The 139,286-nt window shown below is 45.0% G+C and overlaps 8 protein-coding genes and 1 long non-coding RNA gene across 22 annotated transcripts; 4 read left to right on the plus strand and 5 right to left on the minus strand.

The window, feature by feature from the left end:
* Positions 1-18,883: 18,883 nt before the first annotated feature.
* On the minus strand, positions 18,884-24,020 carry MEPE (matrix extracellular phosphoglycoprotein). Of its 2 annotated transcripts, none has more exons than XM_005525625.3 (5): positions 23,954-24,020; positions 23,181-23,252; positions 21,554-21,607; positions 21,321-21,413; positions 18,884-21,220 (listed from the first exon to the last, which is right to left on the minus strand). In XM_005525625.3, exons 2-5 carry the CDS (start codon positions 23,238-23,240, stop codon positions 19,244-19,246), a joined length of 2,184 nt encoding a protein of 727 aa, XP_005525682.2. In that variant the 5' UTR covers positions 23,241-23,252; positions 23,954-24,020; the 3' UTR covers positions 18,884-19,243. The 2 variants fall into 2 exon arrangements, with proteins under 2 accessions (XP_005525682.2, XP_014110225.2); XM_014254750.2 differs by lacking the exon at positions 23,954-24,020 and adding an exon at positions 23,857-23,899.
* Positions 24,021-26,131: 2,111 nt separating this feature from the next.
* On the minus strand, positions 26,132-56,995 carry IBSP (integrin binding sialoprotein). Of its 3 annotated transcripts, none has more exons than XM_088056844.1 (7): positions 56,968-56,995; positions 29,757-29,830; positions 29,624-29,674; positions 29,432-29,497; positions 29,191-29,244; positions 27,196-27,294; positions 26,132-26,918 (listed from the first exon to the last, which is right to left on the minus strand). In XM_088056844.1, exons 2-7 carry the CDS (start codon positions 29,808-29,810, stop codon positions 26,331-26,333), a joined length of 912 nt encoding a protein of 303 aa, XP_087912970.1. In that variant the 5' UTR covers positions 29,811-29,830; positions 56,968-56,995; the 3' UTR covers positions 26,132-26,330. The 3 variants fall into 3 exon arrangements, with proteins under 3 accessions (XP_087912970.1, XP_005525681.1, XP_014110235.1); XM_005525624.3 differs by lacking the exon at positions 56,968-56,995 and adding an exon at positions 30,916-30,961; XM_014254760.2 differs by lacking the exons at positions 29,624-29,674; positions 56,968-56,995 and adding an exon at positions 30,916-30,961.
* DMP1 (dentin matrix acidic phosphoprotein 1) lies at positions 39,785-66,469 on the minus strand. 4 transcript variants are annotated; one of them, XM_088056842.1, is made up of 5 exons: positions 66,331-66,469; positions 42,602-42,675; positions 42,461-42,502; positions 41,728-41,982; positions 39,785-41,610 (listed from the first exon to the last, which is right to left on the minus strand). In XM_088056842.1, exons 2-5 carry the CDS (start codon positions 42,662-42,664, stop codon positions 40,366-40,368), a joined length of 1,605 nt encoding a protein of 534 aa, XP_087912968.1. In that variant the 5' UTR covers positions 42,665-42,675; positions 66,331-66,469; the 3' UTR covers positions 39,785-40,365. The 4 variants fall into 4 exon arrangements, with proteins under 4 accessions (XP_087912968.1, XP_087912967.1, XP_014110215.2 ...); XM_088056841.1 differs by lacking the exon at positions 66,331-66,469 and adding an exon at positions 56,968-57,038; XM_014254740.2 differs by lacking the exon at positions 66,331-66,469 and adding an exon at positions 43,473-43,548.
* On the plus strand, positions 58,400-71,171 carry LOC102102265 (SPARC-like protein 1). 3 transcript variants are annotated; one of them, XM_088056840.1, is made up of 11 exons: positions 58,400-58,596; positions 61,705-61,822; positions 61,950-62,003; positions 64,509-65,666; positions 66,366-66,435; positions 67,036-67,163; positions 67,744-67,864; positions 68,627-68,763; positions 69,141-69,289; positions 70,196-70,344; positions 70,841-71,171. In XM_088056840.1, the coding sequence occupies exons 2-11, from the start codon at positions 61,769-61,771 to the stop codon at positions 70,867-70,869; spliced, it is 2,049 nt and encodes a 682-aa protein (XP_087912966.1). In that variant the 5' UTR covers positions 58,400-58,596; positions 61,705-61,768; the 3' UTR covers positions 70,870-71,171. The 3 variants fall into 3 exon arrangements, with proteins under 3 accessions (XP_087912966.1, XP_087912964.1, XP_087912965.1); XM_088056838.1 differs by lacking the exon at positions 70,841-71,171 and having other exon boundaries at positions 70,196-70,376; XM_088056839.1 differs by lacking the exons at positions 58,400-58,596; positions 70,841-71,171 and adding an exon at positions 60,475-60,506 and having other exon boundaries at positions 70,196-70,376.
* Positions 71,172-74,563: 3,392 nt separating this feature from the next.
* Positions 74,564-81,237, minus strand: NUDT9 (nudix hydrolase 9). Of its 3 annotated transcripts, none has more exons than XM_088056933.1 (8): positions 81,104-81,237; positions 79,655-79,891; positions 78,545-78,640; positions 77,949-78,035; positions 76,948-77,059; positions 76,634-76,780; positions 76,303-76,387; positions 74,564-75,336 (listed from the first exon to the last, which is right to left on the minus strand). In XM_088056933.1, the coding sequence occupies exons 2-8, from the start codon at positions 79,846-79,848 to the stop codon at positions 75,161-75,163; spliced, it is 897 nt and encodes a 298-aa protein (XP_087913059.1). In that variant the 5' UTR covers positions 79,849-79,891; positions 81,104-81,237; the 3' UTR covers positions 74,564-75,160. The 3 variants fall into 3 exon arrangements, with proteins under 3 accessions (XP_087913059.1, XP_014110224.1, XP_005525632.2); XM_014254749.2 differs by lacking the exon at positions 81,104-81,237 and adding an exon at positions 80,909-81,007; XM_005525575.3 differs by lacking the exon at positions 81,104-81,237 and adding an exon at positions 80,533-80,894.
* A 147-nt stretch (positions 81,238-81,384) lies between these two features.
* Positions 81,385-90,930, plus strand: LOC102108702 (17-beta-hydroxysteroid dehydrogenase 13). The gene is made up of 7 exons (XM_005525573.3): positions 81,385-81,674; positions 83,502-83,609; positions 84,201-84,332; positions 84,981-85,087; positions 88,766-88,903; positions 89,167-89,283; positions 90,225-90,930. Exons 1-7 carry the CDS (start codon positions 81,465-81,467, stop codon positions 90,310-90,312), a joined length of 900 nt encoding a protein of 299 aa, XP_005525630.1. The 5' UTR covers positions 81,385-81,464; the 3' UTR covers positions 90,313-90,930.
* Positions 90,931-91,045: 115 nt separating this feature from the next.
* Positions 91,046-94,218, minus strand: LOC106628320 (uncharacterized). Of its 2 annotated transcripts, XR_001331641.2 has the most exons (4): positions 94,025-94,218; positions 93,761-93,936; positions 93,565-93,619; positions 91,046-91,639 (listed from the first exon to the last, which is right to left on the minus strand). It is a non-coding gene; the product is annotated as an uncharacterized LOC106628320 (long non-coding RNA). The 2 variants fall into 2 exon arrangements; XR_001331640.2 differs by having other exon boundaries at positions 93,565-93,936.
* Positions 94,219-94,283: 65 nt separating this feature from the next.
* LOC102108885 (estradiol 17-beta-dehydrogenase 11) lies at positions 94,284-103,620 on the plus strand. The gene is made up of 7 exons (XM_005525574.3): positions 94,284-94,601; positions 96,876-96,983; positions 97,575-97,706; positions 98,355-98,461; positions 99,152-99,289; positions 99,553-99,669; positions 100,397-103,620. The coding sequence occupies exons 1-7, from the start codon at positions 94,392-94,394 to the stop codon at positions 100,482-100,484; spliced, it is 900 nt and encodes a 299-aa protein (XP_005525631.1). The 5' UTR covers positions 94,284-94,391; the 3' UTR covers positions 100,485-103,620.
* A 5,514-nt stretch (positions 103,621-109,134) lies between these two features.
* KLHL8 (kelch like family member 8) lies at positions 109,135-130,545 on the plus strand. 3 transcript variants are annotated; one of them, XM_005525572.3, is made up of 10 exons: positions 109,135-109,196; positions 116,668-116,980; positions 119,940-120,488; positions 122,601-122,787; positions 123,494-123,637; positions 124,806-124,917; positions 126,535-126,703; positions 127,238-127,397; positions 128,334-128,535; positions 128,936-130,545. In XM_005525572.3, the coding sequence occupies exons 2-10, from the start codon at positions 116,768-116,770 to the stop codon at positions 129,057-129,059; spliced, it is 1,860 nt and encodes a 619-aa protein (XP_005525629.1). In that variant the 5' UTR covers positions 109,135-109,196; positions 116,668-116,767; the 3' UTR covers positions 129,060-130,545. The 3 variants fall into 3 exon arrangements, with proteins under 3 accessions (XP_005525629.1, XP_014110310.1, XP_087912952.1); XM_014254835.2 differs by having other exon boundaries at positions 109,138-109,196; positions 116,730-116,980; XM_088056826.1 differs by lacking the exon at positions 109,135-109,196 and adding an exon at positions 109,584-109,602 and having other exon boundaries at positions 116,730-116,980.
* The last annotated feature ends 8,741 nt before the right edge of the window (positions 130,546-139,286 follow it).

The following is a 139,286-nucleotide window of genomic DNA, read 5'->3' on the forward strand; positions in this document are numbered from 1 at the left end:
AAAATCAAGTGATTTAAATTCACTGGTGTTCTAATGCATACCTTGTTAACTGAATCTCATTTTCTAGTTAGCCATGAACTATCAGACTGCATTCATGCCTTTAAAGAAGCAAAACTTTCAGGGATTAAGTGTGGCACAGCAGAGCTTGCTGTGCCAAACCCACTAGCACCTTCCCCTCCTGTCAGGTGTGCCAGAACAGGCTGCCCAGACAGCATGACCCAGGACAGTGCCTGGCCACAGTCTTCAGTCCCTGGGGCATCAGCCCTTTGATTTTCCCCCTCTGGAAGTGGTTCCAGCAGCCAGTGCAGAGAGAATTAAACTTTCTCCCCTGCAAACTCCTCTAGATGACAAAGATGGCCTGCAGTTTCCCTCCACATCCCCATGCAGAGAAACACAAGCTCACACCCCAACAAACACCTCCACCTCCCAACTCAGGGGAGGTTTCTCTAGCTCTGAAAACCCAGGCCTGGGCAGTGTTTGAGCTATATGGAGAAAGGACACAGATTAGTTTTTCCAGTGACCATAGTGATGCTTTGCTCTTTTCTGCGGTCTGGCTTTCTGTTTTAAGTGGTCCAGAGCCAGACAGCACTGAGTAAGCCATAGCAAAGGTATAGCATAATTCCTGTTAAAAACCTACTCCTGGCTCTGCAAACAGGAAGCTAAAACTTCCCTACCTTCCTCAAGCACATCTCCACAAAGCCCCTTTAGTAGGACACACTGGTTATGGCAGGCAGGACAACACGGATGTGGGGGAAAGCACACAGAGCTTACAGGGAGGGGGAGTGCAGGGTGGAAACAGGGAGTGGTGACATCCTCCTCTGCTGGGAAAGGGAAAGAATATCTTAGACTTTGTGTATCACAGCATCTCACCTTAAACACACTTAGTACCCCCCACAGCCCCAGCTGATGACTAAGGGAGAAGGCACACAGGGAGGTCAGAGAAAGGCAGAGTTTCCTGACACCCGTTCATTTCCAGGGGCACTTACTCATTGCTGGGAAGTGCTGAGAGCAACAACTGTTCCCTAGTTCTTGCACAGAAAATCCCATCTTGTCCCCAGGCATGTGTCAGAGCCTGTTTCCAGTGACCCATTAAAGCTGGGAGGCCACAGCAGACAGTGGGTCCAAATGAGATGACAAAATCATCATCATCTGATTGTGACTCACCTCGAGCAACTTAGTTTTGGGCAATTAGCTTGGAGACCAACATCCCTCCCTGCCTGTTAGTGATTTACATCCAGAATATCTTAACCTTTGGGCACAAGAGCTGTCTGCAAAACCCAGGGAGTTTTTCCAGGGAAACTCATCCTGAAGGGTCCCCGCTTTGCTCCAGCATGAACCTTCCCCTACTAAGTGGAGTCAGGACCCGTGTCAAGTAATCTACAGGTCTTCAACATCAACTTTCTCATCAGCAGTGTAGCAGTTATTTACTCTGTTACAGGGGACTATTTCACAGCAAGAACTATTCCTTTGCATTAATGATCATTATTCAGATGCATTAATGATAAATATGCATAAAGGCAAGAATTTTCCAGGCAGCAAATGAGACTCCAAGATATGCCAGGCCACATCAGCACTGGGTCCCCACAGCTTCCCCTACAGCATCTTCCTTTTACTTCTGTTCTGGCTCAAAAAGCATAAGATGAAGCTTGGAAGTATAAAAGAACCAGGTACAATGAGTAGGAGACTATGGCACAAAACTGATATCCAAGGAATTTCATTAAGGAGTCCCTTGGCCTCATTTGGCTGAGAATTTTGGACGGTCAGAGCAAGGAGCTAGCACCAGTTTACTCAAGCTGGAGCAGAGGAGGTGAGCACTAACAGAGGGCAGAGCAGGAAAAAATGAAACACCAGGGTGGAAACGCATAGCGAAAAAGGCAAGGCTGGAGAAACAGCAGTGGGAAAAAAGGGTTGAGGGGGAAAATGCCCATAGGGCAGAAAAGCCAGAAGGCTGGGAGGTGAGAAGGCTTGGAGCACTTGTAGCTGAGGAAACTGAGGGGTGGAAAAGGGGGAGAGAAAGCAAAATAATGAAGTGGAATCCACTCCATAAGGCTGCGCTGGTCAGTCAGAGGTGGATCTTAAGGAGAGGGAAAGAGCATGTTCTCAAGTCTCCCTGTCCCACCAGCACCACACAGCCTTCTGCACAAGTCTGTGCCCTGCTGGGGCAGGTCTGGCAGTGTGTGTACTCATCCAGCAACTCTGCTCTCATGAGCTTGATTGCTTAATTAATATATTATCCCCAAGAAATCAACTTTGCAAGCCCTGCCTTGGAGCTTGGTGTGATCTGTACAAAAAATTTAGTATTAACTGCTGTTTGTAGCACAAATCCTGGTGCTCATGCAGTGCTCTGAATTTCCATAGCTTCCCTAAGGTTGTCCCTGTTATTGCTGGCATGTGCAGCCTACACTGCCATCAGGACTCCACTTAAATCCATGACAACTGCAACTATTTTATCCAGTTTCTCTCAAGTGGAGAGCAGCAGTGCTAGCAAAGACAGAGGTAAAGAAATGTTGAGAACCTCTGCCTTTTCAGTGTTGCTCACTTCTCCTTTTTAACAGGGCCAATATTTCCCTTAGGTTTCTGCCTGTTGTTTATGTATCTAAAGAACCGTTTTGGGCAGTTTTCAACATCTCTGGCCAACTTCAATTCAAGCTGAACTTATGCTTTTCTAACAGCATCTCTGAAGTTTTAGAAGTAGGAAGAGATGCTTCTCATCAAGGATGTGGGATTATGACCTGATCAAGACAAAATGATAGCTGATCCACATCACCACTTCTTGCAGCAGCATCCCCTGGTCCCTGTCAGACAATCATAACATGCTTTTGTTAGGTTTCTATATATGCTCCTTTCTGTAAATTTAAAGAGGACCTTCCCTTCCAGTAAATTACAGCTTTCCTTTGGCTTTCAGGCCAGTCTGCTGCTCATGTTTTCATGCAACTGGAGCTGCTTGTTTGGTTTTTACGAGATGCTGACTGTGGAGAAGGTTAAGCAGTTAAGTGGTTGAGTGGCTGGTACAAAAACAAACCTACAGATTTCTGATCCAGAACACCAAAACAACACAGTATAGAGAAACAGCCCAGCTGGGACTAAGTATACGTGCTATTGCATTACACACCCCCAGTGTTTATTTACAAAGCAAGCCAAGTCGGGCTGCCATGCCTTCTTAAATGTGTACTTTTCATGCCCAGAAACTGTCCTTGGATTGAGTTTCTGGTGGGAGGAGTGTGTAAAGCAGCCCTGCCTGCAGGATCTGTGGCCAGCAGGCTACTCCAGCACTTCCTCCCGGAGGTGAAATAGGTGTAAAGGGCTTGTCCACAGCTGCTGTGGGCTCTGAGATACCTGAGACAACAGTGGGGGCTTGGCACCTGTGTCACAGACAGAGTGGGAGCTTCTAAGTTTATTAGAGAAGCCCTCCTGTTAAGTCACAAGGTGTGGAAAGAACCCCCTTGCTTTTTGAACTTCTCAAAGAGGAGCCTTGTTCTGGTCTGGGGTCCAATCTTGGGTCAATGGTTGATGTTCAAAGGATTATACAGGTGTAAATAAACCTTTATACAACTTCGTCCAGCAGCATTAAGGATGGCAAAGCAAATATATTTATAAAAATAAAATTAATTATTTATTTTATTTGGTTGCAATAATGATAAAGATTTTTGAAAAGGACTTAATCAGAATTATTTACAGCACAGTAGGTAGCTATAACTACTAATACAGTGCACTGGTTTTGAAGCAATATTGAAGCAGTTATAATAAAGCAATTATATTGAAGCAATTATGTTAAAGTCCTTTAGCTTACTTTTTAGAAGGGGAGGAGCTTCATAGAAGCTGTCAGTGCTCCTGTCATCAGCTGACAGTCATCAATGGAACACTGTAACCAAGGACAAAACAAGGGGCAGCTTGGGCCATAAGCAAGCTGTCTAGATACAGACAAACTATTCTCAAAGAAAATAGTTGTCTTTCGATGTGTGCACAACCTGCTACTCTTTCAACCTTCAAAGCACTGAAATAATGACATTTTTAGCAAAACATCCTGCTAGGTCTGTCCTAAGAAACAGAAGGCCTCACACCCCAAGCAGTGCTTGTTTCCTTTTCCCTACAAAACACACACTATCACAAGAATTACAAAGCTCATGCCTTCAGCATTTCCACCCAGAAATCAATGACTACAGTGTGATGAAAAGAACAAGCACTTCTGACTGATAAAACTAAGGGTTTTATTTGTATCTGTTAAAAGAAATCTGTCTACCAGCGGAATCCAGCATAGAGGAGCAGACTTGTTTATATTTAAATCAATTAAAAATTATTTATAATTAAATTCAGAGAAAATGGAACCTTATACAACAAAAACTATATACAAAAAGAAAAAAGTCTCTGTACCACCTATTCCTCAAAATCCATCTGAGACTGCCTTGAAAAATACAAGTACTTATATATAAATGGGATGGTATTGTTGTGGAGTGAGATCTGTCCTGCATGTTGGGCAAAAGCTGGCAGTCTGAAGGGCAAAAGGGAGGCACTGACTGCAGAAAACATGGCCACACAGTGTTGACAAAATCAGTCGTCCACTTTGCATGATCTGGAAGAAAGGAAATCACAACAGGAAAGAATTTGAGTTTGCTGCTTTACTGGAAGCAGGCAAATAGGACTTGGAAAATCTGCAACCTGTCAGTTGCTGCTGAATAATGAGGAACACATAGGTCTGCCTCCTTGGCAAAAGTTTCTCCCTCTATGTATACCAACAAGAAGTAACTTTTAGAGCTCCAAAGCAAGGTCTGTGCTTCAAATCAGCTACCCACAGCATCCCACATCAGCCAGCTCGGTTGTGCAGCTCCCCTTCTTCCCCATTCCCCTCCCACAGAGCTGGAAAGATGACAGGTGGGTCCTTACCTGTGGGTAAAAATCCATGCAGATCGGGCACCTAATAATACCTGCTGGCCAAGCACTGGAGAGAACAGAATCAGAAAGAACATGTGGCTGTTTATGTCACCACACATCGAGGGTCACTGGTGCATAAAATGTCATGTAACCTCTGGCTGTGCTGAGCAACCATGGCACATTTCCTTTGGAGAGCCCTGCATATCCTTAACTCTCTCAGTTTGCTGTATGTAATAATGACTGTGGGTCTCTCAAAGGAAACAACATCTTGGTTTTCACTGGGAGAAGGATGCAGTTGGGCACCCTGCTCTAGGATCTGAAGTATCAGCAGCCTCCAGCACTGGGCAGTCTCTGTATGGCAGCATTTATGTCCAACAGGTTATCAATAACAGCTTTGTAACCAAAGCATCAAGCCCTCCTTTGGAAATTCTATTAGTATATATTCTATTACTAATTCTATTAGTTCTAGAATGGAGCAAACCTGACACTACAGAGTAATACTGCAAACAGCTCTGGCAAGAAGGACCCTTTGCTCAATGTTAAGTGCTGCTCTTCAGCCTCACCTAAACAGAGCAGGAAGGTGAATGACAGAGAAGCTTGAGATTGAAGTGAAAAATTATGCCTTTTTTATATTAAGTTCTCTCCTACTCTGCCCTTCAGTAATCCAAAGCACACCAGCTTTATTAAAACCTGCACAGAATTTGTCTGTGCCATCAATACCAATGGAAGTATTTCCTCATCTAACAGCACTACTAGAGTCTGGCATGAAAAGAAAATATAATGCATTGTGAGCTATGGCGTGTGCCTAATCACCCTCTCTTGCCATACCCCCAAACTCATCTTTAAGGTTGTCTGCAAAGCTTTCTATCTGCCTTGGGCTGCCTCCCTCTCCTAAAGTAAAAATAGTGTCATTTGATCATCATGCAGCATGGGATGTGATCATCATTGGAAGAGTAAGTAAGTAGATAAGTAGAGTAAGTGAAGGTTTCAAAGGTAAGCCAGACCATAGCAGTAAAACATATGAAAAACAAAAGGCAAAATTCCATGTCTGGTAGGTCATGAGGCATACGTACTCCGAACTTTCAGTTTCATCTTCTGATGAATCCCCTTCTTCAGATGATGAATCAGTCACAGACACATCATTATCTGTTGCTTCATCTTCATCATCATCACTCAGTACAGAGCTGTCCAACAGCTGCTGGCTTCTTTGTTGTTCATACCCTGTAATTTAATTTCAATAAGTTAGATCTATTATTTACTCTCTCTCCTTGGAACTACCCTTTAAATGAGTTATATCATTATAAATGATCTGTAATGGTTCCTATTTGAAACGGCCCCAGCTGGGTTAAAAGCAATCTTAAACAAGCTGGTTTCCCTAAATATTGAGGCTGAACCGTTCCACACATTGTGACTGTTCCACTACAGACCAAAACAAAACATTTGCTCTATTCACCCTACAAACAGCTAGAACTGTTACCTGAGAGAGTCTCAGTGTCATATATTCCACAGAGTTATACTACTTGTGAATAAATCTGCCTTATAAAGGGAGCCTCCCTTGTACAATTCTTACTAACAGGATCTGCTGTGGTCCTATGGTGTTAAGGTAACTTAAAAATTGTAACACATATAGTTCAAAGGAGTTAAATTGTTAATGGCCTGGTAACACCCAAAGGGTGAGAAGAGGTGTTTGCTTTTTAATTCTCAGAATACACATGCAACAATGATCTCTGCAACTCCTGTGTCCGTATAACAATTATCAAGCACTAATCAGCTAAAATTACAGAAAATGTCACCAAATTAAAGTTCCTTCCTATATAAGTATTGAGCAACAACTTCTGTTGTGGGGATTTTCCACTGTGTTTGATAGCAGCTATCAGACACAGATGGGATCGATTCTTTAAGACAGTGGCCAGAGGCTTTAGCACTATTCTTTGCCTTTTGCTAAATGCAGTTTCAATCCCTGCTGCTTGGGATGGTTGGAAAGGACACAGAGAAACTATATTTAGTTTTATTATTATGATATGTATTTATATATTTAATATATATAATAGATTAATATATTATCAGTATATTTATTAATATATTTATTTGGTTATATTTATAACAATTCCATTATCAACTTTAAAATGTAAACTCACCTTCAATAAGCTTGCATCAGTGCATATGTGAAGAGAGAAAAAAGAAAATACAATTAGACTTTTCTGGTGTTACAGCCCTGGTGTTACATACCAGTACCAGCTCAGCCAAGCAATTACAACAGATCAGGTGAACAATGCTTGGCTATTGCTCTCTAATTTTGGTTAAGGACATTAAAAGTAGTAGCTAAAGAGCTGCTGACTGAAAACAAATAAGAGGCTGCTGCTTTTTCTCTTCCCACTGCTGGAACAGGATAGAAACAGAGGCAGCTTCACAACCACCTGAAAACCCTCCTCCCCCCTCCCATTTCAGTTTCCAAACTGGATTTTGGAATTTTGTTTCTTTCCCTCAATTTTCCCCAAACAGGAAAATTCATATTAGATGAACTGAAGTAAAGAAGAAGAAGAAAAATGAACAGGAATTGGGAGGAAAGAATTCCAGTTTGCTGGTCTATGTGCACCAGACAAATAGAACTTGAATAGCTGCAATCTGTCAGTAGCTGCTAGAACAATGAGGAACCCACAGATCTGCCAGTGCCACCTTGGCAAGAGTTTCTCCCTCAAGGTACACCAGCAAGAAGTGACTTGGAGGGATGAGCTACTTGGAGCTTCAAAGCAAGGGCTGTGCTTTGAGCCAGCTGCCCACAGCATGCCACAGGGGCCAGCTGAGCTGCGCAGTTCCCTCTCTGCCCCATGCCCCTCCCACAGAACAGAAACGATGACAATACATGGATCCTTACCTCTAAATACTCATCCATCCAGTTTGGAGAACTAAGAGTACCTGCTGACCATGCACTAGAGAGAACACAACCAGAGAAACTTGCAGCCATTAATTTCACCACACATAAAGGGTTACTGATACATAGAATGTCAGTAATTAAAACATCTACTCTGATTTAGCAACACCCCAGCCCACCAACACAAAAATTCCAGAAAACTCTTATGTACTGCAAGCATTTCAGTGCATCTCAAGCAATTATGTAAGACATATTCATTAATGACTTCATGAATAGAGAAAAAAAAATTCTGTTGGATTTTACTAGGATTTCTTTTTTTTAAAGTACTTCTCTTCCAGACAGGATATTATATTCTATGTCTGTTTTTGCATAATATCAAGCAGAACCCAAACTTTGTCAAAAGGCTGTTTCTACCCTATGTCAGAAATTAGACTCTAGAGAGAGAGAGAGACTTTATCTGTCACACACCTATTGTTGTTTCTTCCTTCCTCTTCATCACTTGCCAGTAGCATGGCTGAATTATCTGCTGCTCTGGAAACAAGTGGGTGCTGGTGGGTTTGCTCCGTCTGCTACAACAGGGCAGAAACAGAGGCAGTTTAAGAACCACCCACACACCCTCCATCCTGCTCCCCCAGTAACATGATTGGATTTGGTCTATAAATGTTTCTTCCCCTCTTTCTCCTCCAAATAGGCAAGTTCAGCTGTGATAGCCACAAACACTTGGTGTTAGATAAACAGCTGCTGAGGAAAGGAAAACTCCACAGGGATTTGGAGTGAAGAATTCCAGTTTGCTTCTCTATGGGCAGCTGACAAAGAAGACTTGAAATATCCTCAATCTGTCAATTCCTGCTAAATAACGAGGAACCCAAAGATCTATTAGTGCTATATTGATAAGTGTTTCTCCCTTGATGCACACCACCAATAAAAATGGAATGATGTGCAGATTGGAGCTTCATAGCAAGGGCTGTCCTTCAAGCCAGCTGCCCATTATCCAGATAAGTCCCATAGCTCCCCCTCTGCCCCATTCCCCTCCTACAGAAGATGCAAAGATGACATAGGGATTCTTACCCATAAGAAGCAATCCTTGTAAACCACACTTTCTAGGGGACCAAAGAGCCTTGTGGTAGAATGAACAGAACAAGAAAAATATACAGTCATTATTTTCACCACACAACAAGGGTTACTCATACAAAAAATGTCAGAAATTAATATCTCCTAGTCTGATCTAGCAACATCCCAGCCCAGCAACAGCCCAGTCCAGCAACACGACCATTCTAAGTACTTTTATGTACTGCAAATATTTCAACATATCCCAAATCATAGTGTAAGATACAACCAATAATGTCTCCATGAACAGAAAAGTTTCTGATGGATTTTATGTTTTGTTTTGTTTTTTATGCTGTTTTCTTCCATACAGGCCACTGTATTTCAGGTATGAAGTTTTTGCACAGGATTAAACAGAACCTAAAATCTTGGCAAAAAACCTGTTGCTACTCTGTTAGAAATCAGACTTTGGAGAGACATATTATCTGTCACATACCCATTGTTATCTCTCAGTATTTCATCATCATCACTGGCCAGTAGAACAACTGAATCATCCACTGGTGTGGAGAGAAGTGGGTACTCCTGGTTCTGCTCCCACTGCAGGTGGGTAGAAAGGGTAGCAGTTTAAGAAAACATGTTAAAACCCTCCTCCTTACTCCCCTGTTTCAGTTCCCTATCTGGATTTAGGCTGCAGGCAAATCTTTCCCTCTTTCTCTCAAAAAGGCAAATTAAGTTGTGTTAGCCATAAAAATTCCATATCAGGTGAAGAGGTGATGAAGAAAGAAAGCTAGAACATGAATTGGGAGGAAAGAATTCCAGTTTGCTGGTCTATGGGCACCAGACAAATAGAACTTGAATAGCTGCAATCTGTCAGTAGCTGCTAGAACAATGAGGAACCCACAGATCTGCCAGTGCCACCTTGGCAAGAGTTTCTCCCTCAAGGTACACCAGCAAGAAGTGACTTGGAGGGATGAGCTACTTGGAGCTTCAAAGCAAGGGCTGTGCTTTGAGCCAGCTGCCCACAGCATGCCACAGGGGCCAGCTGAGCTGCGCAGTTCCCTCTCTGCCCCATGCCCCTCCCACAGAACAGAAACGATGACAATACATGGATCCTTACCTCTAAATACTCATCCATCCAGTTTGGAGAACTAAGAGTACCTGCTGACCATGCACTAGAGAGAACACAACCAGAGAAACTTGCAGCCATTAATTTCACCACACATAAAGGGTTACTGATACATAGAATGTCAGTAATTAAAACATCTACTCTGATTTAGCAACACCCCAGCCCACCAACACAAAAATTCCAGAAAACTCTTATGTACTGCAAGCATTTCAGCACATCTCAAGCCATAATATAAGATACATTCATTAATGACTTAATGAACAGACAAGACATGTTTCTGCTGGATTTTGCTAGTCTTTTTTTTACTTAGTTCTCTTCCAGACAGGATATTATATTCTATGTCCAAAGTTTTTACACAGAATTAAGCAGAACCCAGAAACTTGACAAAAACCTCTTTCTACCTTATATCAGAAATTAATCTTTAGAGAGATACACTTTATCTCTCACATACCCATCACTATCTTTTGGTTCCACATCTTTCTCACTTGCCAGTAGCATGGCTGAATCATCTTCTTTTCTGGAAACAAGTGGATGCTGCTGGTTTTGCTCACACTGCTAGAACGGGTTAAAAACAGAGGTAACTTAGTAATCATATGAACACCTTTTACTCTGCTCCTTTGTTTCAGTTTGTGATTGGATTAGACTGGAAGTGTTTCTTTCCCTCTTTCTTCCACAAATGGGCAAATTCAGCTGTGATAGCCATTAAGTCTCTGTATGAGATGAACAGCTACTGAAGAAAAAATCCAACCCCAAACCCATTCTTATTTTTGCAGAATTGGAGTTGGGACATGCAGATTCTTTCATAAAGTTCAAAGCCTTTTCAGCTTCACTGCTGCGTGTTTCTGCTTTGCACGGCAGAAGTGGCATCCCAAAACTCAGGGGATAAACTACCCTATGGGCTGGATCTTTGCAGATTCTTCTTGGAGTAATAAATAGAACTGAATTAATAAACTTTAAATACTTCTTGGAATAATAAACCACTTGTACCCCAGCCAGTACCCAGTTGTGCTTGGTACTTAAGTGACAGGAGTACCTCAAACCAATGTTGCAGCTAAACACTTCATATTTGGGAAGTCAAAGGCTTCCTGTCCTCTTCTTTACTTTTTCTTTAAATCACTGGCCTTTATCTTGGGTAGCCCTAGTACAGCTTCAGCTTTAAATTGGCTCCTTCTGTTCAATTACCTATCTATTACTAAACATTACTAAATTATAAATACTATATAAATACTATTACTAAACATTCTCCCCAAGTTTTGGAGCAACAAGGTCTTTTCCACTCTCTGCAAGTGATACCCAGAGATGCTGATGCATTCGCAGGTGCATTTAGGGTTAACTGGGAGCTCTGTCTAAAGTAGGTAAATCAGAGCTGTGTTTCAGCCCTGAATGTCACACTGAACATTTAGATGCCAGAAGACAGGCCTGGCAGCACAAGAGAAAACTAATTTAGCTGTGAGATGGAGAGAAGCATGTAATTCACTACTTACCACAACACTGCCAGAGTCACTGACAGTTAGATTGATGTCTTCAGAGTCAGAAGAGTCAGCAGTGACACCTATGAATTCCTCACCAGCTGAAAACCAGAATGTTAGAATCAATATCAGAAAGTGCAGAGGAATGAAATGGGTAGCCCCAGAGGAACAGGCTGAGATAGTATTGATCTGTGCCCTGGATCTCTTCTTTTCAGGAATGTGTCCAACATTTCACTCCAGCTTTGCCCTCAACAGTCCACAGGAGAGTATTGCCAGCCCTATCCTCTGCAAGAAAGAGTGGCTGAACTCCTCATACAGTTCTGTTGAATAACAGCAGCTTGAGGAAGGTACACACCAATGTAAGATTCATTAAGCATAGGGGAATATCATACAGGGAAAAAAGCAAACAAACCCAAACCAAAGCTGGAAACACAGTAGGGATCCTGATTTTACAGCACCATACTGTAGTGTTCCTTAGAGGGATGGGGCACAGCTAATGACAAATTTTCCTTATCTGCTTCCCAGCTGGGAGATCCCAAACTTAGTTTGCCACCCTGTGTAGTGGCAGCTGGGGCAACTGCCAGCTGCTCAGAGTAGACATTCAGGTGTTCCAGCAGCACTTGGACCTTTGTTACACAGTTCATCTCCCACTAGTGCAAATGTATCACAGATCACTAACAAACCCACGTGCTTGTGAGGAGCCTTGCTGTTTACAGGTGGCATACTAGGGGCTTCCTAAAATCTCAGGTTTCCCTTCCTCCCCGCTAAAGGGCCTAGAGACTGGCAAATGCACACATTTGGCTGGACCCCAGACCTTCAGAAGCAGTTTCTGTCCTTACCAAGCTCAAAAGAAAGTGTACCACTTTCTTCGAAGTCTACTGGCTTTGGCTCTGAAGCTCCAGCTCTCCTAGGAGCCATCAGCCTGCTCCATTTCTGAGTTTGACCAGAATCATCTGCTTCTCCATGGCGCTTTAGCTGATTCTAAGAGGGAGCAAAGCCTTAGTATTTTCTGTGGGAGTAAGGGTAACATGGCCCCCATTTTTGCAACACCAATGAAAGCACGAAGGTACAGAAAACACTCATGCAAAGGCTGGAATATGCATCATATGGTGCTATGGGTCATTCCTCCCTGAGCGCATGGCATCAAGGAAAAAGGAGTCTCCCTTATCTCCAAGAAAAAGCCTATCCCAAAGGCTTGAAAATGAGGAGACTACTTCACAATTTTATCAGGTCATTGTCGCACTACATTGAGAATGGCGATGCAGTAAGACATGACTCTCTCAGCTGCACTGTCCAAGAGAGCAAAGTTTATTACTCTTAATCTTCTTTTATACACATGTTCAAGAAGGTCTGAGAGGTAAAACTCTCACTGGTCATTAAAGCAACACATCACCATCACTGGTTAAGTGGAACACCACCACTTGACTCTTTTCCTAAACAACACCTGCAAAGATTGCTGTCCTTTACCAAGGACTGTTTGGATTCTTTCTTATGCTTTCTCAGGCCAGAGTGAGAAGCCTGTGTGACTTAGTTTCACACAGGCTCTGTTCCCTGCTTGCTTTTAGCATCCACAATTGTTCACATTGTAAGCATTTTGAGCTACTGTTAGCACCCAGAGAAATTCAAAATTTTCCATCTCCCAAAACATGAAGTAACATGAAGTCTTAATAGGCTTCTTCTCACGTGCATTTGCTACAAACTCTTTAAATCCTTTCTGGAAGTACCCTAGACAATGTGTTTTAGGAATCAGATTTGCATTGAGTAGTAAAGTACTCACTGTGCTCATGGCGTTTTGTGACCTAAAACCACTGGAAGAGAAAGCGGGACAGGCACCAGAGAAGGAATGTCAGAGAATCTACAGCGTCTGATCCCTTAGATTCCTTTAGGTAGCACACTGCTACAAAATCCTGACTTCTAGGGGTCAGAGAACAATGTTCTTCCAAAGCTACCAGAAAAAAAGAGAGGAGATTACCTGTATGGAATACCTGTTCTCTTAAATACCACCCCTGCACCAGGATTCCCATCCCTGAGTCACCAGTTTCCATTCAAGTTCAGTACTGGAGCCTCAGACACCCGCAGCTGAGCCAGAAGCCCAGAACAGCCCCTCAGCATCAGAAACCTTTTCAAAAATAATCTACACTTACATGTAAATTACGGGTAGTCAGTCAAGAGTTTTCTTCATAAATGTCAGCAAATCACCTTCTGTTCCCACCAGGGATGGAGAAGATGGACACTATGCAGAGGAGATGGACACTTTGCGTCTGCTTCCCAGCAGAGGATCCATCAACTGACTTAACGGACCCCAGGTCACCTGGCACCCTGGGATGGAAGCCTTGTGGTAACAGTTTAGCTGTGGCAACATTCCATTAACCGTAGCAGAAGCCCTCTTTTGCACCCCCCTGGTGTCCCAGAATGCTTTGGCGTGGAAGGGACCTTAAACATCAGCTGGTTCCAACCTCCTGCCATGGGCAGGGACGCCATCCACCACATAAAAGTGTGCAGGACCCTGACCAGCCTGGCCTTCCAGGGACAGGGCACCCACAGCTTCTCTTCTCCTTCATGTTTTTTAGCCTGTGGCTGAAAACTCTCATGAGACTGTTTTAACTTTAATCCCTAATAAATAGAAGTTAAAATTAAATGAAGAGATTTTTGGTGTTGGGTTGAGTTTTTTTCTAAACTGGTGAAAGTCTAACAGTTTTGATTCTTATTTAAAATCTCTGAAGTCTTGAGTTTTTCAGGTTTTCAACTACTCCTCTGATGAGAATTTCACAAGAAGATTGGGAGATTTGCTCTGCTCTTGGGGACAGCACCTTCCCCTTGAAGCCCTGCTCTGCTGTGAAAGGTTACACTGCAAGGAAAGTGAAATTAACATTCAGTTTTTCTTCTAGCCAGTCTGCCACTGGACCTGCATTCAAAGGGTTTGGCTGGTGCTCCTGAGAGCAGCAGCAAACCCATCCCAGCCCTGCTGGATACAGGGATGGTCCTCAGCATCTGGTCCTGTGGGTGCTCTTGGGTGTGGGGAGGATGGTGAAAATTCATCCATTGCTGTGGATAGCATATGGATATTTTCAGCTCACATTCTACATGATGAGAATAATTTCTTAAAATTTTTTCTCTGTTGATACAACTGTTGCTATTGGGTAACTGGCAAAGTGTTGAGTGTTTAAAGATGGATGGGGATGACTTCCCCATTTTTCTCAGTCCTGTGTCTTGAAATTGAAGTGAAGGCTGATTTTGGTCATCATACTCACATCCTTCATTTCTCATATTTGGTGCCTGGCAGGAGGTACGTACTTATTAATATATTAAATAAGTATTTGGAATTGCTCTAGCACCTTAGCATTTTTATTTCAAGCATTAAATCTCCTTTAGGATTTTTATTATCTAAAACTCTGCCCTTTAGACACTATATTTTTGGAAGGCAGGAGTATTTAAACTGAAGTGAAGCACAAGCGGATTTACTGGTGTATAAAACATCCCATGTGTTACAGCAGGGAGCCTGTTTGCTCACTCTACAGGTACAGCTGAGGTTGGCTCAGTGGGCTCAGCTCCACTTGTATTTTGGGGTGGGACTGGATGGCTTTTTGTAGGAATGTGTCAACAGGGATAAGGGAAAATGGAGCACTGAGGAAAAGGAGGGTCAGCTTTTAGTAAATCAAACATTTGAAGGCTGTCAGGCTTGATCTTCCTTATCACTGCGGGATGATGGCAGCAGGGGGACTGGAAGACTTCATTGTAAGGCCCAACACTTTTTAATTAATACCACTACTGAAAATATTCATCACTTGGTGGTGGGAGGGAGATAAAATTACTGCCCCTTCTCTGCACATTACAGGGAAGCTGAAAAGGCTACATACCTATTTTATCTCCACCCATGCAGGCCAGCTTTGAAGCAAGGTGTAAGATCTCTGAAACACCCCCTGCCATTCTACTTCATAACAGAAGAAGTTTGTATCTATCAACTTCCCGAACTTAAAAGATTAATTATAGCCAGCAGCCTAAACTGAATCCAGATTAACTGGCTTGGTGTATTAATCACCTGGAGGAACAGCACTGGGATTTTCACACAATGGCTACGGTTTGCCAGGATTTTTTGGCAGGAGAAGCTTTTTTTCCAAGAACCTTAGGAAGTGAGAAACCCACAGTTCAGGGATTGTTAGCTCTGTAATCTTCCAAATCAGGGGTACCCTGATGATCAGAACAAGGCCCATAAAGTAATCTAAGTGTGAATGTAGTATAGGATGTTGTTTAACAAAGTATCCAGCGGCAAGGCAATTGCTCCCCAAAGAAACCTTGAAGACCAGTCCCTCTAAAGCCACCATGAGGATGCAGGGAAATAGGCAAGGATTACCAAAAGAGACCCCAAACAGATTATAATATTGGCTAATAATATTTTTTTTACCAGTGTCACTGAGATCTGCATTTTACTACATGTGTCAAAATGTGCCTTTACTTGACTACAGCAATGGTTGTAACTTCAGAGTATGTTTCCCAAAATGTTTACAGGGAAGTGCTGGTGGATGGTCTATCAGAGACTGTTCAGAATAAGTAAAAACAGTTTTGAACCCCCCTGATGATAGGCAGTACTGTGTGGCTTGTTCTGCAGAAATAAATCCCAGGTTTCTTATTGCTGGGGCTCCTTTACACCTTCCTCAATGGCAATAAGTGTGTCTCTTGGCAAAGGATGGAGGCTTTGGGGCATCTTCCATCCTCCAAAAACCTGGATGTGCTCAGACCCCCTGCAGTTGCTCAGCCTTGGCTGCCAGCTTAGGAGCAGGGAGGCTGAGCACTGGGAGGAAGGGTTTGCTGGGGGTGTGCACAGTATTTCAGTCCCTCTCAGTCCCTAGTCTTTGGCATGGGATGAAGATGAGTAACTACAGCAGTTGAGGAGGAAAATTGTTATTGTGCTGTAGCTCCTTCTCTTTTGAGAGGTTCTGCTTTCAGCTGCTCCCTCTGGCTGTCTGCTTTTGCCCTCTTCTGAAAAACCATGGTGTTACAATGGGGAAGGCACCCTTGTCTCACCAGGCAGTGCCCGTTGCCACCCCACAGCCCAGAAGAAGCCATCTGAGAGGAGCTATTTGTGATGGGCACCACCTGCCCCATTCATACAGCCAGCACTGAGCTCTGTAGCTGAAAACATACAGTTCAAAACTCTGTTTGAATGGTTCCTCAAAGCACATCACTGGTTTTTAGACTTCTTTCAAAAAGCATTTTAGAGGTTCTTTGCAACCTTGCTGGCCTGAAGCAGCAGTGTGTACCCGTATTTGCCTGGCCACATGACCACAATTAGCATTCATAAGAGTAGCTGGGATTTTTAGAGATTATTTATTTTTTGTTCTGTACCCTCAGAAAGTACATATCATTCTTGACTTGGGTTCACACACTTACAGGGTGGGATGAAAGACCCTAAATCACTTCAGCAACAGCATGAAGGGTGGGCAGTGTCACCTTGCCAACCCCCACCCTGCCAGCCCTCATCTGCTCACCCTTCACTGCAAGGAAAAACCAGCTCCCCACTTTGCTCCAATACTCTGGGAAAACCCTTTCCTAGGGAAACTTGCATTTTTTATGTTCAGTGGCCACTTGTGCTATTTGGCAGGTGACTTTAGAAAGAGCAGGGCCAGGCAACATTGTGGTACTGAGCAGGGGTTTCAGGGTGAGTATACCAAAATACTGTATTCTCCCAGATGTAGAGCCAGAGTCACACAAAAATTCCAGGTGCTTTAGCAGCAACTGTGCAAGGAGGTAATGCTGGTTTACAAATGTATGGCATTTATAATTGAACTAGCTAGTTTTATACCTGGCCTCATCCTTCAGGCAGAGCTCTGCAGGACCCTGGGGAAGCAGTGGGACAAGACGGCAGCAGTGCCCATGCCAGCATCAGGCATAGCTGGGCATCACTCAACAGGCACAAAACATTCCCAGCAATAGGCTTTTTATTCCACTAGATGGTGTCCAGCTCTTGCTTAAGGATGTTGCTTAATCCTTTGGACAAGGGTGTGGTCAGGATTGAGGATGGAAAAGCTGCAAACTTCTCAGTTCTAACCCTGCCAGTGGTGAGACCCCAAAACCACCCACTTCATTTGCCAGGCAGTCGTGCTGAGCCCTAGATCCTCAAAGCATTGCCATAGCCCATAAATCTGGGGGTTTGATGTGCTGTGGCAGTTCTAGGGGTGAGTCATCCAGCCCAGACTGGCAGCAGCCCTACAACTCCTTTTAGTCTGAGCTGGATGGGCCAGCACAGGAGGTTCATGAGCCCTTGGGAGTCTTATGCTTGCTGCCCTGAGCATGGGAAGCTGCAGGAAAATCCTTGCCGCAGGCTGCCTAAATCTCCATGTCTCTGCAGCACTGGGACCAAGCCAAATAGAGCAGCTTCCCTGGAGACACCGGAGCCTAATGTCCTGGTGGGGGCATGGTGGGCACATGCTGTTTTTGACTTTTTCTGCTGGAGAGCATGAGCAGTAGCAAAGCAGAGTCCTGAGAGCTGGTGGTAATTGATAGTGCCAGTGAGACACACAGTGTCTTGGTGTTCCAGTATGAATCAACCACGTATGATCCTTAAGTACCAAGTTGCTGCAAGAAGCTATGAATGTTCCATCCCTGGAAGCATTCAAGGCCAGGTTGGATGGGACTTTGAGCAACCTGGTCTAGAGGGTGGCATCCCTGCTCGTGTCAGGGGAGTTGGAACTAGATTGTCCCTTCCAACCCAAACCATCCTGTGATTCTGTGTCCCATAACAGGATCTGCCACTTCCCTGCGTGCAGGTGTGCAGAGGGCAGGGAAGCAGGTACTCTGTGGGTACTTCACTGACATTGTGGCTGCTCCTGGCTGCTCCCACCTGCCCCCTGCATGGGCACAGCTCTGGTGGTGAGTCCCCTCAGCATGTGCTGAGGCAATATATCTCCCCTTGAGGCTTGATGCCTCTTCCACTGTGCCATTCGCTCTGGCAGGCTGAACACGCCTGTTTTAGCATCTGTTTAGCAGCTTCTCAGACAGAAAAAGCAACCTGCAATGCATAAACAGTGATTAACTTTGGGCACCACTGACAGCACGGCTCCAGTGTGTTGAAGCCCAGCCAGGCCAGTGTGCGGGGGCCAGTGGCAGGAATGGTGGTGGCACAGCCAGAGTGTTATTGTGCTCCTGGAAGGACAGTGTAGCCAGGAAATGTACCATCAAGAAGGCACAATGGGGATTTCTTGCAGGGGGAGGCAGATGAACCAAGGGGGAGGATGCTCTGTAGGCCTCCCTAGCAAGCCCAGGGAGGCTGGTGGCCCTGGGCAGGGTTTGATAGCCCAAGGGAGGGACGTGGGGGGCTTGTTAGCTAAATTGTAGTCCCACAAGAGATGGCACGGCCAGGGATGTGCTGGGGCCAGAAATCCCCTTATGCCCAAGAACCAGCCCACCCCCAGCACACTGTGGCAGAGTGACTGCCTCAAGTCCCATAGCAAACACCAGAGTCAGCAGATCCTCAGGTACAGAAATGCCTTTATTTCTCCAGTAGGCTTGAAATGAAACTGCAAGGACACAGGCTTTTTTCTCACTGCTTATTTACTTGCTTCACATCAGTGTACAAACACCGCTACCCTACGCTGTGTAGCATGGCTGCTGTTCCCTGGCTGTCTGGCACAGCACGCCCGTGCATTCCTGCTGTGCCATGCACAGCTTCCCCCAGATTAACAGCAGATTGCACGAACCAGTGATTTTTTGGCTCCTGGGCTTTGAAGCACCGTGTGCCCCCAAGCAACCTGCCCCTCATCCACTCAAGAGCAGAGCCTGCAGCAGGGATGCCAAGGGGGAAAACGCGACGTGTGGGACCCCCCAGCTCCACCGCTGGAGCCTGCCAGGGTGGATACCGGCCGCACCTCAGAGGGGCCCCTGCATCCAGCGGCCTTGGGGGTACCCTGGGGATCCCCACCCTGAGGGCTGCAGTCCCATCTGTCCGCTCTCGCTGTGGCTGCCCCGGTCCCCCTCGGAGGATTGGCTGCTGTCGGTGCTCCCGAGGCCGGGGTAGGGGACATGGGGGCCGCCGCCCGCCCCGCCGAGGCTGTAAAAGGCCCGCTCACGGACGTGGAGCTCGTCAGCCCGTTTCACCTGGTCCAGCTGCCGGCTGCGGCCTAGCGTCGCAATGGTGCCCGGCGTCCCAGTCCCCAGCCTCCTACCATGCTGCCCAGGCAGGTGGCCACTCCTGGCCCCCGGCACCGCTGTCCTGCTCTCTCCGCCTTGCCCCTGTTCCCGGCCCCTGCCTGCTGTCGTGCTGCCTGTGTCTTGCCCTGCCTGTGGAGTGGGGCTGGGCCCTGCTTTGGTGGCATGCGACCTGACCCCAGCATCACCATCATAGCTGCCAGAACTTCTCTGGGCCCCGCTTGATGCCCAGCTGCTGGGTTTCCCACTTGGGGATGGTGCTTTGTCCATCCTGGGTGTCTTGTCCAGCCCTGCTCCCCCTGGACGGACCCTCATCCCTGCCCCGGGCCGTGCCTCCACACGGGGGAGTCGGGAGGTGGCTGTCCCCACCTCCCCACTCCCTCCTCTGCCCAGCACAGTGCTCGTGCCTGCCTTGTGGCTGCTGGCTGTCACCGACTGGGTGGTGCGGTCCTCCTCTGTAGTGGCCGGGATGCTGACCCTCTCGGCTGGGACAGTGGCAGCAGTCTCCACGTCATCCCACTGGCGGGGGGTTGTGGTAGCCACACGGCCTGGCTTCCCCTTGGACCTCTGCCCCTCACCTCTTACCTCATCATCATATTTTGCATGGATGCTGGCCACTGTGGAGCTGGTAATGTCACCACTAGTGACTCTCCAGGGGGCAGGGGTTACCAGTCCTCTATCAACACCAATGGTGGTTGCACCTTCTTCATCCTCTCCATTGAGATGGCCATCCCTGAGGCTGCTGGTGACACTGTCCCCACGGGTTGGGATGGCTGTGGTGGCCAGTCTTTCAGGCTGCCTGTGGGCAGGGATGCTGTCATCTTCACCACCACTGGGTGCTGCAGTGATGTCCAGCCTGGGGAGGGGGCTGCTGGTTCCCACAGAGGGGATGCCGTCATCCTCACTACCCCCTGTGACACCAGCCTGGGTGATTTCCTGCTCCCCCACATGGATGTTGGCCCTTCCAATGAAGATGTTGACCTCATCATCCTTGTCTGGAGAGACCTGGGTGAAGCCGATGGCCCTGTCTGTGCTGCCCAGGCTCCCATGGGTGATGGTGACACTGCCTGAATCAGGGACGTAAGCGTATTGATCCACACCTGCAGCGTCCACTTGGACATCCTCCATCCTCTCAGTGACAGAGGACAAAGTGATGCCTCCTGTCCCTGTACCCTGCTTAACACCCTCCTGCCCTTGGCCAGAGACAGTGGCCTCCCTGCTGCCCTTATCCACTGCCCCTCTGGTAGTAGGAGCCCTCCACCTCCCAGCAGTCACGGCTTCCTCCACTGGAACCACCCTGAGGGCACCGTTATTCATATCCTCACTCCTGACACTGGACCTATTCTCCACCACAACCTCACTGGGGTGTTCACCCTGAGGAAGAATGGGAACACCGCCATCAGCTTCCACCACCAAATCCAGATCGCCGCTGCCTTCTGAGCTGGATGGGGTAGGACCCATGCCACCGCCACTGCCACGCACTCGTGTGCCAGTGCCAGGGCGAGTGCTGGGACCATCCCTGCTGATGCCTGGGGTGCTGCGGTTTTCAGGCTTGAGGACAATCCCATACTCGATTACTTCAGTGCTGCTGTTGTCACTGTTCTCTGGAGCTGTCCCAGCCTCTGGTGGCTCCTGCCTGGCATTGTCCTCATCCAGCCGGTGGCTGGGGATGATATTCTTGTGGTCAGCCTCTTCTTTCTGTGCAGTACACACAAGGAAGAAGTCAGGATGATGGATGGCTGCTGGGGACACCACAGCCAGGCCAGGGTCCTGCAGTGTCCCCTGGCCACCTCCTCACCTTTATCTGTGTCTCGTTCCTCCGCGTTGAGAATGAGTAGACATATTTGAAAATGTAGAAGCCATGCTTGGCATTGCAGCCCTTCAGAAGTATCTGGCAGGGAAAAAAATAACCAAAACCCACAACTTTCTTATTAATTGCATTGGCAGGAGTTTCCCTTTCTGTGTCTGGCACTGCAGTAGGGTCCCTCCAGTATCCACTGAGGCTCCAGGAGGTGGCAGAGGGATACATACCCGGTGCTGTCCCACACAGTTCCCAGCAGCTCTCCCTGGCAGCGGTGGTGGCACCTGTGGGTAGCAAAACACAGGCAAGACCTGAGGCATCAAACAGTGCCCCAGCATCCAGGCAGGTGCCAGTGCCCACTGCTGGCCACCCACCCTGCCCAATGTTCAGGGAAGGGTGGGAAAACTGCACTGATAAGCCAATAAATTCCCAGGCACTACCTGGGGTACTGACTTAAAGACAGGAGTAGTAGAAAAGGCCAAATCCCCATTTCCAGGGTCCAAAAAGTATTGTGAATTTTGCTACAGCATGATTGTGTTGCATGCTAGATTTCGTAGGGTATTGTTGGTCTGCACATAACCTTTTCCTGGAGACTGCTGCAGAGGATTTTATTGCAGAGCATTTTTAATACACAGTACCATTGCTCACAAAATAATGCTTCATCTTACTGCTTCGATTTGTCTGTGATTGGAGTCTGGAACTGGTTAACTGGTGGAGTTTCCCAGTGTTTACTATGCTACTGACCAGCAACCTTCGTGTTCTCACGGACGGGGTTCTGTACATGCTTGCAGGCTTCCAGCTCTCCCTGATTATCCTGGCATCTTTTGGTGGGTATTGGCAAGTGCATCTCTCAGGGTTGGGGGACCTTCTGGTGGAAGCATCCTGTGAGCCCCACAAAGCCATTGCAGGCATTCCCTATGTGCCAGACTGAGAGACAGCCCCATGGAGGTGAGTCCTCTTTGATTTCAGCAAAATTAGTCACTGAAATATCCCAAGCCCAGTTGAATGAGCAGAAATACAGCCCAAAGTATTGAATATTCCCAGGTTGTTTAATTGTTTGTGAACAGTATCAAAGGCTGGATTACAGCTCTGGTTACACAGCACAGTATTAACTCCCTTCTGTGCCCCTATCTGAAAAGCAAATCTGTGCTGATTTATTGCCTTCCCCTGGGCTGCCCTGCTACAGACTGGGTTGTGAGAGCTTGCTCTGGGGGGGCAAAAGACATATGAGAGGGGCCCAGGCCCATCCCTCAGGGAAGACAGGATTTCCCTCCTCCTTACCCTGACAAATAAAGCAAACCTTTTCTAGGAAACTTTCACTCTAGCTGTGTATTTAGTACACTGAGCAACAGTTTTGCAGGACAAAAATGGCTGCTATTAGATTCATTGTAGATTGCTGTGTTTTTAGTTACATCTCTCAAAATTTCACATTAGGAGAGCTGGAAAATAATTGCAGGCACCCCTCTGACCGCTGTTCCCCACACAGGTAAGATGAGCATCCTTCCCACACTTGTGGGAAGCCTCTTCCTGTGGCTTGGCTCAGGCTATTCGCAAGCCAAAAGCACTGGCCAGATCCCAGACCCATGGAAATCCAGGGGAAGAGGTACAGCCACCCAGACGGACACTTATGCAGTGCCTTGATTGCTAAACTGAAGGGACATGCTCAGCCACCTCAGTGCTAACATATATTTTTCCTTCTGGGCTCACCTCTGCTGTTTGCCTTAATGCCCTCCCCAAGCACCAGAGGTGGTGTACACAACTACAACCCATGTTTTCTCTCTGCTGAAAGCATTCTGGGGTGGACCAGATAGTACATCCCACACTTGCAGCTGGGAACCCAGGAAAAGCCATACTCACAGGTGTGGCGAGGGCTGTGCTGAGCAGGCATAGGCACAGGCAGACGAGGGATGCTTGCATCTTGGGCTGCTCCTGGAGGCACAAAGTGAAGCATTGCTGTGGTTGTCTTCCTGGGACTTGTGGTCCTCAATAATTCTGGTTAGCAGCAACCTAAAAGCTCCCGCTATCCCAAAGCTCCCATGGCAGCAGGGTTTTCCAGTGACCCTGGCTTTTCCCAGGCTTTGCGGCGGCCCTTGGCATTGTCCTGCCTCTCTGCATTCCTCTGAAGAAGGACTATGTGCACAGGGCACAGCCAGCAGCTCTGAGTGGGTGCTCTGCCACCGGCTATTAAAACTTCCTAACTCCCTCTGTCAAAGCAGCTTGGATGGATATTTTCAATAAATGATCCCCCAAAGCTGCTGCAAGCTAAGATGTTCATAAATTTGAATTAAGAAAGCAGCAGGATTTCACAGCACTCATAAATGGCAGGAGGCAATATCTCCATTGGCCAATAATTCTCATTTCACCCAACCACCCTTGCTTGGCCTTGGAGGTCCATCCCAGAGACTGTTTTCAGCCATACCAGCAGTGCTACAGGAAACAGCAGAAGGAAATCCATGCACAAGGATCAGCAGTGCAAAGCAATGTAAGCTCAAGAGATGTGCACAGCCAAGAATCAGGATGTCCCCATCCCCACTTTGGCTTGCCCAGAGTGAAAGCAGAATCCCCACTCAGGGACAGCAGAGCTGAAGGGCTAGGAAGAGACAGGGCAGGAAGCTGGGTAAGAAGATTACCTTTTCTCGTCAGAGGCAGGTCCCTGTGGAGCCTGTGCCCACTTTACTGAAATTTAAAGTTGGCCCCGGGTGCACAGAGCCAATCAGCTCCTGCCCAGGGACATTTGTCAGCTCTGGCAGCACCCGCAGATAACCAGGGGGAGTAATTTCCAGCTAAAAATGTGTTTGTGGTAAAAGACAGCTATCAAATGTTCCACCTGGCTGGATAAACAGAAAGCAAAGTTTATAAATATCTGTTCTGAAGGCAAAATTGCCCGATGATTAGCACAGATCTTAGTGTGGCACATGTCCAGCTTGGTTATTGATAAGAGCGTGCAGTGGGTCTTGGCTTGCTTACTGTGACCAACATGGGAAAGCTGGCAGAAATAGAAGGGCAATATCCAGAGCCAGGCCTGGTCCTGGCCCTTTGGCACAGAAGGGCAAAGTTGGCCAAGCTGAGAGCCACCATTATGCTGTGTCTTCTGACATTTGCTTTTTGGGGTTCAACCTCAACCCTCTGAGCTAAGTCTGTGCAAGTGCAAAATAGAAGAGTGGCAAAAAAGCAAAAAAAAACCATGTATGTTTTTCCATGCACTGCTTGCACAGATCCCTTTGAGCCAAATTTCATTATGAAGAAGTGCTGCAAGGGTGTGCACGATGTACAAACTCCCCTTCTCCCCACCTCTAGTTTTGGTGGCACTACTGGTCACCTACACCCTGGCCAAGAAGGATTCCCACTGCTGTGGCCAGCCTGGCTCAGGCACTCACTGTGGTGGTGGTGACAGCAGCTCCCATCCCACTCCCTACTCTGCCCTAACCCAAACCCTGGGAGCTGGCACGACTGCTGCATTATCACCAGATACACTTAAACCATCAGCATCCTCCAGCCTCAAGCAGGAGTAGATCTTGCAGCCGGCAGGAAACAGACCCTTGGGAGTGGCAGTCAGAAGCCACCCCACAGGGCAGCCTTGGCTCCTGGAGGCGAGCCTTTGCCAGATACCTGGAGGGCTGACGCACACAGGACTGGGCTATGCACCCTGTGGGAGCAGGACCTGGCCCCTGGCAGTGCCAGGGCCCTTTGCCCATGCCAGTTCCTTGACGTCTCTGGACACCCCCTGGGGATGCGGATGATGGAACTCTCGTGTCTCCACACCAGCAATGAGTCCTTGCAGGGCTCCCCAGTGCCGTCATAGGGATTTGTTGCTGGGGGTGCCCACAGTGCAGGCCACATCTCCTGCCTCCCCAGAAGCTGCAGCCTGGTTTTGACGTATGGAAGCAGTTTTGTACAATGGCCGGTGACTTGCTGCTGCAGGAATAGACTAGTTCTGCAGTTGGACCTGCATCAGGAGCTGAACTCAGGTTTCCTTCCTAGGAGTGCTAGAGCAGTAGGGTATCTGTCATACATACCCACAGCAGGGTACTGTGCATGAAGGTCATCACTATTCCCATATGGTGTCATCTGCCTGGAACCAAGTGGGATTTGTTCTACCCCTATCCATAATGCAGATAACCAGTTGGCCAGGGACACAATTCTGTTGGGAAGTGACCTTGAGCAGGGATCCTGAGGACTCCCAGCCAGGCATCCCCATTGCTGATGGAGGAGAGGAGTGGATGCACCACTGTCACTGTGACAGCCATACCTTGCTCTGAGAATGAGGCTGTGGGACAGGAACATTTTGGGCTGCAGTACTGGTGTTGAAGACACACATCCAAGTTGCCCAGCCTTGTACCCACATGCCTGGTGCAGGGATGAAGAAGCAAAGCCCTTATTACAGGGGTGTACACCTACAGCTAGTGATGCATAGAAAGAGAAATTAGTGGTTTTACCCTTATTAACATTGCCTGGTGTGTGGTCAGGCACATTACCAAGGAATGGAAGATGTGGTAAATTATCACTGCTCACATACTGGAAATTCACATCAACTTTACATAAAATGTGGCTGTAATCCCACAGCAGTGTCCCTAAGAGCACCCTTTAATTTTTCAGAGGGAACTCTACAGAGGCTTTCCAAGTTAACCTTGCTGTTCCTCCCTCCTTTCATCTGAGCTGGAATAACAAGATTCAGCCCTAAGCATCATGGGCAACCGTAGCCACTCAGCCCCTCACCAAGCGCTGTGCTGCCCCACTGACCCCAGAAAATTTGGCACCAAACCTTTTGTCACCAACAAGCTCACTTTAGTTGCTTTATTTAATTTCATTTCACTTTGCAAGATACCAAAAAAGACCCAAAAAACCAAAACAAACAAACAAACAAAAAAAAACCCCTGGGATGGAGCCAGTGCATATGGCAAGCTGCCTGGCATCCCCTCTGGCATGCAGTGGCTCCAGGGAGCCTTTGGATGCACCTTCCTGAGTGGCTGGGGCAGGCAGGGAGAGCACCAGGGTTTTCCCTGCTGTTTACTGGCTGTAGTAGTAATCCTGGCCATACACATCATATCCATGCCCTTTGTAGTAGCCGTACTCATCCTCGTAGGCCCGGTAGCTGTCCCCACGTGCGTACTCATCCTGTTCCTCGTACCCACCCTCGGTGGTGCCCTCATCCCATCGGTTGTTGTCCCTGGCTGTTACATCGTACTCCCACAGCTCCCCAGCTGTGGTGGCATCTGTGGTGACATCTGTGGGTCCCCCATCATCCATAGTCGTTGCCTGGGTCAGACCCTCTTTGTTGGTGGAGCTTGCAATGGTGGTGGCTTCAGTTTCCTCCTTCTCCTCCTCCTCCTCTTCCTCTTCTTCTTCCTCCTCTTCCTCCTCTTCCTCAGCTTCACCAGTGCCCTCCTCAGCCACCACAGTGCCATTGCCATTAGGTCCAATACCCTCTGTGGTATTTGTGCTTGTGCCATTGACACCATTCTCATTCTCATCTACTTCTTCCTCTTCTTCCTCCTCTTCCTCCTCATTCTCATCACTGTCTTCATTTTCAGAGTCTTCCCCCTTGCTGGCAGTCCTCTGCCTGATCCCTTTCAGGGTTCCTTGACAGCCCTTGCCCTGGCAGAGGGAAGACCACTCAGTATTACTTGGATTTAGGAGGCTGCAGCTCCAAGTGGAAAGGGACAAGTATGGGCACAGCTGAGTATCCTCCCACACCTTACATGGCAGGACTGTCGTTTTGGGGTACCCTTTCCAAACCCAAGTTAATGCCCAGAGCTTGGTCCAGCTATAGCTATTTCGACAGCAGCCCCCCAAGCAGAAACAGGGTGCAGGGCATCCCATGGGTGCAGGCAAACATGCAGTGAACAGCCCCCTTGAGCTCCCCAAACCACACCTGCTGGTATGTGACGTCTCCTCCCAGTGCACCCTGGCACTCCTCAGGGGCTGCTCCAGCAAGGTGTCCAGCTGCCTTGGTGCCAGCATAAAATGGCTCCTGCAGGGACAGGGACAGGACAGGGCAGGGGGTCAGCAGCTGGAGTGGAGGGCAGGCCTCCCAGCAGTGAGAGGGGTACAGAGCATCCACACACAGCATTTGGGCACTGATCTGAGTTCCCTGCTTTCCCATGGGACTTGTTCCAGGCTGAAATGGAGAAGCTGCAGCAGGGCAACTGGAACTGTGCAATCATGTTTTGCTTTGCAAAGCATGTAAAGGTTTTTTTCTGAAGTTCCCTCTCCCAGTTTCCCATAAACAAAGAAAGCCACAGGCACACTACATGTGGACACACTACACATCATGTGTGGATGGTCACTGAGAATGTGATGGCTCAAAGCCAGATGTGAGCCCAAACCCCACCAGCAATCAGCAATCAGCAATGCTTGGCTCCTGAGATCAGCAGCAGAGCAGGGCTCTCAGTGGTGTGCACGGCTAAAAAAAAAGAATAACCCAAATGCAAACAGAGCCTGGAGCATCCAATGAGGAACTGGTGGGGCAGTTCACCCAGTGCCCAGCCTGCAAGGTGGAGAAAATGAGCCCAGCCATGGCAGGGAGACCTGAGGTCAGTGTCATCACTGCCCTGGGCAATCCCTGCTGCTCGCACACCAAGACCAAGGCACCTATTCTGGCATTTTGGGCCACCTCAGACCTTGAAGTACGGGTGCACCTGATGGCAGAGAAAGTCCAGGCTGCTCTTCTCTCCAAGGGGAGATCCATCAAATTTCACAGTGCAGCCAGCTGTGCCAGCGGAAGCAATGCTCCCCATCCAGCAGTTAATATAACAGTGCTTTTCACATGCCTGTAACTGACCTTGGGACCTTTCAGCACAATTCCTCTCTCTGACCACCCTGCCAATGAGGGCACATCCCTGTATGGGAACAGCCACTGCTCTGGTGTCCTCAAAATGAAAAGGGCAGACCTAAAGAGCAGCTACATTCCTGCATACCACTTAATTTCTTCCTGAGAAATGAAATTCCACCCTTTGCTGCCCATCCCACTACTCAAATTTATCCCTAGAGGTTGCAGTGGTAGGGGAGAAAAACAGGTAAAACTGGGCAAATTGCAGGGAGGTGCCAGGGCTGACACATGGGACACCTGATGCTATACCCCAAGCCCTGACAGGCCTCCAAAATGGGGTTTAAAACTAGATTCCCTGTCTGTCATTAAATAACTTAAAAAAAACAAACAATAAAAGACCTGATTAGGCCTGCCACAGAGGTTTCTAAGCATACCAGATCCTTATTTCAAAGCACTTGTGTGCCTGAGACCACTGGATTATTTTTGAGCATTTGCAGCCCAATGAGACACAAAAGGTCTTTGTAACCCCTCACATTTAAGTTTGGACCTGGGTGATTCTCACAACTACAAAAGTGCCCAAGCTCATACTGATTCAGCAGACAGGAGCAGCTTCACCATCTGACTGGTACAAATTTGACTTTCCCAATATAGCATCAGTTTGTGTCATTCCACAGACACACATGCAGAGCATAACTGGATTTTCCATAGGGATTTTCTCAGTGCTATAGGGGCAACAGACCCTGAGAGGGGAAGAAGGCAAGAAGAGTTCCTAACAGCACCTTCTTCCTTGTGTGAACCTCCCTGCTTCTGTCCTTTGGCCTGTCCTGCTCATTTCTGAGGCACTGGAAATGAAGACCCAGAGAACTTGTCTCAGGGTTGTTTCATGCAACCTCTACCCAGAAAGAAAAAAGAAAGCAAAAGGAAAAAATCAACAAAAAAATAATAATATAAGCCCCAGAGTAGAAAATCCAGTTGTATCCAGAGTGCAAGTCTGTGGGTGGTCAGTGACCACAAATGCTTTGAGCAGAGACTACAAAACCAAAGAAAGTTCCCAAATTCCCGTATTTGTTTTGCAGGCTGTTGGTTTGCCATACTCACCCTATCTTCCTCCTCCTCCGAGTCATCCCCCTCTTCCTCGGATGAGTCACTGCCCTAAGAAGAGGGAAAACCAAGTTGTAGGCGGGTGGGTGGGTTCCCAGTGGTGTCATGAGTACAATGATCTGTGCCCAGGCCCACAAGCCATGCCAACAGGGCACAGACCGTGCCCCCATCTCTTTTGGGTCAAAATCTCTGCATTTGGAGAACGGCAAAGCAGCAGCAACCCCTTGGAAGCACCCACCTGGTACCGTCGCTGCGGGGGATACACATATCTGTACAGGTAATGGTGGCGCCGGCTCTTGAAAACCTACCGGGAGAAGGAGGGGGAAAATCCTATCAGTCTGGGGCCTTGGGTACAGGAGCCACCAAAATGTGCTCTTCCTCAAGATCAGCCCCGTGTGGGACTTGACACACGCGGTGGGGGAGACCCTACCGCATTCTTTTCCGAGTCATCCAACTTGGGTCGCCACAGCCAGCTCTTGACCTGGGGGAAAGGGTGGGTTGGTACAAGCCCCACACCAGCCCCAGCAAGGCGGGGGGGGATCCCCCCCTCACCTGGCACTCACCGAGAAGGCACACGCCATCCCCACCAGGCAGGCAAACACCAGGACCGTCCTCATGGCTGCTGTCTCTAGGAACACTGAAACATATTGAGGGCTTGCTTTTCAGCTCAAGAGCACCAACACCACTCCAAATCCACATGTCAGTGTCCACATGGGTGAGTGGGGAGAAGAAAGGCTGACCTCTAGTCACTTCTTAATGGGGTAACCCAACTCCTTTGTAGACCAAATTATTTCTATTCTTTTCTTTTTTTTTTTTTTTTTTTTTTTTTTTTAGGATCTGCCTCAATTTCCATGAATACATCTTGTTTTTTCCAGAAGCCACAAAATACCAGGAAAGCAAGTTTCACCATGTAGTGGACTCAAAGCTTTCTGGAGCAGGACAACTTATTCCTGCTTCCCCATTGCCTTTGAGGGAGGGGAGAAAGCCAAGCCACACTGAAGATGCAACAGGAGCAGCTAGAAGCACTGCCTACTGTGGTTGTTGTCCCATAGCTTCAAGACCTGCTTGGGCTTTACCCAGAGAGCAGTGTTCCTGGGAACACCACGGACAGTTTAACCTCACTGAGGAAAAACAGGGAAACAAATAATGGAAATAATTGGCTTCTACAGCCTGCAATTGGCAAAGATAGCAGTGGCAAGGCACCAATGCAAAGAGCCCCCCACAGGCATAGCTGGAGGGGACTTGGCTCTGGGCAGGTCTGAGCTAAACACCCAAAGCACCAAAACACAGCCTGCCCTCCTCCATCAAGGAGCAAGGAGCACACCCAATCATCCCAGCAGCACCTTAGCCTTCCCCCAGGGAACAATGCTCCCAGCATCCCCCTAGGTTCAGTCAGGCCCACAAATCTTCCTTTTTCCTACCCTTCCTCTGCCTAAACCCAGTATCAGCTGTGCTTGTAGGGAATTGTTATTACATTTATCTGTGCTTGAAGTTTCCTTATTTTTGCTTAACTCAGGCTAGAAAATAAGTGGCCTCAAGCTTCCCTGACCTTGTAGCAAGGCTCTGGGTGCTCATCTCCACCCAAGCACTTCATGAAGCCACAGACCCAGGAAAGGACTAAAAGCAGCACCCTGTCTTGCCAGCAAGCTGAACCTCACCATCCCCCTGCAAGAAACAGACATCAATGTACAACCCAACTGGGAAAAGCAGCACCAAGCTTACCCTGCCCCAGCACCGAGAGCTACCCACGGAGTCAGCTGGCACAGATTTCCTCCTGCAGCTGCTGTGCTGGGATATAAGGTCTGGCTTTGCCCCCCCCCAAGCCAGTCACCGCCCTGCCCAGAGTGACGCCAGCCCTCCAGCATGCACCAAAAACCCTCCAAAACTTCAACGCTGGCAGATTTGGTGCACAAACATAGCACCCTGTGCTGCTGCCAAACCCAGCAAGGTTTGCACTGCACCGCTAAATTGAGGGTCTGGCCTCAGATGAGCGGCTGGGATGCCAAGGGTATAATAACACTCTGGGTTTTAATTAAAATAAATATTTGGAAATCTGTTCCTGGGGGGTATCCACCTCCCTTTTTGGGAAATTCTGTCACTGTTTTTTCAAGCAGACAAAAAGACCAACCTCAAAGGCCCGGCTCCATAGCCACTTGGGCAGGGCCATTAGACCAAAGAAAAAGCTAAATCCAAGCAAATCCCTCTCCAGGTTGCCTGCAGAGGCCTTGGTAAGGGCAGGGAAAGAAAAGGGGACAGTGCTTGGGGACAGTGGGATGCTCTGCCTTCTTAAATTCTCCAGTTGAGCTTATTTCCCCAGCTGGCAGCACTCACAGCCCCCAGGTCACAAACTTCATATATTCAGAGGGGAAAACCAGCACTCTGTTTTACAATGTGACAAATCCTCTGCTGTAGACTCAGATACAGGTGTCACCATTTGAGAGCCATTTCCACCACAGTGTTGCTACAAAATGCATTTCTGCTTTGTTTCTAATGCCCTGCAAACTACGCAGACCCACACAGGGGCCAGTCCAGTCCCCTGCTCTCAAAAATCAGGCATAGCTCAGCTGAAATCTGCGTATGTCCCCAGCAAAGCAGAGTAACTGCTTGGGGCTGGGGAGAAAATGAAAAAGCCCCACCCACACGTGCACTCAAATCACACTGGGGACCTTGATGGCAGGATACAGCGAGCGGATGCTGCCCCCAGCACCCACCTCTGCAGGGACATATTTTCTTCTTTACCTATATTTATCATTTCCTGCTTGGATTTCAGCCACCCAGCTCTCCAGTGCACCTCTGCTCCCTCTTTCCCAAATTTTTCTTACACTCCTCAGCAAAGGCCCCTAAGCTCCTGCACGTCTGAGCTGCAGCCGCTCAGGGAATGACTCCTCACCAAATGCAACTTTGCTTCCCACAGTGGCAAGGAGACCTGTAATTCCCACTCGATGCTTTCAGCCCTACAGCCCTAGGAGATGGAACAGAGGTGCTGAAAAATAAATGCCTTCAGGCAGGTCTGTAAAGGTCAGCTTAGCCAGTGGTAAAACTGTGGTTATTTAGGACAGAAAAATCTACTTTGCCATGAAAAATCTGAATGTTTCTTCTCAAAACTAGGGGCACAAACAGCCTCACTTACATGCAGGGGAGCCCAGCATTGACAGGTACATAATGGGGAGTTGATAATTGCTGATGGAACACTATGCAAATTCCTTGTTTCTGGGGAGGAAGAGGTCCCCCATAGGCTCCCAAGGGTCTGGCACCCCTGGCAGGAGGGCATGCCACATGCTCACCATGCAGCCCCTGGACACAGCTGCCCCATGGGCTTCACTCTGTGAAGAGTCCTAATTATAAAGGAGGCCTGGAGCTGGTCGTGGCTTTCAGCTTATGCCTTGTGCCAGGAAAACCCACACACACAGAAAAAAAAAGAAAAAAAGAAAAAAAGAAAAAAAAGAAAAAAAAAAAGAAAAAAAGAAAAAAGAAAAAAGAAAAAAAAAAGAAAAAAAGAAAGAAAGAAAAAAAAAAAAGAAACCCCAGCCATTCAGTTTTTCGGTGCCAACGCAGCAGCTTCTGATATAGACAGAGATCAGCATTGTGAGGATTCCCACGTCCCCCCATCTCCATGGGGCTGGAGCAGCTGGAGGGGCTGCCCTGCTGGGAGTAATGCAGGGCATTCTGGGCAGATATGGCCCTCCTTCCCATTGTCCCCTGTTGTCCTAAGCTGCCTGGCCTAGGAAAGCAGTGAGCAGGCACCCGACTTTGAGCCTAAAATTTCATCAGGGCTTGGGAACAGAGAGTCCTGGTGGGAGGCAATTTTTAATGTAATTAAAGGGCTTCTGCTCCAGGCTGCTTTAAAAAAAAGGTAAAACTGACTATAAAAACACATATTTCACCCAAGATCCCTAAAAAGCACCAGGATAATTAATGTGTGCCCAAGTGCCTTGTGCAGCCAGCACCTATGTTTAGCTCCTGGAGCGGGTGCTGCCCGGGTAGGCCCTGAGGACCAGCAACCTCATTGACACCATGGCAGGAGATCAGCAGGGAACTCGGCCAGCATATCCAAAACGTTTCTATTTGAAATTTATTTTTTATTATTACTTTAAAAAGCATCACATGGCAAGCTTGGAGCATTGGTCTTGCTCTCTTAATGCTTTTGCAAGAACTCTGTCTCTCCAAGGCAGCAGGGCTTGGAGTGATCACCCCTTTGTTTGAAAGGAATCTGTTATTTAAAGAAATTACAGGCTTTGAAATCTTCAGGAAAATGATCTCACCTTGCTGGAAACAAAACATAGAACAGCATAACTGCCTCCAAAGGATGGGGTTTTAACCAACATGGTCTAGTGGAAGGTGGGGTTTGCACCAGCCACTGGCTGCAGCTTTGTGCTGCAGCTTGCACCCACTGAGGGTGCCCTGTACGGTTTGGGTGTACTTGCCTGAGCCCCTGGGGACTTCAGGGTCAGAGTGTCCCTGTCTGGCTCAGGCTGACATGGCTCCTAAGTCCAAATTTAGTTATTATTTTTGCAGGGCAGTAAATGAGCAGAGCAGAGTGCTTCTCTGAGTGCACTGCGGGGCTGAGGCCACACTGTCTTATTTCCATGCCCTGGAGCTATTCTGAAAGGAAACCTCAGGGCCAAAAATAAGTAAAGAAAACAAAACCAGAAGGACACTTTGAGCATGGTGGGAAGAGACCAAGGTGCTGCTGCAGCCAGGAAAGGAGCACCCCTGCCATGCAGCTCAGCAGCCAGGGCACCCCTAAAACCTGTATAGGCGTTACCTGAGGCAGAGCTTGCCCTGGCTTCCACCTCTCCCCACATGTTGTCAGGGACAGGACTGTGTGTGCCACAGTCACCAGCTGGGGAGAGAACTGATGAGCAAGAAGAGGGAGTGACAGCATAAGAAAAAGGAATGCCCTTCTTTCCCCTTACCTCTCAGAGCACAAACACAAATGCAAACGAGCATCAGCTGCACACACAGCTTATTATTCTTTTGCTAACATTAAATTTTAGAATAAAAGTGTGAGGGCAGAATATCTAAGATGCACCTTGTATCAGCCTCCATTATCAGTACACAACCTTTATATTTTGGCCCTCTGCAACTCAACGTTTCATATGATTTTCCTTTTTCTCTGAGGAGAAACCAAAAAAAGGAAATTAATTATATTTACATGCCTGGCAAAATGTGGGCCAGGAGTAGCTCTGTAATGTCAGCACTTTGAAGCACCCTGAGCTCTGGGAACAAAAGCCAGCAAATCACTGAGGCTAGGTTGTAGCATTATCACAAATCCCAGACCCAACACCATGCAGACCCTCACATGTTTGAGCAACATCTGTATATTGGATAGCCTCAGTATGTTTGTTTATTTTTCTTTTTTTCAGGAACAAGAAACACCTCATCAGCCAGAGTAAGTTACCAGGTCTGGTCGCCCCACCACTTGTGAGAGCTCTCAAACACATCCTCACGAGAAAAAGCCAAACTAAACCCCCCTGCCCCCCAAAGGCCTTATTTTCAGGAGGCAAGCAAGAAGATAGCCTGTGTTCATTGCAGAAATAATGACCAAACAGCCTGCATACCCAGCTCAGGAACTGAGCTCTCTGACCAAGGTAAATCAGTGTCCATCTGGATGGTGTGGAGGCACACTCCTTCTGTGCTGCACTGGTGATGGCTGCCTATCTCCCTGACACAGCACACACTGCTCTAACTTGGTAAAACCCCAGAGTCTGGGATTAAAAAGGTCCCACTTGCAGCAGAATCAGAGTGTGCTGCTTGTGTGAGCAGGAACTGCTGCTCTTGCACTAGTTATTTGTTACTGTGTACACCCATGAGTTGCAGAAGAGTGATATATGTATCTACATATCATAGAATCACAGAATGCTTTGGATTGGAAGGGATCTTAAATCTCATCAAGTCTGAATCCCCTACCACGGGCAGGGACACCTCCCACTAGACCAGGTTGCTCAGTACCCCATCCAAACTGGCCTAAATACATAGAGTATCGGGATTTTAAGAGTCACAGGACCACTGGGGGACGTCTTGAAGCATGATTTATTATTCTTCTTCTACAGTCTCATGAAGGACTGAGAACATCTTTACCATGTTTGCTAGATGTCAGTGGTCACAAGACCACAGGCTACAAGGTCTCTTGAAGGTTAATTAGCCAATAAACTGCCACAAAGAATGTTTCTGCTTTCACACCAATAGTTGATTATTTTGTCTTACATGTCTTTGCTGCAGTGTGGAATCTCTTAACTAATTATATAATATAATCATATAATGACAAACAAAACTATTTGCTATGCTTTAAAACTTCTTATTACCTTTATAACTACTTCTGTATCTTAATTTTAAAACCTTAAAACTTTCCACTGCCTAGCTTAATGTCTTTCCATTTAACTACAAACTCATATTCTTGCTTATGGCTTCTAGATTCGGAACCCTTTGACAAGGTCTCAGGTCAAACCCTGTATTCATTTCTGTGTTTGAGCCTGCATGCACAAGATTTTGAGAATTTTCTGTCCTTGGAATTCCCACAATAGAGAAGTATGTGTCTTCTGCAAAAAGTACCTGAACATTCAGGCACTCATTTCAGTTTTTTAAAAGGTGGCTTTGGAAGTTTGCACACTGTCATGAAACTACTTTTTTACTCTGCAGGTGAAACAACATCAGGTCTAGGACAGAAAGGGCAAATGTTGCTGAACCTGTCTCCCAGGTGCAGGTTCAGTAACCTGATGCCTTCTGCCAAAATACAACAGCTCTTTTGCAGCTTTGCATTTCAGGGTGTGAAAAGGGGGAAAAAACTGAACTGCAAACCACTTGCTTTCTCTGCAGCTTTAAGGTTTCCATCATGTGTTTGGGGGATGCAGTACAGGTGGATGCTAACACTTGCATTTTACTTGTACCATCCTGTGCTGTCCAGCTCCTTGGGGCAGTGCTGGGGATACCACAAAACTCTTAGGACATGGCTGAGCTAGGGATAGGAAAGTTATTTGCCATCAAAGTGCATGGCAGTAAAGGGAGCTGGAAGAAAAATTTCCTTCGAGCATTCAAAAGGTTTGTAACATTCTGGGGTTTCACTGAGGTCAAATGCTGTTTTCCCATGTCTGGGATATTTCTTTTGTTGTGATTGATGGCCTCGGTGATTCCGTCAGAGGTTTTACTTCCCCATTGAAAAGGGCAGAGAAATGCAATCAAACTCTCCTGGCCCCACTGTGTGCTTGGAGAGGAGTGGTTCCCATCACAGAATTCCATCACAGGAGGCACAGAAGAGACAATCCTATCAGACCTGAAGAGAGCCTACAAGAAAGAGGAAGAGAAATTTCTTACAAGGACATGTAGTAACAAGACAAGCGGGGGGATGACTTCAAACTGAGAGAGAGAAGGTTTAGATTCAATATTAAGAAGAAATTCTCTGCTATGAGGGTGGTGAGGCACTGGAACAGGTTGCCCAGAGAAGTAGTAAGTGCCCCATCCCTGGAAGTGTTCAAGACCAGGTTGGATGGGGCTCCGAGAAACCTGGTCTAGTGTCCCTGCCCATGGCAGGGGGGTTGGATTGAGATGGTGTTTAAGATCTCTTCCAACCAAGACCATTCTGTGATTCTATTATTGTTTCTTCCACAGATATTCCCATTTTGCTAAAGACAAACACAGGCCGAGGAAAAGCCCTACAGCCAGCTGTAGAACTCAGATCACCATGGGAAACCCAAGATATTTTTCTGCACTGTCAAAAAAGCCACTGCTGGATGGAGAGGTGGTCTGCAAGTGCAGGGTTCTGTCTGCTTCCCCCATCAAATCTAGGAAGATAATGGGGTTGAATAAGCACAGCCTTTGTGCCGTGGCTGCCCCAAGTTCAGCTGCACAGCCAGGCTCAGCACTGCTGCTTCCCACCACTTCAGCCACACCAGCTACTTATTAAAAATAGAATTTTTTCTTCTTGGAAAGGACAAAAAAAAGCCAACACAAGAAACCTTTCTTTTAAGATGATGCAAACTCATGTTTTCAAAAACCCAGATGGATCCAAAAATACCTGCTTTAAACCCCAATGCTGATTTCTGGGTAAATCACTACATTTGGCTCTGGAGGCCACCCCCAATACACAAAGAATGTCGTGTGGGTGGATAATAAAAGCATACACTGACGTGGCCATTTTTTATCCCTGCCTAACCCATTGGGAAAACTGACCCTGACAACTTCATCACATAATCATCCTGAAACTGGAGGCAGGAACCTCTAGAGCCTGTGGCTGACCTTCCCAGCTGCTTGTCCTGCCAGCCCAGCAGGAGAGAGCAGGAGTTTTCCCCTCCGATGGTCACACTGCACAGACATATGGCACAAAGACCAAATACACAAACTCCTAAAAATGCCTTAGAATCCTCCAAGAGAACATCTTTTGGTCACACTCCCTCTGTCCATCCAAAACCTCACCCTGTGAAGTCCTGCCGATCATCAAGCCCTTCCAGACGTCAAGCAGGGTGGGCCTGCTCATATATGGATGAACAGCATTTGATAGGGATAGTGCAATGCCACCAAGTGTCCCCCAAAACCTTGCTAATGTCCTTGTCAGGTTCTGGGCACATCCCTGCATGGGCCCAACACGAGCAGCTCCCTCCCTGAGGCCAAGCAGGAGATTTTCCCGAGAAGGGCAATGACCAGGAGGGATGGTCCCATGGGAAACTGTCCTGGCAGGACCGGCAGGCGGCAGTCAGCACCGGCTCCCTGGCTTCTGGGGAGCAGCCAGCCAGCAGGAGGCAAGTGTTGGATGCTGCTGGCCAGGATCCTAGTGCAGTGGCAGCACGTCTCCGGGAAGGCACGTGAAGGGGACCCACGTGTGGAGCAGCACAGCCGAATACCCTGGGCCCTGCTTGCAAGGCACTCATACTCACACTAAACCCATTTTTTCTCTCTATGCACGGAATGAGGAGGACGGGGCACGCAGTCCCCTGCCCAGCTGTGCCAGGCTGCTGTGCACCCCGGCACCACTCCCACAAGGATGAGGATGGACACAGGGTCATGTACATGTTTGCAAGAAGCCTTTCGCCCCACCCCTGAAACGTCTCGACCGTCCTTCTAGTATGCTGGGCTCACTGCAGAGCTGCACTCCTCTTCCTGGAGGGATCCGAAAAAACCTGCTCTATCCCCACCCCCACCAGCTGTCGCTGCGCAAGCATCACCTCCGATGTCCCCAGGTGTGTGACCCAGCCCCGGGACACAGGAGGCACCGGGACTTGGCCGCTGCCTGAGCAGCAGCGCCGCTTGCTGGTCCCGGGAGAGCTCCCAGCCCTGCTCGCCCTGCAGGAGCAAACACATCATTATAATACAACCTTAAACCACAGCCACACGGATGTGCCTCGGGCCTTTTGGCTGCAGCCAAACCCACGCTTGCTGTCTTTCACCCCAGCGGTGGGGCTGCACTCCAGAATTCTGGTGCCCATCACTCTGACAGGCATCACTGCCAACACAGCATCCCCAACTATTCACACAACTGATGAGAGGGGTCCAAAAAATAAGGGCCAGGTCACAGCTGAGGTATTCACAGTGAAGTGGGGACTAGTGGGATGAAGGGTCAGGAAAGAGGCACATTCCGAAGGCAGTAGCATTTGGAAGCCACAAGTTTCAGAGCTGATCTCATACAGAAACAAAAAATTAAAATTAAAATTTAAAAATTAAAATAAAATAATAAAACACGATTTCCAAAAAACCACAAAACCCAGGAGTTGTTCAGCTCCCAGCCTTTACAGTGGTGGAAACAGGCTGCAAATTAAGAGTGGTTCTACTATAAGTAGCAGAAAAATATTTCATTTTTTTATATGTTCATGGATTTGGTACTGCAGTGTTCAGCAGTGACACCCCTGAGACTGGACAGCTGAAGGGAACGTACCCACCTACCCTGACATCTTGGGCACTGTCCTGTGCAGAACCATAACATCATGCTGTAAAACTGCACAGTGACACAACAGCCCAAGGCTTTATCTGTCAATATTGTGCTTGTCCTGCACACATGAACAAGGAAGAAGGGTCTGGGTGGGATTTAGAATAATGTGATTTTAAGTAACGTGTTGTTTACTTGCTGATAGGAGGAAAAAAACCAACCAAATGTCACACAGAGTAAAGCAAGCTTTACTCATGATAACCTTTTCACTGCTCACCTGCATCTTTGCTGCAGGGAAGTTGGTACCAGGGAGCACCATGGCTGCACAGAGCCAGTGGCCCAGAGAGTCCTCATGCCCTAGGACATCTTTCCGGCACCTCAGGAAGAGCAGCACAACTCTTGCTCACATTGCAGGAGGTGATGGCCCTAATAAAGCAGAGCCCCAGGCCCAGCTCACTGGGGTCATCAGCCAGATTTTCCACCTTACTGTGGATTTGCCAAGGGGCAGGGGTGGCCTTTGGCACACCTGGAAATAAGGGGGTGGGAACACTTTTCCTTTCCCCCTCCTCCAGCATGCTGTGGCTCCCCACACAAATATCCCGCCCTTTGCTTTCCGCTCCTTCTGGTCCAGCCCCAAATTGCAGACCCTGACACACCCAGGAGAAAAAAACCAGCAACACCTCAAACCACACTACAGTAGAGTTTGGTGGTTTAATGGTGATTAAATAAATCAACAGGGTACATTTCAGCTTTGAAATACAAGTGCAAAAAGGATACAGTATAATGTTTTCTGTACATTTCTTACAAAATAATAAAAATATTACATACATCCCATCCTGAAGTGGTACTTCATACCCTGCTGCGCCCATGCACCACCTGTGCACACCAGCTGTAGCTTTTCCTTTTTATGTGCTAGACATTGAGTTAATGGAAAGCTCCAGCTGGAGTCTGGGCAGATGTGTTTAGAGCAGTGGTAGGTAAACACGAGGGGTGAACACAGGGACCTTTCTGCCCATCATGCCCAGGAGTGACAAGTCCCTGGGGGCTTGTGGGCAGCATCGCCCTGCTGGCATTCACAGCTCTCAGCTGCTCTCCAGATTGATAGAGAAAATGCCTTTTCTTGCTGTGGTTTGGCATTTTCCCTGTGCCTGGCAACTCTTTCACTCCCTGTGTAGTGTGCCCAGGCTTAGCCCTGGCGAACCTGACTCCGTTTTAACCACAGCATCTTCTTGAGAAGAAGTCAACCAGGCTATATGGCTAATAAATTACCCCCTCTCCCCCCACACACCCCCCACCCTGCTGAGGCCATGGGGCACAGGTCAGTACCCATCCTGGCAGTCATTGTCATCATAGTCAGCAGCAGGTCTGTGGCGGAGGGCATCCAGCCGCCGCTTGCGGCCCCCGCTCTCCAGGCTCTGCAGGGAGCTGTCATCCCCGTGGCTGCTGGACTCATGGGTGGCATCCTCCTGGGAGTGGCTCTCCACGTCATCATCATCTTCCTGGGACTCGCTGTTGTCGCTCTCCGTGGACCTGCTGTCCTCAACTGTGTTGTCCTCTGGGCTGCTGTCATCCTCTGGGGACTCTGGGCTCTCAGCCGATGTGCTTGGCACAGAGTCATTCTCATCCTCTGACTCCTCCACAGTGTCCTCTGAGGACTGGCTCTGGTCATCATCATCTTCCCTGGACTTGCTCTGTTCACCCTCTTCTTCCCTGGACTCACTGTCAGGTGTGGACAGCACACTCCTGTCCTCAGCAGAATCCCAGTCCTCCTGCCCTTCCCAGGTCTGGCTATTGCTGTGCTCATTCAAGGTTCTCACTAGCTCTGGGGTCTCCCTTGGCTCTTCATCTGACTGTTCATCAGTGCCCTCCCTGTACTCGCTGTTCTCATCCTCTCTGGATGTGCTGTCATCCTCATCCCCCCTGGAGTGGCTGGAGTTTTTTTCCTCTGACTGACTGTCAACAGACTCTTCTGACTGACTGTTGTCCTCCACGGATGGGCTGTCTTCTCCAGAGTCACCGTCCTCCACCTCAGGGGACCTGCTGTCACCCTCCTCCCAGCGGTGGGATCCAGCCCATTGGACACTCTCCCAGCTGTTCCCCAGGGCATGGGGGCCACTGTGGCGTATCCTGTAGCTGCTGCCTGGGCCATCAAAGACAGAGGGATCATCACCCTGCATGGCTTCATCCTGGAAGTCATAGCTCTCCTCCTCCTGGCTGCTGCTGCTGGCCCCTCCGTGCCTGTAAGTGCGCCCAAAGCTGTAGTTCCTGTAGCGCCGGTGGTCTGCCCCGATGCTCTCACTGCTGCTGCTGCTGCTCTCACCGTGCCCCCCACCAGCCCCGACATCCCCATGGCCAGTTTCGTGCTCGTGCTCCCCTGCCCCATCAGCACCAGCCACGTAGGTAGGGCCTTCACCCCTTTCCTCTTCCCCATTGGCATCGAAGGTGTCGTCCCCACTGTCATCCTCCTCATCCAGGAACCCACCGCCATGGGAGGGAAACCCATTGGCTCCGGCGTTGTAGTGCTCTCCACTGTCACCATTATCAGCATCACGTGCATCCACGTCCTGTGGAGGTGACAAACAGGTGAATGCAAAGCCAGTCACAGCCTTGAACAATGACAGGCTGGGGCCAAGGGAGCTTTCCTGGTGGAACAAAACTTTCCTCTCCACTCACTCACTCACCAGGAAACCAAGGTCATTTCCATTGTGGGTGCCCATGTCCTCGTGGTCCACCTGGTTCATGTCCTGAACCTGCCCAACTCGGCCTCCCACGTCTTGGCCACTGAGCTCACCCAGCTCCTCATCCATGGCATTCTCACCCATCAGCTCCCTGGCAAGGGCATTTTCCCCTGTCTCTGGACTGGCAGGAGGATGTCTGCCATCTCCACCATCTAGGTGGTTGCCCAGCTTGCCGATATAATCTTCATTTGCCGTACCCTGGAGACAAAACATGACACAGTGCTTTTGATTTATTAAATACCAACCACAACACATTTACTGCTGCTGCTGCAGGACCTCACTCCCAAGCCATGCAAGAGCTCAAGCCTTTTTTATTTCTTGCACCTCAGCCCTTTAGTTATTTCTGCGGATATGAAATGACATGGTAGTCACCAACAAAAGGGCAGCTCAGAAAAGCTCAAGCTGGGCTAGTTCAGAGCACAGAAACTCCTTTTTCAGGGCCAGCACAGCAAAAGGTGTCAGGTGAACTGGGAACTTTCTCAGGGAGGCAAGTCAAAACAGGGTGAAACCAACCCAGCTTAAAAAGATGGGCAGATAGGCAAAGCTCAAAGACCCACAGAAGCAGGAAATCCCCCCATGTTACTGGTCCAAGGATGCCTGCCCAGGACTGGCTACCCATCCCAGACCTGCCCCCTGAGGGGCTGCTACCTGTGGGACAGCAGCACCTGTGGCTTACCTTCTGCAGGGTGCTGGAGTGGGTGGGTTCATGGCCAGGCACCTAAACATACCCAGGAGACATTTGATCAGTAATCAGGGTGCTTTGTCTGGGTAAAACCAAGAGGTTTGGGGTGGGAGTGTCAGTCCAGGGGGTACTTACAGGGTGAGCACAGGCCACGGCCCAGAGGAGCAGCACCAGGAATGCAGCCCTCATGTCAGTCATGGTCCCTGCGGCTGCAACAAGGAATGAAATATTTGCAGGCTAGAGCAAAGCCGTTGCATGTGTCTCTGGCTGGAACTTGGCCCCACAAAGCCCTCCCAAATCACAGTACTCAGCCTGGCATGTCATTAAACAAGCCAGGGATTTGTACTTGTGCCACCTCCTGGCACTTCCTATGCACAAACCTCCCTTTAGTTTGGGATTTGAAATACCCAGCCATGTACTCGCGGATTTTTTGTCTAAGCATCATTAAAGAGCAGGAAAATTCTCCTGAGTTTCCTGTTCCCGGCCAGTCACCACCTAGCTGAGCTCAGTAGTTGTGACAGGAGCTTGTACCTCATGGGCAGCACTGTGAGACCATGGGCTGCAGAGCTGCACCTCTCACCTGGAATGGTCCCCACAGCTGTATAAAATCTCCCACCATTCCAAAGTGGAGCATCCCAATGAGATAACCCCACACAGAGCTGCATCTCCAGAGCCCTCTGGGTGGGCACCCCAGTAGCACTGCTATCTGGCAGGCAGATAAAGCAACTTTCTTCCAGCTCTGCTCTCATTTTCCAAGCATTTTCTTTAAGTAGCCCAGAACCTCATCCCTATGGGATACACTAACCACGCTGAACATCACTCTGCACCCAAAACACACTGGAACACGCGCACTTCTGATTTCTTCCCTGACAAAGCAACACCTACATCTCAGCTGATGAGCCTCCTGCTTTCAACCTTGTGAGGAAATCTTCAACCCCTGTTCCCAAATGTTGCCATTTTCCCTCCAGACAATGCCGGATCAATCCAAAGAAGCCAAGACCTTTACCTCAAGGTGTGCTGCAAGCCCCTGTCTCCTGTTGTGCTGGAGATGGGATGAGCTGTGTGCCCGTGTTGGAATGCTCCAGTCTGTGTGTCCCAGGGTGGCCAGGCAGGCATTTAACCACTGGCCAGTGCCAGCCCCGGGCTGGGGGCAGCCAATGGCACCGCTGGGCAGCGCTGCTGTGCCTGGAGGTGTCACCAGGAACTGGCCTCCCACGCTTCCTCTGGCCTCCGCCAGGACGCTGGCCCTAAGAAAAGCTCCTTGTGGTTGCGGGATGACGAGACAGGCTGGCAGTTAATGACGGACTGTGCTGGCCCTGTATTTTGACTGCTAAATTTATCCCATTCACACACTTCCTGCCATGACACAGGCAAACAACTACAGTGTCAGCCATGCCGAGCACTGGACCCCATCCCAGGGATGGCATCCTAACCCGTGCACTTGTGAGCAGAGCTTGTCCTGTGCCATGGGCCAGGGTGCTGAAACCCACAGGGACCATTTCCCTGGCAGATCTCAGCCTTGTCCTGTACCTTGGGGCAGAAGCACAAAACCACCCTAGAAAGAGAGTACTTGTCTTATTTTCATGCTCACAAAGGCACTCATGCCAGGAAGAAGGGAAATACTAAATGGAGGTGTATAGGGAGCATCCTACACTCTGCACCAAGTATAGCATTCCAGTGCTCCTTCCAGCTGCTGGACAGGGAGGGGATGAAACCTCTGCTCTGGAAAACTCTGGCCACAATATATGCCATGGACAGGGCTGCAGCTTTGCTGGCATTCACAGGAGATGCTGGCACTGTGAAATAAATGACTGAAAGAAACTTGGGCAGAGTCAGGATTAAGACAGGGCTCTGTAAACTGCAGGTTATCTGAATTTGCTCAGGCTGTAGAAAACAGCATCCAGATGTCATGCCTCATGCTGGTCAGAGCATCTTGTGAAACCAGACATGTCAGTCTGCCACTGGGTGTAATTTCATCCTCATAATTTCCTGCTCTTCCCCCCCACCATTACCAGCACACAGTCCACATGTGTCTGTCCTGTGAGGACTGAAAGGTGCTGAATGTGATGAGCGTAATTTTTCTCCTTCCTCCTGCCCCCCATGCAGGGAGGCCCCAGTGCCACTGTGGCTCCACTGCTTTCCTCACAGCCCTTAGCCTCAAGACAGTCACCATCAAGCCACTCACTCTTGTGCCCATACCTCCAGCAGATGTTTTCCCTCTTCTTCCCCACCTTATTCCTACCACAGATACTGTGGGATGTATTTTCCTTTTGACCTGTGTCAAAATTATACCCCTGTCCCCAGCCAGATATGAGTTCATGTTACCAATCTTTTTTAGGAACTTCCAACAATTACTATGTTTCATTGTTTGTTTTTTTTTGTGATGTCAAACCAGCATTTATATCAGCCCTCAAAGAAGATCTGGTGCTGCCTCATGGCCAGACCCTGTGGTGCAAGAAGGAGATAAACACCCAGCTCTGCATGCCTGGCTCTTTTATAACACAGGTCACCCATTGCCCCACCAGCCACCATCCCAAGGTCACTTCACTCCTTTCCACTGGCCCTGGAACACCCACAGCACCAGTACATCCAACAGTGATCACTGACAGCACCCCAACCTGACCCACATTCCTGTAATCTCCAATAGCCCTGGGTCCATTGATGAGGTCTGTCCCCTAGATCCCTTCCAGAGACCATCCTACAGCATTAGCTGGATTGCCCAAGCAGATCTGCCTGTGTTTTGCAAGGAAATTAAACCCCAGCCCACATATTGCAACCTTACAAATAACCTTATAAAGAAAAAATAATATTAAGGATTACTGTTGTTACATCAGAGATGAGAAATGGATTGAGGGAGAAGCAGCTATCTACTGGATGTTTTAAATGCCACTGAGCATTTCCCCAAGTCCTACCCTACCCTGATGCTCAGTCCCTGGAAGGAAGGTGGAGGAAGCCTGGCCAGGCTAAAACTGGCACCCTCAGACTACCAGGGAGGATGTGGCCAAGTCAGAAATGAGAAGACTGGCAGGGCTGATAAGAAGATGCAGGAATATCTCTTCTCTGACAGTCTGGACTGTGTGGTGTTCATGAGAACAGAGGAAAGAAATGATTGCAGACAGCAGGAGGGATAAGAGACACCAAAGCCAAAAGAAAGCTGGCACTACAGACAGTCAGATAGTGGAGGAATAACATAACAGCTGTTCTCCTCCTTGACTGAGAAAACTCAGCATCAAAAACTCAAGAAATAAATATTGTTCAAAAAACCACTGTTCCTTCTGTTTTTGTTTTTTTCCAACCCAGAGCATTTTAGTAATATTAATATTGCTGGTGCACATCTCTCCTGAGTAGACCTAAGGGTTTTGATAGCAGCATTGAAAGAAAAAGGATCACTGAATGAACAAGAGAAGGGGAGACTAGGATGAGAGCAGGACCCAAGGCAGATGTCCTCAGTGCTCAGCCAAACACTCAGCACCAGCTCCTACCTTATGGTCAGATCCAAATCCAAATCCCTTTCCCTCACACTTTCTGGTGACAGGCGTTATAACGCAGTTTCATTTTGTTACCTGAGTAAATATTGCTTGCATTTCACAGCATTAACATGACACATAGCCCAGTAGCTAATGATGACATTTTAATTGTTTGAAGTCAGCACTGATATTCCAACTCCTTCTGGGAATAAGCCTTGAAGCTACAAATTCTGTGATATGGAAATACCAGTGTGTTTGTCACAGCATGGAGGCGTGCACAGGTTTGGTTTCTGCTAAGCCTCTAAAATTTGCTACTTCTTGCTGGAAAAAAACATCTCACAGGAGCCTGAGTCCAGGGGTCCTGAAATACATACACACACACACAGAGCACCTGCTAATGCTAGACCTCTGCACAATACCAACAGCCCTCTCTCCTGTCAGCACAGGAGTAGGATCATTATCCCACTATTGCATGTCCACCATGGAGTTTCCTCTATAGCCAGAGAAAACAGGCACATTTAAGGCACCAGTCATTTGCCCTATTTCAGGCACCTATTTCAGACATCACAGTCTGTTTGAAGTCTCTGTGACTCTGTCAGAAGGAGGTGCCAACCTTATCCTACTCACAAGATTCAGCATGTCCTTTCCAAAACCTATGCAAGGCAAGCTCCCAAAATCCATTATTTCCCACCTCCCGTGCCAGCCCCACACTCTATATACATTTATTTCTAACATTTTTCTGCCATCCTACTCTGAGCAATGATCTCCAGCAAAACCAGCACATCACCCAGATGGTCTGTTGGGACAAAGGGTGTTGTACCTGCTCTGTGCCACTTTTGCCAAAGCAAAGCACATGGAGAAGTAACTGCTAGCTACATCATGTCCACTGAAGCTGGAGCTCATGGCTGGACAGGTGCTTCCCTGCCAGATGTGTGTGACTGGATTGTCAGGTCCTATAAATCCATATTCACCTGTCAGCTTGGCTGAATTCACTAATTTGAGGCTGTAACTTCATCAGATGTGGATGTCTCATTTCTGCCTGCCCACTGTCAGATCCAACACATCTTCCTGCACACAGGCACTACTGCATCTTGCTGTCCTCAGTCAAAATAAGGGCAGGGACAGATGCTCAGCTCTGCTTCACAGCAGGGACTGGTGTTGACAATGCTGGCACAGCTACCAGGTAGCTCCAGTGCCACTGGGCTGTCAATAGCTCAGCACTGACAGCAGTAATCATAGAGACACTAGTGGGTAATTACAGCTCCTTCATCTTATTCAGAGTACAATATATTATACAATTACTTCCTGCGTACAGTTCAACCCCTTGGGAGGTGGGAGCAGTAAGTATTTGTCGATCACAAGCTGCAAGTGGAACAATAACGCAGCCTTAATGTGCGAAGCTCTCTGCATCTTTCACCCTGTGCTTGCTTCCATCCAACTGGAATTGCAGAGATCTGGAAAGGAGCATGGTGTCAGTGCTCTCAGGAAGGAAAATATAGCAGTGATCAGGGGCCAGTCTTGCCCTGATCACATCAGTGAACTGCTTGGGGTGACACAGGGCCAACTGTGCTCTTTGTACAGGTCAGGTATCCGTCTGTCTCCTGAGTCACAGAACCCTGATTTCTTGTTGGAGGGAAAGAAAACATCAGAAGGAAATGACTGATGGAAATGATTGTATGAAACAGGCACTGCAGGAGTGCAAACAGATAATGCAGAGGCACAGGCTGCCTAGACTGGGCAGAGAGGTCAGGACAGGGCTGGCACCTTGAGGGATGATGATGTCTGTATGGAGTACCAGACCCTCCTGGAGAGCAGTCAGCACTCTTCTGATTCCTGTATTGTCATTATGGCTCACTCAGGCTAATTTTACTGCTGCTTGATGTAGATGGACAGGAAGCATTACCACAGTCCCCTGGGAGCCTGGAAAAACTGGACAGACACCATCAATGCAGCTCTGAGCAAGCTACCATCAGCAATTTGGCTCATACCTCCAAAGGACATTTGAATCCTCAAAATCCTAATAACTTAAAAAAAATACCATAAGGAACAAAAAAAAAAAACCCCAAAACAAAAAACCAAACCACCAAACACCCCTCCCAAGAAAAACCAGCAAAAAATCCCACAAAGAACCTGAAACCCCCCACTACCAAAACCCAAGCAATGCCAAACAACTCACAAAACCAGAGAAGTCTCAACCAATACCACCACAGAAAATAAAAGCACACCACATCACACATCTGGTGGCTTTCATTTGGTTCACAATCTAACTTTTTATTAACTATTATTATGTGAGTGCTGTACCCACATCTTCCACAATATTCCATATTGCACAAGGGTCTATACAACAAAAATCCCATAGAAGCTACTCTACTTTCTACAGGAATCTACAAGCTTATGATAAATTGCTTTTCAGCAAGAAACAAATATTAAATCCAAGGAGATATTTCTTGGTTTTCTGTAGCTCCAAAAAGGGTGGTGGGGGGAGGAGTAGGTCAAGCTTAAGAAGTATAAGTGTGTTCTGAATATTAGAGCAACAAAGAAAAATCTGGACTTGCTTACTGGGGGTTGTTTTATGTGGGATTGTTAGTGGCAAACCTGTACAAGCACTCAGCCAGCAGCCAAAACAGTGGTGTGCATTTCCCAGGGAAGCTGTGCACAGCTGACTGCCAGCACCCTAAATTACAGCTCAGGAACATCACCACAGCACCTGACAGCAGCCACCCCTGATCCTGAGGCAAAGATCAACATTTCTGCTCCACCTTCTCAGGGACTGTAGTAGGAATTTAAGCTGACTGCTTTTAAGACCTACATTATGAGATCTTCAACTTATTTCCCCAGTAATCAATTCAACCAATTCAGATACCAGTCATAAAGGCTGGATCCAGCCTTCACTCTTAACACCATGATGACTTTAACACTCTTTCTTGTTTGATCTGTTGATAAATAAAACTTCCTAAGATACCTCCCACCCCTACAGTTGATCTTTGTAATTTCATACCAATCACCTTAAATGAGCACCAATGACATTAAATTCATTACAGAATTAATCTGTGACAGATGAATTCTTACACAGCAGCCTTATTCTGCTGGACAAGTACACTCACACTGTGTTAAATTTCCAGTAGAATTAAATGGTATACCTCAAAGCAGTTGCATATGTGTGGTTGCACGTGCCAGTCAGTACCCTTTGACTCAGTCTAGCTCCTCTTCACTATTTCTGATGGAATAGTGAACAAGAGGGTACTGATGAAGCACCCTCTTTTTACTCTGTGGTTTTTTTCTGAATGCTGAATGCACAAAAGAATATTGTGCAGGAGATAAGCAGGGATCTTAAAAAAAAAGCTTATAAGAAATGAATACTGGATAAGCATTGACCTTTGCGCACAGAATATGATTTCGCATAACCAGTTACAAACAAAAAGATGTGAAAACAGGGAAGACAGATGCAAACAAATGAGAGCAAGGTGCTGTCTGGGGAAGCAGGGTCAAGAACATGTGCTGCCTGTTCCCTACCTGCACAGTCCTACAGCCAGAGCAGGAACACAAAGCTCCCTTCCAAATTTTTTTAGTAACTTCAGGGCTTCAGTAATTGACAAAAGCTTTCCTGAGGCTTTCTAGTATTTGTGACTCCTGACATGTCTGCAAATTCCGGCATTGCCTGCTCCAGTCACGTATGTAACTGTCCTGCAGGAGCAGCCCTGCTCTGCCCCAGATGTAATTACATGGTACACTCTGTGGCTTTCTACAAGGAAGTGGCATCACCACCTCTGTCTTCCGTCAGGCTCCTCTCCAGAAGCAGCCTAAATGGGAATGCAAAGCCATGAAAGGACTTCCTTCGTCTGCCCAACCATGCAGAAGCAGGAGGATCCCTGGAAGTGTCACCACAGCTTATGTGCCAGGGCATCCTTTACCTTCAGCAGTGTCTTGGCACTCCTTACTGAAGAAATCAGGCCAGAATCACAAAAGCTGATCCATCTCACCCATAATCCTCTCACAACTGTGGGCTTAAGCACTTCACTACCCAGCCCACGTTCAAATCTCGCCTGTGCCCACAGTCATCACCTCTTCATATGACTAATGTACTCCAGCAGGTAAGCTCAAATCTTTCCATTCCTTCCAACTGAAAAATAAATGGAATAAAGGGATGTTTCAGTTTGATTCACTTCCCCATTTTGTTTCTCTTTTCAACGAAACCAAAGCCAAAAAAAAAAAAAAAAAAAAAAAAAAAAAGCCAGTGTGAGCTGGCTGAGCATTAACGCAAACAGTGCACTCAAAGAGGCATCATCAAACCCCACTCAGGTTGTGATCTTTTCCAGAAAAGCTATTTCTCATTAACAAACCCAGCCCTTGCTGTGCTGTTCCAGGACAGCCCCGCAGCCAACAAGGGGCTAATGGCCATGATTCCATCACAGTGGTGCACTACAGGGAAATGCTCCACAATGGAGGTGTGGGATGCAGCACAGAGGGGCCGACACGTGGGAGCAAGAGCTGGGCATGGGCTGGGCACTGCAGAGCCCTGAGTGATGCACAGTTCATCAGCACTTGGGCCAAAACTTTATTTTTAAGTTTTATTGAGCATTTTAAGCAAGGAAATATTCCAGACTATAATCCTTTCTTTCCTTTTCTGTAACGATTAGATCCTGAAGTGGTGGCCATGGAGATCTTGCTCTATACAATGCGGGGTGTTGCTAATAGGCTGTTCTTTAATGGCTGTGGACCTCAGGACATGAATTCCTGGGGAAAAGCAGGCAACAGCCAGGGATCTCTGCAAGGTGGTACTTCCACACAAGTGCTTTGCTTGCTCCCAGTTTGGATCCCGCTTCCTTCTGAGCACAGAGAGACAGGCACCTATGCCCACACAGGGAGAAGGTACAGCATCCTTCTCCTTCCCACTGACTCATCCTGTGGCAAAACTATAATTTGATTCCTCTCTCCTCAGTTATTTTTGGATTTTTCAGCACTGAAATTAGCATAACTCATACAGGAAGTTACAGCATTAGAGCAGGGTGCTTGGAAATGAAAACCAGTCTTTGATTAAAAGAATGATGTCAAAGACCCTTTTAATGAAAAACACCCAAAAAAAGGTATTCTATCAAAAGAATGTTCTGCTTCTTTACTATCACTTAATTTAGGCAAAGGACAATTATAACTGCACTGCATGACTTACCAGGAGCTTCTGCAATGGCAAAGAAATAAACTAAGTTATTTAAATAAAAGTAAAGAACAAGAAAATTCAATAAATAGAAATACAAGTTATTACATGAAGCACATCTTGAATACTAGAGTATAACCAGACATGACCATCTGGAATAATCCAGGAGGTCTTCACTCAAAAATTAATTTGGCACCCCTAAAAAAAGGTGAAATGTTTTGCTATAAAAATTCAAGGAGTTCACTGAGGATCAGACACAAATTTTAAACCAGCTCAGCTACATTGAGCCTTCTCTTTGCCTAAAGAGGAAATAAGCCCACCTAAATGCCTTCCGAGTTCCTGGTGCTGGGAAGCAAGAGATGAGGGTGATTTACCAAAATAGCAATATTGATCAAGAATCTATATCAATCTGTTAATGGACAAGAAAAACTCTCTAACAGTTTCAAGTTAGAAAGGGTATGTTTTAATCACAGCACCGGGCAAGTGCAGGAGTCATCCCCGTAATATGCACTGTGAGTTGACAAAAGATTCTAGTGTCTATTTATTTACAAAAGCCTTGAATATCCAAAATACCAATACATATTCATAATACTAACTGCTCCCATTCTCCACTTCATATTAAAATGCATGGTAATGAGTTTAAAAAGTCAGTACACCTGCATGGTTGGTTCCCTTATTGGAGGAGGGGGTTGTTTTTGTGAGAAGGGGTCTTCAGAAGATGAAGGAAATCTGCTCTTTCTCACTCTGACCTTTCTACCTTTACAATGGTTGACATTACAAATGACATCTGGTAGAACTCAAATTTTCCTCCCTTGTGATTTTTAATTGGGTTTCCAGATGTAAGGTCTGTGATCTTCCTAAGTCTATTTATCATTTTTCTCACTATAAGCACAGCTAAGCAAACATTTAATGATAAGTCATTTTTTTTACCCAAGTCCGGGGTTCATTATTTCATATCCTACTTCTAACTTAATCATTAACTAATTCTAGCAAGATCTATCTCTAGCTAAAATCTGTAATTTTTCTAAAATCCTTAATTATTTTTTAAATTAATGACTCAAGGTTTACTTTATGGCAAGACTGTTTCTCTTTCCTCACTCCTCCCCTCCTGACAGAAGGTTCCTGCCTCATCCTGGAAAGCAGGAGAGCACCCTGCTTACTGCCCTCCCAGCTCACCCATCTCATTGCCCCTTTTCTCCCCTCTCCCCAGTGCAAATCCAGTGCTCTGAGTGACCCCAAACAAGCATTGGGACTGCAGTGAAAGCCGTCAGCCACACCACCACGGATATTTATCTCCCCTCAGCGTCCTGTTCCCTTCTTGTTTCGTGAATTTTGTTTTGAAATAAACAGCTCTTCAAATATCTTTCCCATCAGAAAGCTGAAACGTGCTAGGCATGAATTGTCTTCTAAAACTACTCTCATCAGGTCATTCACAAGTGGTATTTTTAAACCTCTGGCTGGCTGAACAACAGACATTACACCCACCCACCCACAGGCCCGTCTTTGTCTTGTGAGAGGCTGCAAGACATCACACACGCAGATGGCAGGTTTGATAGGAGCCTGACCTTTGTGCTGGCATAAATAGCCCACCCTCCTCAGTATCTATTTCTATTTGAGGAACCAGGCAGCTGCACAGACTTGAGATGCACGCAACAAGGGGAAAAACCTGAGGGAAGAGGAGCAGTCACCCTGAAGCTGGAGACACAATGCCATGGGCAGGGTACCAAAATTCTCCCATGCCCTGAAAATCCTAAAAGCAGCTGCCTGATTCAGGAAAATTCTAGTTGTCCTCAGCCAAGCCAAAACATCCTGACAGCTGCTGTCCCCAAGCTTTCAGGGGCAAGGGAAGCTCCCTGAAATGCTGACTTGGAAGCAGGGTAAGACAGGCCCAGGAGAAGGACAGGCTGGTTTAGCTGTACAAAATCACACTTGGGTTTTCCTGATTCCCAAGGAAGACAGAGCCAGCATTAGAGATGAAACAAGTCACACACTATAAGGAATATCAGCAGAACCAGGATGGTGACAGGAGAGGGTGACACTCCGTGCTAAGACCATGCTGTTCCTGAGATAACAAGGAACAGATTAATTGCAGTGTTTTACAATCCTTATGTCTCCTTATGGACCAAGGCTTTGTTGCTCATCACAGAATCATAGAATCACTTAGGTTGGAAAAGACCTCAGCAACCATCAAGTCCCACCCATGACCAAACACCATGTCAACCAGACCATGGCACTGAGTGCCACATCCATTGTTTCCTCATGAAGAGCTCCAGTGATGGTGACTCCACCACCTTCCTGGGCAGCCCACTCCAATGTCCAATCATTCTTTCTTGTTCAGAAATTCTTCCTAATTTTCAACCTAAACCTCTTCTGGTACAGCTGGAGGCTGTGTCTTCTTGTCCTGTCACTGGTTGATGGGGAGAAAAGGCTGAACCCCACCTGGCTACATGCTCCTTTCAGGCAGTTATAGAGACTGATAAGGTTCCCCTTGAGCCTCCTTTCTTCCAGGCTAAAAGCACACAGCTCCCTCAGCCATTCCTCAACAGACTTGTGCTCCAGATCCTTCACCAGCTTCTTTGCCCTTCTGTCATCACCAAGGATCACAGTACTCACTAAACAAATAGCCTTGACAAACTCCTTAGTGTGTCTTGACACACTTCTTACATCAGATTCCCCATCACAAGTGGATTGGCTTTGTTCCACACTTGGATTTGCTTCATGGTGCTCCCAAACAACTGCAGAGCCACTTCATAGGGCAGTCAGGTTGTAAATCCAATGAAATGGCACCCATGCATAATATAAAACTTGTTTTTCCCCTATCCTGCAATTTAAATCCATCTACGCAGGCAGTTTTAAGGCAAGTGCTCAGCAGAACATCAGAAACAAGGAAGATAAGCTGCAATGAACAATCCCTGCTGTGTCTCCCTCCCTCAGAAGCCTCCAGCCACACTGTGTGTCTGAAATGATTAAGTGAAATAACAATCTGCTCTGGAGACACATTGTACAATGTGTTTTCAGCAGAATTGCTCTTAAAATCCTCATGCTGAACTTCATCTCTTTGCCTCGTTATTAAAGCAAATGCACACTTGAACAATAAGAATAAAGCACATCTCTGCAGTCCCAAAGAACAGAAGGGTACAGATAAGAGCTTTTCAGGTTTGAGCTGTGTCTACCTCTTTCTGGATTAAGGACTCTTCTTGCTCATTTTCATTCCTCTTTTTAAGAATTTGGTCAAGAAAATGGTTTTAACAATATAAGCCATTAGCTGAGTCAGTCTGGCTCAAGAGCAAAAATAGCCATCCCTCAGTCTGAGCTTTAAAATAGGTCCTCCCCAACGGCACTCAAATGTTCCCCAGCTGGGCAAGATGTTTATTTCTCTCCCTCCTTTTTAAACATTTAATTTCAACCTATGCAGGCACTGTGGTCAAGCATGACACAGCCCCGAGCAGCAGCTCTCAGAGGACAGGATGGGTCTCTAACACCCTGACTGCATCACAGACAAATCCTGATATAGCAGCAGCAGCAGCAGCACAGGGGGCAGCCGTGCCAGAGTCTTGGCCATTAGGAGTCGCTTCCCACTTCACTGGGAAGCATGGCTCGTTCCATATATCCAGGCAATAGGGGTTCTGCCTGGCACTTCTTATCTTCCCAGGCACCATGAAAATCACAGACGGAATTGTATCCAGTACAGCATTTAATGCAGACAGAACAAGAAATAAAAAGGCACAACAGGGTTTTGACTAACTGAGATTGCTGAAGGGTTGGAAAACTCAGTGTAATAAAGTAAAAGAATTGTAATGTGGAAGTTGGCAGAACTACTGCTGTATGGAATAAAACACTGATGATGGAGGGCTTCTGGATTAGAGCAAAAGATAAATTGCAACCACATAGTCTGTATTCAAGAGAACCTGTTTTTAGATGCAGAACTGACCAAGTAACAGGCCGAAAAAAGAACACATAGGAAGACTTTTTAAGTTGGTGTCTCTGATTTTTTAAAAGGTTTTTAATGATAAGCCACACTTTGTGAGATTTTTTTACTAAAAAATTCTTGGGAGATAACTCAGTTTCAACATACTCAGCAGCAGCTCATATGTATTTATTATTATACTCCAGAGATGCTTGCTAATCTCGAAATGACTCTGGGCATTGCTTTTGGAGTCAAAAGAGACCCTAGAGATTAGTTTTTCAGAGTATAAAAACTTCAGTCTAAATTCAGCAAAAGAAGCCTCCAGAAGGAAATCAAGCTTGCTTTCTTTTGAGGAAAGAAAGGAGTAATGTACTAATATTACTTAGTCCAGAGGTTACAATTTATATTTGTCTAAATACACATCTATATATTATATTTACTATAATTATTAGTGATTTATTTTCAGTAGATAAGTTAATTTAGAAAGAAATGCATGTAAAAATACTTCGGCAAACTTTCTGGGCAGAATCTCTATTATAAGATACCTAAAGTGCCACAACTGATATTCCCCTCTCTCCCCAAAAATAAGAAACAGAAGACCCCCCCCACTTCCAGTATTCCTTTGGTGTGGCACAACTGAACAGAGCTGGTCAGAGGCACCAGCTCCCTCCTATCCTCGGTACTGTCTTCAGTGTTTCTACCTTTCTAAAGAAAACTAAACTTTCCATGAAATGCCTCTGTGGTCCACATGAACCCTATCAATTATTTCCAATAGGAATGGACGAGCAGTACTTGCCAGCATGTCCAATGGGAGTTTCTTTATCTATACTAAAACACTTGAGTTCCAACTTGCTTACACCTTTTCATTTTGGGGTAAAGCATATTTGATTTGGAACAGCCAAACTTTATTTGTAAATCAGTATGAGCACTGATGTTAAAATTTACTTTACATTTTAAAAATGTAAATGTAAATGCTACGTGGTGTGGAAGCCAATGGCTCAACACCACTCTCTTGTGGGCAGAGATATGAACCCTCTGGCTGGACTGAGCATGCAGAGGTGCAGACAGCTCCAATAAAAACAAATGTCTTTTGAGCCTAACTCTGTCTCCCCCACAGTCAGTCAGACCCACAGATCTTTGCTGCCAGAGAACACACTGCAAGACAGGTATATTAATAAATACAACGCAAAATCCTCTGAGGTTTTGTTCTTCTTCCTTTGTTTAAAGTGTCTGTTCTGCAGCTGCCACAAGTGAGACAGAGAAAATAATTTTTTTTTTCACCTCCCTGTACTCATCTGTCTTCTTTTTTCTATGTTTAATCTTTCTCTATTGTTTGCTGCATATCCTCTCTTTCACTTAGCTCAGCAACTGCCTGCCTCTCCTCTTCCCCCCATACTTCACCTCGACGGCTCTTTCTGGTGAAAGAATTACTAATCTACTGCTGAAAAGGTTTCCAAAAAGCACACTCCCTGACACAGTGGGACTGGCTAAGGACTGGAGCACTAGGACTGATGGCTCCAAGACAAGCTCAGGCCTCCAGGTGATATTGGAAAGCAACCAGAGATCTTCTCAACTGAAGCATTTTGTCATCAAAAGTGAAGCTAGTCAATTTTGTTTAATGAAATATTTTATAAATGTGTAACAGCTCTGAAAACAATGTATAACCCCTCAATATCCTCAAAACCAAAATGTTTCCTCCTCACTGACATGTAAGTCCCAAGAAAGCTGTTTAAACACAGAAACAGGAGAAGACTACAGATCACATACAGTTTTCCAAAAATAACCTTCAAACTCCTACAAATTTCCGCCTCAAGTTTCTGCACAGTTCTTCACAGTCTGGCGCTTTTTTTTGTGAATTAAGAACTTCAAGGCAATGTTAATAGCCATTATCAGAAAATATTATGACAAAAAGAGTTAATATTTAGCTACCATAAAATTAACATTGCTGTACTTGTCCTAATTTCTGAGTAGCTACCTGAACAGGTTTCTTCTATCAGCTGAGAGTCCATCCATATCTGGAACACTGAAAAATCACAGCAAAGCCACTTATCTTTAATAATCCAGTAAAGGCAATCTGATGGTACAGCACAGCACAAAACAAAGTTTTGAATAGATAAAACCAATAATCTTTTCAACATGCACAACAAGAGGAAAAACAAAGGGGAAGATCTGAAATATGCCCAATCCTTTCAGACACTGACTGGCTGACAGACCAGCAGAATTTCAACTCCAATAGGCATAAATTAGTTTCCAGGCAGAAAAGCAGAGATAAAAGGGAAAAGGATTTAAAGAATTTCTCATGGACTCTTGTCAAAGGGGTTTTTTTCTGCTTGGTCTACAGAGTGAGGGATTAGCTCTGATTTCAGGCTCTTTTTTGATTTAATTTTTTTTTTTTTTAAATTAACTGTAAACTTCACAGTTGGCCACATAAAACATGGTCCATTTTTGTACATTTCTTACCGTATCTTATCAACACCCAATGTTTATTACCTTTTTGGGCGAACAGAAGCCAGTAAAACTGTAACTTTAAAAAAGAATTATATTAAAATATTATCTAAAGTGACTGAATTTCCAGCATTTGCATTACAGTTCTTACCATTCACACACTTAATTTCATTTTGCTTCAACCTCTCTTCCAGTCACGTCAACACAATATGCAAAGCGTCTTCCTTCGGAAGAGAGGATATTGGCAGAATGGGGAATTTGAGGCTGGATCTGCTGCCTTTATCACTGGAAATGCCTCTGCTCTTACATTGGTGCATCCCCTCCACTGTTTCTGGTCAACCTCACAGAAAGTATTCCAGTTCAGGTGGAGCATTTTATGGAATAATGAGATGAGAAAAAAAAATAAAGAATAAACTTATTAATGCTTGCAGAACCAGAAGCCACAAAGCCTCTGCTGCAGAGGCTCATGAAGGTTTCCACACTCCTCACCAGCTCGCTCTGCACTGTCGCTGTGGCAGACAGGCAGCACAGCCATGGCAACAGCTTTCAAACAGCAAACTCCTCAGTGTTATGCAAGAGCTGCCAATCAATACTGGGTTTTACATATCTAATTTAGAGCTTCTACCTTTTTGCAAGTTTACAACGCATCATGTGCAGCGTACTGAAGCAACTCTGGGCAGTTCAGCAGGGACTGGCATTCCCCGTGTTCCACTTTCCCCTGGGTCCACAGTGTGGCTGCTTCAGCAGATCCCTTAGTTCAGCTCTTCTGGGAGCAGCTGATGTAGCAGAAACTCTTGGACCTGCTCCCTTTGGCTCCCTCCCTGCAAAACACTAAATGTGTCCTTCCCACAAAGCCTCTAATCTCCACTGGCCCAGAGCCCGTGAGCACTAAATTGTCTTTCTGATTCATTTAATCCAGCAGAATTCCAGCAGCCCATTGCCCCCATCTCATCCCATGGAAGCCTAGGATTCCTTGTTCCACCAAGACCCAAAGAGTACCATCTTCCTTCACTGAAGCTTGCAGAGCAAGGCACTTGCTGAGAGGGTCTGTTTCAGACACCAAAACACATCTCAGGAAAAGCAGCAGTATTTTGCAAGGCTCAAGGATTTCCAGTACATCAGTGGCAGGCCAAGAAGGAGCACCTCTTCTACTGCTATGGTACTGTTTCTTCTTTATTCTTAATTAAAAATTTAGAATATTTTATATCTAACTCTCTGCATTTTTTTTTTTTTCACTTACTTCAAAATAGCTGAAGCTTTCATACAGTAGCTTTCATACAGTGAAGCTTTCATCTCTTTTAAGGATAACACATTTCAGAATGTGAGTAGAACAGAAATAGTTCAGAATAGAACAGAAAGAAAAGTCCTTTGTAAGAGAAAACAATATGTAGTTGCTGTGTTGAGGAAGACAACCCTTATTTTATCAATGGAATAATTATTTTTTCCAGTGATCTTGCAAAACAATAAAGCATTATGGCAAATAAGAGTCAAGAAAAGTACACACCTCCTTTGGAACCATACAGTGGCCCAGATGAATGCCACGGCGTGACCTAATTTCCCAACACTTCAACAGTGTCTTGAAATATCAGTTTAGGAACCTTTGTCCAATAGACAATGCCAAAAAAACAGATTCACCTTCTTTTCTCATATTGGAGAAGTAAGAGAGAGAAATGCTGGCTGGTCTTGGAGGAACCTTTCAAAAAATATGTTGGTAGACCTAGTGAAAACAGGTACCAAACAGGGGGCCCATGAAAGAAATGTAGGATCTGGGAGAGGACAAAACCCACCAACTAATATGAAAATAATTCTGCCTAATAAGCAGGTCTCATTTTGATCCTCCTCAAATTAAATCAAAGCAACTCATTTTGACTTGATCTGGTCTTAAATTACAGAGAGCTCTGGAAAAAAAGCCAAACCAAAACTGTAAAAACTCAGATCTTAGCGAGTAGAAAATAAAATAAAATGGTAGAAAGGAAACATAAGAGATTAAACAATTACATTAAGTTAACATGAATGGTTTGTTAAAAATTGTTTTAACTTGTCCTGAAATACTTTTGGTTTGGTTTTGATCATTTTGCACTCAGCCATCAAGGACTTATGCCCGATGGCTTTTACAGCTGTAAAACTGGCAGCATTAGAGGGATTAATTCTCATTAGCAGCTATTGGTAATTATTGGTACAGAATGAGTGAAATAGTTTTAATGCTTTAATATATTTTTTCTTATTGTGATCTCTTCTTTAACTCAGATCAGAAATCTGCCTTAAAATCTGCCTTTTAGTTTTATGTGTGTGCACACATGAACCAGCTTCTACATGTATAATGTACTCATGCTCCCACAAGGGCTTTTGAGACAGACCTGGAAACTGTGTGTGTGTATACCAGGTGTAATATAAAAGTATCACACTTATGCTTTTATTAAAAATTCATGTCATTGATGAGTATTTCAAGTGACTGCTGACGCTATTAGAATGGCAACCCTGTAGCCTCCTTGCCATGCAAACCCAGTATCCCTAGTTAGCATTGCTTGCTCAATAACCCAAGATGAAGTATTGTTAAATTACTCATTTCTTGGCCAAAAACCCCATTGTTCTCAAGAAATTTTCCTATTCACCTTTTGGCTAACTTTTCCTACTGATTCTCCTGCAGAGTATAATGATTTCTTTTTCTCAGGGGGACGTTTCCCTGCTCACATTTTTTAAAAATACCTTCTTCTGTAATCGTTCATTTCTGACAGTTCTGTTAAACTTACATGCTACAAAAGCTTGCTTATAGAAGTTCTCTTCTGAAGGAATTTGGAAATAAAAGCAAGAATGAAGTGCCTTCTCACTTAGAGTAAAAAAAAAAAAAAATCTCGCAATCTATCATAGGACGCTCCAATCAGTGTAGTCAGGCTTTCCAAATAATTCAATACTTATTCAAGACCTATGCTTCCTATTGGCTGCTGTGGCCTTGCTGTTAATAAGAAAAGAAAATACAAAAGCCCTGTCCTGCCACTTCAGCTCAGATTTATTCCAACAACTTTTTCATGATCTGAGCAAAGGGGGTAGAGACAACTTTTACAGACAAAGGTAAGACAAATTAGAAAACTGCAATTATAATTAAAATACAACATGAAGAACTTTTCATTTATGATTCTCAAACTAGTTTACCAAAACAAATATGACAAATGAGAGTTTTAAAAATGGAAACTCAGTTAACTGACATGCCTGGATCTGTGTTGCTCACCAGCATCAGAAAGAAATGGCAATCAAGCCTACCTGACATTCAAATCTATCTTTCCTCAGTCACTTGACATGCCTTCAAAACTCACAGTTTTCAGGGCTCTGAAAAACTGAAATTGGATTATTACTCTGCATTTCTGACAAGTTGCCTGCATAACCCTCAGTCTAACAACACTTGCCTTGATCTGAAGTGACTGCCCATATCCAGCCCAGTGAGACATTTTGCATATGTTCATTAATGGCTTTTGTTGTATTCTGCCTTCCCTCTGAAAAGATCTTAGACATCATGCCAAAGAGATAATAGATAATTAGTCAAGAGGTAATTTGGAACTAACTGCAAGAAAAAATTGATTGCATGCTGGATATGCCCCACTAATGAGTATTTTGATCTTCATTAACTTAAAGATAATGACATTAAACAATGTTTAATGGGATCTTCCAAAAGTGTACACTTTGGGTGACAGTTTCTGAGAAAACAGAAGCAGGACTGCATCCAAAGCAGGACTGCACCCATTCTTCAAGCAGCCTGGGCAGCACCTCTGAGCTTGGAGACCTGCTGAGCAGAATTTCACCACTTAATTCTTCCTACCAGACACAGAAGGGAGCAGCCAGGAGACACCTCAGCCACAGAGATGCCACAAGCAGGCACTGTCTCAGAGTTCAATAAAAAAGAGTAATTTTTCACGAAGTGGTATCTCAGAAGGGGGGATAAATACTTAAAAGTATTTGTAAGTATTTATGTACTCAACTTATGCCCATTCACAACTCTGCATCTCAGCAACACCCACTGGAGTTTATGAACACAGCCTACAGCTTAATCACTGTCAAAGAATTGAGACTAAAGTGTTCTCTAGCTAAGTTGGTCTCACATCTGAGTTTACTGCATAGCAATTTTGTGGGTCTCCAGACTTAACAAGATATTGTATAGCAATTTTGTGGGTCTCCGGACTTAACAAGTTATGGCAGCAACTACATTGCTTCCATCAGTCATTTCTAGGTCATTATACCCAAATCCTAACTTGATTTGTTTTCATATTTCTTGCAGAAAGGAAACCTTTAAGCCATACCTCTGTACCATTAACTATTGTCCTCTACAAGATCTGGAAAACATGAAGGCTCTAGCTCTCTTCATTTGTCTTGTAGGACCAGTTTTTGCTATTCCAGTAAGTCCTCATCATGCTATTATTACCAGGCATTTAATTTCCCATTCTGAAAGTATTCTATGTTATTCCATTGACCAATAAAAGATTGTTATGGATGTGGAGCTACTCACATATTTGTCTTTTTTAGACCCATCCTGTAAATCACAAGCTCAGAACTCACAGACAGAAAACTCCAGGAAAGGTACTCTTCTTGTTCTTTAAACAATAGGAAATAACTTACATTTACATTCATCTTAAATATAAAAACACATACATACTGGTCGGCAAATTGATTTATGTTAAGAAAACTTTAGGTCCTCTCACCCCAAGAATTAGTGCCAAATATCTCATGCCTTGCATATTAAACAACTGCAAACAGGACAAAATCTAAAGCTCTAAGTAGAAGTTTCACTTATTGATAAAATTACCTTAAATGAATCCCCACATATCACCATTACCCAAATTTGTACACGTAATAAGCTCCAGTGACAGACAAAATTATTGTCATCACAGCTCCAGTACAGGAGGGGAATGAAATCCTCAGTTTATCACACCAGGGATCATATGCAGTCTCAAATATGTAAGAATTTTAGCTGCCATATGTTTCATTATTCATGGTGCAGAGCATTAGACACAGCTTGTCCTGGCAGAGTACTCTGTGGCTGATGGGCCAGATGCCCTGATGGCAATGAGACAGAGGATTTCACCAGCCCTCCCTATGCCACATATGTGTGGTAATGACGGAGCCAGTTTTGCATTCATGGCTGACCCAAATAAAAAAATTCCTTTTTATTGCACTGCTCTGGTGAGCCTTTGTGGCTCAGATACAATGGATCTTGGCTCCAAGCCACTGGATGTTTCAGAACTACTAAACTCAGATTATGCTTTGTAGTAAGAGATTCAAAATCCCAACTGTTATGCTAACCATTTTTTAATTTTTAATTATAAACTATATCCCACTCTGTACAGCTTTCCAGACACATTTCATATCAATCTGTATGGTGCTCTGCACTATGAAAAACAAAAAATTAACTTTTCCTAATGAAGTACCCAGCAGAGGAAATGGTATAAATATTAGTTTGTAGCCTATAGCTGTCTGTACCAGAAATAACACACAAAAGACAGCTGTATCAAAACAAAACCTTGCAATAGCCAATGAATCATCAGTTCCAAGTGTGAGCACCATCTATCAGAGGCCAGTTCTCCCCCACAGTATCTAATCTCAGACACTGACTGAAACTTGCCCAAGTTTCTTCACGAGTACCTGAGTTCTAAGAGCTGATTTTACCTAGGGGATAAAGGTATAACAGAAAGCAGCATCTGGAATCTGTACCCAGGCACACCTCTGCAGGACAGCTGCAGGACAAGGCTTCCCGTCAAGACATGACCCAATTCTTTCTCAAATTGCTGCTTCAAACACAGGCACCCACAGCAGAAAATCTTAAAGACTGTTTGGCCTTGTGTTTTCTGAATCTGTGGATTCAGATTTGGAAAAGCTCCACAGTGAATTTCTGTTAGATTGGAGCAAATGTACAATCTTCCCATGAAAAAGTTAGACAGTGAGTATAGTTCCCAGTACTATTCCCACATCAGCAATGACACCAGGCAAAAGAAAAAAAAGAAAGTGAAACTTTAGATACCGCTTTGACATTAGGAAATAGGATATAGCTGATCCACAAGAATCAAATTAATATTTTCAATCCTACCTTTTAAAAAAAAAATAAAAAATATATATATATAAATGTTTGTGAGTAGAGTGCTTGTTTCCAAGCAGTCATAAAGTCATAAGACTGCCCAAACTAAAGGAAAAAGCTATTCCAGAACTTGGATGCTGAGAAGAACCATTCTTCCCAAATTAAACTTCCCAAAAGCTTTAAGAAAAATCAGCATCAGGTGCTATATTGCTGTAAGCAATAAGCAGCACTGAACATCCCTAGGTGCTGTACAGAAATACACACAGCAGCAGAAAGGTAATTGCTTCAGCAATATCTGACAGTCATTTTAGTTCCTGCTTTCTCCTCCAGCATTTGAACCATTTCCACTGAAGATACTGCTTTTGCTATTGGCTCGACAGATTAAAAAAAAAAAGTCATCAAAATGATATCAAATATCTACAGTTGATCTTATAATTGTCACCACACACAATAACTCCTGGTGACTTCAGCCAGGAAGCAATGATGTATCAGACTCAAAGTAGATTAATACATGGATTATAAAACCAATGCAGGGCACATCTCAGGAATTACTATCATGACACCTTGTGAAATGTGCACTCTCTTCGCCTGCTCCTCTTTTCCCAGGTCCCTTATTTTTCCCTTATCTGTGTAGGAAGTTATGTTTCACATCCCCCTTCTCTGAGGTAAGTGATAATTACTGCTGCCTACAAGTGCCTGTAGTTACGACTAAAATACTAATTACGTATTTTGAGATTTCACAAGACACCCGTATGCATCTGTCTCTGAAACTGTTGCATAGACCTCTCCAGAAACTCCAGCAATAAAAGAAGGGACAGATAAACAGATTTTCTGAGAAAGACAGGGGGCACCAGCGGTGAATTTCATGCTCTGGGCTAGTTTAAGACAAGCACATAGAAAGAAAATAAATAAAGCCAGTGCCATGCTTTGGCAAGGGAAAAATTACACCATATCAATTTCACATAAATCCCAAGATTTATTAATCTGTTATTTTTATTTTTATTTTTCCCAAGAGTGAATATATTCATCCTGAAGCCTCAAAGAAAGAGAACATAGGGTATGTAGACAAGAGTGATTTGCTGCCCACTCACAGAAATTTAAAACCAGAGGTATCAGTACCAGGCACTGAAGACAAGGATGAGCCCCAGACCATTAGGAAACAAGGAAGAACTGGGAGCGAGCATCAAGTGAAAAACAGCCTGAAAAGCATTGATTTCCTTGCACTGCACAATAAACTAGGTTTGGCTTCTGATAACCAGGACAGTGACTCTGGGAGCAGTGGCAGAGAACAGTCCAGCTCTGAGCATGACCAGCTCAGGAAGCATGAGAAACATGGGAACACGGCAAACCGACACCTTCCAGGCCACGCAGAACACCCAGTGGGTACTTTCAGCCTTCATCATGAGCATAACATGTGGAAATACAACAAAAATTCTGTTGGCCTGTCTGAAAAAAACAGTGAAAGCAATGAAGAGGAAAGCACAGAAGAAGAGAACGAGGAATGGGGTGAAGAAATTGATTACAGAGACACAAAGAACAAAGGCCATCAGAGACATCAAGGTGACCGATACAAAAGACAGCAACATGAGAAGAGCATGCAATCAGATGAACTCCTGAGAGATTCCAGCCAGCCAACCTGGAAAACCAAGAGACACAGTGAGAAATTTTACTTAGAAGAAGAAGAGAGCGAGAACAGGAAGAAGAAGTCCTACAAAGAAGAAATCCCCATCTCTAAAAAAACCCATAATGAATATCAGGATGGCAAACAGCAAGGTCAAGAGAGAAAAGACAATATTCAAGTGAACTATCAGAGTGATCATGACATGGTGAAAACACATGATAGGGAAGACAGTAATGATGATGATGGTCATGACAGTGGTGACACTGATGGTGAGAAGTATCTCAGCAATACCTGGAAAGAAGCAGCCTATGAGGAAGAGGAAAGAATCCAGAGTAATGACCAGGAGAGCACCAGTACTGAGCCTGAAGGGGAAGGAACCACTGATGATGACACTGCCATTCATAGAGAAACTGAGGATTACCAATTTGTCAATATTAAAGACTTTGAACAAGATTATTATGACCATGAGCCACCTGATTCCGACGACAAGCAACAATTGAAAATTAGTAGCTCTGTTCATAACAGGAATTCAATGGACAGTGAAGATAAGGTAAATTATCTTTAAAATAAAACTTTAATAGTATAAAAAGGGGGAGAGGGATCAGTTTCCAATTTAAATTTCTGATGATTTAAATGACCTGTTCGAGAAAAGCAGGTGACTCCTCAATATGCAGAAGTCTTATCTCCCCTTCTATTCCCTATTCCTCTGGTTCATGCTGTGTCACTGCACCCAGAGCATTTAGCTGAATTGGACCAGAAAAGAAGTGAACACCATTCACATAAGAGCTCCAACCGCAGTGGGGTATGTAATGAAACACACAAATAAATACAAACACACAGATAGAAAACCTGAAACCCAGTCTCCAGTTTACTAGGCCAGCCTATTCACTCCGCTCTCACGAAGATTTTAAATGCTGCAGCACAAAAGTGAACAGCTTGGAAAGGCAGGACTAGAGTCCACAGAATAATTATAAGAAATTCAGGCCTTACTGAGCTCCCATTTCTCTCTCTCTCTCCACCTCCATTTCCCCCCCAAATAACAAGAACATGGTAATACTACCAGAGGCTTTATGCTCTTCTCACACATTTTGCATAGCAACCTCTCTCTGCTGAAAGCAGAGCAAACTGTGTCTCTACTTTGCTCTATATCTGGCTCTATATTTGGACCCCCCAAAAATTTGTCCCAATATTTTTTTTTTCTTCCCAATATTTACCACAACTTTCTGCTTATGCCTCTGTGACTGTGCAGGTTAATACTACAGGCAGTTCCCGTGGTGAGATGGAAAGTGCCAGCAACAGGAATGAGGAGGCTCCCCTTGGTAAGCCCCAAGCAAAGCTGTCACATAATTCCCAACTCTCTGCAGCTGGGGAATCTGCTGGTCAGCATTTCTTTTCTACCTTTTGCAGCACAGGATTTCATGTGACTGAACTGTGCTTCTGCCTTATCTTGTGTTCCCAGAGAATCCCTTCCATACTCCCCTGGATTTAGTAATTTGTTTATTATGAAAAACATTTGTAGGCAGTGCACAATTTTTTGTGTCATACAAAAATGGAGACAAAGGCCAGTGCTTGATTCAGCAAAAACAGATGGGATGTTTCACCAAAGGAAGCCAGAATTGAATGGAACTGAATGTCAGTCCCTACAGAACAAACTTTTTCTTAAAATAAAAAAGAAAAAGAAAAAAGAAAATAATTATTTCCCCATCCAATTCAAACCTGGGACTGCTAGAAGTCTCACAAAAATCATCATTTAAAGTTTGGTTTGCTTTACTCAATACAAGATCCAGCTTCATAACAAACTTAAAAATGCTTTTGAATTTCTTGATAAATATTGTGCTGTATTTTGCTTTGGCTGTCAGTAGTATCTGACAAACACCTGGCTTTGTCCCATCACTTATACAGTCCCTCTCTCCTGCTAGGATTGCCAGACACATGTCAGAACTTCAAATGCAAAAGAGGCAAAGTCTGCCATACAGAAAAACAAGGGAAACCCCAGTGTATCTGCCAAGATCCTGCTGCTTGCCCTCCCACCAAAGACTATGAGCATGTGAGTATTTCACCCAGTGCACAGGACTGGGAAAAGGCACCTAAAGTGTTCACAAGATAACATATTCCCCTGCTATTATTTAGAATGATTCTTCCCTAAAAAGCATGCAAGTGAGTTTCAGTGATTCTAGTAATTGCAAAATTAGGTATAAAGCACCCAAACTCACTGAGTGTGGCTTGAGAGAAGTATGAACCCATGTAACTACACAGTAACTGACTTGCTTCACTCAGTCTCTCAGGGGTTGTAGCTTTTCCCCGTCACTGAAAGTTCTATGTATCCACTTGGTGTTTTAGAGCACATATTGTACATATTGCACATAGAGTACACATAGAGTGAAATAATCTCAGAGGCTATATTACAACCATAAAATTAAACTCAAGTATTGCAAACCTGGGCATTCAAGTACAGACAACTAGTCCTCATGCAGGCATACAGTAACTAATAATTCTGATACTTCTGATCACGTGTACTCCCTGTGGGTATTCACCACATATTAATGATGCTTTTATTACTGTAATGCCTTTGAGTGACAAGGAATTTTCTCAACACAGTGGTGGGGTGGTGGTTTTGCTTCCTCTAGGTTTGTGGTACGGATAACAAGACTTATGATGGCACATGTCAACTCTTTGGCACCAAATGTCAACTGGAAGGGACAAAAATGGGACGACAGCTGCACCTAGACTATATGGGCTCCTGCAAATGTAAGCTTGTTTTACTTTGAAGAATTCACCTAGATATAAAGAATCAGTATCTTTAATGCATCTGCCAACCCTAAATTACCCTTCTTCCTGTAACCTGCCACTTGTGCATCAATTATCTGCTAATTCAGACCTTCAAAACCCTAAGCATGTTTAAAAAGTATCTGAAACCTAGACATCTCTCCTGTGCTTACACTGATTTGTTGTTGACCTTATCTTCCCCCTGCACTGTCTCACATGTTCCTATTGCTACAGCCTCTGAAGATTTTTGTAAACTGTTGACCAGAAAAACAGTGTTTGCAGAGAGTTAATAAATTAAAATGTCCATCTCAAGCCCCTATGGAAAAAACAAACCAAAAAAACATCACCCAAATTTAGATGCCAAATGCAGAAGTCAGGATCTAAAAGCCAGAACTGATTTCCAACCTCTTTGACTGCTGCAATATGGTAGGAGGGAAAGCATTCCCAGCCAGAATATTCCCTTGCTGTCAAATCCCCTGCTTTCATGCAAATGACTGATTAGAGCTTCACTGCACAACTATGCTCAAAAGCTGCACAGATATATAAAGGTTGTGACTTGCACAACTGGTTAAGGATGTGCACCAAAAAATTGTAGATTTATAATTGAACACATTAGGTGCATTCACAATTTTATGTATTAACACCTCCATCAATTTTAACAGGAAGTAGATCTCAAATCTCAGAAATGCTCAAATGTGGACTTAACACATGACTTGGTAACAAAACCTTTTCTCTTTGGTGCAGTCATCCCCCCCTGTACTGATTATGAAGTGGATCAGTTCCCCCTCCGGATGCGAGACTGGCTTAAGAACATCCTTATTCAATATTATGAACGTGATCTGAACACTTCTGGGATTCTAACTGAAAAGCAGAGGAATAAGGTCAGCAATCCTTTTCAAATAAGACCATGCAGTTACATGGACCAGCCCAGAACATCTCATACTAAATGGCATGAATTAGATGACTTCTGAGATGGCTTATTCCACACCAAAACATTAATTGTTTGCCTCAGGAGAGAAGATGTGATAAAACTGTTTTAATCTCCTAATAAGCTGAGGCTACTGCTTCCTCTTAGATGAGTCTGACAATTAAGCCACAAGAATTTCACTTCCTTTCTAGTTACTGCCAAAGGTGACATGAACAGCAGCAAAAATGTCCTGGACTACCTGAGGTAGTATGCATGTGCATATGCATATGCATACCAAATGCAGATCTTCATCCCGAAACAAAAAAATAACAATTTCTGTGTTGAGTTCAGGTCAAAAAGATCTACCAGAATGACAAGCGCCTTGTGGCTGGTGACCATCCGGTTGAGCTGCTCCTGCACGACTTTGAGAAAAACTACTACATGTATGTGTATCCTGTGCACTGGCAGTTTCACCAGCTTGATCAGCACCCTGTTGACAGGTAAAAATATATCTGTGGTTCAGTTCTGATTTGCTGATTAAACTCAGGCTGTTTTAATTTTCTACATACCTCAAGGGATTCTCTACATACAGAACCAGTCCCTTAGCTGTTAGAAGCCAGTGTCACCCCCTCTATAACACAGAACTTTTCCCCTCATTGTTTTCCTGATCATATTCTAGGTCAGAATCTTCTATCCTCTTGCCTTGCATGATCACTCTAAGCTCTACAGTGTCTTAATACCTACTACTGCTCTCAGCTAGGAAGAAATCCTGTTATTACCAAAGCTAAGAGCAACTTAGCTAAGGCTAAGTACAAAGGACAGAGCCCTGGCAGCAAAAATCCATTAATGAGGTATCCATAGTTTTCAACTAACACCACAGAGATCTCTCAGTTTAAGGAGCAGATACAGTTACAGTTAAGAGGAAGCCTCCAGCTTCTAATAACATGACTCAGATTTCAAGTTTTTTTGTAGTATCACCCAGTGATGGGATCCGTATTTCCAAGCTCAGACCTTCAATATCTCAAGACAATCACACCTACTGTTCTAGAACACAGTTAAGCACTTTTGCAAGCTTGATATCCAGAGGATTAACAGCAAAACTCCACAAGTGATGAGCTGTGAGCAAGTTGCTCCTTACAATACTTCTAAGTACTACATAAGTAATATTTGTTCTAGGAAAAAAGATGTTAGCAAACAAATACGCAGCAAAAGCATTTTGATTCATCAGGTATTAGACACCTTTATAATGACCTGGGACAGATTCACTACATAAGCACTGTAAAAAAATCCACTGGGGCATCTCTGATAAAGCCATCGTTGTTGTCTTTTAGCACCTTAGATCAGCTGTGATAATCCTGCTAATTTATTAGGGAAATGCAGTTCTCCATACCTGCCCTTTCTTTCAGATTATTAACACACTCGGAGCTCGCACCCTTGAGAGCCTCCCTTGTCCCTATGGAACACTGCATAACCCGTTTCTTCCAAGAGTGCGATGGAGACCAGGACAAACTCATCGCCTTGAAGGAATGGTGCCACTGCTTTGGGATTAAGGAAGGTAAACCTAAAAGAATAGGCAGATGTACCTGACAGAATGTTCCTGCAAAGAACATTCCTCAGACCTCAACATAAGGCAAAGAAATTGTAAGCAGAAGCCCGTGGCTACTGTGCCAAGAGGAAAACAACACTAATAAGGGTCACTGGGGTTAACAACGTAGCACAGGGTAATCCCAGAAGAGTTATGGCACAGGCAGCATTTGGCCAAATAAGCAGAAGAAATGTGTTCAAAATCCCATTGATAAGTCCCTAATTTTAAGTGGAGGCTGATTCTAGTCAGAGGTCAGATACATGGAACCTTTGCTCTTCCCAGAATTTTTCCAGCTCTTCTGATGACAATTTACCAGTCATGAAGGAAGAAAGCTGCAAGGAGTTATCTTAATACATGTATACTTCTACCAGTGATTGTTCATTCATAGCATCAGTCACTTTAGTGATACAGTATAGAAATGTCACTTTGGCATAAAAGGTTAATAATATTTTCTTCTTTGTTGCAGAGGACATAAATGAAAATCTCCTTTTCTGAGCCTGGCTGAACAGACTCCCCATACTGCACCTGATGAATCCTGTGTCTGTAATTAACAGCTTAACAGCTTTCAAGTAAAACGTGGAATAAGGTTCACTGAACCTTATCAAACAACCCAAGTGCAGAAAACTTCTACATTCCTTAACAGCAGAAAAATTTAACTACTTCAAATGGTTTGTAGCTAAACAACCAGTGTTTCCCCCCACATGTATCCATGATCTTTCTGAACCAATAAATACTACTAACCTAATGACTAAGCTGTTCACAAAACTCTTCAGTAGAATTATAGAATGTAGATTTTACCACCCACTGAAATGGAACTTGCTTCCTTTATTTACTGGATTGTCAGCTTAACACTCTGCATAGAAGTCTCCAATAAAATAGAAGTCTACTTGGATATATGGGTTTTGTCACAACTTCATCAAAGAAAATTCTGTTTCTTTCATCTTTGCCCAACTTTTGTTCTCTTCAAGAGAGGCACAATTTAAGCATTAAAAAAACCCAGGACAGGATGAGATTATTCCCCATAAATTTGTTATTTTCAGATAAGCACTTCACTGAAAACACTCCAGGCATGTTCTGCTTTAAGGAAAAAGCCCCAAATATTATTCCTACAAAAGATGATCAGTAAACACCTTTCACCTGAACCATGTCACCTCTCCGTAGAAAAGAAGATGGGAGTCAGAAATGCTATTTTGGTAGCTTAAATAGTGGAAGTCACATCACCCCCTGCTAACTTGCTCTTGAACCAGCAAAGGCTGATAATCGTAGCCTAACATCAGCCTGATGCTGTGGGAATACAATGAATTAAGCTGTGATTATTTTCAACACAAGAACTTCTTACACAATCCAGAGATTACTTCCCAGCAAAACCAGTTTCACTGCCAGGTTTTTTCCATAATCCTGACTTGTTGCTCACTTCACATTCTGCAATATCACACAGTAGTGTGTAAATAACTCAACTTGGATGGCATGTACAAAACCACATTCTCCATGCTAGTTCCATTTGGAAAAGATCCTTTCTCTGTGACTTCAAATGTCTTGGGGGGGAAAGTAATTTTGACACTTTTCCACCCTGGCTGCAGCCTATTGCTTATTTGCTCTTTCTGCTTTTTTTTTTAACACACAGAATTGGGTGGGAGAAAGCACAGCTCTCAAACTGCAGGTACACTGATAGTACACAGCTGGCCTCAAAAGGTAATGACTTTAATCCACAACCTCCCATTTCTTCAGGAAAAAGAATTTATGCTGCCACTCACTTTGCAGCTTGAGTACTCTCAGTATTATCACCGAGTACTCCTCCAGCATCGCTACAGATTATCTATAGTGAAAAAATAAACAACAAATATTCCTTTCATAACATCTCCACTGCCAAGCCTCTCAATCCTCCAAGGATTAGCAGGGGTTGTTACAACAAAACCCCTGTCCTTTTAATCAGCTGAAAAGTAAACTAAGAATCTAAAACATCTGAAGAACGCCTGATTCATGACATTTTGTGGTTTTCTGATGCAAGCCAGAATACTAAAAACTGTATATAGAGTCTTCAGATCCACATCCCCATAACCTATAAGAATGGTCTGCTCTTGTGGGTCATGCTTCCAAAACCCAATTATACTGCTGGGGTTCTGCTCTGCATAATGTATCACATCACAAAAGAAATGAGATGGGCAGGAAGAGGTGAGCAAGGACTGTCATGGGGTGACTTTACCTTTAAGGTGGTTTTGGGAGCTAAGGAAGTTGAAGTTGCTGGTGACTGATGGGAGTCTTCTCTCCTGACCAATTATCGGTCATTACTGGGAATTGACAGCTGTTTTGACCATTGAAAAGTGGGATCAACTTGTGAACCCTACCTTAAGATGTAAAGCCAGAGCTCTCTTGCTCTCTCTTTGTTTCGTGGCTGTGAAAGGTATCAGAGCTCCAGCTGCCCTTTCGTTCCCTGCCCAGGCCATGCGGCCCAGGCGGGGGCTGGGCTGGGCCTGCTGCATCTCCCGGCCGGGAGATGGGGCCTGCGGGGCTTGTCCCGGGCTCTGGCCAGGCCAGGCCGGTCCCTGGCTCGGCTGCAGTTTTTGCTGTGACTGAATTCACCAGAGACTGCTGAGTAAAGAAAGAAAGGGGCTCTGAACCTGCGGCGGGCTGAGGCCGCAACTACACTTTCCAGAGCAGCCATGAAGAATCTTCTATCGCAGACAACTCCAGCCGCTGCTCCGGCAGAGATCACAGAACCATCTACAAAAGCCTGGGCAAGATTTTAACCCTTTCATTGCCCAGATGAGACTTGCAGATTAATCTTTTTTTTTTTATCCAGAGAAAGAAAAAGAGAGTAATCAACATGTAAAGAGACTTTATAAAACTATCAGAGACAGTAAAGAAAATAATTTTCAGAAAAGGTAGAGAATAAGCAGATGCTTTATGAGCTGAAATACCTTTCTGTTGAGGCTATGGAAATGGACAATAAGGTCTTGAAAAAACTCCTTTAATTCATGACAGTATATAGGGAGGAATAGAGTGTTCAAAGTGTAAATTTTGAGTAAAAAGTAGGGTGATTGTGATACAGTGAAGTGCTGGAACAGAGTGAAGCGAAGATTTGAAGCCTTGGGAGGGCAATGAGAAAACTGTTTTCTAGTGAAGTTCACAGAGACAGATGAAGAAGACTTTTGCCTTTGAATAACTCATCCTTAAAATGACATCCCTAGACTCATGGCCCATACACACCTCAGAGTGATGTGAAATGGGAGGAGTGAGCTCTGATAACAGCAGTTCTGGGCAGCTGACATCAGGGCAATAGAAAACTATAGCAGAAACAGTTTTCTTGTGAGACACTCCATAAATTAACAGAAAGAGACTTCTGTTTCTCTACAAAGACTGATGAAAAGACTGTAGCAGGAATTGGGACTGTTCTAACCACCAAAGTTCCAAAATTTTTGTCTCTGTTGTCATGTGAACAAGGGAATGGTGGGTAGTAGGGGATAAAAAGGGTTTTCTGGAAGTTTATTCTGGTATTTTTATTCTTGTATATTCTTGTTCTTTGTTAATAAACTTTCTTTATTCCTTTTAAGTTTTAAGCCTGTTTTGCTCTTGTTCTAATCCATATCTCACAGCAAGAAATAAGTAATTGTTTTTAGTTACTGGTTTAAAACCACGACAAGGACTGAAAGAAAAATTATTACCTCTTGGCATTACCTTTTCCTTTGAAAGGAACATACTAAAAACTCTGCAAGATTCCTAGGGCTTCCTGCATAAACACCATGAAAAACGTGACTCCTCCAGGTTTCACTAATTTGGAGGCAGGGGTAGCATTGGAAAGGAGAAAGCCCTAAACCCATTCATTAGTTAAGTGGATAAAGTCTCAAGAGTGCATGAGTGTATCACAGCACTGTTACACAAGGTAATTCCAGACCATAATATTTATCACCACCTTACTTCAACACACGAATCGAAATTCCTGAAGACCTCAGATCTCAACATCAGCTTTCAGCTGTCACTGCCACCAACTCCTGACATCAGTACACAATTAACATCAATCAATTAAAAATCCAGGGGAAAATATCAGCAACTGTTGTGCAACCCTTGTCAACAGCATAAATGCCATAATAGATTATACTTTAAGGCTGCTTTTTTCAGTGATTCTGTTTATGCTGCAGTCTCCACAACAGCTGTACTGCCATAAGCCGTGAGAAGAAAAGGAACCTCAAAATTCAGCTCCTCAAATCTGTCACAAAGTTTAATCTTCCAACAGTTTTCTTTTGATGCAGAGGCACAGTCACACATTCAGTCACACACAGATATGAATCCCAGCCATACTGTGAACTAAAAAGTAATTAAATGTGAAAAACTAATCTCTCAAAATAGAAAATCACTGCAATGTTATGTTAAGTGAAAGGACTCAGAAAAGAAATTTCACTTTATTATGCAGCACTTAATTTAAGTCATTACTCAGGTTATCCAAGTCTCTCATTCCTTAGGGATTCATACTCCTGAATCAGTGCAAAAATATAGAGCCTGTGAACTACCACCAGTCAGAATGCCAGTGCTGCCATGCAGAGAACACTGTGAAACAGCTGCAAATAATGAAGACAAGGAAGTAAAGCGAGAGCTCCACATTCTTCTCATTTCGCACTAGCTAAGAAATCAAAAAAAGCAATCTGAAGTCTCTGGAAAAGCCTCTGTTTATCACTGTCCAGTGTTCTTCCCAGCTGAATTTAACAGAATTTTCACTGAGGATGACAAGGACATCTGTTTCGAGGCTGGAAAATGTATTCTTCTCTTGAAGTCTTTTAGTTCCAAGTTTCCATCACTCGTGGCACTCAGAGTCAGGATCCTCACTCCAGTGGGCTCCCTGTTTCTCAGTCACCAGCTTGATGAAGTAGCTGTGACTTGCATACAGCTCAAGCTTCTCACTGATGTCTACCCACTTCACCACTCCAGCATCATCACCTGCTTCCAGAGGTAAGTTGTCCATTGTCTCACCTGTTCAAAAAACAGGAGTTAGAACATGCTATGGCATCTTTTCTTCCTGCTTTTCCCCCTCTCACATCCTTCCAGAAAGGAAGTTCTGCCCTTCCACAGTGTTTTTTCAAAGGTAGCAACCTTCAACTGCTTCTCAGAGAAAAACAACTAAATCTCTCATTAATTCTGTGCCAGAAACCTTTTTCATACTTGCACTATGTTAAAGCAAATCTGAATAGCAGAAGAGGTGTTAACACCTTTTCACCACTCCTAGGGTATCACCAGCAACATGAAAAGTTACTGGAAACCATCACAACAACATGTACTTATTACCCCAAGTTTAGCCAATACATCTGCCTGGATTTCTGTTTGTTTGCTTAACATTTGACTGCTCCTTTTCTCACATACTATGTATTCTACAGGACAAACTGAACTCTGAAACTTATATACACTTATGGAAAAAAAAAAGGTAATTAAAATTTTACTGAGGGCCCCAAAATCAAAAAATACTAATTCAAGAAGGGATGAATAAAGGCTTCTGAATTTCCTTTTTTCCCCACATTTCCACTCTTTTTAAAAAGAATCTCAGGACTTCATAGACAACAACCAAGGAAATGCTTTTCTATTCTGTATTGGAAACAGAGGCCAAAGATACACTATCTCCACTACTTCTAGGGGCTGATAAATCTAGCACCAGTGACATGTGAAGCTTCACAACTGGCACCTACTACCCAAAATTCAGTGGAAATGTCACAGCATGAAGTCTCTGACTTGAACACGTCAGAAGCATTTAAGTAGTTTGATTTATCTTACAGGTGAAAAAAGGGAGTCCAAAATAACAGATCAATTTAAAAATCTAGTCCCATATCTTACACCTGACTTTCATGCTCCCCTGATTTCATTATCATGCTCAGCTCAACAACAGTCCCAAATTCAAACCAACATATGGAGTAAAATGCAACTAAGAGCATGCCCGGAGATATTTACCTGTTTCATCATGATAGTTCACAACCTCTGTCTCTATCCAGGCATTATCAGTGTTACGAGGGTCATCCACATATCCTCTGTACACCTATAAGGCCCCAAACAAAGCAGGACAAGCTCAGTGTCACAACAAACGAGGTGGAATCAGTCATACTTTTTTCTTTTCCTCTGACACTCTTGCCCTTACAGAGTTTTCAACAGTCCCTTCCATTTCCTACACCCCGAGAACATGAGCATTACAACTTATTTTCATTTCAGCTGCACTTCTTCAGGTTCCATACAACTGTGAGTTACATGCACAGGTCAAGAGGCTACCACAAGAGACAGAGCTCACCACTAAGTGTTCCTGGCTGAACAGCTTCTGGAGCCGCTTCTCCAATTTTGCTTTCTCCTCAGGGGATTTCTGCAGAGAGTTCAAGGCCTCCTCCTCAAATTCTCGCTTCAGGGTGGCAGTGATCTTCTCCCCTGGGTCCACCATCCCCTTAGAGGGGGGAAAACAAACAAAAATAAATACTATCCCTCAGATTCTACACATTTTAACTCCTGGCTCTTAGTATAGTACATTCACCTGCATCACACATGTGCCATATCTGCCTCATGGCCTCATAAGCAGGAAAATGCTAGCTGCTTCTGGAGCTTTGTCCTTACCCCTGGAATGGCCCACTCCCCACAGTCTCTCCTCTTGATGGCTACAAACTGCAAGATGTTCTTTCCAGAAACTGGATGAGCAACTTTACTGCCGCTTCCGTCCCTTTTCCACCTGCATAAAATGACAAACGAGAATATGTTTTGCTGCTTCTTGACAAATGGGCCTGAGAGAGGAATAGCAAGGCACTGCTACCTGTGTGGGATCAAACAAAGCAGAGAATGAACAGTCAGGGGCAACCAACAGATGCCATCCAGCAGGATTGCAACCAAGAGCAGAGCACTGAGGGTTTTCTTCAGACAGAAGGGCAGAAAATGCCCATGAGGCACATTTCTGCAACCAGGCTGGTAGTAGCAGCTCCTCTGAAAGCTCTCCGAGCTGCAGTTGTGTCAATCCATACCAAGAAGATGAGAATGTTTCTATTGGAACAGAATGGTCACACAGGCTGCAGCAGTGCCAGGACAAAGCCACAAGCAGCAGATATCTCCTTCAGTAAAGAACTAAGAACTACCAATAGGCAAAGCAAAAAGCTGTCTATAAAAAAATAAAACAATGCTAGCATTTACTTTCAAGTAAGCAACTCAGAAGCATTGGTATCCTTCTGGAAAGGAGAAGAAGTAAAATGCATCAGGATGATTTTCCACAATGGTTCTGCATATAGCATGGCACTTTCTAGCTCGCACTTCTGATAACCAGACAATCTTTTCTGAATGCTTTGTGTAAAATGGTTAGCATGTACACACACATCCTGCTGGGAAAATCACATCAAAACAAAGCATACTGTGACAAAAAGAGCATCCTAATCCCACCTCCTCCTATCATAGACTAAGTCAAGTTAGTTTTTCTTACATAACAAAAGTAGAATAGGCTTACACACAGAGAACACATAGAGAAAAGGGCCATGTAATAAAAAAGTAATATCCTGTCCAGAGATGCAGAAAGTAAGCAAAATGCAGGGTCTTTTTCTCTACTGCAGGATACCTTGCAGTCACCTGTCCCTTACCTGGTTACAACAGGATCAGCAGCATGGTTTGGTCCCCAGCGCCCCAACAATCCTCTGCCAGTGAGGCCAGTCCTTCCCACTGGATTGCTGAAATAAATGACACAGTACATAACTCATATACTCCCGAACTGGTTCCAATTGGAAATTAGGCCAGCTACACACAGCTCCTCTGATCTCTGAAGACCAGCTAAAACAAAAGGGAGTTTACTTTCTGCTAAATTTCCAAACCCTTAACACAGCAGTACATTAGACGTATTTATTTCCCCACATTCAAAATATTCTACAAAAAAAAACAACCCTAAACAACCAAACAAAAAACCCAACCAAAACAAACTAAAAAAAAACTCAAATCAATATTAAATAACAAAAAAGGGAAGGACAGCAACACATATTTAGTGTTAAAGCACATACATGCTTTAAAGGGCAAAAGACACAACATGTTTTTCTCCTTCATCAACTTAGATTCATCAAACTATGTTCCATTTTTCTCTCTTGGCTTTGTCCTAGCAGGAACCATATATCAGAACTGACAGACCTGTAAGAGCACTGAAACTACTTCTCTGAAATGAATATGCAAAAAGAACCCCGACACTCACCAGGGTCTCCCGTTTTTGACCACATACAAGCCATTCAGACTCTTCCTCTCCACTTCTCCATCTCTCTCATTGAATTTGGGAGAAAAGCCTTCATCGCTGCATGGCAAATAAGAATTTAATAGAGATAAATTATAAAACACAGAAGCTTGTATGGCAGCCATCAGACCAGCAACACCCCTTTGAGTGTGTTGATGAGCAGTTTTTACCAGAACTGGAGTTGCAAGCCCTCCCTTTTCTAAAGTAGGCTACGAAGCCCTAACCTTTCCTCATTACAGTCCCTCTGTACTTAGTTCTGCAGGCAAAAGTGCAGAACTAAAGTATTTAATATTCCATCTCAATCTTCATTTAGACAAAGTGTTTCAAAGGTATTTTTGTTAAGATTAGAGTTACAGAATCACAGAATCATTTTGGTTGGAAAAGACCTTTAAAATCACCGAGTTCAACACAGCAGCACTGCCAAGCCCACCCCTAAATCGTGCCTCTATGTGCCACATGCAGATGTCTTTTAAACACCTCCAGGGATGATGACTCCACCACTTCCCTGGACAGCCTGTTCCAATGCCTGACAAACTTTTTGGTGAAGAAATTTTTCCTAATATCCAATCTAAACCTCCCCTGGCACAATGTGAGGCTGTTTCCTCTTGTCTTACCCCTTGTTACTTGAGACAGAACTGACAGCCCCATTGTTACACAATCACAAAAGAATTCTGTAATTAATTCAACCTGTCACACTGAGTCAGAGTGCTCCCTTCAAAAACTAAAATTACACTTTCTTTTTTTATATTGCATTCCAACCATGAACAAACAAGTGTATCACTAAAATGTTCTTCCAATTTCTTAGATTTTTATTTAGCTTACAATACAGAGAAACACTTGCACGGCATCAACAGCTATCTATTATTCCAATCTCAATCATCAGCTCAGTAAAATCACATGTCAAAGACCTTCACAACAAACCCAAGCGACTCAGTTCTCAACCACTTTCCTTAATCTTGACTTTCACACATCACTGCAGAATCACACATCACTTAAAATGATCTTGTCGACTCAATTCATTATCATTTCCTGCTTTCATATTCACAGGGGAAAATAGCCACCATTTCCACTCACCTGATTTGGGGATCTGCCCAACTGGGTCTGGCCAAAACAGACTTTGCAGTGTACTCCACAGGGTTATAATCTTTCCACTCAGTCAGCCAGCCCACTTTATCTTCAGGAACTTGGCTACGTTCAATGTGTGATCCTGGATATGGGGAGGTGAGGGCTTTGCTGTGGTGGAATTTCACATTATAGCTGTTGAACATGTTTACAGGATGAAGACGGGACCAACAACTTGCAGATAAATTACTAAAAGAAAAAGAATAAAAATAACATCTCAATCATGAGGTTTTAACCTGCTCTTTAATCCCCGATCTGCAAAGTACATTACAGCAAGTGGAATAGACTCAGCTTTTTCACAGAACCACAGACTCAATTAAGTTGTGAAAGATCTTTGAGATCATCACGTCCAGCCTATGACCAAATACCACGGTGTCACCTCGACTATCGCACTGAGCGCCATGCCCAGTCTTTCCTTAAACACCTGCGGGGATGGCGATTCCACCACCTCCCTGCGTGGCCCATTCCAACGTCTAATGAAATTAGAATAAATTCCTCCGAATATTCAACTCACGAAACGCCTGACGCTCACAAAAAAAACCCTTTTAACAGAGACGGGGGAAAGGACAAAACCGCTCTTGTGCTTTTCATTAATTAGGTAACTTTAAGGGACAGCCCCGCTTCCCTTTCTGCCCCGCCCCAGAAGGACACCCTGAGGGACACCGCACACTCCGGCCAAGCTCCCCCTCGGCGGGCAGGGAGTGCATGGCAGCTCCGGGATCTCGGCCGGGCCATGAGGTGGCTGCTGCCGGCGGAACAGGCCGCCGACCGCCGGCAGCGACACTGGGGCCGGCCTCGGGCTCCCGCGGTCCCGCCACAGCCCGCCGTACCTGTGGGCCGGAGGACGCTGGGCAGCGCCCCGGGCGCTCAGCAGGACGGAGAACGAGAGCACGGCCACCGCCCGAGGCAGGGCTCCGACCGCTAGCGGCATCGGCCCCGCCGCCACGGCACCGCGAGCGACCCCGCCTCCGCTTCAGCGCCGGGAGCGGGGCGCTGGGCCGGGGGAGCGAGACGGCCCGCTCCGGGATATCGCCCCTCGATCCCGCTCCTTGCCGCCCGGCGCTGTACAAACTGGCCCCGCACTGGCGGGAGCGGCGCCAATGGCAGCGGCCGGTGGCGGCTCTGGCTGGGGTGGAGCCCCGTCCCCAGGACAGCCCCGCAATGCCGGGACGTGCGCTGGCGCTTAGGAAAGGGTGGCTAACACACCCCGGCAGCGCTCCCACAGCATCAGCGGTGTGTCCCGAATATTCCCAGCCGCATCCGTGGGCAAGAACCTGGGAGGGGACACAACCAGGCCAGCTGATCCAAAACGACCAAAGGGTTATTCCGTGTCACATGACGTCAGTTCAGACATAAAACATTAGGAAAGGAGGAAGGGGAGGGAGGATATTCATTATTTACAGTGTTTGCCTTCCGGAGCGACCGATGTGCGTGCAGAAGCCCTGCTTCCCGCGGGAAAGCCGAGAATAACCCTTTCTCTTATGTCTTTTGCTTTAATCAACTACGTTATCCCAACGTAGGAGTCGCCATTTTCCACGTTATTTTCCCTCCCCTGTGCAGCCGGGAAGAGAGATTAACAGCGCACCTCGGTTCGCCAGGCCCCGGCACGCCCCCGGCCTGCCACGGCGCACGGACACGCGCCCACGCTCAGCCGCGCTCTGATTGGCTGCTGAAACCAGGGGTGTGGCCTCGCCGGTCGTGGGGCGGGGCCGGCGGCGGGATCCCGGTGCAGTGCGGGAAGCAGAGGAGCTCCAGGAAAACAATGAATCTGATTCTGGAGGTTCTCCTGTTCCTGGCTACGCTCCTCTACTCCTACCTGGAGGCTTTTGTGAAGCTGTTCGTGCCGGTGAGGAGAAAGTCTCTCAGTGGGGAGCTGGTGCTCATCACGGGCGCTGGCCATGGCGTCGGGAGAGCGACCGCCTTGGAGTTCGCCAAGCGCCAGAGCAGGCTTGTTCTGTGGGACACCAATAAGGTAACGGCACACTCGTGTCCTCACTCCGGAACCTCCGAATCCACGGGGGATTTAGGGACGTAAGAAGGGCAGCACCACATTGCACCCCCGTCGCCTCCTTCCAGCTCGCTCCCATCGGCTCCCGCTTGGCTCCTCTGGCTGGGATGCTGAGCGCCAGGAGCGGGTTTGGCCCCACTTGCAGCAGAGGATGTGGGGCTCTGGTCCCACAGGCACTCGGTGCTACTCGGGAGGGAGGAGGCAGCAGCCGGCAGAGCACCTGCGAGAGGGAGAGAAGTGTTCAGGAAGCTGCTGGTGGATGTGCTGCCTGAGCTGGCAGAGAAAGCTCGTTGAGACCAGAAGGCAGGGAAGAGCAGGTTTGCCTTCACTTGTTCTCTCTGTAGCCTCGGGTGTTTTGTGTGCATTGCTGGGAGATGTGTTTTCTTTGCACTCCCGTTAGCAGCATCGCTGTGCCGGGCTGTGGGTGAGCCTGGCTGCCCTCTGGGCAGCTACACGCACAGATGGCACCTCTCGAAATGTTTACACTGGCCCAAACTCTTTATTTCAGATGATTTGACTGGAATGCAAAACAAGCCGTGGCAATTGGAGGATGGGCAGATACAGAGATGCGGCATGGCGTTCAGAAGGGATCCGGGGCAAGTTCTGGGTGTAGGTGCAACAAGGAGGGTGAAAGGCTGTGCTTCCTGTTTCTGACACGCTGGGTCAGCAAACGAGTTCGTCATGAAGCTGCAAAACAGACCCCAGCCCACCACAAAGAAAAACTCACCAAACCCGAGACAAATTGAGTGAGAAGATGGATAAACAGGGAAGATAGTGCTGAACCTTTTCAGTGTCTGTTCGTGGTACCCATTATGCCTAAGACCAGACATTGGAGGGGTGGGAGGAAGCATGGCACCGCTCTCCCAAAGTGTACAGAGCTGCGGTGAATCAGAGAATTGTTCATGTTCATTGGATGAAATGGGAGAATTAGGGTATAAATTTAGTAGTGAGCGACACCTGGCTTTAGTGCTGGGAAGTTGATTGTAGACGTGGGTGTCAGCAGGAACTGAAATACAGTGCAAAGGCATATTGTGGATTCCAGAGGATTTAGGAGTATGCTCCTCCAACCCAATTGCCTTGACAACGCCTCCTTCTTGGGGGCTCTCAGCATTAAACAGCTTTATTTAAACAGTGTTGAGGACAGCTGCCCAGTCATCCAACACAAGGAATGCTGAGCTGTCCCAGTCTGTTTGTGACCTACAGCTTTTCAATGCACAGGTTCCCAGTGGCATGACCTTCTGGCACCTGGGAACAGGGATACAACAAAGTCACTTCCACTCTGGCTTAGCGAGCTGAGGAAATGACTTTGGGGAGCTTCTGACCTGTGTCAGATGTCATTCTGAAATTAAAATCTTTCTACATTGTGCACTGTGGAGGGCATGTCTATTCTAATACCCAGCATATACATACAGAAACACATAGCGCCAGTTTTCATATCTCACAGTGTCATCCAGGCTTGTGTTTACAAGCTGTTTACACTCACAGTGCTGCCTGCTATGCTGTGATAGGCACTGTATGCCCCATTTCTGAAGCCTTGCTCTGCGTGCCTTACCAAACAAAAATCACTCTTTTTGCCACCCTTTCTTTTTGGTTGTTACTAGACACATCCTAAATTTAAGGCCAGAATGCCTGTCCTCTCAGCAACCCCACCTACAGCTCCTTCCCTGGGTAGCTGTGAACTGTTCTGGGGCTGGGCAGTTGTTGTTCAATCCAGGGACATCTTCAGCCTCTGCTGCTCAGCCATGGTGAGGGGACAGCTGTGCACAGTGTCTTTCTCTTTGCCTCTTCCAGCACGGCGTTGAGGAGACGGCAGCAGAATGCCAGAAGCTGGGAGCCACTGTTCAAACCTTCGTGGTGGACTGCAGCAAACGGGAGGAGATCAACAGCACTGCAGACAAGGTGGGGCAGCAGGGGCATGGCCAAAGGCTTTCCCAACCCTGCTTGATTTCCAGAGAAGGCAGTAAAACTAAAGAAAATGTGTTGTACACAAATCCTGCAAGCCCTTGGAAGCTCCCCACTCCTCGTTGCTCTCTGGACACAGAGTGCTGTTGCATTTCCAAGATTTGGGAGACTCCAGCATATCACATCCTGTTGCCAGGTTTGCTCTCCAGGGCTCCAGCCTCTGAAGGAACATAGCACTGAGGACATATGAATCATTTCATTGTAGTGGCTGTGGTCCAGCTGCCTCAAAACAGTCTGTACCCCCGTGGTCCCAACTGTGACTACACAGTCCAAAGTGTGCACAGTTTGTGGAACGCAATAAATACCAGCGTTAATTAAAGGAGAAGAATCAGATCTAAACCAGATTGCATAGCTTTACTGCAAAGTTCCTGTCCTGCCACATCTGGAAATGTGGCCTGATTTTCCTCTCCCTTAAAGATGCATTGTTAAGAATTAAATTAATTATGGCTCATCTTCCCTACCTTTGCAAATTTCCCCCCCGCCCCAAGTGACAGACACAATTTTGAGCTTTTGTTTTCCCTCCAAAAGGTGAAGAAGGATATTGGGGATGTGACTATCCTGGTGAACAACGCTGGTGTTATTACAGCTGCCGACTTTCTCTCGACTCAGGACCACCAGATAGAAAGGATGTTTGAAGTCAACATTCTTGGTCACATGTGGGTAAGGGCCACCAGCACCTATAGCTACAGATTTTTGGGAATGTCATGGTCCCAAGGAGGAATATTTAGACATACTTAGACCAGCTGTTATTAGCAGTGAATTACCAAATGAACTGTATAGCCCAGGGGCACCCAAGCAGACTGTGTGCTGGGAAACTGGAATGGCCTCCTGCTGATGTGAGCTGGCTGGTGACAGCCTCATCTGCAGCACACACTGGCCTCTGTCAGAGGTGTCGTGGGGCTGACAGGGTGTGAGCTTTCAGCAATACTTGTTTGTGGCAGAAGAAAAGAGAAGCCACAGCCTGACAAGTGGTTTATTGTAGGTGCTAGGGGTAAGACCCTGGCAGCATTTCTGCTGACACCTGAAACCTTAAAAGCAGCAAAGGAAAGATGTGAAAACCAGCTCCTGTTTATAGACAGCTGCTGAAACCTTTGGAGAGCAGGTTGCCAGCTGCACCACTGGTCAGAAAGCAGGTATCCCTGTGGCTCTGGGAATCTCAGGTGCTGTGTGACTCGTAGCTTTAGAGATAGCTTTGGCCACCTAGTGAATGACACTGAGGGTCAGTGCTGAGTATGCCTAAGAAAACAATGTTCTTGTCCTCCTTCCCATCCCCTGTGTTTTTGCCTCTTGGTTTAAATGACTTCCAAGACCACAAGAGCTTTTCTGCCAGTCATGATGAACAACAACTACGGGCACATTGTCACGGTGGCTTCGGCAGCAGGTCATTTTGTGACTCCTTTCATGGTGACTTATTGGTAAGTGATTTTGAAATCAGCTTGCTTAATTTTTAAAAATTGTAATTTTGTCTTCTCATTCAGAAAGTACCAAGTTACTAGCTCTGACTGAACCCTGAGCAATGTTTGTATGAAAGAACAGTCATGTGACATATCTACTAATGAAAGACTCTCCTGTTTTCTCTCCCCACCAGTGCAGACTTTTGCTTAGCAAAAAAGGTATCCTCTTCCCTTCTTCTTCTTAGAAAGTAGTTATTCTGTGATTTATTGTAGTGTTGTCAAGTAAACCCTAAGCTTGCTGAGTAGCCTTTGATCTTTTTACCATTGTGGCATTGACTGTAGTGTATAAAAATAGAAGCATAAAATCATCAGGGTTGTAAGAGACCTTTAAGATCATCCAGTACAACTGTCCACCCAGCACTGCCGTTGTAACCCCTAAACCACATCATCTAGTGCCAGATCCAAATGCCTCTTAAACACCTGTAGGATGGTGACTCCCCCACCTCCCTGAGGAACCTATTCCAGTGCCTGATCACCCTAACAGTGAAAATATTTTTTCTAATATCTCATCTGAATTTCCACTGTCTCAGCCTAAGGCCATTTCCTCTGTTCCTCTTACTGCAGGCACGGCAGAAGAGACTGACCCCATCTTCCTTCTCCAACCTCCTTTCAGGGTGTTACAGACAGCCATGAGGGCCCCCCTGAGCCTACTCTTGTCCTAACTAAACAAACTCAGCTCTTTCAGCCATTCCTCATAAGACATGTTTTCTAGACACTTCATGAGCTTTGTTTCCCTTCTCTGAACACGCTGCAGCTCCTCAATGTCCTTTTTAAAGGGGCCTGGAACTGGACACTGCACTGGAGGTATGGCCCCACCAGTTCCCAGTACAGGGGAACAACCACTTCCCTGTCCTGCTGGCTGATCCAGGCCAGGGTGCCATTGGCCTTCTTGGCCACATGGGCACACTCTGGCTTAGGTTCAGCTGCTGTCAGCCAGCACCCCAGACGTCCCTTTCTGTCCCAAGCCCTTCGTCACCCAGCCTGTATCACTGCATGGCTCAGGTGCAGAACCTGACGCTTCATCTTCTTGAGCCTCCTGCAGTCGTGTCCTCAGCCCACTGATGGAGTCTGTCCAGCAGAGCCTTCCATCCCTTGAGCACATCAACACTTCCACTCAAATCATTATTTTCTGCACAATTACTGAGGGTGCACTTGATCCCCGTGTCCAGATCATCCATAAAGACATTAAAAGGACCAGCCCAAAGCAGGGCCATGGGGAACACCACCAGTGACCAGCTACCAGCTGGATTTATCTCCATTCACCACAGCTCTCTGGGCCCAGCCATCCAGCCAGATTTTTACCCACTGAAGAGTCCACCCACCCAAGCTGCCAACAGCTGGTTTTTCTAGGAGGATGCTGTGGCAGATGGTGTCAAACACTTTATGGAAGTCTAGATAGACCCTGGACAGACACATCCACAGCCTTCCCGTCTACTAGGTGGGCCACTTTGTCATACAAGGAGATCAGGTTGGTTAAGCAGGGCCTTCCTTTCATAAATCCATGTTGGCTTGGCTTCATCCCCTGGTTGTCCTGCTTGTGCCTTGTAATGGCACTCAGGATGATCTCTTCCATTAACCTTGCCTGGAACCAAGGTTAGGCTTACAGGCCTGTAATTCCCCGGATAATCCTTCCAACCCTTCTAGTAGATGGGTGTTCAAATGGTGTACATTTGCTAATTTCCAGCCAGATGAAACTTGTCCAGTTAACCAGGACTGCTGGTAGTCATTGAAAGTGGTTTGGAAAGTTCTTTCAACAAGTTCCCTAATTACTCTGGCATGGATCCCATCAGAAGTCATAGACTTGTGAGTGTCTGATTGACACAGCAGATCACTTACCATCTCCTCCTGGATTATGGGCCCTTCCCTCAGCTCTCTGTCCCTGACTTCCAGCTCTGGGAGCTGAGAATCCTGAGGGACAACTGGACAATATTAAAGGCTGAGACAAAGAAGGTATTAAGTTCTTCTGCCTTCTCCTCATCCTCTGTCACCTTCTGCATTCAACAAATGATGGAGACATTCCTTGACCCTCCTTTTGCTGTATTTATAGAAATCTTTCTTGTCTCTGAGGCCAAGCTCTAGTTGGACTTTGGTCCTTCTAATCTTCTACCTACATGACTTCACAACATCTTTATAGTCCTCCCAAGTTAATTTACCCTCCATCTGTTTGTTTTCCCCAAAGTTCCAGCCTAAGTTTTCTGCTTAACCAGGCTGGTCTTTTTCCCTGACCACTTGTCTTTCAACCACATAGGGATGGGCTGCTCTTGAATATTTCTCAATTCCTTTTTAAAGTGTATCCAGCCTTTGTGGACCCCTTTGCCTTTCAGGACTTTCAGGACTGAACACAGTTCAGTGTTCTAAACAATGCCAAGGTTTGCCTACTAGAAGTCCAAGGTGGAAGTTCTGATGCCCCTCTTTACTTCACCCACTGTTGAAAATTCTGACATTTCATGGTCCCTTTGCCCAAGACTGCCACCAGCTACCACATCACCCACCAGTCCTCTGTTCACAAGCAACAGGTCTACCAGGACACCTCCTCCAGTAAGCTCTCTTACCAGTTGTGTTAGGAGGTTGTCTTCCAAACACTCCAGAAACTTCCTAGGTTCCTTCCTCTCTGTTGTGTTGTATTACCAGCAGACATTTGGCAAGTTGAAGGGCTGGAAACCATGAGACTTCTACCAGCTGCTTGTAGAACACCTCATCTGCCTGTTTGTCCTGGCTGGGTGTTTTATAACAGCCTTCCACCATGAGATACTTCCTGCTGACCTCCCCCCTGACCTTCTGCCATCATGACATCAAATTCCATTTCTACTTGAAATGTGTCAGGAAAATCATGGTGCAGGCACAAAAAACTTGTTAGACTGTATGTTGCCATCCTGCATACATCCAGCCTTCTATAAAGGCAGCTCCAGCTGCAGGCGTCTTCCCCTGGGAACACTCCTTCTTAGAGCAACCTTTTCCTGGGAATACTCCTTCTTAGAGTCATTCACTGTCAGCAGTGTGAGACCTTTCCAGCCAGGGCTTTTACTGGAATTACACTGCCAAATCCATAGCAATCAATAAACTGATTCTGTGATTTTCCTTTCTTTGGAGTTGATGTAATCCTCAGGCCCACACCTATTTCCATGGCAGGTTGTTCCTCAGTTCTGCTTACATAATGCTCCTCTATTTCAAAAGTCACACAAAACTGTTACAAGATGCTCCTGTGTGGTAAACAGTAGAGGGTTAATCTCCATTTCTACCCTGCCCATCCTTCTTAATTTTAGAGATTGAGGCTGTATTCCTTCTAGGAATCTGCTCTCATGTGAAAGAACAGGATGTCCATCAATTGATGCACTTCAGTTGCAATTTTCTAAGAATTGGTAATGTTTGTCTATGTTTGCAACTGAAGTGCCTTTATTTACATACCTGCTATGCATTGCACAATTACTCCACAAGTTTCATTACCTCATTCACCACTACACTCTGACACAGGCAAAGTTAGAATAGTCCCTGCCCTGTCTCTCAGCTGGATTACATTACTTGGAGGTTTTTGCATCCTAGCCTTTACTGTATGTATATGATTGTTTAGACCATTTGCAGCTGTAGAAGTGTGGAAATAGGATTTCTGCCTTCTCATTTATACTTTTTCCCCTCCTGCAGCTCAAGCAAGTTTGCTGCAGTTGGATTTCATAAAGCTCTGACAGAGGAGCTGTCTGCCCTGGGAAAGGATGGAATAAAAACAACGTGTCTTTGTCCAGTTTTTATAAACACTGGATTTGTCAAAAACCCCACTACAAGGTAACTCTCAATACTCTCCATTCCTGTACTTCCTTCTTTGCATCAAGGCACTGCATAGTATCCCTGGCTTTAGGCCTCTACTCCAACTGTAGCTGTATAACAACAGTGTGTATCATTGGCTAAAGAAAATCTGCAGTGTCCTTTAACCCATGTAATTGTTGCATTTGAATTACTTGTGTTTGTGCATTTGTGAAGCCTCCTAGATCAGCTGGTACCACCCCTTTTTACTACTGCAGCTCTTATGTGTTTGCTTTCCTGTGTAGGCTTGGAAAGATTTTGGAGGTTGAAGAAGTTGTAGAGGCTCTGATGGAAGGAATAGTAACCAACCAGAAAATGGTTTTTGTTCCACCACAGCTAAACATTGCTTTGCTTTCTGAAATGTAAGTACAAAGGAAAATGAAACAATGGATGTGAAAACAACAATATTACATGAGTACACAAGGTTTAAACTTGTGACTTCTAAGTCAGCAGAAGTTCCACAAAGAACTGAGGACCTGCTGCTTATTAGTGTTTATTTCTTCATGTCAACACTCGGGCCAGAGAGGCTAAGAACGTTCCTTCAAAAAGGCTCTACTGCTCTTTGCTATGTAAAGCAAGATTTATCCTCTCAACACAACTGTCCAGTGCAGTTGCTCTGCTGAGGAGGTGTTTTTGCCAGAGCTCCAGTTCCAAATCTGGAATTCATATCCGAACAATTAAATTAGCTTCTCAGTTAAATCCTACAGTATCTCATTAAACACCTGGTAGTTTCTTGTTTGCTAAACCAAACACCAGACTGTGGGAAAAGTGTTTTAAATCTTTTTGCAACTCCAAGAGCTGCTTGTTGAGAGTGCAAGTCTACAAAAGCATAGGCAAGTCAAAACTGATGCTGTCAAAGCACTTTGCTTTTTTTGTCACCATTTAGGACAGGGGGATGAAGAGACAAAGCTCTTTAAGAGAAGCAATCTTAGGAGTGGGAACTGCACCTCAGTTTTAACGTCTCATCCTTCCACAGGCCCACTGCTTTTCAGAGCATGAAATGTAATACACACCTACCTCTGTACAATATTGAACCTTCTTGCATCCTGCAGCAATATTGCAGTTCACATACTGCCCATAGATACCTGACTTTGGAACTGTCATAAAAAGCCGGGACTGGACTTTAATTAGTCAGAGATTGATGAGAGCTATGGAAATAATGCCCAATTTAATACTTACTCTCAGTTCATATGTGTGTGTGCATGCTGCTCCCAGGCCAGCTCTTCCCTCACCTGCAGTGCCACTTTTTCCCATAATTTAAGTTTCTATCCCACTTTTAATTTCATGGTATTGTCTCTCTCAGGGTCTTTCCAGAACGCGCTCTGAACCTCCTGAAGAAGATGACCATTCCAAAGTTTGATGCAGTCATTGGGCAGAGAAGCACGCAGTGAAAAGCAAGAAGTGATTCTCATTTTCCAGAGACACCAGTGAAAACAGAACATGTGCTGAGCATAGTTCAGCTGGCTTGATTCAGATCAGAGCTCAGGCAAGTGCTTCCAGGCCACTGTTCCCACCTAAGGGCTTATCCCACACCTGCAGCTGGAATACACCAGCTTAACAGGGAGTGTTAGCAAAGCAGAGATGCAGCTCTAGAAGGGCTGCTTTGACTGTACATCCCATCACTTCTGTCTCGTTGTGCTGAGGCAGACAGGAATTTCCACAAAGCCTGTGTTTGGGACAGCACAGCTGCCTAGTTGAGTGCAAAGGGATTGCCTGAGAGCATGTTAATCTGCACTCATCCCTGAGCAAAAGCATCTTGCAAGAAGCAATTTATAGAGGAGGTGGGTGGCCTGTTTCATCTCACTTATTAATTTTAAGTTTGAAAACTGTGCTCTAATGAGCACTTACAGTTTTGTGTGTATTTGTAATGAGAATTATTGAATTAATTATTTGTATTATTGAAATAATGGTCTTGTTTTTAATGTAGTGCCTAATTACAACATTTATCAATTATGCATTAGCACCATCAACACTCCATATTACAAATAAATACATTATTCTAACCCAAAGGTGTCTCTCAGCAATGAAAGTGGCAACCAGGTCCAGGCAAAGACAGTGGAGCATGTGCCCCAATGTTGAAAGGATCAGAGTCTGCCAAACATCAGCCTATGCTGCAGGGATGAGCCAGTCCCCTAGCACACAGGGAAGCCACGTCAGGATCAGTGAGGTACAGGGCCAGGCAATGCAGCCCATGCACGGGCCAAGGCTTAAAGGCAGTGCCAGGGCTGGGGGTGCATAGGAAGGCTCCAGTTTAGCCTTCACACAGCTCCTCAACACAAGCCAGGGGCCTGCTCTGATGGCACAGGAGGTGAAACCCCTGAAGGTGTTTGGCCCGGGGTCTAAGAGAGCAGCAGCAGCTGCTGACACATGGGTCAAAGACCCCTCCAGAGCACAGAGGATCTGTGCACCCACTTGTGCAACTCCCACCCACAGCAGGCACTGCTGGCCCGCAGCCATCCCAGGCAGGCCTGAATGCGCTGCCACCTTCAGCACAGTTGGAATCTGTCCTGTTCACCTGAGCCTTTCAAGTTGTTCTGTAAACAGGTTCTTCAGAAAAGTGAGAGCATTCACCCTCCTGCTCTTAGCTGGTAACAAGTAGAAGCAATGTTGACAGCTTAAGTAACAGACAACTGTTTTCCATTTTGCCCATGGAACATTCATGTAACAGGACACTTCGCAGTTTCAGCTCTTGTGCTTCACAGTGCAAGATTCCTGCAGCTGAGACAGGAAAGGAAAAGGGTTCACAAAACTCAGGACATAGAAAAAAGGTTATAAGCCAATCAAAGAATACTTAGGCATGGTTTCCAAGCCAAAATGTGGAGGATTGCATCCTTGCTTCTTTTTGAGCTGCATATTGCCCTCTTGCTACTATGACACTCCTGTCACACATGAGACGCTTGAAGCCACATCTGCGTGACTTTTTGATTATGTTCACTTCCACCTATTCTTACCTAGTGAGGAGTAAAAAAGTCTAAAAATTCAGATGTTTCAAAAATTCAAAAGACCTGTCAGAGCAAGAAGCACACCAGCCAAAATGTTTGTACTTAGCATTCACAGGAACATAAGGGCTAAATCAAAGCTTTACTGATTTGTAACAACTTGACAGTTGTCTCTTGTATGTCTGGCAAGCATGCTTAACTTCCCACTGAGCTTAGCCTCTCCTGGTACCCACTTCCCACATTTCTTCTATTCCATGACTTGAATCCTTGCTCAAAGGAAAGTCCAGTGACTCCACAGAAAAAAGCTTAAAAAGACCCTGGAGAAAAGTCTTGGATGACTTGGCCCTTTTCTTAGGCTGGTGAAGGACTGCTTTCAGTAGGACACATCAGACAAGATCCTTGCCTTCTTGTGGTACACCATCCCCACTAGTCCTGTGTATCATTCAGATTCTGATGGCAGGATTAAATTGGAAGTCCAAAATCCATCCAAGGGATGACAGCACTCTTCAGCAGAGTCTGTTTTTTAGCACACTTGCTCCTAAGGAAGGGGAGACTATATTGACTCTTGCTTTGACAGATCTAGTCCAGTGTCTCAGAGCCCAGAGGAATTACTGGGCAAGGCAACTCATGCAGTACTCTGTGTGTGGCTGTGGTTCTGTTCTGTGTCATCTAAGGCTGCACATCTCCTGTTGGCATAAAGAAACATGCAAAAGCAGGGACTTTCAGCTTTCATCTCCTGAACACCAGTGACAGAACTGAGTCACCAAGCCTCCCAGGCTTCTCAGTTCTCTTTCTGGCCACAACACTCAATTGGATCTTAGCCCAAACTCTGGTCACACATGGGTGCCCAGCAGGAGTCCATGTGAGCAGGTTTCATGCAGCCACCTACAGCTAAGTCCCAAATTTGAAGAGTGGTACCTCACACCCTGGCCTAAGCACTCCTTATGAGTCAGGTTAGTGACTCTGGCCCTGTGCTCTGCCTCCTGCTGAGGTGTCTCTTGGAGCTGGTGCTTCCATGCCCTCCCTGCCTCCTCTTCCTTGGCCCCAGCACTGACTGGAGCCCTGTGCCAGGAAAATGACAGCACCGCTGACTCGTGCAATTGGGGTCTGGCTCAAACACTGATGTGTTAATTAGGCAGAGAACCAAGTTCCAAGAGAAGAGTAGGAAGTGTCTAGCTCCGAGTCTCTGTGCTGGAATGGATCCAGTCTCTCACTACAAGGTGAGCTGCAGCGGTTTCGCCGCACCAGGACAAAAATAATACTTTTCAGAAACTGTAATCTTGACTGAATGCAATTTTGGTCAGTTGTTAAATGTTCACCAAGCAGCTCAAAAATATCCTTAAATAAAATAATGAACATGACTGTGATACATGAGGTTTCCTAACTGAAAAACAAAGGTCAGCAATACTTTCCAGGAAAGGCCATGCAGTTACATTGATAGAGCTGGAAGAAGCGCCTGAAAGTACTTTTCTTCTATTTCCTATAAGCATTCCTGTTCTGATTAAGGTTCTGGATACTCTATTCCATAGAAGTGATTCCAACTGTGAGTTGTGTTTTTACTAAATTAGATTAAAGTTCATGCAATTTAATGCCTTTTTTCAAAGGACTTATGGAAACTAAGCAGCTGCAGCATAAGATCGAAGGTCTGAGTATGGATAACTAAATAAAAGACATAGTAAGACAAACAGCTAGGCAAGGGCTCACCTGTGGAGTTCCAGGAGTTAAAAGGACTTATGTCATTCAGCTTTTCTTAAGGTACCTGGAAAGGGATGGTGGGGAACAAAGGCTGCTGACAATGCACAAAGACGCAATGAGAAAGGACCATGAAGAAAACTGCTCAAGGACCTCATAGCACTGAGCAGCTAGACAGGCACAAAACACAAAAAATGAAAATAATTACAATACAGAGTTGAATGGAACTTCAAGATGCTTTTGTCAGAAACTGGATGAGCACTTTTATTGCCATTTCCATCCGTTTTCTGTCCCTTTTCCACCTGCAGCAAGTAACAAACAAGAACGTGTTTTGCTGCTTCCTTAATATAAGGTCTTGAGAGAGGGACAAGAAGGCACTGCCACCTGTGTGGGAAAAAACAAAGCAGAGAATGATCAGTCGGGGTGACTGAAAGATTAAACCCAAGGGTAGAACACAGAGGGGTTTGCACACCTTTATAGTCCGTGTCTTCCTCAGCCAAGAGGGCAGAAAACTCCCTGAAAGCCGCATTTCTTTACCCACGCCCGGCACGTCCTGTCAGCTGCAGGGCGAATATGGTTCTGCGGGGACAGGTTGGAGTGCGTGTGCAGCTCCTCCGCACCGCTCCTCAGCTCCAGCACGGGAGCAGCAGCACAGGGACACCGGGAGGTCAGCGTGGGTCAGCTGGGCGGAGCAGCCGCCGGTACGGGCGGTGCGGGGGTGGATCCTGCGGGAGCGGACGGGACCGGCAGTGCGCACTGCGACGGGCAGAGGATAAAGCAACAACCCCTTAAAAGAGATTAAAGTTCAGTTCGGCCCTCAAAAGAGTTCCGGGGAAACAATGAATCTGATTCTGGAGGTTCTCCTGTTCCTGGCTACGCTCCTCTACTCCTACCTGGAGGCTTTTGTGAAGCTGTTCGTGCCGGTGAGGAGAAAGTCTCTCAGTGGGGAGCTGGTGCTCATCACGGGCGCTGGCCATGGCGTCGGGAGAGCGACCGCCTTGGAGTTCGCCAAGCGCCAGAGCAGGCTTGTTCTGTGGGACACCAATAAGGTAACGGCACACTCGTGTCCTCACTCCGGAACCTCCGAATCCACGGGGGATTTAGGGACGTAAGAAGGGCAGCACCACATTGCACCCCCGTCGCCTCCTTCCAGCTCGCTCCCATCGGCTCCCGCTTGGCTCCTCTGGCTGGGATGCTGAGCGCCAGGAGCGGGTTTGGCCCCACTTGCAGCAGAGGATGTGGGGCTCTGGTCCCACAGGCACTCGGTGCTACTCGGGAGGGAGGAGGCAGCAGCCGGCAGAGCACCTGCGAGAGGGAGAGAAGTGTTCAGGAAGCTGCTGGTGGATGTGCTGCCTGAGCTGGCAGAGAAAGCTCGTTGAGACCGGAAGGCAGGGAAGAGCAGGTTTGCCTTCACTTGTTCTCTCTGTAGCCTCGGGTGTTTTGTGTGCATTGCTGGGAGATGTGTTTTCTTTGCACTCCCGTTAGCAGCATCGCTGTGCCGGGCTGTGGGTGAGCCCGGCTGCCCTCTGGGCAGCTACACGCACAGATGGCACCTCTCGAAATGTTTACACTGGCCCAAACTCTTTATTTCAGATGATTTGACTGGAATGCAAAACAAGCCGTGGCAAGTGGAGGATGGGCAGATACAGAGATGCGGCATGGCGTTCAGAAGGGATCCGGGGCAAGTTTTGGGTGTAGGTGCAACAAGGAGGGTGAAAGGCTGTGCTTCCTGTTTCTGACACGCTGGGTCAGCAAAGAAGTTAATTGTGTCATCCTGAAGCTGCAAAACAGACCCCAGCCCAGGGCTCCACTGGCACAGCCTTCTGGCACCTGGGGACAAGAGAACAGCAAAATCACTCCTGCCCTAGTCGAGTGAGCTGATGCAATGACAGAGGAAGGCTTCTGTTCTGTGTGTGTTTCAAGTGCAATTCTGTAAGGAAAGTCTCTTTGCACTGTGCACTGTTGTGGTGGGTTGATGTTGGCCGTACGACAGGTGCCCACCAAACTGCTCTATCACCCCCTTTTCTCAGCTGCACTGGGCAGAGGAAATAACATGGGAAACAATTACTTGTACATTGAGATAAAGCAGTTTGCTAAAGCAAAGCTGAAAAGTTGTGCTCAGAGAAGCAGAGGAAAAAAATATTCTCTACTTCCCATCAGCAAGAGATTACCGCCCACATGTTGGGAAGTGCTTGCTCTGGAAGGCAAACATTGGAAATACCGGATGCCCCTCCTCTTCTTCCTCCTTTTCTTGGCTTTTGTATCTGAGCTGTCATCATATAATATGGAATATCCCTTCGGTCAATTTTGCTCTGCATTCCTAATTGTGTCCCCTCCCAGGCTCTACTGATGGGGCGGGAAATGTTTGCAACACAGCACTGATGCTGCGCCAGCACTGCTCAGCAGCAGCCAAAAAAGGGGTTATCAACCCCTTCCTAGCAACCAGTGCAAAGTACAGCACTGTGAGGGTGCTATGGGGAAATCAATTCCATCTTAGCCAGACCCAATACAACTATGGCTCTTCTCACACCCAGCATGTGAATACAGAAACACATTGGAGGCACTCTCCACACCTCAGGGTGTCAGCCAGGCCTGTGTTGCATGAGCTCTCTTTACACTCACAGTACTGCCTGCTGTGCTGTGATAGGCACTGTGTGCCCTCTTTCTGCTTGTGTGCCTTACCAAGCCAAACACACTCTTGTTGCCACATTCCTTAGGCTAAGAGAATTGGGATTGCTCAGCCTGGAAAACTGATGTCTTTGGAGTGACCTAATTGTGATCTTCCAGTATGTGAAGGGAGCTTACAAACAGATGGAGAGAGAGGATTTCCAAGAGCATGTAGTGACAGGACAGAGGGAAATTGATTCAAACCGGAAGAGAGATGGTTTAGATTGGATATAAGGAAGAAATTTGTTACTGTGAGGATGGTAAGGTACTGGAACAGATGAGATGTTATAGATGCCTCATCCCTGGAATGTTCAAGGCCAGATTGAATGGAGCTCTGGGGATTTGATCTAGTGTCCTGCCCATTGCAAGGGGGGATTGGAACTGTATAATCTTTATAATCATTAAGGTCCATTCCAACCCAAACCATTTCATGATTTTCCAATTTCCTTTCTGGTAGTCACTCTACACAGGTCCAGAATTTCCAGCTGGATTACATATGCTCTCAACAACCCCACCTACAGCTCCTTCCCTGGGTAGCTGTGAACTGTTCTGGGGCTGGGCAGTTGTTGTTCAATCCAGGGACATCTTCAGCCTCTGCTGCTCAGCCATGGTGAGGGGACAGCTGTGCACAGTGTCTTTCTCTTTGCCTCTTCCAGCACGGCGTTGAGGAGACGGCAGCAGAATGCCAGAAGCTGGGAGCCACTGTTCAAACCTTCGTGGTGGACTGCAGCAAACGGGAGGAGATCAACAGCACTGCAGACAAGGTGGGGCAGCAGGGGCATGGCCAAAGGCTTTCCCAACCCTGCTTGATTTCCAGAGAAGGCAGTAAAACTAAAGAAGATGTGTTGTACACAAATCCTGCAAGCCCTTGGAAGCTCCCCACTCCTCGTTGCTCTCTGGACACAGAGTGCTGTTGCATTTCCAAGATTTGGGAGACTCCAGCATATCACATCCTGTTGCCAGGTTTGCTCTCCAGGGCTCCAGCCTCTGAAGGAACATAGCACTGAGGACATATGAATCATTTCATTGTAGTGGCTGTGGTCCGGCTGCCTCAAAACAGTCTGTACCCCCGTGGTCCCAACTGTGACTACACAGTCCAAAGTGTGCACAGTTTGTGGAACGCAATAAATACCGGCATTAATTAAAGGAGAAGAATCAGATCTAAACCAGATTGCATAGCTTTACTGCAAAGTTCCTGTCCTGCCACATCTGGAAATGTGGCCTGATTTTCCTCTCCCTTAAAGATGCATTGTTAAGAATTAAATTAATTATGGCTCATCTTCCCTACCTTTGCAAATTTCCCCCCCGCCCCAAGTGACAGACACAGTTTTGAGCTTTTGTTTTCCCTCCAAAAGGTGAAGAAGGATATTGGGGATGTGACTATCCTGGTGAACAACGCTGGTGTTATTACAGCTGCCGACTTTCTCTCGACTCAGGACCACCAGATAGAAAGGATGTTTGAAGTCAACATTCTTGGTCACATGTGGGTAAGGGCCACCAGCACCTATAGCTACAGATTTTTGGGAATGTCATAGTCCCAAGGAGGAATATTTAGACATACTTAGACCAGCTGTTATTAGCAGTGAATTACCAAATGAACTGTATAGCCCAGGGGCACCCAAGCAGACTGTGTGCTGGGAAACTGGAATGGCCTCTTGCTGATGTGAGCTGGCTGGTGACAGCCTCATCTGCAGCACACACTGGCCTCTGTCAGAGGTGTCGTGGGGCTGACAGGGTGTGAGCTTTCAGCAATACTTGTTTGTGGCAGAAGAAAAGAGAAGCCACAGCCTGACAAGTGGTTTATTGTAGGTGCTAGGGGTCAGACCCTGGCAGCATTTCTGCTGACACCTGAAACCTTAAAAGCAGCAAAGGAAAGATGTGAAAACCAGCTCCTGTTTATAGACAGCTGCTGAAACCTTTGGAGAGCAGGTTGCCAGCTGCACCACTGGTCAGAAAGCAGGTATCCCTGTGGCTCTGGGAATCTCAGGTGCTGTGTGACTCGTAGCTTTAGAGATAGCTTTGGCCACCTAGTGAATGACACTGAGGGTCAGTGCTGAGTATGCCTAAGAAAACAATGTTCTTGTCCTCCTTCCCATCCCCTGTGTTTTTGCCTCTTGGTTTAAATGACTTCCAAGACCACGAGAGCTTTTCTGCCAGTCATGATGAACAACAACTACGGGCACATTGTCACGGTGGCTTCGGCAGCAGGTCATTTTGTGACTCCTTTCATGGTGACTTATTGGTAAGTGATTTTGAAATCAGCTTGCTTAATTTTTAAAAATTGTAATTTTGTCTTCTCGTTCAGAAAGTACCAAGTTACTAGCTCTGACTGAACCCTGAGCAATGTTTGTATGAAAGAACAGTCATGTGACTATTTTCTTTGGAATTCATTTAAACTTAAGGCCCACACCTGTTTCTATGGGAGGACATTCCTTAAGTTTTGCTTGTGTAATGGTCCTTTATTTCAAAGCACACAAAATTGATTTGAGATGCTCCTGTGTGGTTCAGTAAATAGTTGAAGGTTAATCTCCATTTCTACCCTGCCCATCCTTCTTAATTTCAGTCATTCAGGCTGCATTCCTTTCAAAAATCTTCTCTCATGGGAAAAATCGGATGTGCATCTCTTGACACACACTAGTTAATATTTTCTAAGATTTCTTAATGTTTTCCTCTGTGTTTTTTCTGCCTGTTCACACCCTGTCTGCTTTCCACAACTACTCCACAAGTTTCAACATCTAATCCACCACTACACTCTGGCACAGGCGAAGTTAGAATAGTCCCTGCCCTGTCTCTCAGCTGGATTACATTTTATTTGGAGGTTTTTGCATCCTAGCCTTTACTGTATGTATATGATTGTTTAGACCATTTGCAGCTGTAGAAGTGTGGAAATAGGATTTCTGCCTTCTCATTTATACTTTTTCCCCTCCTGCAGCTCAAGCAAGTTTGCTGCAGTTGGATTTCATAAAGCTCTGACAGAGGAGCTGTCTGCCCTGGGAAAGGATGGAATAAAAACAACGTGTCTTTGTCCAGTTTTTATAAACACTGGATTTGTCAAAAACCCCACTACAAGGTAACTCTCAATACTCTCCATTCCTGTACTTCCTTCTTTGCATCAAGGCACTGCATAGTATCCCTGGCTTTAGGCCTCTACTCCAACTGTAGCTGTATAACAACAGTGTGTATCATTGGCTAAAGAAAATCTGCAGTGTCCTTTAACCCATGTAATTGTTGCATTTGAATTACCTGAGTTTGTGCATTTGTGAAGCCTCCTAGATCAGCTGGTACCACCCCTTTTTACCACTGCAGCTCTTATGTGTTTGCTTTCCTGTGTAGGCTTGGAAAGATTTTGGAGGTTGAAGAAGTTGTAGAGGCTCTGATGGAAGGAATAGTAACCAACAAGAAAATGGTTTTTGTTCCCTCAAATCAGAGTGTTGCTTTACTGCTTGAAAGGTAAGTAGGGGGAAAAAATATATCAACTGTAACCTGCTGAGTGTACCACCCTCAAACTTGTAAAATCTGATTCAAGATTAAGTTTTATTTTAGAACATATCACAAGATAGTTAATAATGCACTGGTTCTCTCCAGTGACAACAGCAGACATCATCCAGAGATTTTATTTGAGCCCTCTCACAGGCCCTTGTATAGAACCAGTTGCTGTAGCTGACTGGTGTCAGTGAGCTCCATTGCTCTACAGGCCACCACATTCTCTGAAACAGCAGCCCCAGAAGCTCCCAGAATGAGATGAGGACCTGAGTGTTTCTTCATGTCAACACCAAAGATTCAGGCCATGGAGACTGGAAAATTACTTTAAAAGGGCTCTGTTGCAAAGAGAAAACAAATGCTTGTGTCTATGTTCAGTATGAAAACTTTCTGGATTCTGCAGCAATATTGCAGCCTAAATCATGGTTGGTACATACTTGTCCTGGAATTGTTGTAAAAAGACATGGGTGGGATTGGAATTAAAACTTGTCAGAGATTGATGAGGGCTATGTGTCCTTGGGAAATAATGCCCATTTTAAGACTCTGACTTAAGACTAAGTCTGTCTCAGACTGTCTGTGTCCGTGTGTGAGCATGCATGCTGCTCCCAGACCAGCTCTTCCCTCACCTGCAGTGCCACTTTTTCCCATAATTTAAGTTTCTATCCCACTTTCAATTTCATGGTATTGTCTCTCTCAGGGTCTTTCCAGAACGCGCTCTGAACCTCCTGAAGAAGATGACTGATGTCAAGTTTGATGCAGTCATTGGGCAGAGAAGCACGCAGTGAAAAGCAAGAAGTGATTCTCATTTTCCAGAGGCACCAGTGAAAACAGAACATGTGCTGAGCATAGTTCAGCTGGCTTGATTCAGATCAGAGCTCAGGCAAGTGCTTCCAGGCCACTGTTCCCACCTAAGGGCTTATCCCACACCTGCAGCTGGAATACACCAGCTTAACAGGGAGTGTTAGCAAAGCAGAGATGCAGCTCTAGAAGGGCTGCTTTGACTGTACATCCCATCACTTCTGTCTCGTTGTGCTGAGGCAGACAGGAATTTCCACAAAAGTGGGTGGCCTGTTTTCACCTCAATTTATATTTTTTAATTATGAAATGCTCTAATGAATGCTGAATTTTCCGTATTTTTGTTGCAAATACCTGAAATAATACAGGTGTATATGTAATTTACCTAATTGCATTAATTACCAATTACACATTTCCACCATCAATACGTCTTTATATAAATAAATACAGTTATTTAACACAAAGAACACAGTGTCTCTTGGCAGTGAAAGTCATAATCAGGCCCTAGAGATGCATTTAAGGTATGGCATCAAGGAATACACCTTTACCTGTATAATTTCTCACACTTCTCTTCTGTACTTTCCAGACATCTTTAAAACACCTTCTCATGAAAACAGTGCAGTATTTCTCTACAAATGACTGGGTGCCACAAGTGCAGCTCACGCAGGTACCAGGGCCAAAGCTTAAAGGGCTGGGGGTGCATAGGAAGGCTCCAGTTTAGCCTTCACACAGCTCCTCAACACAAGCCAGGGGCCTACTCTGATGGCACAGGAGGTGAAACCCCTGAAGGTGTTTGGCCCGGGGTCTAAGAGAGCAGCAGCAGCTGCTGACACATGGGTCAAAGACCCCTCCAGAGCACAGAGGATCTGTGCACCCACTTGTGCAACTCCCACCCACAGCAGGCACTGCTGGCCCGCAGCCATCCCAGGCAGGCCTGAATGCGCTGCCACCTTCAGCACAGTTGGAATCTGTCCTGTTCACCTGAGCCTTTCAAGTTGTTCTATAAACCAAATTTCTTTTTCTTCAGAAAAGGGGAGCTCTCACCACCCAGCTCCTCCTGCTCTGAGCTGTCAACAGGTAAATGTTTTGCTTCCATCAGCACAAATATTAGCTAGATGAGCCAAATGACACAAAAATAGCTTCCTTTTTGCTCATGGAACATTCATGTAACAGGACACTCAGCGTGAGTGAAGCCTTAGTTCCCGGCTTTGGATTTTTTGCTTCATAGAGAAATCAAAAAGAAAGTAAAGAAAAGGTAAGCAAGTTTCAGAGAATTAAAAAATTCCAAAATCTTGCAAGTCAATTAAGGAGTATTAGATGTGGTTAGTATTTAAAACCAAGACCCTCCAAATCCCCAAAGCATTTGAGAGAAGCATGTTTTGAGTCCTGAAGGATAATGGAGTTCAATATGCATTCATTTTCAGTAAGCTATTTTCTAAGTCTGTTTTCCCTGCCTCAGTGGCATCCCCCAAATCTAAGAAGAGTGGCTTAGTGACTTTTGTCTATTCTGAAAGAAGTCTTGTCCTGCTTCTATTTGAACTACATATTCAGCTCTTTCTCAGGGGACAGGCCTGTCACAACTGAAAGCTACTTGCTCTTCTCCATGTTGCTTGAGTTTCCTAGTTTGCTACTTGGCATAAAAACAGGACTAAAAGCAGGGACTTTCAGCTTTCATCTCCTGAACACCAGTGACAGAACTGAGTCACCAAGCCTCCCAGGCTTCTCAGTTCTCTTTCTGGCCACAGCACTCAATTGGATCTTAGCCCAAACTCTGGTCACACATGGGTGCCCAGCAGGAGTCCATGTGAGCAGGTTTCATGGAGCCACCTACAGCTAAGTCCCAAATTTGAAGAGTGGTACCTCACACCCTGGCCTAAGCACTCCTTATGAGTCAGGTTAGTGACTCTGGCCCTGTGCTCTGCCTCCTGCTGAGGTGTCTCTTGGAGCTGGTGCTTCCATGCCCTCCCTGCTTCCTCTTCCTTGGCCCCAGCACTGACTGGAGCCCTGTGCCAGGAAAATGACAGCACCGCTGACTCGTGCAATTGGGGTCTGGCCCAAACACTGATGTGTTAATTAGGCAGAGAACCAAGTTCCAAGAGAAAAGTAGGAAGCGCCTAGTTCTTAGTCTTTGTGCTGGAGTCTGCCCAGACTCCTGCAGACATAATGAGAAACAACTCAGTTAAAAAGCACTATGATGTTGGCTAGAAATCTGTGGAGCTCCTTCCTCAGCTCTTCCAGCTGTTCTGCTTTAAGAAAGCACAGGAATGTGAGGCCCCACAGATAATTCATGTGCCAGGTGAATTGTGTAGTCTCTGAGGGGCTGCAGCCAGCAGGCAGATGACTCTTCTGGGACTGCCCTGCCAGGTGACGTGGGCTCTGGTCCCCAAAGCAAGAGGTATGAAAGTGAATTACTTGTTAATCTCTAATGGCATGGATCCCCACAGCACTGCTACCTGGCCTGTCTCTTTAGCAAAGTCTGAGGGGTACTTCTTTGGAGACTGGCTCTGCTGTATTTTTCCAAAGTCCTTGAATCCTACTCAGAGTGTTAGGAGAATCATTTTAACCTGTGTTTCTTGGCACAAACCTAGGCCACTTACAAGAGAAAATCAGGGCTGTACCTCTTAGTGCCACTGTATGCTAGCTCTAAGGCCCCAGTATCATGACTAGGGCAATACTTTTTAATACTTGCAGGTAGTACCAGTATGCATAAAAATCCAGGCAATTTTAGGCAGCATTTCAGAACATGGATTTCTAAATGCACAGAATCTCCTGAACCCAGCAGTTCAGGAAGGGGGTTTTGTAATTTTTTGGTGCTTTTTTACTATTTCTCCACTGAAATTAAACATCTGAGATCACTGCTAGTTCAGAGTGTTGCAAAACTGTCTGCAAAAATTCTGGCTCAACTTTTTGGTACCTTCAATCTCTCAGATTCTTTCATTTTGCATCTATTATCTGACCATGCATTTTTTCCTTTTCCAAGCAGGTCGCTTGCTTTGTTTGAGCTCATCACCAGGAGGATTGTAGGATTGTAGCTTTACTGCAGAACTTCTACCAAAGTATGAATAAGCTTACATTTATCCAAGAAGCCAGGTGTTCCTAGGATTAAACTTGTTCTGGTGCAAAATATTTCTTCTCTGTGTTCTCAGCCTTTTAGTGTTTGCAGCTGGTAGCTGTTCGTTTTCTAAAACATCACAATCAAAATTATTTTCAAGAAATATTCTAGTTAAACCAGTGCTGCAACAGGGAGATACCCTCAATGCTCAAAAATAATCTGATGACAATAGTGGCAGTATTTTTATTATATAAAGGAATTCCAGACAGTCATGTTCACCAGTGCCTCCCAGCTTGCTAATCATGAGGTAATCCCTAATGGTAGAAAAACCCAAACCCTGAGCAGGAGCTTGCACTAATCCTTTGATGGCCACATAGCTTTTCCATGATGAGGTGTTGCTGCTTCCCTCTGAAGCGCTGACCTGGAATACAGTACAAAAGGACTTTTTTGAGCCTTATAGAACTTACACCTGCACTCTAAGAGAAGGGAAAAATTGAAAATTGTGTAATAGCTGGCTTTAATACTATGCAGATGTGGTGGTCTGCATTTATTTTTATTGAGTGATTTCTGTGTAGTTACACTGGAGTTATACTGGCAAATGACAAGATGCAGGTTTCTCTGGTATGAAAAACAATATTTTTGTCACAGTATTGTCACAGTACAGCTGGCCTGGACTGGACAAAGTGAATCTGACCATAACACAAATCCAATTCAGCTAGTTCATGCCTGAACATGTCCCTGGATAAATTACAGAGGACCCTTGGCCAGCCCCATCCAAGCTGAGAAGAAAGCACACTGGCCAGGAAGCTGGGCAGGGAGGAAGATCTCAGCCAGTGGCTGTCTAGCCCAGGAGATTTGAACCGGGTATTTAAGTGAGTTCTAAATAATAAATGAGGCTGTTTTGTCTCATGAGCACCTGGAGCAAGAGTCGTGGATTTTGTCTTCCCACCCATGACTGGGACATTACAGAAGGGGAAAAAACAAGTATTTATGTGTAGCTCAGTTCTCTAAGTCCCTAAAGCATGCTGAAGCTGTTAACACCAGTACCGGCTGCACAGCCTAATCATTAATGGTATCTCCACAGCTGAACATCTGCTCATGTGGCACATTTCCACTTCCATCCTCCTCTCTCTCTTAGACATTAAATTGTACCAAAAGCCCTTTTAAACACATGTACAATTTTAAGGGGATTTTAATGAACTTGTCTGGAAGGAGGTTACATCATGATTTATAGCAAGCAATGTAGTATGGGCCAGAAAAAGCTAAAAAAAATTTAGATTCATTTGTTATTTCCTTAGAAGTGCCCTTTTAGGTCACTCAGAGCTATGGTCAGTTCTTGTGCATTTAATGAAATACTTTCAGCAAAAAAACCCAAACAAAGCCAACCCAAACCAACCAAAATCAGTCAGGACACTAATTAACAGAGACACAGTTACAGCTAACAGCTTCTGCAATACTGCAATTCTCTGCACAGGACTATGGAGACACCTTGGAAAGGAGACTCCTTTTATATGGGTCAGTTGTAATGGACGTGACACTAAGAATGAGTGACTGAGAGTCATTAAAATGCAACATTTTATGAACATAGTTTATACTTATTGTTCACATGTTCATTTTCTTTACAAAGAATTCCTGACTCACAAGAATTTTTGCCTAATCCATAAAGTTAATCAGTAACCAATTCAGGGGCAGGAGAGGCTGTAGCTCGCTTCATGCTCTCTCTCTCCTCAGGAGCAGGGAACAGATAAAAGGGAAGAAACATGCCAAACAGAGGTGTACTCTCCTTCAGCAGGATGACATAAGTCCATGTATGCCAGAGGCCTATAGATAAGGAAGCAGCAGCACAGATTTTTCATATAGTTATGTTTCAAGACACGGACTGTTTCAATTTTGCCCTGTCACACACAACACAGCCAAAGCCTTGGAAGTCATGAAACTTGGGTCACTCCATACACAGTTACATTAAACACAGATCTTCCCAAGTGCTTACAAACATAATATGGATCACAGACAGACAAATCCTAGAGCATGATCCTTAATACTATAAAGGACATTTTAGATAATGCATCTGCAGTGCAGTGCTGAACTACCTCACCGCTTGTTCAAAGGCACTAAGAAAGAGATGTTTTGTATGTTTATTTAGCCCCATGATTACCTTGGAGCCTGGCAGTGGGCATGGCTGTGTTAGTGCAGTTGTGGAGTAACAAATTTGGGAAATGTATTGTTCTTCATCCAGCAGCTAATCCAGGATCTCTAGAAGACGTCAAGTGACATGGTGCAAAGCTATACTCAGTGCATGACAACTTCTTGTCAAGACACAACTACCTGGCATTCCTTTTATCTTCAAGACCTCCTCAAGGAAGGTGTTTAGGCTCCTGTGGGTTTTCACCTTGTAGGCATCTATCACATGCTGATGTAGCTGAGATTAGCACACAAAGCCACAGTCACTCAACACCCAGAGATATTTTTCACCCAAGTTTATGTCCTGTCTCTAAGCTGCAGATTATTGAGAGACCGCCAGCTTATTCACGAGTCTTCACAGAAATAAAAGTGAATGCTGTTTATTTCTATCTTTAACACACCTTTTATAGGGTTCTACAGGGTCTGTGGGCTAAGTAAGTTACCATTGGCTAATGCACACAGGTTTACATTTTTTCTCCTGTACACAAGGATATTGCTTTGCTTTACTCTCTCTTCTGCAGGAAAGTTCCAAGGACTTTAGCCTTTAATATCACGACTTATTTCAAAGTCTGGTTTGTGCAGACAGGTCTTTACCAATATATAAAATATTATCTACAGCAGGTCATAATTTGGTTCTTGGACCAAGTGAACTTTTTTTCCCTCTGAAACAGCTGAAAGAAAACAAACAAAAACCACACACACAAAAAAAATCTGGCTATTTAAGTTATTTAAGTTTTCACAGTAGCCTTTTTTTTTTTTTTTGAGAATTGTTGGTATCAGGGAATAGCAATATTTTTTAATTTGTTGCCTTTAGAGCAGGAAGATAAACTGCTGAAGTCTTACAGGTCTCTACAGTTGCTCATCCAAAAAGCTACTACAGTTTTAAACTCAAGGCTTTAAGAGAATCCAGACAAATACTTACTTTGTATTTACTAAGAGAACAGAGGTAAAGCATTTACCAGAACAGTGACAATAGATCACCAGGAATCCAGCCTCAAAGTCTGCCCACATTCAGGAAAAGCTAACCTCTTTCTGTCATCAAGGATTATACCTTGCTTGCTGTAAAGCACTCCTTGTGAGGACTTAGTGTATGCATGTATCTGAATGTATGTGAGAGCAGGAGCAGCACTACGCCACGCACCGCAATGGCAGCAAAACCAAATAATGGCATCTTTTTGGGTTGAAGGCCTAATCAAACTGTGATTGAAGTCAATCAGAGCCTTTTTGGTGGTTTCCAGGGGCATTGGATGAGAGCCACAATACACTACAAGCTGTATCACTTATTCTCAAAGCCAGAAATAAGATCACAAAGTTCCTAATTTAGAACAGTAGTCTGCTCACTAATGACTTCTACCTTTTCACAGACCTTGCTTCAATCCCCAGTGCTTGTCTGAGGAAGCTGGGAGGTAGTATTTCCTGCCTCAGCACTTTTTAAATGTCAGGCTTTCATCTTGAAGAGAACCAGTCTAGGGAAGTAAAGCAGCTGCAAGTCTGAACATTGTGGATATATGATGTAGAAACTCTGAGGCCAATAGGGAATAAAAGCACATACTGTGATAGAAGGGGACGGGAAATCTGCAAAACACAAGTCTGTACAGGCCACTTTGTCCAATTCCAGCCTTCTGGAAACTTCACATGGACAGCAGCATCTCTGCCACATACATTCAGGTTAGTACCTTTCAAATACATGGATGAACTTGGGGAGGATTGCTTGAGATTTTCATATTCAGGAAAAAAAAAAAAAAAAAAGACATTGCTGAACAGGAATTTCCTGAGATGTATTTATGCAAAACCTAAAATGAGTTGGGTTGATCACAACTAGTGCAACATTTTGATAAGCTTGCCATATAAATAAATTCAGCTGCTTGCCACTGAATTTTCACTGCCTCTGACCTCTATGGAATTAAATAACAACCCAAACCCATCAGATATATTTGAGATAACAATGATCCCCATATTTTCATGGACAGTGTTCTGTCTCTTTGTCAAATGGGCCACCTCAAATAAAAGTGTTATTTAGTTGGACATTTTTTCCTTTAAAGATTCCTAAATAGATGTGCATCTCCTCCTAACAACAGTATATGTGTACTCTGTGTGGAACTGCAAAGCTCCAGCCACTCATTCTTAGATACTTCCTGCTTTTCAGCAGAATTGTGTTGGGTTCCGGAAAAAACAAAATCCTAGAATTACTATGCACATCTGTAGAGGTGATCTTGGCATCCAGTGCAGATTTCAGTTCTGAAGTATGGAACTGGGAAATCTACTGGGATCTTAATCTGTGGGGCTGGAGGTGATAGGCATTTTCAGTTGGCAAGCTATGCTTGCTTTTGTGCAAGGAAGACTCCATACTCCCCAGGGCACCTATTTCTTTCATAAGGTCTTTCTTTGGTTCTAACAGTCTGCAAAAGTTTATTGGCAATTATTTTCAAGTTCTTAAGTCAAGCTTTGACCAAATGGGTGCAAGACTTACACTTATTATTCCACAGGCAGAGAAGGGTGCTAACAAAGAGACTGAATCAAACCAGGGGGGAACTGTGTATTGGGGAAATGCATTCCTGCACTGGAGGATACTGTATGTATCTCTCTGTATGAGATATCTATATATAAAAAATATACACTTGTAGAGACCAGAGCTGGTACAGCCTTTTTCTCTCTGCATTACATGCTTCTCTCTTTCTTCTTTCATGGAGAGCAGTTCCTCCAAAATCTGAAGCAGGCTCACTCTGATCTGCGTTACAGAATGAAAGAATCACAGAACACACTGATATCGAAGGGACCCACAAGGATCATCGAGTCCAACTCCTGGCCCTGCACAGGACATCCCTAAGAGTCACACCCTGTGCCCGAGAGCATTGTCCATACGCTTCTTGAACCGTCGGGCTTGGTGCTTTGACCACTTCCCGGGGGGGCCTGTTCCACCTGCTCAACCACCCTCTGGGGGTAGAACCTTTTCTTGATATCCAACCTAAACCTCCCCTGACACAGCTTCATGCTGTTTCCTCGGTTCCCGTCGCTGCTCAGGAGTGTGAAGAGCTCAGTGCCTGCCCCTCGGCTTCCCTTCACGAGGAAGCTATAACTGCGACGGGACCCCTCAGTTTTCTCTTTTCCAGGCTGAACAGCCCAAATGACTTCAGCCACTCCTCACACGGCTTCCCCTCATGAAGGGGCGGAGACAGCACTGACTGGGGGGACAGGGTGATGCTATTTCTCAGGAGTTGCTCTGCTTGCTTCTGCTTCCCGCTGAAGATTAGCCCTTTTGTGCGCAAAGAACCAGGAAAGTCTATTTTCCACACACCCCACTGAGCAAAGGTATAGCGCCGTCCCCCCGAGGGCATCTTAGGAGGCGGGAGCGCGGGAAGCGCCGCCGGGCTCCCGCCTTGCCCCCGCCCCTCGGCGCATGCGCCCGGCGCGCCCCCTGGCGGGCGGCGGGCACTCCGCCGGGCCCGCCGCGGCGGCAGCGGCAGCGCAGGTGAGCGGGGCGGCCACCGGGGGGGTACCGCGGGGCTCACCCCGGCTCTCACCTCACGCCTTCCCTTCCCCCGCAGGTGGAGGGCTCCATCCCACTCCGCGCCCTTCCCCCACCTTCCTGCGCCCTCGCACCGCGCTCGTACTGCCATGGCGGCTCCCCGCCCTTATATAACGCGCCCCCTGCCCTCAGGTTCCGCTCAGGTGTCCCGGGAGTGGGCTCGGCTGGGCGAGCCGTGTCGTGGTCTTCCCCCTCCTCGCAGTACGGCCGTGGGCTCCTAACCCTGGGGCAGCTCCGCCAGGGCGGGATGGACTGGAGCCGTTCCCGGGAGGGCCGCGGGACCGGCCCGGCTCCCTCCTCGCCCACGGGGATCGCCGCGATCGGAGCCAGGGAGCCGGACCGAGCGCCGGTGTGTGGGGGGTTAAGGTGGAATCAGTGCAAATGGTTACCAGGGCTGGGCTGTGCTCAGCGCAGCGGCGGCACCGTGCCCGGGCTCGGTATCGGGGGGCTTGTGCTGCGAAGGTACCCACAGAGAGAGCCCCGGCGGCTGCACCGTTCTAGAAGGAGATAAAAATTAAGTAAGCCGGGATTCCACACGTTTCAAGATGCTCCGTGTGGAGACCACAGCCAAAGGTAGTGCCTTAGCTCGCTATCGGCATCTTGTAAAGGATAACGAGTCACTTAGCTTACCCCAAAACAAATATTCGTGTTTAAAAAAAAACAGCAAGAAATTGTCGAATGCTACTGAGGAGAGCTTCAGGAGTTCCTAGCTTCTCCTTCCTTCTCAAATAAGTAAGAATTTAAGATGTCACAGCTCCCCCAGCTCTTGAAACTGCCTGCTTGGCTTCCCTTCCTCCTTTAATAGGTTTTCCTTCCCATCTCCACTCAAGACAATTGCTTACTGGCCACTGGGAAGTGTATCTGTGTTTCCTTCTTTGCCCAAGTCATTCCTATATATCCTACACTTGTAAAAGTTATGAAACTCAGAGAAACCTGTCTTTCTGTGATTTCTGTGCTGGTTGCAAAGGTTTCTGCAAGGATGATCAAGAAACAAATCACACAATGGAGAAGTACCACAGCAACTAATACAGCTCATCAAATGCTGTCAAAACCACAACAGACATGTCTCATAGGTCTTTGCTGGAAACGGAGGTTAAGCTGCAAAAGGTTCAGCCACATTCAAGCAATGCGGTCTGAGGTTTTTGGGTTAGTTTGGGCTGAATCCCCTGTAATCTCTTGTGCTGTGAAAGAAGTGTGACTGCATTGTTACGTGGCAGGGTTGTGCCTGGGGTTTCTGTGCAGTGTGCTCATGACCTCATTTATTTTATTAATCGTTAGTGGGATGTCAGTAGCCTGGCATCCATTTTTCTAGTTGGCCATTTATTTGTAAAGACAGATGTAATCAGTCTGGTCACATGAAGACAGGATCATTGTGTAACGATTGCCAGTAATTTGATGAAAGGCAGCACAGTACCATATTAGCCAGTGCTTTAGTTCTTCCCCGGTAGGTTTCACCAAACAGATTTTGTAATAATAATTTCCTGCAATGGTTGTAGCATCTTGGATTGTGAAGCCTTTTGTTTTCTATTACCTCTGCCACCTCTTGATGTCAGATTTTGAAGGAGCCTTGCAGCTCTGGGACAAAAAGAAGGTGGTAATGCTTTATGGTTTGAGCTGTTTGTCTTGTGAATCTCTGCTCTAGATTAATGTGATGATGGTTGGCAACCAAGACAGAGAGTCCTGCGAGGAAGGCACTGGTGTGTGCATGGGAGGCATTGTTTGGCTACAGTTCTGGAATGTTCTGCTATGCCTTGATTTATATGTCCAAGATAAAGGAAGCTGCCAAATGACCTAGAAATAATTTTACTCTCTTTTAATACTTCCTGGGAATGGCTGGACTAAATGCTGCTGCGGAGACTTTTAAACTATTGTTATTTTTAATACAGTCTATCAGAGAAGACAATAGTACCTCTCCTTGGTAAGGGACTGTTCTGTGTTCTGGTGAATGTAGTAGGCTAGTTAAATTTTTCTGTCTATTAATCAGCACTTCACTATGCTCCCATTGCACTGATTTTCAGTGGTTTTTATTTTGTGTTCTACTTTTTGGGTCTTCTCAAGTTTACGTTGCATAAATAAACCATGCCTTCGTTGCTCCTGTATCTGCAAAGCAGAGTCCTGCTTTGCTGCTTTGTCACTTTTGAGGGGTTTTGCTGGTTGTTCTGAAGTAAAAGTAAACTAAACATAAATAAACCATGGCATATGAGGTTTTTGTTTGTTTTTTATGATGCAAAATTAAACAAAATTGTCAACCTGCCATTCTATAAACCTCAGGAGAGAGGTGGCCTTTTTGGTGTTTCATGGAAACTGGGATTAAACCTCAGGAGAAGTTCATTGAGCATTGAATCAAAAGGAGCTGGGAAGAAGTCTCAAAACAGCATGAAGAGACTGCCAGGAAGAATTATTTCCATAATGAAATTTTATCTGACTATGCTTTTCATGCTCTAGAAAACACCTTTTCTGTTGCATTTTTCCAAGGAAGAGCAGTCCTCATTCACGGGTTATGTGTCTGCAGCACTGATGGGGTTTTGTTTATACATACAGATGAGAGATGGTGCCAGCTGTATCCATTTCACTAGCTACCTGTGTGACAAGTAACACAAAACAGTAATGTCACTTTTTGCTGCAAAGAACCTTGAAAATGCTGAAAGGATTTAAATTTCTCAAGTCACATAGACTTGACATAGACAAAATACCTCCATTTTGAAGCAAAAATAAATTGAAGACAATGGGCAGTGGTAGGACATGAATAACATCGTTATTCATGTATATTAGTGTTGTCTAAGAAACCTTTCTATGTGTTTCTACCAAAGCAATCCTGGTGGTTTTAAACGAGCAAAACCAGTTAGATAGCTAGTTGCTGACTATTTTTTTTTTCCTTTCTGTTAAATAACTTTCTGCTGAAGTGTGGTAGGCTTAGAGTTGCAATACTATGTGTAATTTGAAAAGTCCCATGTTTTCCAGCCTTATCTAATTTGATCTAATTAGTGTGGGCATCTGAACAGTTTTGCATAAAGTCTCCACAATTAAAGATGAGGAGGGAGAACGGGGGAGAACTGAGGATTTTTCTACACTGTTTTGTTGATCAATTTCCCCCCCCCCTGCCCCCGTGTTCCATCTTGATGGTGCAGCTGTAGCCAGACTGAGCAGTAAAACAGCTGCTGGCACAGTCCCTGCCAAAGCTGCTACTTGTCTGCAGTTTGCAGTGCAGCTGCCTTCTGCCCTTCCCACTTCTCTCCCTCTTCTGTCTTCCTTAGCTCTGCCAGCTGTCCTTTCTCCAAATGTTCAAGTTTTCTTAGCACAAGACAACAACTCAAATTGCTGTTAGCTGGATTAAACTGGAGAAGATCTTGTTGCTGCCTCTGCTGTTCTGATCTTGTGGGCATCAGTGAGAGGATTTCATTACCCACAGAGACTCAACAGGCTCTGTGTTAGACAACTTAGTTTTACACAGCCATGCTACAAAGGCAAATTTCTTGTCTTCCTCAATTAAAAGGCCTTTTTGTTTTCTGAGGGAGGCTGACCACCCTTCCTTGCACAGATCATGATATGATTTTAGTTCATCTTGGGGGTAGGTAGTCAAAATTACATATAGGATACTTGGAGAAACTGAATCTGTATCTTTATTTCTCCTGCACTTCTGCCACTTTTTTTCCAGCTTCAGTACCACTGATCATAAGGAGCATTGGATTTACAGGTATTATAATGCCTCTTATCTGAACACTGCCTAGTTTTTGTTATAGTGGCAATTGTGGTTTTGTTTGTTTTGTATCACTGAAGTGTCTTCCTCCCATGTGTCAGAGAAAGAATAAGGATGATCCCTTCTTTCTGGGACACTCACTCCCAAGGTGCTCCACAGGGGAGAGGAGGACATGTACTCCAACATCTAGATTGGCTTGTCAGCCAGGATTCCTGGGATTTAATTTCATGATGGGGGAAAACAGAGCAACGTTATTCATGTCCTACCACTGCCTATTGTCTTCAATTTATTTTTGCTTCAAAATGGAGGTATTTTGTCTATGTCAAGTCAATGTGACTTGAGAAATTTTACACTTTATTCAGTTTAAGATTTAGCTAGAATGTCTGAATCAAAATCATGTCACTTTCAGATGTTACTGAATGTCACTGTATTGGGAACAGTGAGAAGAATGACACAGACTCTCTTGTGAGTCGAACAGGAGAGTTCCTCCCTTAAGGTTTATAACCTCAGATCTTTTATTTATAAATATATTTTGTCTTATTTTTCTGTACTTTCACGTATAGACTGATACATGAAAGTACAGAAAAGAAAAACTTACTGGTTAGTAAACTAACACATCACCATCATTGGTCAGTGGGGTTCACCACCCTTCTACCATCTCTTGCAAGAAAACCAGGAACAGACAAACGGCACCTGCAAGGCTGCTTTCTGTCTCTGAGTATTGTTTTAATTCCTCCTTATGGTTTCCCAGGCCACTTTCTCAGGCGAGACTGAGAAGGTTATGTGGCCTGCTTTTCCACAGGCGCTGTGCTCTCTGCCTTTGCTCATAGTTAGCATCCATAACTGAATTCAAATGTTATCTGAATTAGAACTTTGTGCTTTGTGTTTGTGCTTTGACCTCCCATCCTTTCTTGCTTTTGTAAGTTTGAGGAGCAGTTAAGAGGGTATCGTCAGTCCCTCACCTGAGGGCCAGCACTGATGACCACAGCACAGACTTTGGGGTCTGGAACAGCTGCCCTCTTGAGAATAGCAGACATCATCAGTATTTCTAAATATTTAACTTGAACAAGGAAATTGCTGACTGGCTCTTTGCAAACGATGGCAAGCTGTAAACATGTGTGGGGTTTGTTTGGGTTTTTTTTATTCAGATAGCTACTTCTTCATGAAAAGTGTCAAGTAGCTGTTTACAAGGAATTACACATGATGTTATAAATGAGGCACTTCCTTTAGTTTCCTTAGAGGCAGTCACTTGTGATGTTCACTTACACCCTTAATGTTGTCAAAATATTAGACTGGAAGACTTAAGGTGAAAAAGGGAGCATGTAATTGAAGTTCTGAATGGCCATGACAGTGTTTTGTTCTAGAGAGGAAAGACGTGTGTGTGTGTGTGGCATTCATCCAGGACTAAACTAACCTCAAGTAGTTGTATGTTATTGTTGAATTACTGTTGATTAGGGGAGTAAATCCGTAATGGCTCTTCTCTTAGTTTTTGAAGTTGAAATATACTGACCTTCGTTGATTTGGAGTGATCTTCAGATTTTCAGAACCTAATATTTTGAGTCAAGTGCTACTAAAATTAATTTATTTTTCATTTAAAATCTGAGAACGGAAAGGTGTGTGGCTAAAGATGAGCCAAGCCAGTGTTTTCTGCAAATAAAGCAGGGCTACAGCTGGTACTGTCCAGAGCAGGTGATGATTTATTTGAAGACTCAAATTGTGAGATGGTGTAATTAAGACCAGTGGAGGATTTGGAGATAGATGTCTAAAAAGATTTGCTTGGCCTGGTGTATGACAGAAACAAGATGCTCCTGAACTGGTTTACTTGGGGGAACAATAAAAATCTGCCTGCCACCTAGTCTCACCAGAAGAAAGCTGAAGTATGTCAGTCTATTGCTGTCTGAGTATTTCTGAAGGTTTTATTACATGTTACTTTTTAACATATTGCAGAAACTTCTCTTTACCTGAGGAACAGTAATTGACTTGTTCTTGTGTTCCCATACATGTATTTGATATCACAATACTGGGCACACCCTCATAGATGTGATTTTCTTATCTATGGCTGTGTGCCCGGGTAAATACTGCTTTTCTCTGGTGTCAGTTCTAGTTTCTTTCCCTCCAATATCAAGGGGGTTCTTAGTATGTATCCAATACGCAGTGTCTTAACTCAATGTAGCAATGGCTGGGTGTGAGTAAGCAGGGAGTGGTGGAACGGGAGTGTCAGTCAAAGACTGAAATAAGCATGAGCTCCCTACAAGTGTAGGCTAGAGATGCTATATCTTACCTACATTATCGTGTGAATGAATAACACACGATGCCTTTCAACATCACTCTACAGCATTTCAATATCAGTCCTTTCCCTCTTGTTTATCCATGTTAATTTTTATCATTTCAGGAGACTGTGTCTGAAGCTCTGTGTCAGCTTCAGCTCCCAGTGCTAATAGTGACCTCTTTGTCTGTTGCATGTTAAACATGAGTACCAGTCATGGAGGATTGAGAACCAAAATATCATAATGAACTAGAAAAATATCTTAGCTTCATTATGCCAGATTTGACAAATGACTTAAGTTTTCAGCAGAAAAAGGTATTCATTGCTATAAACTGCATAAAGTTCTCATGATCCATAATATCTTTCAGCTAGTTTGTAGTTTTGGAAGAAGTAAGATCTTTCTCTTACATATCTTTTAAAGGAAGAATACTTACCTCCTTAAAGCACCACAGGCAAATATTCCTATGTTTGATCTCACTTTAACCTGTCCAGTGCAGTGCAGCCACCAGCTCTATCAGCACATAGGATGTGGAGCTGGCAGCAGCCCTGTGACCTACAGCAGGAACAAGTACGGTTGCCTCAGGTCACTTCTTGCTTTTTCTCCAGTACTGATGCATGAAGAGCTGTAAATTTAGTAAGAGGTATGGACACTTTCAAAATCTCCCAAAGGAAAATCAGCTCTGCTCCCAGATGTGTGACTGAAATTCTTACTGCAGAAGAATTTTTTTGTTCTTTTGGCCAGTCTGCTTCCTCCAACACCAGAGTCCACGAGCAGAAGTCTGAATTATAGCAGCCATTAACTCTTAGCATAAAATGAAGAATGAATGCATCATAAATTAACTAAAAAAGCATAAAAGCAAAGGTAGTCAGTGTAAGAGGAACATGCTTCTCAGTATACTCTGGAGTACCTTCCAGCATGTCAAGGTGGCTTATGAAAAACAGGGAGAGTTACTTTTTACACAGGCAGGTGGTCATAGGACAAAAGGGAACAGTTCCAATGAAAAGAGGAGAGATTTAGATTAGATGTTAAGAAGCAGCTCTTTGCTGTAAGGGTGGTGAGATACTGGAAAATGTTCTGAGAAGCTGCAGATGCCCTATCCCTGGAAGTGTTCAAGGCCAGACTGGATGGGGCTGTGAGCAGCCTGGTCTAATGGAAGGTTGGTACTGTATAATCTTCAAGGTCCTTTCCAACCCAAACTATTCTATGATTCTGGGGTTCATATTTGCCTTTTCTTTTTCATGTCTTTATCAAGTGTGGGAAAGTTCATAAATAATGGCTTTCCTTAAAGGTACCTACATGGGATTTTTAGCTGTGGGTTTCCTTTTTTGTCCCTTCTCCTCTCCACCTTCCCCAAGTAAGATCATAGGTAGTATTACAACGTAATTGAAGTGTTAAGTACTAGCATTACCTAATGTCTTCATTTTCTTTTTTTGTGTGTGTTTTTAAACAGGAAGATGAACAGAACTGAATTTTAGGACCTAACTGCTGATGGGCTGGATTTTATCTTGGCAGGAGTTCTGAAGATTGATGAGTGAGAGAAGACACAGCCAATGGCTTCAGAATCCGTGGTCCCTGAGCAGGCAAAACAACATCTGATAAAGGGAAAAAGGCGGCGGCAGCAGCAGCAGCAACAAACTCGGCCTTCCAACAGTGATGGGGATGATGATGTCTTTGTGTTTGAAGCAAATGAGGCTTGGAAGGATTTTCACAGCTCTCTTCTTCACTTCTTTGAAGCTGGAGAGCTCTGTGATGTTACACTGAAGGTGATACTTGTCACATACCCATTGCACATATCAGTCTGAAGATTAAGGTGCAGTTTAAGTGTGTTGGGAGGTGGCTGTGAATCTTGGCAGGAGTGTGGAAGCCACAGAATACCTCTTGGATCTGAGGCATGGGTGTGAGCTCTAAAGATGCTCATATTTTTTCCTTATTTAAGAAGTTTACAGCTGAAATTTAAATACTTAAAATACTGACAATCCAGGAGAGGAACTACATGTCTTTGTCCTCATCCAACTTACCTTCTAAGCAAGTTCCCACAGTTGGTCACTAAGTACTGTGCAATTCCAGCTCCTTGTAGCCTCTTTGTTCTCAATATACTTTCATTCCCAATTTTACCTCAATGTTTGCATTTTGTGTTGTTTTGCTAGATTCTTCTCAGGAAACAGGATTTCTGGAACAAGTCTAACTTCCAGCATTCTTCAAAGAAAGAAAGAAAAAACCCCAGACAGTTGTGTTCTACAGCTGATCAAAGAGTAAAGGGAGAGAGAGAGGAAGGAAATTTTATGATTCTTGCATAGCATTGCTTTGGTGCATTATTTGTAACTCAGCTGTATGTTACTTACATCTTGATCACAATAAATTTGTATTTAGCGTGCAAGATGGTTATTTAAGGAACAGTGATAAAGCACAGTTCCTAAACCAAGAACAAATGACAGATGGCTTTAGGAGACGCTGTTGGCCTTGTACTTTGACTATTAGATATGAACAGGGAAAATCCTTGATGTATGTCCATATGTGTATGTCCATAGTGTTACCAACCCTTCTCATCTCGTATCTTGTTGACCTCATTCTTACCTTCCTTCCTCTCCACCTACCCTTGCCAAAAAAAAAAAAAAAAAAAAAAAAAAGGCAGAAAGTCTTATTTTATAAACATAATTAAATGCATATTCCTGCTAGGGAAGCTTGCCTTGGAAAATACACTTTACTGGGGCTGCAGTTTAACTTTCCATAAGTTAGGCTTGTATTAATGTTCATTTGTATGATATGTGTGGAGCTATTTTGGTAACTTAAGAATATTAGATGATATGACTTGGCATCCAGTGAAGGCTAGAGCAACCTGTGACATCTTACTGTATGGCTTCCTAAATCAGGGATTTTCAAGTAACTGCTATGTACTTGAATTAGAATTTTCAGGGGGGCTTGATTTTTCTTCCAGTAGTGCTCAGGCCTCACTCATGTTTTAAGAATAATCAGTTCTCTACTGAACTTTCTGCTTTTGTGTGTGACCTGAGTTAGTGAGCAATTCTGGCATTGCTGTCATCAGACCAGTTACTGTTTTATCTGCTGGCTCTTAAAATATGATAGTAACTGGAGGGGAACTCCAATTTCAAAATAGCAAGGACATGCCAGATAGCTGGTGGAAAGTGTCCCTGCCCATGGCAGGGTGTGGAATGAGATGACCTTTAAGGTCCCTTCTAACCCAGACCATTCTGTAGTTTGAAATTAACTAGATTTGGATTCCATAGTAAAGCCACTTAATTAAAAATCAAGGTTTAATTAGAGAGTGGGATGATGGGCAGAATACAAGTACCCAAATGTAAGAATAGCCTAGGAGCTTTCCCTGATACAGCAGACCACTGGTCACATCTTTCTGTATCAGTACTGTAGTTAGTTGGGGTGCTGGTGCTGTAAGAGTGATAAGCCTTGGGAGCACACAGGAAGACTCTCTCTGCTCCACAGATTTAAATTCTGGGATTTCACCTACTCTCCTGCTGATGTCATATGACCAGTCTTAGAAGGCTGTTAGAAGGTGGAGAGTGGCGCATGAATATAATCTGCATTTCTCCTGGTGGTTTGCTTTTTGTTCATTTCGTAGGTCTGAATTGAATTGTTCCTTCTGGGGTGATCTGAAGTAATCACACTGAACCATCCATCTGTTTCCTCTTTTTTTAATCTGCATACTCTTGCTTGTGTGTTTGCTTTCTCTACTCCACTCACTGCTCACCAGGTGGGTTACCCTGGTGTTGATCATACTCTTTAAAAAGGTAGAGCAATTGAATATTGAATCAGAGCTAGAAAAACATCCAAAATATCCTTTATAATTTAGTATCATTTTATTTTTTAAGTCCACAACAGCTCTCTGTAACACCTTCATCTGAAAATGAACGTGTAATTTGAGTCCATCAGGGAAACTGGTTGCTTTTGTCATCCAGCGATCCCTTTATGTTAGTCCAGAATGACAAAGGCTGTAAGAAATCACTCCTGGAACACAAATAACCAGTGGATTGTTCATTTATCTTCAATTCTTAGGTTCTTTTTTAATGTAGTGAAATTATAGAATTTTGTACACTTATTTTATTTTACTTATTTACTTATAAAAATAAGTATATAAAAGTAAATTTATTTATTTACTTATATTTGTACACTTATTTTACACTTTCTGATCAGAATTTTGAGAAATACTTTTTCTTTATGGGGAGTACACTGTTTTTTGTGGGTAAAGATTCTAAAAGTATTGAAGTGATCGGTAGCTTATAATAACCCCTGAAATAGCTGATATTCTTATGTTTTTACATGAATTTGCTTCTATAGACATCAATTCCTCAACAGTAGTAAAGTCCAGAAATCTAAATCAAATAGTCTGAAAATGCCCCTTTCTAATTTCCCCCCCTAAAGTCTCTGAGTACATACAAAACAAGTGTCTAACAGTCTCCTCCCATCTAGAATATTTCTAAAGATGCCTCATAAGGCTTTTAAAGAAAGGCAAGTTCAGTGCATCAGTGCTGTTGCTTCCTTTATTCTCATGGCCAAGCTATAACTTAGAATTCCTTGGGATACTTGGACGTTACGTTAGAAGTACAGGACAAATGAGGTTAATTTGTGTGGACAAAATACAGACAAAACTGATGGAGTCCAGAATTCAGCTTCACTGTTCCTTCTTTCACAGCCAAAATTGACATTCCAGTAAAATATTGGGGTTTTTTTTGTTCTTTTCTCTTTCAGGTTGGTTCAAAGCTAATTGCCTGCCACAAACTGGTGCTAGCTTGCGTTATCCCGTACTTCCGAGCCATGTTTCTTTCAGAAATGGCTGAAGCCAAGCAGAAGCTGATCGAGATCAGGGACTTTGATGGTGATGCCATCGAGGACCTGGTGAAGTTTGCGTACTCCTCGCAGCTCACGTTGACGGTGGATAACGTGCAGCCCCTCCTGTACGCCGCCTGCATCCTGCAGGTAGAACTGGTGGCCAAAGCCTGCTGTGAATACATGAAGCTGCATTTCCACCCCTCCAACTGCCTGGCAGTCAGGGCATTTGCTGAAAGCCACAACCGCATAGACCTGATGGACATGGCTGATCAGTTTGCTTGTGAACATTTCACAGAAGTAATGGAGTGTGAGGACTTTGTGAGTGTGTCACCACAGCACCTCCATAAACTCCTGTCTTCCAGTGACCTGAATATTGAAAATGAAAAGCAAGTTTACAATGCTGCTATCAAGTGGCTGCTGGCCAATCCCCAGCATCATGCTACATGGCTGGATGAGATCCTTGCACAGGTAGGGCAGACTGAGGCACAAAGTGCCTGTCTCATCACTGGTTTAGTTGTGTAATTAGCTCTTTGCACTTGGGTAGATCTTAAAGTGAAAAATGTTCTTAGCTTTTGGTGCCTCATCCGGTATTCAGGGTTGGGAGTTGACAGTGGAAACAACTTAGAGTTCTTAAATATCAGAGAGAAGTGATACTCTCCTGTTTCTGTAGAGAGAAGAGTACTCACTTTACGCTTATGGCTGGGAGATGGGGAACCAACAAGAAACTACATCTGTGGCTGAGCAAAAATGTTTTATACTGACATAAAACAGATAGAATATAAAACCATCACTTCACTTGGCTTACCACTCCTACAGCCTGCTCGCCGCCCTTGCTGTTACGTATTTGTACTTAAGAAAGGAGGCAAAGCTGTTGCATTTTCTTGGATGGCTAGGAAGGTAAACCAAGAGCAATGTGTCACATCAAGTTGTGTCACAGTATTTGACACAGGTGTGGAGAGCCTGTACTGGGAAGGATTTGCATGCCACATGCTGCAAAACATTCCATGTGTCTTAGCAGGTAGGATTGGCTGTGCAGTTTTAGTTGTCACTGAACTCCAACTTGATTATTTTGCATTTGGCTGAATTGATAATATTGGCATTATGTGAGTAAGGGGAGGTCCACTGAGATGCTGCTGTCATTGTCTTCATGAATAATTTTTCGCATTTCCTAGGAAAAGATGACAATGGTCTATTAGCTGTCTTCCAAAAACCTTCAGTTTCATCTAGACTAGCATGAGGTTTTTGGTACAAAAACCCTTTCTTTATTATGCTATACATAAACTTGCGGGCAGTATAATTAAAGATTTTTTTTAAGATATTTATATTTATTTCCCAGTTGTGCTGGCAGATGAGATTAACAGTTTTATTTTGTCGATGGAAACCAGATGTTGATGGAAACTGGATTCAAGCAAAGAAAAAATAAACTCTTTCTTGTAAATATGGGCTATTTGCTGGAGCATATAGAGTCATCAGTTCACTTGAACATTACTGCTAGCAGAAAACATGCCTGGGCTTCTAGACAGTGATTATCCATGTCATAATCAGCCTTATAGGTTTCACTGTTATAATGGGGTTCTGAATTTAGCAGCCTGGAGTTCTTAGCACATCACTAACCTTAGGAGCCTGTCAGCAAGGCTACAGTGGTGCTTTAAAGTAGCCTCAAATAAGCTGGGCCAAAATAAAGGAAGAAGTGGAACTGAAAGCAAGGAGGTGAGGAACGGGCAGAGACATACGCTTGCTTCAAGACAGGGATGCTTGTGAGTGCTGTAACAGCCCCATCCTGCTGCTCTGAGAAGCACTGCAGCTGCTGGACTTCCGTACCATTGCTGTTGAGCCAACTGAGAGCTGCTTGACAGTGATGACTCCAAACCTTAGGAAGTCAGGTGAAGATTTGCTTCAGTTCCTCCCACTAACATCTGTCCTATCTTTGCCTCTGATTCTGCACTGTTTGTCTTACAAAGAAGGACGGAAGGTTTGCTGAAATAAATGGCAGGAATGATTTAAAGATGGAAACAATTAGCTCTCAATATTTATCATGGTTTTTTTTAAGCTTGAAGTCTGTCAAGTCTGCCTTAGAGAAAGGTGTTATTGTACTAGCAATACTTCCTTCATAGACACTTATTTCATGGTGACTAAGTGTTTCCTTTTTGACTTGCCACCCAAAGAAAATGAACCATTTTAGCACAAGCCCTCTTACACTGGCATAGCAGTGAGCTAAGATTGATACCCAACAGCAGATTCACCTGATAAACCCCTGGTAAAGCCACAGGTGCTGCCTGCATCACACTGGGCAGGTGCATATGCATCATGGGCAGCAGCTTGTCTCCTTGCTCAACACAGCCTGGGCCAAGGGACGCTTCTTTACTCTGGCTGAAATGCAAATGGTTGTAGCAGACGTTATCAGCAAAAAGAACCGTTCATATCACTGTTGTCTGGAACAACTCTGAGAGCTGCTCTCCTGGTTGAGGAGCGTGGGGCTGCCAGCTGGCTCCGGAGCTGCCGGCTGGTGCATGTGCAGCGCTGCATGGTGACACTCAGCAGTTGAGCCACTTTCTCCAACTGTGTTCATTTCTGTGTCAGGTACGGCTGCCTCTCTTGCCCATTTGTTTCCTTATGGGTGTTGTGGCAAAGGAAGAGATTGTCAAGCAGAATCTAAAATGTAGGGATTTGCTGGATGAAGCAAGGAACTACCACCTTCACCTGAGCAGCAGGGCAGTGCCTGACTTTGAGTACTCCATTCGCACAACACCAAGGAAGCAGACTGCTGGTAATTAAATGTGTGTCTGGTTACCCAGTAGGGAGTGGTGTGGAGAAAAGGCAGCACATCTGTGCAGGTGTCTTGATATCAAGCAGGTATGACTTGATATCGAGAGTTGTTCATGACTTAATGCAAAATTGGGAAAGCCATTATGTATCTCTCTGATATTTTGGTAATGTGCTGCATTTTCCTAGCAGAACTTTAGCAGTCAATTTCTTTCTTTAAAGCATTAATAATTTTTCCTGATTGGCTCTTGTCTGTGTTAAAGTCAGAGCTGTTATATATGTTATGACCAGGCAATCTGTTCAAAGCTGTACTGAAAACAGTGGGTAGTTATCCTTTGGTGTTGAAGGCTGAGCTAACTTTTAAAGTCTTTGACAAACCTACCCCAAAACTGAGTGATGAATGTTGGCCACGGATCATAATTTCTACATCATTATATTTAACAAACAATGGATTTATCTCCTTAAGCCAAATCACAAAAAGCATATATAAAATATGAATTGTTTTTACAAGAGCATAGATAGCTAATTGCCATAGCAGCATGTCAAGCAAAGGCCAAAATCCAGTATCCAGTTATGAAGGGCAATGACTGTACTCCTTGAAGTGAAATACAACTTCCCCCAAACTATGTAATTTTCAGTTTGCTCATCTATACAGGTGTTTTTGCCCATCCTCCTGATAGTTCTGTGGTAAGCTGTTTTGTGTTCTCCAGGCGTGCTGTTCTGTGTCGGTGGCAGAGGTGGATCAGGTGACCCCTTCCGCAGCATCGAGTGTTACTCCATCAGTAAGAACAGCTGGTTCTTCGGCCCTGAAATGAACAGCAGGAGGAGGCATGTGGGTGTGATCTCCGTGGGAGGTCAGTAACCCTATTCAAGCAACCTCAGGCAAAAGGCACTTGTTTGCTCCTTTTGCTGAGTTGGTACTTCTGCCAGCTGTACAAGTAGTAAACTAATTGCTTAATTGTTGGATAGTCTTCAGTTTAGTAAGGCTTCTCCCCCTTGAAGGAGTGTTTGGTCCTGAGCCAATCTGGGACTGTGCTTATGGAAAAAAACATTACTGACAGAACTGGGCTGTTCAGACTTGGGAAGGCTCCATGGAGACCTTATTGTGGCCTTTCTGTGCTTTAAAGGGAGCTTACCAGAAAGATGAGGACAGGCTTTTTAGTAGGGCCTGTTGTAATAGGACAAGAGATAGTGGTTTTAAACTAAAAGACAGTAGATTCAAACTAGATATCAAGCAGAAGTTTTTTACAGTGAGGTTGGTGAAAACCTGGAACAGGTTGCCCAGAGAGGTGGTAAATGTCCTGTCTCTGGAAATGTTCAGGGTCAGACGGGATGGTGCTCTGAGTAACCTGAAAATGAAAATGTCCCTGTTCATGGCAGAGGGGCTGGACTAAATGACCTTTAAAGTTCCTCCCAGCCCAAGTGATCTGTATATAGCCTCTTGCCTTAAGTAGGTGATTCACTTTTTTAAAAGCCATTTATAAAGAAATGGCCTTACCAGCAGTCACGCAGAATTTCCTAGTACTTATACTGGCTCCCCTCCTACTTAAATCCATGTGGAAAGAGTTATGGTACTTGGAAGACCATAACTCTTCCAAGAGCAGATCTACCCTTGTTTTTGAGTCTCCGCCTTCTGAAAATAGATCTGTGCAGTCCAGCTTAGCACAAGTAAGGCAGCTTTCTCTTGAAGGTGACAGCCCCTCTGTTGCTGCAGCAGAACAGAGATAATTTTTCTCCATAGCAAATCTGGAGAGACTGGTACATGTGTCCCAACTTATTTGACCTGCACTACTTAAATTACAGGAAGATTTTTTGTCTACAGAATCTCAAGTTTTGTGTAAAAGTTCACATTAGGACAGATTTCTGGTTGAGTACAGCATATAAAACTCTGATATTGAAAACATTTAAAAACTTTAACCTTTATTTGACCTTCATTGTCTACATATAGGCAGGGATGTTATGTAAATGAAAACTGAAATGTTGCCAAGCAATCTCCTTATCAAAAGATGTCTGTGTGTTCAGGTAAAATCTACGCAGTAGGTGGACATGATGGAAATGAACACTTAGGAAGCATGGAAGTATTTGATCCTCTCACAAACAAGTGGATGATGAAGGCATCAATGAACACAAAGAGGTATATGTGTCCCATGCACCAAGTTCTAGTCTGTGATGTGCCATTTCTTGCTGATACTGAAAAACATCCTGTCTGTCCTGCCTTTTCTGGGGTTTCAAACTGTTCTATTTCTTGGAATTTCTTTCCTCTATTTTGGAGCTTTATGCTGTGAATGTACTACCCTTCTGTTCCTTTTTTGGAGGAGCTGGCTTCTGGACCAGGGACCTCTTCTACTCCAGCTATGCTTGCATTCTGGTATCCAGGGCCTTTCTGCTGTGCCCAGTAAACAACTTGGAATTGATGAACTGGTTCTCTGGGGTTTTTGCTCTTTTTAAGAATGAGTGAGAGAACTGCCAGCATAACATGAGAAGTGAAATACTTTATAGTGAAAATTTTAAAAAGTGAAATACTGCACCAGGAAATAAATAGCTGCCTATGTTTTTCACACAAAAGACCAGAAGTACGCCATCTGAAAGTCAGATTGAGGACTTCTTTTGTCTTGACATTTAATTTGCCTTGACATTAAACTCCTCTTAAGGAGTTACTGGACTCATAGATCTGTAATTTTTTGTTTCTGCTGTTATTTAAATCAATGTCCCTATTCTGTATTCCATTTTGTTTTTTGTTGTTTTTCAAAGCATCATGTACAAGTAGGAGTGAAATGTTAAGTATGGCTTAAGTGTGAAAGCTATTTGTGACCTAATTAAAGTAGAAGACCCAGACTTCTAGAAGTGGCTTGCTCTACTTCCTCCTGCCATCACCCCAGGGCATAGTCTCAGCAACAAGATTTCTGTGACATTTATTACTGAGTACCTGGGGAAATTTAAGGGCTGCTGTGCCTTGGCTACCTCCCAGCTCCACTCTTCCCATTCATGGAGGTCTTGGAATACTTAGTGGAGAAACAAACTGCCACCATTAAATGGTGTCTGTGTTATCTGCTGAGGCAATTTAAGATAAGCAAGGTATTGCCACAATGTTTGTTCTGTAGAAAGACTGTGCCCTCCCTTGCTTCTGCCTCAGTATCTCTGAACCTGCTGTCATTATTGAGACAAAATATTGTAGTAACATGGTAAATCACCTCTCTTGGTGGTTAGAGCAGAAACTTAATGCTCACATTCTAGACCACACTTTTAATTTTATAGTACTGATTGTACTCTCATATTGGTAGATTTAGTAGAAACAAATCTGACCACCATTTTAACACTTAATAAAAGGCCATAATGGAAGAAACTGCAATTAAATCTTGCTGGAGTTCAGCTATTTAATCTCCAGCACAGGTTTGCCTTTTGATATGTATTAGTAGCACCCCCAGTCATTCTCAAATGGTAGCAGCCAGTTACACCAGCAAAGTTAAAACCAGCAGGTTTTAGTTCATCTTTAGATTTAATAAAAGAGAGAAATGGTGTCTAAGACAATGTCATGTGTCCAAGTATGTGAGCAGTGGACTTGGCTGTTGTTAGAGTTGACGTCCAGTCTAAAGGACACAGGTGTGCAAAGGGCCAGCAACATGATTTACTATAAATGTCACTTTTAGAATTTCCATTACTCTTTTCCCCCTAGTTTGAAACCGGTGCCATTCCTGTGTGGCTCCCTCTGGTTAAGCACTTGCACTAAGGTGTTGCTGGTGTGGTTCTCTAGGAGAGGCATCGCCCTGGCGTCCCTGGGCGGCCCCATCTATGCCATCGGGGGCTTGGATGACAACACGTGCTTTAGTGACGTGGAGCGCTACGACATCGACTCGGATCGCTGGAGCACTGTGGCCTCCATGAACACTCCCCGGGGAGGTGTCGGCTCTGTAGCCCTGGTGGTGAGTGGCTGGTTCCTCTGGGGCTGGGGCCAGCTGGGGAGCTTACCTGCTTTTCAAAGCTGCATTCACAAGGCCGAACACAAGGTCTGAAACAAAAGGCAGCTGGTGGGACTGAGCACCTCTGATCATCAAAATCCTGTGCAAAAAGTGAGGATATTTAGGCTAATACTCATAGCAAATTGAACTGTTTCACCAGTATTTGAGGTACTGGGAGGAGTACCCTTCTAATGACATGGGTAATGCTTCCTATCTCATTCAGAACCCGACTGGTTTATCATGGTCACTGTGTTGAAAGGTAACAAATGCGTACTCTACTTTATCCCCCTGTGCTCTGAAAAACAGCTGCAACACTACAAAACTGTTGTATCTCTTTCATTGGAAGAGATAGCATTTATGTTAGATAGTTAAATCTGTTGTTGGGGTTCTTAAGTGAAAGTGGATATACCACATTTTCCTATAATTTCAACACTTCTTATGGAAGAGCTGAGTAAAGGCAGCTACATCACAAATAATCTTTGTACAACTGTTTTCCAGAACCATGTTTATGCTGTGGGTGGCAATGATGGTGTAGCATCTCTTTCCAGTGTGGAGAAATACGATCCTCACTTGGATAAGTGGATAGAAGTGAAAGAAATGGGTCAGCGAAGGGCTGGGAACGGTGTCAGTGAGCTCCACGGCTGCTTGTATGTTGTGGGTGAGTAGGGATGTGGCATTTTGTAGTGCTGCTGCTGCTGCTGCTGCCAAGTGCTGGGCTTTGGAAGAGGCTGTTGTTGCTAGAGGAACCGGGAACAGATAAAGCTGACCTGTACTTGGTGTTCTTGAGCAGAAGAATGCAAGCACAACCAGGGCACACTTAAATGAAGGTACGTTAGCAAGGAAATGAAAAGCAGCTCCTAACCCACATCTCAGGAGGGCTGATCTGTTCAAGACAATATTCTGTATTAGAAAATCCTCTCAAGACTCACTACTATTGAGTTTCCTTTTAGGAAACGATTCTTAAGTTCACATGCTTTCAAAGCACTTCAGTTTGTTCTGTGTAGAGTGTAGACAGCAGTACCTTTTTTTGCACTTATTCTACAGCTTCTTGTCTTGTGTGCTACTTTGTATTTATCTGCTTTCCTGCTGGGTAGGTGTGCCACAGGTGTGATAGTTTAAAAAGCTCTGACATGTGTATACATGAATATATATATGTATTCAAGCACATAAGTGAATTGAAAAAAAATTTTTTTTTTCCTATTCAAATATTTGCCAATGCTGTAATTTGAGAACACTGCTAGAATGTGTTTTGCTTTGCATAAAGTAAAATAAGTTTGAGACCATCCTTTTGCTGGTATTAGGTTTCTTCCTCTTCCAAATAGGCAGCTGTTTCATTCTAAGTATGATGAATTCAGGGAGAAAAATAATAAAATTAGAATCCTTGCAACTTGAGAAGAAAGTTATTGCTCTGGGTGATGTTTGTGCAGTGAGAAGAGGGTGAGCTGTTAGATTAATTTTTAGGAGCTTGTTAAGTTCGGGTAAAGAGAGAGCTGGACAGTACCCCCTGAATGCTGAGAATGATCTGATAATGCCAGTCTTGGATATTCCCTGCACCAGGAGTGCCAAAAGCTGACCCTGTGATGGCTGTTTGCAGGTGGCTTTGATGACAACTCGCCCCTGAGCTCGGTGGAGCGGTTTGACCCACGCTGTAACAAATGGGAATATGTGGCAGAGCTCACAACTCCAAGGGGTGGTGTTGGCATAGCGACACTGATGGGAAAAATTTTTGCAGTTGGAGGTCATAATGGCAACGTGTACCTGAATACAGTAGAAGCATTTGATCCCATAGTGAACAGGTAATTTCAAATGTTTTGTTTGTCCTAATAAGACGAGGAAATCTGCCTGTATGAAAACACAGCAGCATAGAAGCAGTGTGCAGGAGGAGCCTAGCTGTTGTTTCCTGGTTAATAATTGAATACTATCCATAACTATCAACGCAGGACAGCTGCTTATATCACTAGGGCAGTCTTGTAAATATTTAAGCACCTCCTCCTCTGCTCCTCTCTATCCCTTATCATCACCCTTTCATTCAGTAACAATCTACATTCTTCTGCTTGTTTCAAAGATTTTGCACTAAATGGGGTGTATTTTTGTGCAGAGTGAACAGCTAGGCAATGTAATAGAATTTCAGGCACAGAAAATAGTTTCAAGTTCCTCAGAAAGGGCAGGAGCTGATTTTTTTCTTTTCTCCCGTAGGTGGGAACTTGTGGGCTCTGTGTCACACTGCAGGGCTGGGGCGGGCGTGGCCGTGTGCTCCTGTCTCAGCAGCCAGATCCGGGATGTGGGCCAAGGATCCAGCAACGTTGTGGACTGCATGTGAGCTCTGCCACCTCCTCCAAATTCCAAAGGAGTACTACAAGGGTGGCACCACAGAGCTTCTAAACACTGTGGTTTGTATAGCAGGTTAAGGAATAAATCCAGTAAATTTTCTTTGTGAAAATGGTATCTTCTGCAACTGTAAAGCTTTTGGTGGCTTTCAAAGAGCAAAACAGAAAAACCTGTTAAAACGTGGCATAAATGTGAGTCCCATGTGACTCACAGGAGCAAACCTGCCAAGGACTGCAGTTATCCCATTCTTGAAAGCTGTAATTTCAGAATCATTTGAGGTAGCTGTTGCAAGGACTCAATATTGAACTGTAAATCAGGCATGTGGTGAGGAGAACAGCAGCAGCTACTGCTGCTGAGCTTCCCCCAAAAGCCCTGCTACGTGTTGTCTGGAGGGCTTGAGTGCCATTTCATTTAACTTATTTTCTGGAATGGAGTCTTAAACATTTCCCAGTTGTACGAGAGCTTTGTAACTGAAGGTGTCTGAAGTTGTAGAAGTAATGACATCCTTGATGCGGAGAGATACTGAGATAACTGAGGCAGAGAAGTTCACTGCTCACCTCCAGAGGGAATGCTGCCAGCAGTGGAATTGCAGGGATTCTGTCTGAAAACTGTCTTTCAAAGTATTTTCTCGAGTTAATAAACTTGTTAGAAAGCTGGAAAGATTCTTGACCTGAGTTTAGCCACTGGAATACTGGAATTCTCTAGTCTTCCTTGAAATTTGGAATTACTACCCCCCTCTCCAAAGTAGTTTCTGTTGAGATGTCCTTCCTGAAGTAACCAGTGTAATTTGTCCTATTTTGAGATGATAGTGTGTGAAAATGTAGGGTTCAGTGGTGCTTAAATCACCATTTTTATACAAAACGGAAATGCATAATAAAATTTGTGGTATTCTGTAAAACTTTAAGTGCAACTCTAGAAGACTTGACTGTTTTCAGTATCCAGTAGCAACTATGGTAACGTTCTCGAGTTACTTGCTCTTTTAAGGGAGCAGATAAATAACCTCAAAACCTTAAATGAACCAAAGAGAGTCAGCAAGAGAGATAATTGGAATAAACCAGTACTTCCATTAAAAAACTGAGGTAGCAATGTGGCAGCCCTGCATACAAAGGTGTCTTGTTACACCATTACAACCCCTGAATCCTGAGTAAAGTCCTGCTGGAAAGACTGCAGATTCCTGTTCCTGCATCACCTTGAACAGACCCAATAACTGACAATCCTTTGTGACCAAAGTTTTGCAATTACTGGGTTGTTCCAAATACCCAGGGAGAGCAGCAAACTTTTCTGCACTCAGGACTGGGAAGAGGCAGGACAGCAGGAGTGAGGAGGCACAGTTGTGTTTTTCTGCTGTTACCATCATTTGGCTTTCCTGCCCAAAATGGCAGCATTTTTACCAAATGCACTTCGGTAGCAGCCAGGGACAAAGTGAACAGTATTGTAAATAATGAAACATTGCAATAAAGCATTTGTACTTCAAAGCACCTTGTTTGTTGTATGGCTGGAGCACACGGTTTCTGCAGTGAATATTTCTCAACAGGAAGCTTCTGTTAGCAGAGAGAATCCTGCATTACCACCATGGGCTGCACCACCCCACCACCCTCCTCACAAGGATGTGGTTACCTTCATGGTTCTTGACCTGACTGAGGGGTGGAAAGGAGGGATAAAGGTTCCCTCTCTGGGGCCAAATGGATGTCCTGGCTAACAAAAACCCACCCTGAGTTTTCTACCAAATGGCCCTGACTGTGAAGCCAGGTAGCCCAGTGGTGCAGGTTGCCAGCTGATCCATTCCTCTTGGTGGGAAAGTGTGACACCTGTGGGTGCAGCCTGTGGGTGACTCGTGCCTGGACTACACTGACCACAGCACCTGCCAGGCACCAAAGGGAGAAGTGTTCAGCAGGGAAATCAGGTTGCAGTAAAAGCTCTGGGATTCTCTTGCTGTGTGGGAAGAGCTGGAAGTCACATGGTATTAGCTCAGAGCAGGATCCTAAAACAGGCATCTCATTTGTATTTCAGTGCACACCCCTGCCCCAACACTCATGTTCAGGGCTCTGGAGGTGTATCCCTGAGGACTGGCAAGAAAAGTGTAAAGCAGGTTTACAAGGAACAACCCTGTTCCCAGAACAGTGGTGTTCCACGCCGTTAACCTTGGATGGCACCACAACTAAATATATTTTGTACAGAACTGGTTTTAGAATCGCTCTTGCTGGAAATGTGCTAATGATGACAAAATATAAGAAATAAAAATACAGGATTACTGTGGCGACAAACTGTAGTGACCTACCTGCACAAAAAGCTGTTGTGATCTAACACCTGTCCTGGCAAGGGGACAGTGGTGACAAAGGAATATCCCCCCCCACAACTCCATGCTGAAGAACAGAGCAGCCATGCAGTGGTTGGAGGCTACCTACTCCCCACACCTTATTTATTTATTTATGTTCAAAGGGGATTGTGGTCCATTTGTTTATACTTTCCCAGCTTCAAATACTATTTAATACTCCTCTTTTCCAATGGAATCTTGTTCCTAATAGAGCCATGCTGGCAGCAAAACTCTCTGGATTCAACATCCTGCTAAAATAGCTAAGAACAGAAAATTTTAGAAGGCAAAGCATATGATATTTGTATATTTTAAAATATAAACCAAATACATGCATGCACTCCTGTCAGAAACAGTGCAGACTTCCCTCCTGTTTGATCACCAGCTGGGAAAATTATTTCAACTAGAAATGCCTGCAGAGGGGGATGCAGCCCTGCAGAAAACGAGGCCCGCCCTGGAAGAGAGCTCTGCTCACACTGTGTGTTTATCCACACAACCAACAGGCATCAACCAGTGGCCTCGGGATGCTGCACGGGAGAAGCAGCAGGAGTCAACAGTGATCCAGGAGGATATCCAGGAGGGATGCCCTGCTTGTCTCCGGGATCTTTCAGATGCGATGGGATTTGGGGGCAGTTACTGCACTGTCAGTACTGGTAACCCTTATAGGGTTAACATACTATGCCTATGGAGCAGCCTGAACATGTCAGAAAAAATTTATTCATCAAAACCAAGGAAACCTTGCCTGTGATCTGGTAAGACTATTATAGAGAAGTGGGGAAGTAATTAAATACCAGCAGGGCTAACAGCAGATTCTGAAACCAGCACTTGGGTGAGCAGCCTCTTTCTCACTGCATTCAAGGGCAAGCAATAGTGATGCAGACAGTCCAGCAATTCTAAGGCTGTTGAGGCACCAGATTCTATGAGATCATTTTGCTGCCAAGAACTTTTTACGTGCAGTTATTTAAAATGAGGGTGCCTTCCTAGGTCCTGGTTGCAGAACCTCAGTTTTCAGTTACAACATTTTCATTTTGGAGTGTTTCCATCTCTTCTGGTAGTTGGAAACAAGCTGCATGAAACACACATCACGAAGCAAAAAAAATCTACAAACACCAATCACTGAGGAATGGGGTCAGGCCCCACCAACCCAGGGAAATTCCTGAATAAATCAAGGTTTGTCAAAGACAAAATCAAGGTGCTCAGAATGCAACACTGACTACATCATTTCCTACCTCCAGCCCAATCTAATTGCCCTGAACAACGATGGGAACAAGAAGGAGCACCTTGTTTGCTATGTCAGCCTGCCTGCTGGGATAGCTGCAGGATGCTCGGCAGGATCCTGCCTGATGGGACTGTGGCTCCCACATCAAATGACACCGAGATTCATTTCACAAACAAGTTGTCAGCTGTCGCAGTGGGGTTCTGAGACCTCTCTCCTGGTTCGGCCAGGTTGAGCGTGGTGGAATAAATTGGGACAGGTACAGTGGAGTGCCCAAAGATAGCTTCTAATGTTCACAGAGACCACACGGGCCAAGGGGCTGCTTCCAAAGACCAGGGGGCGTGTCAAACTTAACAATGACAGGGGTATCTGAGGGCAGGTATCCAACCGCGACCGCAGGACACGGGTTTTGACCTCATAAATCTAAGGTAGGATGACTCCATCAGCATACCCTAGCACCCCGCCTCCCAAGGCCTCAGGTTTATTTTGTCTGCGTCAGGAACCCGGCCCACGGTATGATCTATCCCAGCTAATTCAGTTCCCACAGTCAACAGGTGTGGAGGCCAGTGGGTCAGCCAACAAGGTCGACCCACTAGCCCCTAGAGAAAGCCCCTAGGCTCCAGCTAGCCATTCTCCCCCTGGGGGAGAAACCATAGCTAATAGCCTTTGCAGTTGTGCCAAGCAAAAAGGAGTCGCCCCCCACAACATGTCTTGCAGCCCATGTGAAGTTTGTGTACCCCATGCAGTTCTACATATCCCATTGGTTCTTCCCCTTTGCTCTGTCCCTGAACCCTCAGTTGATACAAACCCCAGTTTCCTCCAATTCCAAGGCTTTTCATCACGTGACTCCTTGGAGGAAGGAGCTGAATAAAACCTCCTGAGGGACTCCCTACGTAGGCTCCATCTCTTTCCTTCTGCATCACCTGAAGAGATGCTTTCACTCAGCAGCCCTTTTCAGGGCTCAGAGCTGAAACCGCAAAGCAGCTGCAGACATGCCTGTGCCTCCAGGACATCCATCTATGGATGCTTTTCTAGGAAGGTCACAGCACCCAGACCACAGACCCAGCTGTAACGAACAGGTGATAAAAATTCCGCCAATTACTCCTTTTAGGTTTAATTAGAACAAATTACTGGGAAATTCTTAACCCTAAGTCGTTCCCACAGTCAAATGGGGCTTTCTGTCCTTATTTAGGCTACAACTGTTCTTGAAACTATTTTCAGCATCACTGCAGTGCAGAGTTCTGCAAACCCAAGTACTCTGTTCCAGATACTCCGCTTAAATTTTTTTTCTGTGTGCTTTTGCCACATCTGTACTTGTTTTCTAAAGCTTTGCACGTTTTCTCTGCTGGAACTGGTAGCAAAAAAAAAGCACAACCAGCCAGGAAATGAAATTTGTATTTGTAATTCCTCTTCGGCTCAGTATGCGAGGCTGGGGTTGCTGCCATTTTCTTTGACAGGCAAGACTTAACAGGAACCAAGAATTGCTCGTACATTATCTTCCCCTGCATGCATTTTCCAAGAAAGAAAAAAACAGGACAGTGCAAATCAGCACACCTAACTCAGGTGCTGGGAGAAATTGCAAATCCACACATGTTGTAGTGCATCTAAAAATCATGGCATGTCCCAAGGGAAGAACTCACCCTCAGTCTGTGTAATGTTAGTCCCTACCTGAAAACCTTTTCCCTTCCCCTGTCCCATCGGCTGTTACTCCCCTGTACCTCTGACCACCCACCTCCCCCTAGTATAAGACCCAGGGCATTTTGGTCTCTTTCTCTTGCCCTGGATGGACCACGAACAATAAATCCGGGAATACTCAAGCAAGTCTGAGCCTCCCTTCTCTAAGATACTTTTAGTCGGTGTTGTATCCACTCCGGGACCTCTCCGGTGCCCCTGCTCTGTGAAGAGCAGGCCTCTCACCACGGGAGGTAGAACGGAGGGGTCCCCAGGAGAGATTGCAACACTCACACAGCTCCGGAAAGCCACAGGAACAGCCAGCACAGCCCTGCTGAAGTCATAGCAGGGCACTGCTATCTCCAGCCTCTTGGCATCAGGGTAAAAGTCACCCCTCTGCATGTCTGTGGTGCTGATTCACACCCACTGGTCAGTGGTTTTGAGCAGAAGGTCAGTTACTGCTCTTAATTTAAGTTTTCCTCACTGATGCAAGATCAAAGCTGGCAGATAAAATGAACAAGTAAAACAGTCATCTTGTTCATGTCCTAAAATAGGCCCAAGTGAAAATGAGCATCTTTCCTAACTCTTTGTAGGCTGCTGACCTGGCTCAAGGTTGAAATACAATGGATCTTTAAACTTTGTATTATTTCATAGAATCATAGAATGGCTTGGGTTGAAAGGCACATTAAAGATAGTTTAGTTCCAAGCCTCCTGCTATGGGCAGGGACAACACCAGGAACAAGTAAAAGAGGTTTGATAGGTAAAATGGGGAGGGGGAACATGAACTTTCCTTCCACCTCTTAGGGCCACTTATCCCTGAAATATACTAAGGCTTTTAATAAAGTGAACACAGAAGCCCAGTCCCTTGAAGATGCAGGAATACCCAGCCATGATACTGATGGTCCTGCAGGGCCACAAAGCAAAATGACTGCAGGCAGGAGCCCTTTCTACTGAAATCCCTTTTGAAAATGCAGGCATTTTGCTTGTATTGATTTACTGTTCATTTTCTTGAGCCGCAAGCCCACAAACATGAAATGATGTAGAAACGCAAAATAATTCTTTCTTGTAATCACATTTATTTTGGGATACCATCCTTCTCTCCACACTTGCACTGGTCTGTAGAGACAAGGAAAGGATGTGACAGCAGTAGAGGGCTAAGGCAGGCACACCATTGGAGGAAAGGATGGCAGGATGCTGCTGTCACACGACAGGAAATCTTTGGCTAAACAAGGTTGTCAGCTCAGTACCCTGGACTAGCATGGTGGTAAATGAAGATTCCAGAATCTTTCACTGATATCAAGCTTTATTGACCATCCTAGGACCATTACCAATAAGTTGCTTTCACATTGAAATGCAGTGGTTTGTGGGGGAAGATGGGGGAATATGACTGTAGTAAGGAAGTTTCTCAGCTGTGTTTGAGGCACAATGAAACTACTTGTGCAAATGAAACTTTTTGTTTAGCAGTTTTTTGAACTTGACTCAAAATAGTGTAAGTAACAGTGATCCAAAGCCCATCAAAGTCAACTGAAAGATGACTTCAGAACTTGGAGGGTTTTGGGTTTTGTTTTGTTTTTTTTGTCAGAGAAGAATGACTTCTCTGAAAAAAATAACTCCTTGAGCCATACTGCAAGATTAATTTTCAGGTAATCTTTGGGTAAAGAAGGGTGTCAACTGAACACACCAGTGCTGTGGATGCTGTCTCCACTGTTAGTGTGGCAAAGGAAAAGGGCTTTCAGAGAATTCATTATTCTCTTTTGTGTTCCCTTGACAGGTTTCTAAGTCACTGGGCCCATCCAGAGCGAGGCTGAGAGGGAGCCCGAGCCCTCTCCCACAGGAAGGATGCCCTACTTTGGAACCAAGTTCTGCTCTTGGACACTCATTGAGACCACCAGTGCTTGCAGGCAAATATCCAAATACAAAATGGGCCTTGTGTTCCACATTCAGCCACTTAATCCCTCCTTTATCAGAAGAGATTACTCTCCCTGGAAGCTCTCAGACTCACAAAAATATCCAAGTAATCCTGAGGACCCATTGCAGTTTCCCACCCAACGACAAAAAGCAGCCCAAGGAGGAATCCTCCCTCTGAGTCACATCCCTCCAACACAGGAGACAGGCAGAGCTGTTTCCAGCAACACCTTGGGGGCCATTTTGCCACCCAAATTTAGGTCTGACAAGGCTGAAACTGAACAGGACCCTCAGTAACTCAGTCTGAATGCAGATTTCCTTATCAGCAATAGGTGTGAATATTGTTCTTTTAGTTATTCATAACAGACATGTTTATAGACCACCAGCATGTGGGGCCATTAAGAAAATTCATTGCACAAGGTAATTTCAAAGGCAGGTACCAGCCTCCATCTCTTCTTTTGTTAGGTAGAAAAGCATTACCCTCAAAAACCACAAAGCTTACCAGAAGTAACCAAAAGAATTTACTATTTATACCAAAATATTGGAACTATATAAAACAAAAAAAATTGCAGAAGCTTTGCATCAAACATGAAAATAAAAGCAAAACAAAACAGTTTGTAAGGCAGAGAACTTGGACAAGGCCAGAGAACATGGAACATTTACATCCTGGAGACCCAGTTAAGGCACTTGGGTTCCAGTCTGGGTCACTGCAAACTCTGCTTCATTCAGTGTATGAGGGCAGGCCGGCTCTTGGTCATCTTGCTTGGCTTTGTTCAGCAGAAAAGTCTGGAACAAAAGGAGGGAGAGAGAAAAGATTTGGTTGGATTCATCCAACAGGCATATCTAGATGGCAGAGCACAATGACTGCAGTCACTTTACTCCAAGAGGACCTGCAAAGCCTTTTGACTCTCAGCAGCTGCCTCTTTATGGAGAGCATTTTTACAGCCTTTCTGCCCTTCTGCCAGACACATCTTGCTCATTTTCTTTTGCAAGTATGCCAGCAGATCATGGCAATGCATCCCTTTGCCCAGAGGGCCCACACAACTTGGTGTTCTATGGAAAATGACACTGCAAAGGCCCCGTGGGATGGCAGGTTACAGCTCTTGAGTCTTCCCCACTGCTTGCACCACAGGAAAACACAACATTTGTAATGACTAAATTGTACAATCAAAAACATAGCAGCAGCTCTAGGAATTCCTTTTGGCCAATAGTGGTCACAAGCCTAGAAAGGAGTGTGAACTCTGGCAGCAAGAAGCAGCACCAAATAGCTCTCAACCATGTTTCACCACTGCTCATTGCTACCATTTTTAGTGGGTTTCTCAAAGTTTCCAAGAACACACCAAGCAGTGAGTCCCAGCTCACAGGTTGCAGCATCAGGAATGAAATTCAACCCAGTGAGAAGGCTCAGGTGTGAGGCTGCAGTTCTTGCTTGACTCTGCTGTGCATGGCACAGTCCTCTCCCCTCTTTCAGCACCCACTCTTCCCATGCTTTGGTCCCTACTCACTGCACACGTGCTCTCCAGCTGCTCTGCCTTGGCACAGCTGATGCTGCACAGAGGACAATTTGACACAGAGCCCAGCACCATCTCCAAGCTGACCCAGAGCCCTCTCTCTGCCCAAAAGTACCTCCTACCCTTCCCACTCCAAAAGCCAGTGCATGACTAAGAGGGCTGCTCATTTTCCCTCAGGAAAAATGAGGGAGGAATTAAAGCTTTTCCATTCCTACCACAACTGCAACCTTCCTTCCTGCAGCCAAACATCAGCCCCAATGCCTCTGTGCTTTCACAGGATGTCAGAAGGGAAAGACTCCCTACCCTTACCCACCTACACCTACACAGCTGCTTTCTGCACTGCTTGCTTCCAGCTTGTAAAGGCCAATCTGCAGCATTTCAAGTGGCAGAAGGGACATGATGGTAGAAGCAAACTCCCGAGTCTCAGGACAGGAGTTACAGTTCTTCGTCTTACCCTTCTGAACAGAGACTTAGATTTACAAATCTTTCTGGCATCCCAGCACTGCATACTCACTTCAGTTTGTTGGTGCCTTTGCTTGCTGGAAGCTGACATCTGATGGGATTCTTTTCATTTCTTTTTCTTTTTGGGAACATCCCTGTTGTCTTCTCTCTAACAGGAAGAAAGAAAACAGGAAAAATTTCACTCAGGTCCTAGAAGTTCAAATAAAGTAGAGACCAGTACAGCTCAGTTTGAAAGATTCTGGTTGAAAAGAGAAAAAATAACACACTGGAACTCACAAAGTAGAAACCCAAGCACAGCAGGCAGGGATTTCAGGCATACTGGAATATTTACATTTCCCCTACTTTTGCTTGGATAGATGATATGTTTTCTAATGGCAAGGATAGATCTCCTGAACACCTCCTTGATAATTGTAATAAAAAGTAAGGCCCTTCCAGTGCTGAAAAGAAACATTTCATCTGTTCTGGGTGGGCCTTTTTTTCCCACTCAGTCTTGATTGTACAGAAATGTTTTCAGATTCCTGGTGGCAAAGTCAGGACCTGTAAGCATATCTGTTTTGGGATACCCCCCATCAATGGGAAGGAAAAACTACAGTCACAGGCGAGTGAGATCCCTCTGATACCCAAGATGTGCAGGGGCTTCTGATGTTATTAACAAGAATCTGAGAGGGGTGAAATTGTAAAAACGCAGTGAAAATTCCTGCCTTTGTCTTCCAGAAGAACAGGAAGCATTAAGGAAGAGAGTCAATCAATGAAAACTTTTCATAGGTTTTAGAGCATCGGTTCTAAAGCATCAAGTGTGCAAATCATCAGCTCACCTGAATGAGAAACTTCCAAATCCTTTGCTACCAGTCAAGAAAATGTAAAAGAAAGTGCCCCTATCACTGAGCATTACCCACAGCGTGCCTGCTGGTAGCCAGAAGCATCCCAGGACTTTCTTGTGTCCCTCCCAGTGTGCAGACAGACAAGGAACCATTCAGCAGCTTCTCCACAAGGCTGCTGTCAATGAGTTCTCCTTCCAGACTGCACTCATGTCTGGGATACAGGCTCTGAGTTGGGATTTCCTGCAGCCAGGCACTGAGATTGCAAGGAACAACATGCCAGACACCAAATAGTTCCTCTCCTGGCTCTTGGAGACAGCAGGAG

Source organism: Pseudopodoces humilis, chromosome 6, assembly GCF_049639895.1.
Source record: "Pseudopodoces humilis isolate 2021_Gansu_Grassland_sample_001 chromosome 6, ASM4963989v1, whole genome shotgun sequence".
Lineage (NCBI taxonomy): Eukaryota > Metazoa > Chordata > Aves > Passeriformes > Paridae > Pseudopodoces > Pseudopodoces humilis.

Bases quoted from the DNA above. Each gene is read 5' to 3' on its own strand.
- LOC102102265 (XM_088056838.1), top strand. From the start codon at position 61,769: ATGAAGGCTCTAGCTCTCTTCATTTGTCTTGTAGGACCAGTTTTTGCT. The intron at 65,667-66,365 runs GTAAATTATCTT...GTGACTGTGCAG, and splicing joins CAATGGACAGTGAAGATAAG to GTTAATACTACAGGCAGTTC. The intron at 67,865-68,626 runs GTAAGCTTGTTT...TCTTTGGTGCAG, and splicing joins CTATATGGGCTCCTGCAAAT to TCATCCCCCCCTGTACTGAT.
- MEPE (XM_005525625.3), bottom strand. From the start codon at position 23,240: ATGCAAGCATCCCTCGTCTGCCTGTGCCTATGCCTGCTCAGCACAGCC. The intron at 21,414-21,553 runs GTATGTATCCCT...TTTCCCTGCCAG, and splicing joins ACTGTGTGGGACAGCACCGG to ATACTTCTGAAGGGCTGCAA. The intron at 21,221-21,320 runs GTGAGGAGGTGG...TGTACTGCACAG, and splicing joins GGAACGAGACACAGATAAAG to AAAGAAGAGGCTGACCACAA.
- KLHL8 (XM_005525572.3), top strand. From the start codon at position 116,768: ATGGCTTCAGAATCCGTGGTCCCTGAGCAGGCAAAACAACATCTGATA. The intron at 126,704-127,237 runs GTGAGTGGCTGG...ACTGTTTTCCAG, and splicing joins TCGGCTCTGTAGCCCTGGTG to AACCATGTTTATGCTGTGGG. The intron at 128,536-128,935 runs GTAATTTCAAAT...TTTCTCCCGTAG, and splicing joins TTTGATCCCATAGTGAACAG to GTGGGAACTTGTGGGCTCTG.
- LOC102108885 (XM_005525574.3), top strand. From the start codon at position 94,392: ATGAATCTGATTCTGGAGGTTCTCCTGTTCCTGGCTACGCTCCTCTAC. The intron at 94,602-96,875 runs GTAACGGCACAC...TGCCTCTTCCAG, and splicing joins TTCTGTGGGACACCAATAAG to CACGGCGTTGAGGAGACGGC. The intron at 98,462-99,151 runs GTAAGTGATTTT...CCCCTCCTGCAG, and splicing joins CCTTTCATGGTGACTTATTG to CTCAAGCAAGTTTGCTGCAG.
- LOC102108702 (XM_005525573.3), top strand. From the start codon at position 81,465: ATGAATCTGATTCTGGAGGTTCTCCTGTTCCTGGCTACGCTCCTCTAC. The intron at 81,675-83,501 runs GTAACGGCACAC...TGCCTCTTCCAG, and splicing joins TTCTGTGGGACACCAATAAG to CACGGCGTTGAGGAGACGGC. The intron at 88,904-89,166 runs GTAACTCTCAAT...TTTCCTGTGTAG, and splicing joins GTCAAAAACCCCACTACAAG to GCTTGGAAAGATTTTGGAGG.
- NUDT9 (XM_005525575.3), bottom strand. From the start codon at position 80,633: ATGCCGCTAGCGGTCGGAGCCCTGCCTCGGGCGGTGGCCGTGCTCTCG. The intron at 79,892-80,532 runs GTACGGCGGGCT...TTTTTCTTTTAG, and splicing joins CAGCGTCCTCCGGCCCACAG to TAATTTATCTGCAAGTTGTT. The intron at 78,036-78,544 runs GTGAGTGTCGGG...CATTTATTTCAG, and splicing joins GTCAAAAACGGGAGACCCTG to CAATCCAGTGGGAAGGACTG.
- IBSP (XM_088056844.1), bottom strand. From the start codon at position 29,810: ATGAGGACGGTCCTGGTGTTTGCCTGCCTGGTGGGGATGGCGTGTGCC. The intron at 29,245-29,431 runs GTGGGTGCTTCC...CCCTCTTCTTAG, and splicing joins CCCCGCAGCGACGGTACCAG to GGCAGTGACTCATCCGAGGA. The intron at 27,295-29,190 runs GTGAGTATGGCA...CTGTCCCTGCAG, and splicing joins CGGAGGAGGAGGAAGATAGG to GAGCCATTTTATGCTGGCAC.
- DMP1 (XM_088056841.1), bottom strand. From the start codon at position 57,001: ATGGACTCTCAGCTGATAGAAGAAACCTGTTCAG. The intron at 42,676-56,967 runs GTAGCTACTCAG...TCCTTGTTGCAG, and splicing joins GATAGAAGAAACCTGTTCAG to CCGCAGGGACCATGACTGAC. The intron at 41,611-41,727 runs GTGAGTGAGTGA...TCACCTCCACAG, and splicing joins GAAATGACCTTGGTTTCCTG to GACGTGGATGCACGTGATGC.